Raw genomic sequence first — 144,179 nt, forward strand, 5'->3', positions numbered from 1 at the left:
TTTTTTTTCCTAACACATTACTACTTGTCGATATATTTATGTACTCCAGCAGTGATCATAGGGTATTTGTACAACTTTGCCGTTCCTTTCCTGACACTGTATTAACAGTGAAAATACCAGCATTGAACATTTTCATTTCACCCTGTTTGATGGTTGAACCCTAAACTGTTTGCCACTGGTGTATAAATATAGTCCAGATGTTCAAATACATTTTTGGTTTTGGCAGTTTGTCACATGGATTGAAAACATAATCATCCCCTACTACGATGCCACTACAGTCATCATGTAAGTATAGATCCCTGGAAAGTCCAAATTTTCCAATAACAGAGTAATTTGTGTTAAGGATGACTGAAAAAGACTTTTGTTTTGATTTTGATTGAGAATGATAATGTAAAAATCCTCACAAGCATTATCTAATTTACATTCTGTGGTTTTTTGGTTTCTTAGCTTACTTCTTTCAATGTAGAAAGTCTGCTGGATTTATTGTTCTACAGGATCACCACAGACTAGGCAGACTTTTTGATAACTCATCTGTTTTGATTCTATGAATGAGTTATTTACAAGGCAGGTATAGCTGATCTGCCTGACGGGCGGTCAGAGTGTAACGCTTCATCAAGACGCTTTAAACTTGCCTAATCTCCATCCTCTCAGCCGGTCACTATCCTGTCTGAAAGTCAGACTGAGACAGGAATTCCAGCATGGCGGCTGAGCCTCCTGCAGTAACACTTCGTCCATTAACGTTGACAGTCTGTCAGACCCACAGAAAGCAAACTATCATATTCTCCAACTTATTTGGTAATGTGCACGGTAAAGATTTAAAATCAACAAGTCTCAACCCCCTCTCCAGATTTGATGTTCATTCATCCGATGCTTATGAAGACAAACATCTTGTAACAAGTCAATTATTGATATGAGGGTTTGAATAAATGCCATTGATCTATTACACAAAGAGTTTGGCCTTCCAACAACTGGGCCCCACTTCTGTTTTAGTTTGGAGACTCTTTATTCAGTCCATGTTTGTGCCTTCCAGTGATTTGCCAGTCCTTCCAGCTTTTTGTGAAACATGACCCATGGCATGGGTACCACTGCCTGAAGGCTCGTCTCCTCCTACACAGCCCTTCCTGTACAAACACACACTTCCAGTGTCACACCATTGTTTATTTGGCTTTTATGCAGCATAACTGATTTATCTGGCCCTTTCCTCCCTCTTCTCATTTACTCTCTGAGTTTCTTTTCTCTGCCCCCCACTCTCTGTCTTTTTGCCAGGACGTTGTCTGTAGTTCCTGCATCACTGGCAGGGGAATCAAAAGTGCATGTTTGATCCTGAAAGCTAAAGGCTAGTGTAACCTATGAGTCGGAGAGAAAGAGAGAGTGAGGCAGAAGTATGTCGCACTTCAACAGAACAGCATCCTCAACAGCGTTTCCTCAGCTCGTCAGAGTGAGGAGAGAAAGTGAGGGAGAGACAGGGTGTGTGTGTGTGTGAGAGAGAGCGAGAGAGCGAGAGAGAGAGAGAGAGAGAGAGGGGAGGCTAGTCGCATCACTCGCGAGGAGTAGGCGTGCTCTCGTGCGCGGCATCGTTTGATGTTTTCCCCCCGGTTCCCACTTGAACCTCCACTCTGTGGGCGAGGTCGGTCAAATAGCATACAAAAAAACGTCTACGGACTTTCCCTTACGAGAGACAGGGTCGACTCTCCGAGCAGCAGAGCCGTGAACGCCGCACCGGGCAACGGGACCACACCGCGACACTTTTCGGGAACTCCCACAGCTGTGGAGGAACCTGCCGTTCATCCGGGAACAACTCAAAGAAAAAAAGATTGCTATAAATGACTTAGTCAGCCAGCACAGGTGACTTTTATTTCCTCTTCCCCCTTTTTTTAATTTCTGGATTCTCTGGAGGAGAAACAAATTAAAGGGGGCATTATAAGCCCAAAAACTCGCACTGTGTGTGTGTGTGTGTGAGGAGGGTGAATTTTTGCTCAAGATGCTGGTGGACAGGAGCTGTGCGGTTTCCGGTGCCTGTTTCATTTTACTTTTCTCAACTCTAAGCACCAGGGTCAACGGAGTGGAAGGAACTCATCAGAGCATCCCTCCATCCGTGTGAGTAGAACGTCTTTTACGGAAGAGGTGCCATTTGGGTTTTTCCAAGTTTCTCAGCGGAATTTGAGTTTAAAATGTGCCAGCTGTGTCTTTACTAACTACTCCTATACTGTTCAAGATGGTAACTGAGGGTTTGTTGAACTAGTTTGGTGCCTCGGCTGCACCCAAGTTTCAGGTATATAGGATAAAAAAATATGAAATTGGTAGAATTGCAAGCTCTTGCAAATTGTGCCCCAAACCTCAGTTATGACTCAAAGTGTTATAGCTCAGCTTGTTCGCTGTTCTTACATTGTGTAAAATATTCCCTTTTTTTGTGGTTGCTGTCTGAAGGGTGAAGCTCTGGGCTTCAGCGTTTGGTGGGGAGATGAAGTCCATTTCTGCAAAGTACTCTGGCTCCCAGCTGCTGCAGAAGGTGAGCACCTTTATTGTCAGCTGTTACATTTTTGTAGTTGCTATTTAAATGTCCACACAATTGAACTGGTTGGTTGGTTTGACTTTCACAACATATTGAGAAGAGAGGAGACAAGGAGAGAAAGTGGCTCTCCTCTCCATGAAACATGTTTCCTTTTTTATTTTTTTTAAGATATTTTTTCTATATCAGCCAGCTTTGTAAGAACCCTGGGATACACCCTTAAGCTCCACTCCCTCCCCCCCCTGCTAAGCTGAAAGGATGTGCTACCTCAAGTAAAGCAACAGTTCATTTATAGCTTTGAGAGACTTTCAGAAGTGCTGTGTGGATGTGAGCGATGTCAGCTTATGAGAGGAAATAACTGCTGCTGAGTAATTTTTTCGAGTTGAGAGAAATGTCACTCTTCATCTCTCACACAGCAGGACCTGCGCTTTTTAGCCACTCCAGAATTTGTAATGCATGTCGACTAGGTAGGCACTAATTTATAAAAGAAAAAAGAAAAAAAAAAAGCTTATTTTGAACGTGCCTTTTTTATGTGGTCGTCCAATTTTCAAGCACTCGAACAGATACAGTACATTCAAACACACAAACACGTGCCGTCTGGGAACTGACTGTTCATTTCATTTCAAACAACTCCTTACCTTTTTCCAGAACTCTCTGCAGGCTCTCTCCCTCCCATTTCTCTCTGCTGTGTGCCATTTATGCAAGATTTGAGAGTGATGGAATGCAAATTTTTCTAATGGCGGGTCAGTTGATGAAGCACGAGTTAAAAGTGGCGAGTGGATAAAGGGCCAGGCTGGTGCTAACCTTTCAGCTGGTGCACACACATAATGTGTGCTCGAGGGGGGGGGGGGGGGGTTGCAGAGACAAACTGTGGTGCTCCTGCTGTCAGGCCGTATATACATGCTGAATTAGAGTTTGGATGTGATCAGGCCACCAGAACGCAAACCTGCACTCACAGAAGTGTATGCACGCGACCACAGAGTTTATATTCACATGCACACTCACATAGACACACATGAGCATATATTTCATCAGAAGCTATAGTGCTGCGCTGTTATCTCTCTAACAGGATAAAAAACTGTTCCCCCTTCTCATCTTTTTTTTTTTTTTTTCTGCCTCCAAAAAGCAGATAACCCTCCCACAGAGTGACGACCTCTTTATGAAATGCAAATGAAGGCCGCAGGGTTAATTGAGCAAAGAAAAAGACTGGAGACCTCTTTTGTGGGAAAAGTGCATCTTTCACAGCAAACTGGTGATCGCATGGTATACCTCAGATGTTCATGGTGTTTTAATGCAGACAGTGTCCTGTTTCTCTTATTGTGGAGCCGGAGCAGTCTGGAAACTCTTCCACAAAAGCTGAGGAGGGACCACAGTTTCCCTGAGGGCACATATGCTTTTAAATGGGCAGAAAGAAAGAGGCAAGTACACTGTTGTTCAAAGATTGGAGGATGGTACTGATGAGAGAGGCTTGTGTGTGTGTGTGTGTGTATTTGTTGAAGTGCTTGTTTGTGTGTATTTCCCTGGGGCTAGGGGGGGACAGATGGACTCACTCTTCAGATATCTCTCTGACCCTAGCGTAACAATACTCCCCTGGAAATAACCATACCTCTGCATTAGTCTCACACAAACACACACATTAATACAGTACTACACTAAAATCCATCGTAGCCTGAGTCATGCTGCGAACATAGACAGTAAGGAGAAATTCTCCCGATGCACAGGCTGTTCTGAAAAGTGAAAAAAAGGGTTAAAAAAGCTCATGAAATCGTACATATACAAACATTGTATTTTCTTTATTTATAGGTTATTCTGCTGACCCTTTGTAGAACGTGTCATCCGTCGTTTTAACTCTGTGAAGTAGAAAGCTACCTGATGACGACGTACAAACCCAATCAGCGTACTGCAGTGCTCATCACCTTTTATTTCACTCATTTCTTCTAAACGTGGGTGTTGTCAAACGTGCGTCGTGCTGTTATTCTGTTTTCCGAGTGGAAGTTATGACAATCACAAAATTCTTTCTCTCTCTGTGCCAACTCCGTTTTAATTTGACGCTTGATTTAAGTTTTCAATTTAATCATCTCAAGTGAGAGCTCTTTCAAAAACAGTACAACCGTGTGGTAAACGATAATTAAAAACATCTAATGATACCGTTAATTGACTTTGTTTTCTTTTGAATGCCCCAATCCAAAAACGCTAAGACAAGAATTATAGAATATTTTTGATTAAAAATGTGTCATGAAGAGGATTTCGAGAGTTTCAGTCCTCGTAGGGCCCGTTTTGAACAAATGTTTTAATTTGTGATAAATTATTCTGCATTATAACTTTTATTAGTCCTCTCGCTCTGTAGCCCCCCCCCCTCATGTCCTCTTTCAATTTCTGCCCTGATTCGTCCCACGCCCACGCCATGGCCCGCTTCCTGTTTCCATCGGAAACGTCTCGTGTTTCAAGGTTATACAGTCAGGGCATTTATATATATGTGTGTGTGTGCGTGCGTGTGTGTGTGTGTGTTTGTGTGTGTGTGTGTGTGTGTGTGTCTGAAGAAGAATAAAACCTGATCAATAATGCCTTCAAATAGTTACACAGATCAGATCCTATCAGGTTTCTCATCACCGTATGTACGAACGTGACGATGCACAATCTATGTTTGTACAGTTATGGCGAACACACACACACACACACACACACACACACACACACACACACACACACACACACACACACAGCCACATAAAGAAACAAAGACTTGAGTCACATTAAACATCTCCCACTGATAGCTGGAATTAGCTCTGTGTGTTTTACCCTCTTCGCTGCTATTCAGTTCAAATCTTTAATTTCATGTATCATTGAGCAACCTGTCTGTATGAGCCAGCCTGGCTGTTATGCCTGTGTGTGTGTGTGTGTGTGTGTGTGTGTGTCTGTGTCCGTGAGTTGTCGGCTGGACTTGTTTTCACCTCACTGCTGTTTATGGCTCTCTGGAATCAAAGCAGGGGGACATTATTCCACGCAGACATAACTTGAAGTCTTTTGGTAATGGAAGACATAAGACAGATGATGTTTCTGCAGCTCATAGTCTGAAAGTTGACCCTACATGTCTCCTTTTCTCTTTCAAAGCATAAGCAGGTCCTGAGGGGGAGGAATTCTCAGCAGGTGTATATGCCTGTAGTTTGTGTGTGTGTGTGTGTGTGTGTGTGTGTGTGTGTGTGTGTGTGTGTGTGTGTGTGTGTGTGTGTGTGTGTGTGTGTGTGTGTGTGTGTGTGTGTGTGTGTGTGTGTGTGTGTGTGTGTGTGTGTGTGTGTGTGTGTGTGTAGGTGTGTGTGTGAGAGAGCGTTAGGTTTGCATACCGAGTCGAAGCATGCTCACTGTGTGTGTCACACACACACGCACGTTGCCTCTATCACACTGTATATAGCAGAGGATGATAGGAAGGTGTAATGATGTGTGACAAGTGCATGCTGGAATCGATTTGCTGGTGCGGGGAGGAAGAGTGTGTGTCCGGGTGCGGTGCATGTACCGTTGTGTTTTACCACAGCAGGACTCTGACATGTCTGCATAAAATATTCCAAGAAGACGAGGCACAGCGGTTCCTCAAAAAAAAAAAAAAAACTCCCTGAAGCTGTCCAGTAGAGTGAAGAGGCAAAAAGCTGAGACAGATGCAACATGTGCATGCTGAGTTTTTAGAGTATAGAGAAAGGAGTAAGAGAACAGCTGAATGCTTCTGTCACACAGCATCTCATTTACATCTCATAAAAGTATCAACTTAAATATGGTAAAAAACTAAACATGATCACGAAGAAAACAACGGACCTGTCACCCAGGTTGTTGGTTTTTTTGCGCTAAACATATAATATAACTTTTGGGTCTTGTTAATTTTTCTTTTTGCCCTTGCTCTGCTGAACTTGTTCAAGATCAGTAAAGGGCAACGACAAAACCTTCTGAAAAATCTCTTCTCTGCCGTCTTTAAGTCAGACTTATCACTCACTCGAGAATCTCTGTGATGGAAACACGTCACGCTGTTTCGGCAGCATTGTGTGATTCTGTTTGACACTGATACAGGCATTCAAAAAATACTATAGTCCTATAGAAACAATAAATCCTGCCACTGATGGTCTTTACAGTAGAGGTCATTTCAGACGGTTTCATTTCTGGTGAAAAAGAGTCTTTGATTTGCAGGTTCACGCTAAAGAGGAGGCTTGCTACCTGTCTTTTTTGCTTGAAACCTTGTTTTCTGCGTTATCTTTTTGGTTTCCATTGAACCCAAAAAAACACAAGTGGAGAGTCATGTTGTCTCCGATGATGCGCTGTAGGTGATTGGCACACGGTGCTAATGTTTCCTGACCTATCTATAAGACCTTCCTACGACACGTGTTTCACAAACATCATTTCATTCTTCCTGAAGCTGATTCCCATGTTGGTCTGTTTCATTGGAGATGATCTATTTTGGTTCTGAATATGTATTTTAGTTACGCTAACCAGATTTAAGAGCATGACTAATTATTTAAGTCGTAAGTGAAAGTGATTATGCATTTCCGTTTTCACGTTCATTTAAAAATTAATTACATATTTGGACGACAACAGTGGAAGAATGAGTCACGCTGTGTGCAGAGCTGCAGTATGAGTTTGCATCCACCGAGGACTTGAATTAAACGCCACTTAAAGTTTTAATTTAATTTTGTCTTTTTTTTTTTTTATTCACAAATGATTGTGTTTTATACTGGTGAAGAGGAAATTGATGTGGCTTAAGTGCCCTCCATTTCCTCTACAAATGTCCCATTTAAAATAAGTGACGATGTAATATTGTGATGTTTTATGCTTGACAGATTGTCTCTTCCAGTTTTCGTTTGAGATTCGGCACTTCTATTATGCCTGAAAAGACATTCAGAAACACCCTGGAGATTACACTAAAGAGAGCTTATGTTTGTCACTACGGAGTTACAATGACTTTTTTTGTTTTCCGTTTTTCTTTTGGCTCATCTGAAAAATAGTTTTCCGTGTTCCTCTTTTTGCCCTCTATTTGTCTTTCTAGCCACATTAATAACGTGTGTGTGTTTGAGAGAGAGAGAGAGAGAGAGAGAGAGAGAGAGAGGAAGTGTTGGGGAAAGTAAGTGTGATGGTGCCAATCTGATGCTAGGGGTGTGTGATGGCTGAGGCGTTCCAGTGTAACAGTGTGTCAGTTCGGGGGAGACGGCTGCAGATTACATTTAGCTTTGGGTAAATTGAATAGCTGTCAGGTTTGGTTCAGCACGGCTGCCGATGAGGTGAGGGAGGGGTGAGAGAGGTGTGGATGGGTGTGTACTGACAACTGTCCCTCTTTCCCCTCACCTCCCCTTTCCCTCCCATCTCCTCTCCTGCTTCCTGCTCCCGCCCTCGCTTGTTCTCATTGACCAAAGCACGATGTCGCCAGATTTAATTCGTCTGCTAGACAGCGGGAGGAGATAGGTGTGTGGTGTGTCAAAGAGAGAGAGAGAGACAGAGAGTGAGAGAAAGAGAGAGAGAGAAGGAAAAAGAGGAATATGGTGTCACAGAGTTAATTACAGCGTTTACAGGCGGGAGTTTGCAGTCTGTGCCAGTCTACTTTCATGTCCTCTCAGGCCAGCTTTAGTCAACACAGCCACTCACTCATACTGTAATTAGTGCTTTGTTGGTGAGAAAAAGCATGAGAAAAGCCACTTTGAATCAAACAGCAAGCCTTTACTGTGAAGGGCTGTGGAGCAAGAAGTGAGGCCCCTTTGCTACCGGATTAAAGAACTTAAATTCTTAAAAGAGCACAAATGCTGACGCCGTGTTTGCGGGCTTAGAAAATCAAGTGTCTTTTGATGATTTGTAGTGCGCTTCACCTCTTTGATTTATCCCCACTAAGTCCAGGCACCAGCTCGAAAAGCATTCAATCTAGTAGCTGATTCTTGTTTTGGAAGGAAGCTGATTTTTCTTCCTGCTTTCTGAACTTTCTGCAGACACCCACACACACACAAAGTGTGTATAACACCTTGTGCTCTGTGCTGTTAGGATGATGAATGTGAACGCTGAAGATTAATCTCCACTGTCATCTGTCATCGGCTGCTCAGGTCTGCCTCTGCCTCTGTTTGCTTGCAGATAAAGAGCATCTCACCGTGGCTGCACCGGACATTAATAGACACACACACACACACACGCGCATACGCGCGCACACACACACACTCACACGCACACACACTGACACGCACACACACACAAACACTCACAGAATTCCGTAATTATGACAGATTGTTCATCTGATGTGCTCCAGACTCGACTGCATGCAGAGTAAACATTCAGTAACTTGCAAAAGGGGGTGGGTCTAGTGCTATTAAGCACATTAACGTGCGCATTGTAGTGTGAAGGACTGTCTGTGACTTGCTGCTGTCCACATCAATCATCCTGCGGCTTGTTATGAACCAGTCTGATAGCTGTCGGTAAAGATGGTGGCAATAAAGCAAAACACTAAAAAGAATAAAGGGCATCAGAGCCAGTACAGCTACTACATCAATCTCAAATACCTCCTAATATTTCATTAAACAAGTTTATACTTTAAACTCATTTCTTTTTTTGTTTTCAGTTTCTGTCACTTCTGCCAACAAATTCCCCCAAGTGTTTTTTCACCCTCGTGCCTCCCCCGATTATTATTGTTGTTTTTTTTTTTTGTATGGCCCTTCCCTCTCACATTTTCTTTCTAACTTTCTCCTCCTCTCCCTCCACCCCTCTGCTTTAATAATGGATAGGATGCAGCTTCGGCACTAAAGAATACATGGGAGGGGATCCTGGGACACGCCGCGAAGTTCCGCTGGTCTCGCACAAAGTCGTGCACTCGCTGCACTCTTGGGTGCCCTCAATACGTGTCCCGAGACACCCCGTCTGCTTCTGCACCAACTCTGCCAACTCACACACACGCACATTCACACGCATTCACACGCATGCAAGCACACACTTGGTTTGGCTTTGACTTTATGTAGCCCTGCACTGCGCCCCATTTACACAACACTTCTCAAAGACTGAGAGAGTGCTGCCAAATTCCAGCTGAGAGCCACAACATTGCAACGTCCTCCTGACGACCTTCACCTGCACTTTCTATCATCTGTCACGCGCGCACACACACACACACACACACACACACACACACACACACACACACACACACACACACACACAAGGTGGAGGTTTACAGTTTTGCACAAACAACAATGTAAGAACATAGTCCTCTCTCCAGCCTTTTCTCCTGTTAATCTTCATTTATTTTAGCGTCTAATGCATTTATTTGCTACGATTCTGTGCTGGCGAATGTGCAGGTTACGCTAGGGTAATGCTGAGCACTGATTGGATGACAGAAGATTACTTAGACACAGAGGATCAGTGTGGATCAACTTAAAGCTGTATTCATTAAATGGTGTTGTTGATTGGATGAGCAGTAACAAAGACAGATACTGAGGCGAAGAAATATAGATGCAAAGTAAGAAGTCTACACTGTGTTAATGACATTTTTATATATATATATATATATATATATATATATATATATATAAATCATTTAGGTATTCTCCCAAAATTCCAGCATCCATACATGAAATCAAATGTACACTTTAAGAGTGTACAGACTTATTGTTTCACTATTCAAACACGTCAACCGCAACTTCCCAGAGTGCACTCATCAATGTTCTGGGATTGAAAAAAAAAAAGAGTTCTAGCATTCTGTTCTACCTTTTGTTTGGCTTTCAAATCAAACTCCAATCAAAGTGCTGTCCAAAAAGTGGAACTTCTCGATAATAAATCTCCACTTGCAAGGATGAATTTGAGCTTTTCGACTACAGCCATGCCGATGTTTTGCTCTCTCCTTCCACTTTCACGCCGACTGCTGCTAGAATCAATTGGAGACTGTGTGAATGAGTGGAGGGGAATGGGGAAGCAGTGGGCCACATTGTGCATGCTGCTAAGCATGAAAAATGTTTTCCTCAACTCTGCTGAAACCAACTGAATGCAGGCAGCTACAGATAGAGTGTGGACTATTAATCAGTTCCATTGGAACAGATTAGACCTGCTCTTGGTGCTTTTAGTTTTTTTTTGTTGGTGGTGGAAGTGAATTATGGGTGCATGAAAGAAAAAGTAGAGGGAAATTATACAGAGACTACTTCTTTTTCCAGCTTCTTAACTTTTGAAAGGGTCTGCCTTTCAGAGAAGATATGTTCTCATGGTGGCTTACATGATGTCATTCCCATCTTTTTTGGGGCTTTGCTCCTGTGTGTGTGTGTGTGTGTGTGTGTGTGTGTGTGTAGGTAGGCGGCAAACCATGATGGTGAGGCATGTGAGGACATTGAAAGATGGCAGTCATTAGACAGAGCAGGGATTTGGCACCCACTTTTAGGGGCAATGGTGCATACCCAACAGAAGCAGTGCACCCAGGGAACAAAACTCCTGAGTGTCACTATTCGCTGTGTGTGTGTGTGTGTGTGTGTGTGTGTGTGTGTGTGTGTGTGTGTGTGTGTGTGTGTGTGTGTGTGTGCGCGTGTGTGTTAGTGTTGTTGTACAGCTGTTATTTCAATGTTCCTCTCAATATCCCTCAGGCAGCCGTTAAACACTGGATCACTTTAGAAGCCCTTTCACTCTCACTCACACACACACACACACACACACATAACATTGCGCACACACTCATACACACACACACACACGCTCACACACACACACACACACACACACACACACACACACACACACATAACATTGCGCACACACTCATACACACACACACACTCTCTCACACACACACACACACACACTCACACACTCACACACACACACACACACCCACTCACACACACACACACACACACACACACACACACACACTGAGGAGCGATGGTTGGATGAGTTGTGTTGAGTGGTTGAAGTGATTTAGATTTTCCTGACAAAAACCAACCATGGGTTGAATATTTGTCAAAGCTGTTGTCTGTTAATAATGGATTGAATCTGACAAAGGCAATGATTTATTTTTTTATTCATACCATGTTCATTTCAATTGTCAAAATTACGTTAAATAAAGCTGTGTGGTCGTTTTCCAGAGTTCCTGGCATGATATATGAATGACAGTTTATCACCACAACATATCTCTAAAGCAACACATGAACAATCCCATGATATCGCATCATCACGCTTCATGAAACTGTGTTTACGTGTGACTGGCGGAGTTGATTTGAGCCATGATTTCATCTTCAGTAAAGAAAAAATTCAGTAAAGCAACAGCACTCTCTGATTTTACTCACCACGGACTCTGTATGCCATGTCTCCATAGTAACCATCTCATGTGGGACCTTTGTTCTTGAAATGCCCTCAACAACTGTTAGCTGGACTAGTGTCTGTTTGGTACATGTTCATATACACCTCTCAAACTAAAAACATCGTGTTCCAAATAATAATGAAAAAAAAAAAAACCAAGTCAAGATTCCTGAGTTCTGAACGCTGTCAATTGAAATTGAAGAAGTTTCATTTCACAGCTGTGAACTGTGTTCTTGACGTGAGCTGCATGTGTGAATGCAGCCACATTTCACCCTGACTTTAACCCCGCTTTTTTCCCCCACAAGCCCCCACAGAAAGAGTGTTATTTATTGACTGATCCAGAATTTTACATTTTGGACGTCTGACTGGAGTCCAAGTTTCTAAAGTTCATGTCACTGAACACTTCCTCTCCCTGAAGATAATAAATATCCTTTTTTTACTGCACTTGAAGACTCCCTGTGCAGTTGTTAATGAAACTATTTACTGTTCGTAGCTCTTGTGATGATAACACATGTACTGCAGCTGTCACTGATTTCCCATTCTTCAGTGTGTTGACAGCAGACTGTAACAGTGAGGATAAAGAGAGACTTGGAGGGTCATTATTTAACTGCTGTTACCCGCCTGAGCTTTATAGAGCAATGATCAATCAAAAGCAAAGAGATTTGGAACATAATTATGCCTGACACGAGGCAGAATGAAGTTCTCTTTTACTGTAACCAAACCCCCCCCCCCCCCCCCCCCCCCCCCAAAAAAAAACAACAAAAAAAACAAAGAAGAACAACAAAACAAGACGACCACCCAAATCAGGATTTGAAGGCGCTTTAATGCTCGTATGATCTGACATTGAGCTGCATTTCATTTTAGGATTGACCTCTTTTAAGTGTGAACCCCTTATATCTCAAGTTTGATGGTACAAATGTACAAGGTCTCCTGTTGCAGCATTTTTATTTTTTTTTATTATTTTTTTTGCCCGTTACTTCGAGGCTGACGGACCTCTATGAAAATCCTTCAGTCTATTTCCTGAAGCTTCCTTCTTCTAAGCATTTGATTGAGCGGTCCATCAAAGCTTTTTGTGTGCGCATGTGTTCTCATGATCCTCCCCATCCATTCCCTGTGCATTGATCCATCTTTGAGACACCCTGCGTTATGATCAATACCGTAATCAGCCCCACTGATAGATTACATGGTTGTGATTGGAGCAGCACTGTCGGTGTCGCACGCCGGACAGGAGAAGTTTATGATCCTTGAGTTTAAAGATGTCTTGTTTTAAGGCCTGTGTGATTAGCATTTACGCTAAGTGTTTAAGTTATATTTCGTGTGTGTGTGTGTGTGTGTGTGTGTGTGTGTGTGTGTGTGTGTGTGTGTGTGCTTCTGAGTGTATGTTTGTGTGTGTTTTACAATCTGCGGGAGTGTCTCTGTGTCACCAGATACGGGACTCAGACCAACATGCTTTTGAGGCAGGGAGGACAAGCGTGAAATTAATTGTTCCACTTCATCTCCGGCCAGCACTCGTCTTTTGAGGGAACAATTTGTCGGCTGGCGGACAACAGGAGGGTTTGAAAGGAGGAGGGCATAGCGATGATTTTGGCGTTCCTGGGAGGATTCTGTGATCCAGCAGTGATTTCCTGTCGCGGATTTCGGCTAAGGCTGAGGCTGATCCCCTCCACCCAAGTATTGTACTTGTAGGCAGAATGCAGGATCAGTGAGAGTGCGATTGTTTCAGACAGTCTCTCACCATGTCGCTCTATTTTTCCCCCCCACCTCTGTTTCTCGAAGCACATCGCAGTGGTGGCCTAGTGACACTGTGGCAGAAAGCAGAATTTAATTCATCCACGTCATGCCCCTGGGTGCTACCTCTTCTTCTCTTTCTACCTCTTCACTTCTTCTCTTGTACCTTGTCTATCCGCCCCCGCTCCCCTTGTCCTCCCTCAGCCGTGTGGGTTGTAATTACAATCATGGCTTTAAGGAGGGAGAGACTTTTTATGTAAAATGATGATGACACTGCGAGCCATTCGTTCACCTGAAAAGGATTCTCTGAGAAAACATGCTCACACACTGCGGGCTCAACAATCTATCTTGCATTGATGAACACAGCCGAGCACCTAAAAGCATACACGCACACACACACACACACACGCACACACACACACACACACACACACCCACACACACACAGAAAACACATGTTGTCCACTGGGAAATGACTTTCCAGTTGTTGACTTCTGTGCCGAGATTTCAGTTAAATATTCAGTGAAGTCTTTCTGAAGTATTTATACTTTGTCGGCTGTTTTTTTGTCGACAGATTTTAAATAATGCTGCCTTTGTGTTGACATCTTTGACTTTGAATTAGCTGTGCTCTCTGGTGTTAATAGATTCTAACCCTTACGTAAGAGTACCACTAACACAATCCAAGCCATCTATTTACAGTATATATACAATTTCACCTAAACGTGCTGCACATACTCTCCCATCATGAGTATATACAATTATTTGTTTTCATCTAGGTGGCTTACAGTAGGTACTAATATGTTAAATTATGTTTGGTCTTGTCTAACTTGTCGCACTTAAATTTCATCACACTTAAGTCAGCAGTATGAACTAAGATCCAAGTAGGTTAAAAAAAGACACCAGTATAAATGTGAAGAACAGTATCCTCAGAGGGTGTTCGGTATTTAACTTTAAAAAACCCGTGGGGGCCCGACCGATATGGGATTTTCGGGGCCGACATCGATATTGCAAAGAGAAAAAAAATCTGATAGCAATCAGCCGATATCTTTCTTGGATCAATGTTCGATCTGTAAAGATCGATAGATACACTGTAGATGTACACATTTTATTGTGATGATCCTTCAAATGCAGCTATCAAACACTTGTGGAACGATGTCATAAAGACAATGTGGTGACTCAACTATGACGGAACGACGCATATAGAGTGAACGCGTCGCAGCTTGACACACTGGAGAGTGATGATGCGTAATCCATGTAGCGCCCTCTGCTGGTGAAAGAGAACTGCCAGTGTAATACAATGATCCTCTAATTATACAGATAGTCGATACAGATAGTCACTGGATGCTATGCTAATGCTAATATCGAACTATGTTATAGGCCTATTAATGAGTCAGGCTGTAATTACAACATATCCTACCTGTATTTTGTTCAAAAACATGATTATTTTTGCTATTGCATTTCATCACTTGATACTATAAAGATTTATTGGTTGAATGAATGAATGGTTTCTGTTCCCCTGTGTGTGTTGTGCACACAAACTTCTGAGCGCTGTTTCTTTTGTTCCTTCCCAGACTTCTCCAGTCATCGGAAAACAAACAAGGCTGCTTTTAGTGAATGAAAACCGAACAGGGAGGTGGTGTGCAATAACACACAAGCTTCTAATGAAGGAGATGAAGTATGCTCGGGTTATGAGCTCATGCCTCTGCTTCTCTCCTGTTTATGTTCAGCTTCATCAAGAGACACGACTGCAGAACAAGTGATCACATCCAATCAACTTTTAGTCTTGATCTCTTATTCCTTGATTTTATTAAAAATCATTAATTAGATCACAGATACATATTTTGTTTTCTGTGTGGGTACAACCAGTTGGTATATGTGTGAGTGTGAGAGAGAGAGAGAGCGAGAGCATGAGAGGACGAGAGAGAGGGATTCAAACAGCTGTGAGATTGTGTGAGAGCGGGCCAACTAAAAAGTGGGCTCTGGTGGTGCGTAAAATGAGCTGGGATTTGGGGGATTGGGGTTCAGTCTTAGTGTGAAATGAAGTTTCTCCCCTTCATTAATCACTTTATTGTCAACCCCAAAGGAAATGATCATACACAGATACAAATACATTATGTCATTCCTTTTACACTTCTCCAAACACTTAATGAATGATAATAAACCAGTACCTTTACACATGCGCCTGTTTTGCTTTCTGCAGAAAGAAAATTATTTCAAGTTAGAACTTTCCTCCTATTGTTCATATGTTTTCGTGTGCTTATATAAAACATGATTGTGTGTGTGCATACAGGTTTGCACCTGTTTCTGTTTGCTAAAGTGCAGCCAGAATCTGTAGCTTCTAGCCTCTGACTGTCATCCCACAGTTAGAGCTCTCTGTGTAGGAGAGAGATTAGCAGCATCAGCTCATTCATGTGATGCAGCACAGTGAAGAGCTGAGGGAGGAGAGGAGAGGAGGATCCAGTTACCACAGACTGTACAAAATGTGTCACCACCGCTCGTCTCTGTCTCCAACACAGTTGTGACCGCATTTCTTCAGCTTTTGGAACCCTGATATATCCCGTAAAGAGAGAAGTGCATTTGTGAGTGGGCTTGTATACACATAATGTATCTTTGAGAAGCACGGTTTGGTGCTTAACTCTCCATTGGCGGCTTCTCTGGGGTAAAGAAACGATAAACACAAGGTAAGACTTTATGTAACATTCGGAGTCCCCAGTAGCAGAGACAAGGTAGAAAGTCAGGCTGACATTAAAGTTCACAAACAAACAAACCAATCCTTGGAGGGAAAGAGAGGAAACATTTCTGTATGTTCAGCAGCATTTGAGCATTTGAGCAACTGATTCTTAGGAGCTGAGCTGTGAATGTGCCTAAAAAGGTGCTAATATGTAGAGATATTATTGGTGGGTCACTGATTGTAAAGGTGTAAAAAGCCAATAAATAGACCAGTTTCTAAATACATACATAGTTATTAATGGCTGAAAAGTAGCTCCACATTTGTGGGTTATATGCCTATATTAGCAACCAGTAACAAAGTGAAAAAGTCTCACAACGTTTGTTGTATTTTTAGGGATGTAAAACACCTGTTTTTCTTTTTTTTTATGCTTTTTTTTTTTTTTTTATTGCTTTCCACTCTGGCTTCAGACACTTCAGCAGAAAACCTAGAAATGCAAAAGTCATCTGGTTATCTTCTTATTCACGTCCTCATTATCCTGTTGGTAAAGTTGCCATTTCCAGTCACTGAAGGAGCGTCCGTCTCGTGGGTAAAGGAGGTTCTGAGTGTCTTGTCAGTTGGCCCTCCTGTGAAGATGATGGGATGTGAAGAGGGTAGCTTCAGGCTAATTAGGCCAGCTCTGCTCTGGTCAGCCTGACTGAACAGACAGACCCTCTTAGCCTTTCACCCAACCACACAAACGTGATCGCAAACACATAAACACTTCGATTCAGGCTGCGGGCACAAACTGCTTTCCTTCTGCCACGTTGAATTATCTGTTAGTTCTGCGTCTCTTTTCATGGATGAGGATTTAGCGGTGCTGTAGACAAAAATATAACTGGATTCAATAGAAAAGACTTACGAACTGTCATTAGAGAGAATAATTCTTCGCTATGACTGTGTCCATGAAGTCAGCCCATTCATTTTTATAATTAGAAAAGAAGTGGGTGCAGGAGAAAAGAAGAGAGGGGAGCAAGGGAAACGGTAGAAGAAGAAGCTCCAATAAATGGAGCACAGAAGAGAGAATTTGGGGAAGAAACCGTTCACTCCAGTTCAGAGCTCAACCAATGACCTGCCTTTTTAACAGGCCCCCACCACCTTCAGAAAGGATCCAGGATTCAGGTTTCAAATCTGGCTTTTCTGGCTGCTTCTGACGTGCTGCAGTTGTCAGTCAGCCAGTGGGATTACTGCTGTGATTTTCGTACCGTTCCGGTCTGTGATTTGGCTTCTGAGTCATCAGCCAGTCACTTTGATTGGCCACAGAGGGGGTTATTTGAGGCTGCAATTAATTAGGAGTGCGAACGAAGGTTTGTTAGAGATCTGTTCAACTTCTTTTTGGCAGTCTTGCAGAAGAGGAGTGATGAAATCCGATGTATGTTAAATGACATTAAAGGCAGTTCAGGTGCTCCCTCCACCTTCTGTCATCCTCTCTTCCTTCCTCTCTGTCTTTGTCTCCTCGTATCTTGTCCAATGATTTGGATTTTGGAGGGGAATTTTGAAACGGTTATGACGTGCAAATTAACCTGTGTAAGTGTAGACACCCCGTTGGCGTCATTTTAAACACACACATACAGCAGATTATGAAATGAGTGAATAAAATTTTAAAAAGTAAAAAGTTAGATTTTTTTAAAATTCAGCATTCATTGGCTTCTTGCTGTTTTTCTGCTTGTTCACTTTATGTCTCTCTCTCTCATTCTTTTGGCTACCCACTGGTTGAAGAACTTTTCCACAAAATCACACCCTCGTCTCTTCAAAAAAAAAAAAAAAAAAAAGAGCTACCTTGATGAATCAGGCCCTCTTTTCCTCTAATCACTTTAATTGCTATAAAAAGAAGCTTTCCACCTCGACTCTTATTCTATTTCTGTTCCAAGCGCGCACACTCTCGTTCTGGCTCCACAGGAAGTTTGTACCTGCAGGCTCTGGCCCTCTGCACTCCTTATAATTGCTTGCGTGTGATGATGAATGCAGCAATCAACAGATTTGAAGTTAATCTATCGCCCGCAAATGTTAGTCACCCTGCTTTTGTATTAATGGCGTGAAATATTGTGCAGAATGTTCGTGATTTAGACCAGCTTCTCTCCGCTTGTGCCCACCTGCGGCTCTGCAAACACAGATAACATTTCACGCCCCACTCTGACCTCCCACTTTAATATCATCTTTACGTGCTCCTTCAGTGCATCCATCATCCTATTCCTACACTTTCCAACTTCACTTTTGAAAGCGTAAACATGCCCTTGCCTTCTCTTTTTCTTCCTCTTCCTACATCGTCACATCTTTGAATCTCTTTTTTTGCACTCACGCTGCTCTCCCTCTCACACTCTTTTTCTCTTCAATCCTTCTCCGTCGATCTCTATTTTCCCGCTCCTCCTTCCTATTCAATTCTGGCTTTGTCTCACCCCTGGGATGAAGGAAATACAAGGAAGGTCATGCTGACTGTTATTACGGACGTTTTGCTTTCAACAAAGGCGTTTCACAATAATCTCTTTCTCTCTCTGCGTTACAACTGGAAAACTCTCCCTTATCAAAAGTTTGAATTTCAAGCAGAAATGTTTTTTTTCACTCTCTCTCTCTCTCTCTCTCTCTCTCTCTCTCTCTCTCTCTCTCTCTCTCTTCGGCGATGTCCTGCAGTTTTCTCATGATTGCCTAAATCTGAAAGCTGTTGCCTGAATGTCTGATGCTGTCCCTGTTCCTCCTCCCACAGTCATCTCCTCTCTCTCCCTTGTCTCAACCTGCTCCTCGTGTGTGTGTGTGTGTGTGTGTGTGACGCTGTACAGGGGCAGCTAAGAGCGTGCGTCTCAGCAGGTTGGCAAAACATTAGAGGGGGCATGCTATTTGATATGGCGGTAATCTTCTGTTAAATCCCCCCTGAGTGAAACACAGCCGCCTGCAGCTTTGCACCAATTCCAAAAAAAAAACGTTTTTCTTTTTCCTCTTTTTATTTTTTTTCTCTGTACAAGAGATCAGCTCTACATATATATATATGTGTGTGTGTGTGTGTGTGTGTGTGTGTGTGTGTGTGTGTGGCATGTATGGGTGTGGAATTAGCTAGACTTAATGTCACTGTCCCCGGTTAAAGCGCTGGTTAAGCTAAGCAGCCTGGTTTTAGTTTGTCGCAGAATAATGTGATTTGGTGTTGTGCTCACTCTGAGGGCAGCTGTGTCATAACGTGTGGTTGGTAGAAAAAAACAAAACTCAAAGGTGGCTGATAATTCTCTTGGCTGAGCTGATTGCTTTCCTCCATGTGCAGATTACTCTGAAGAACTTTGAAGCCTTTTCCCACTTTTCAACCACAGATAATGTCTTCTTACTGTAGTAGCGTTGCTGTTGGTCCTAGCTTGTGTACTGTGATTATATTTCACTGGATTGCAGCTTTACTGGCAACTCTGGAGACAACACACCCTTCTAACACTTCTTAACATTTTTTTCTTTAGATTTGAAGACTTTGAACTCATAACTCTGATAGGCTCAATTGTATGATTCTCATATAATCATCGTGTTTGTCAGATGTGATGCAGTACAGACCTGAACATTATCACCAGATTAGACGTGCTCTATAATGTGTTGCATGTGGTGTATACAGCCAGTTACACAGGAGTGTAACTGATTGGGGTTTTTTTGTTCTTTCTGCTTCATGTGCTGTAGTATATTGCTCTGACGACATGAATGTGTGGCTTTCTTTTTCAGAAATACAAGGAGTTTGAGCGGGCGGTGCGGGTGGAGGAAATCGATGGGCTGCGGCTAGTGAAGAGGCTGGCAGAGGACATGGAGGAGATGTTTCACAAGAAAGCCGAGGCAATGAAGGTATTTCAACTTCAATCTTCATCCAACACAAAAAAAAACAAAAAAAAAACACAAGGTCCTTAATTTGATTTCAAACTAAATTGAATTTCAAAAGAAGCTGATGGGCAAGAGAGAAGGACAAGATGTATTTAATCAAAAGTAACAACATGATCTTTATTATCGTGTATTTTTTTCGGAGACATCTGGTTCATGTATTCCTGGAATGAAAACAATAAAATGAGCTCAGTGAAGGCACTCTGTAACGTCTTATTTCCTGACCACTCTGCAGACCAGATTGGATGTCTGAGGATGCGCTGCGGTGTCACATTGCAACATGGAAACCAGACACATCTTAGGCCTGCTGTGTGTGTGTGTGTGTGTGTGTGTGTGTGTGTGTGTGTGTGTGTGTGTGAGACAGAGAGGCTGTGATCTAACCATCAGTGTCTGTGTCACCTCATTGATCTGCTCGGAACAGTCTGAGTCTAGTGTATTGGACCATTTCGGGACAACGATTGAAACTGAATAAAATAATATGAGTTGGATTTCTAAATGCTTTTATTTATTGTTTTTCTAGGCGTAGGGTTTCTTTTTTTTAGCACACATTAATAGCCTGTAGTCTTTATTGCATCCTGTTCATGAATAACTGTTTAAAATAAAAGTTTATGGTTCATAATACTTCAACATTTTTACCCATTTCAGAAGAAGATGGGGATATACACTTTTTTTTTTTTTTTACCATGCTCCATTTATTTAAGAGCACTTTTCAACAGTTAAAAAAGCAGGTAATGGTTGTATGAAATATATATATTTTATGCCTGAGCTCAAGACAGATGTGATCAGAGGCGTTTTATTTTTGAAGAGATGCACTGATTCAGAAGATCAGATCAGATTCCAGTTAGCCGATACCGATGTCAGATTCCAACAATGCCTCCATTCTCTCTGATGTTTGACAGTGAAAACAGGTCAGACTTTGTTCAACTTCAACTGCACACCGAAAGAAAAGCTCTCCTCTGAATCATTAGTTAGGTGTACTGGAAGCCACCATTAAATTGATGTGGCGCAACAAATATACTTGGCTCATACCACAATATTTGCAGATGTGGCGACGTATGGCAGCAGCGCCAATACATCGGCCGATACCATTGCATTGGTGTCATCCTCAATATGTCTGAGCCCTCCATTCAACAACCTCATCTGCTTAACAATATCTCAAGAACAGATATGGAGAATTGCAACAACCAGCTGGAGTCCATGATGAATGGATTTGTATTCTGTGGTCAAAACAAGTCACGGTCATTGTCATCATATAGAATAGACATTTTTGGTCAGAACTCAAGAACTCAGTAGCTAATCATGGAAAATGCCACACACATGCCTGAAGAGATGATCATGCCATGATGGCATTTCACATTTTTCTAAACGATCTGAGTGTGCTCCTCCGAAAGCTGAAGATTTTAGCTCGTGCTTTCAGGATGGCTGAGATTTATGGAAGGTTGGAAACGGCGCCCTTCTCTTCCTCTGAATGCTCTGACTGTCGTGAACTCAAAAGGGGCAGCGTCGCAGGTTCATGCGTTTGGGGTGAGTGGCAGTGGGATCCTTTTAAATCCAGCTTTGTTTGCCGGTTTCTCCAAAGTTGTTTGAAATATGCTGGACACCCCTGCTGTCCATGTTCCTGTACGTGTCCATGTCGTCAGAATGTGGGAGCATCTGTGGATGTATGTGGGTGCTGTCAGTTTTGTAATCGACGCAGTTCAGGATGTGTCCACGTGTGCGCTGCCTCTCTGGCTGCAGCTCGAGCTCCAGGTGATAGATCCTATCGGGGCAACATGGTGCTGTTAACAGAAATTGGATTTCTCTCTGAGAGTCAGGTCCAAGGATACAAGCTGAAAGGAAAGCAAGCGAGGGAAAGGGAGCGCAGGAGAGGGCGGGGAGGGTGAGCAGATAGTGACAAGCCATTTCCATGCTTTAGCTTTGCCTGTGCATGTGTTATTATGCTTTTGAATGATACCTCTGCCCGCTTGGATTGCACGACCATGGCTGCTTTCAAGTGTTTGTATTCACAGCTTTTACATTTCCACATACAGAAAACATAAAGTACTCACTTCTGATGTGAGTCATCTGACATTTACAAAATCGGACTTGATGATTGGTTTGCATCAAAGCAAGGTTCAAATTGAATTATCCTCCTGGTTTAGTTTCCTTTAAAAGGAAAAACATCTCAGTTATTTGACATCACATAACAGTCTGATGTTATGAACCACTTGTGTCATGAGTTTGTCATTGCAGACACATGTCTTCTCAGCCGGTTACAAGTTGCTGATGTATGCACGTTAGATGACTTGTATTTGTGTGTGTGTGTTCGAGGTTTAAGGGTTATCATGTATCTTTAGTGGAGGAGCTCGATGACTGATGTTTGTGCATCTCATTTATGGTTCGAGTAAAGGTGATGGAGGTTTGTTCATACACGAGTCCTTTGTTTTAAGGACAGTGAAGAACAGAAGAAATAAAAGCTCCGTGCACACGTCCTCTGAGACTCTGAGCAGGCGCTATTATGACGCCACTTCATCGCCACCTCTCTTATTCTCAACACCGACACTCGGCCTTGTGAGGATTTTTTTTGTTGTTGTTGAGATCCTACGTACATAAAGAGACCTTTTCCCTCCTTCTCCATCTTCCCCCCCCCCCCCCTTTTGCCTCGCTGCTGTCCTTAAACATCCCTCGCTCATTTTCCTGTCCCTCCCCTCTCTCCTCCGTCTCTTCCCATTTCGTTTATTTCTTTGCTTAAGTAAACGTGGCGCTTCGGTGATTCAATTTCCGTCCGGACGCCCTCCCCTGTTTTATCTCCTCCTCTCCACGTTGATTCTCGCTCTTCATCGCTCACCACACCTGCCAAAAAGACACCATTCACTGCGGCTGCTGTGAAAGGGTGCACCTGTAAATATGTGTACGCCGGCTGATGTCATTCTTTGGAGGAATATTTCGCTGATAGAGGCTTTGTGATTTCATGTCTGTGTGTTGATTTAGATGGAATTAAAGCTTCTGCATGTTTGCCGTGTTTTTCCCTGCATGTGGTTCAAAGAGAATGACACAGTTAATAGGTGTGTTATTGCTTTTAGACTTGGTGTTTTATTGTGTGTACGCCTCTATCCAGCCTCTCTTATCATCTCTGCATTATATTTTTTAGCTCAGCCACCTTTCTGTCTGAAGGGAAATGAAACTTGTGCAAAGCCCAGTTTTCCTTTTAGCTGCTTTAGCTAATTAAATTACAACACCACCAATATAGATAAGCTTAAAAAAATAAAACAATGTTTCAAACTGTAATTTGATGGAAAGGGACAGTGAGTGGTTTTGTGCGTGTGTGTATTTTTGTGCTTATTCCTGGACTGAGCGAGCCTATTAGCTTGTCTTTGTGATTTTTTTTTTTTTTTAATTGCATTGCCTTCATCAGTTTCTGAATTGGTGGGATATAATCATCATCTCGCAGCTCCTCCTCTCCTCTCCTCCACCCGTCTCTTTTAGAAAAGTTTTGTCTGCTGGCTGGAAAGAAAGAAAAAAAAAAGGGTGGCAACAGCCAGCGGTTAAAGAAACAGAGCGCATGTTGTTATCAAAGTTAAAAAGGCGTGGAGCTATTGTAATGTCCTCTTTGAAGTCAAGCGCTGCTGTGTTTCATGTGACAAATGCACTTCAAAGCAGAATGGATGCCTCGCTGCTAGGTCTGTTTCTCCTGTAATGGCATTCTCTGCACCTGCTGATATCATTTACCTGTGGCAGGTAAGCCTCTGCAGCCCCGACATGATTACTTGTGTCGAAGCAGGTGAAGTCTGCGGCGAGTGTATGTTCAAAATATTTTTAATAAAGCTCACACGGGAACTTTAAATGGAATTCCTCCGCCAGCAAAAACTCCCATGATCTTTCATTTTTAGTTGAAGTGCACAGTGAATATTAAACACAAAGTTAGCATTTTAATAATGTGCCACATCACCTGCAGGAGAAGATTTGAATTAAGATGAATAAGGTCCTATTTTTGTCTTTTAACTGTCGTTTCTGTCTGGAAAAAAATGATAGCTTTGCTATTAAACAGCGGAGCACATCCATTGTGGGTCTTACACGCAGTTTTTCGGATTATTTCTGGAATCTTATGCTCTCTTGGATTCAAGGCCATTAAAGAGCATGCTATGAAAAAAGGAGGCATCTCAATAGTTTGAAAAGAGAAAGCCTTAGAATTATCTTTCTTCTCGACAGCTGTTCTTCTCATATGCACTCCGGATTATATCTGGAGAATCACCGGGGGTGGGGGGGGGTTGTGGGACTGCTCCAGAGATTCTCCCAAACTGCTTTCTCAAATCAGCTCGCACACTTTGGTCTTGCTGTGGAAGAAGAAATACGAGTGGGTCTGGCAGGAGGAACTCTGGTTGAATTCCGAGGGGGAAAATGTGGCTGTTCGCATTCACACATCCTGTACAGCTCCTACTGGAAATATCAGGAGTTTTTTTCAGGAGTTTTCTGCAAGTGTGAAAGCCCTACCTCCCACATGAACTCCTGTCATTTTCTATAAATGATCAGGACATTAAAGCCCTGACATTTTCAGGAACTTTACTTACACAAAAGTGCTTTAACAACTCAATAAATTCGGTTTTGTTTATACAAGGCAAGAGGGCTGGGTAGAGGAAGTGGGAGGAGTCGTTGGTAATGCTAACTGTTTCTGTATAAATGTCTCTACAACAGGCAAAATGGCGTTTCTGCAGCAGAAACACGACTGTGGAAAACGATATAAACAACTCAGGCGTAGCAGTAAAGGCTGTAAAACAAAAACTCCACTCAGTGAGCGATGTCATCACCCCGCCTGTTTTTCTCACGGGGAGTGTTCCAATACTGGCTGAGTTCACACAATCGGCTCATCAGGCTGTCAGGACGTGCCTGCATAAAGAAGAGATGAGACGATTAGTTCATTTGCGTTCTCACAACTTCCCCAGACAGTGTCGGGAAGGGTTCAGGAGTGCCATGCATGTGAGAAGAGAGAGGTGTTTAGTTCTGAGCTGTGTCGGGGATCATATGATATCTGACATACAGCCACCGTCACACTGAGCTCACAGCACTGCTCGTCTCATTCCCCTCATTTTCACTGGCTGTCCTCCGTCTCAGCTCATTGCCACATCAGTGTGTGCCTGTGTGTGAGAGGCTGTTGAAAGTGATGGCTCCTAATGATGGAGCAGAGTCAGCCAGTGGAGATCAGGACACCACCGTCTTTCCTGTTTTCTCTCTCTCTCTCTCTCTCTCTCTCTCTCTCTCTCTCTCTCTCTCCTGGGTTGTTATTCTGTCACCAAGAACTCAAAAGGGAGAGCGAAATGATTGTTTTTCTAGAATTGTTAGATGGGGATGTTGGTGGGAAGGATCAGGAAGGTAAATGTCATGGGGAAAAAAAAGACAAGTCCAACATCCCGTCGAAGCATGATGTGAAATTGAAGAAAATGCAGAAAAAAGGGACAGATGAGACGGTGAAGAGAGGGCAGGCAGCCCTTTTTTTTTTCGTCAGCAGAACTGCTCAGAACTTGTCCAGCATTGATTATTGTCACTTGATGTATCTAAGCACACTCCTCCCTTCCCTTTTCTCTTTCCCTTTGTATCCCTCTCTCACCGATGTCTACTTGGCCCGGGCCCAATCTAAATGTGCATAACAGAGGAAGCAAAGTGTCACAGAGCACTTTTCCATTTTGTTGATGCTGCAAGTCTTCCCCGGCTGCTTGGACATTATTAATTGCTGTCCCCTAGTGCTATTGATGGGCTGACCCGAGTCAATCCAGCTCAGCCCAGATCCGGCCTCCATGGATCAGGGCCTCTGGCAGAACCAACACCCTCAGGACCTGACCCGATCCAGGAGGCCAAAGCTTTGTTAGCATTTCCTCCTTAAGACTGAGGAACAGCAATACATCAGGCTGAGCAGAAACAAGCTTACTACATAAGTCTTTGATTTTATAAGGCTGTCCTCAACGAATCCTGAAGAAGATAATGTGGATAAAATTATGTTCAACCTCAAAGTAATAATGGACAATGAAGAAGAAGAAGACGGCACCTTTGGGAAATTTCTTTTAGAGAGTCTATTTAGATCTGTGGATTTATTCTTTGGTACCTTTGGGAGAACATTTAGATTCAGGCCACTGCCTTCACCTCCCCTCAGTTGAGGGAATGTGCCGAGGCAAGCCTTAATGTACTGCTAAAAAAGAATCCAAGACTTCCGCTGGCAGTCAATAATGCATGTGACCCTGCATCCGCCCCTCCCCTGCTGCTCTGACAGCAGTCGTTAGCATTGCTCACTTATATGTATGACAGCCTTGGCTAACTAGCGCAGCTTTAGTGTAGCAATGATAACGAATAGGCTTTTGTTAAGGTCAGAGGCTCCAACCAGTCCTGAACCCTCCACACAGCGTGTATAGCACACATGAACAATAGGCCCATCAAGCTGACAGCTAAATGAGCGGGGATCGTTTATGAACTTTTGAGAGTGTAAACAAGCTGACGCCTTTGTCAGGAAAATCATAGTAACAGAATGTGGGCTAATGAGAGGGGGTAGATGCAAAGGGGTAGAGGGTGATAAATGATGACTTTGGAATAGAAATTAAGTTGATTGAGGGACAAGCAAGACATTGATGATGTGTAACACGCGCACATTTAAGCATTGCTGAGATCAATTTCTTCTGAACTTATGATCCTTCCGTTAATAATAAAAAAAACACTCCTGTGATCGATTTGAGACTTGAAAGACCTTCTAAAGGCACTGATATATTCCAGTAAAATCCAAACCAAGTTTGTCTTTAAAAACCAGCTTTCAAATTGGAACAGATGACAGTCATTTCCATCTCTGGACTCCGAGAATTTCTTCTTCACAAGTGTCATGTTTGTGTGTGAATATGAATCATCACAGCCAAACTGACAGCTTCAAAATACAAGTATACAGTACATGAATCTCATGGGCATAATATGTAAATACCATAGACAGTGACTAGATGTAAACCTAGTCGCCCAGCACCAACATCCCTTCAATTCAGGTTTAGCACAAATTAACAAGTCAAATGAGCTTGGGGGAATTAAAGGAGAATTAAAGGCTGACTTGGAGCAGACCAGTATCTAACTGTATCAGGTTTTTGCTGAAAATCAAAGCCTTTGTAGTGATGACAGAGACCAGCAGAAACACATCAGGGATCTGTAATCAGACTCCTCTTCGAGGGCTAACACATCTAATCCAGTCACCACAGCCAGTCTTGTTAACGCTGTGTGCTCAGCTTTTAAACTGTCAGACACAGAGAAGGCTTGTGAATGTCCACGTTTGTGTGCGTGCGTGCGTGCGTGCGTGTGTGTGTGTGTGAGCGTGTGTTTTCGGGGAGACAACAGGGCCTGCCTCTCTGACTGTGTCAGTTTAATTATTGCTGTCATCTCATAGCGAGCCTTGACAGTGTCTTTGAGAAGAAGAAAAAAAAGAAAAGTCATTTCCGCTCCCTTTTAAAACGGCATCATCGGCTGCAGGACCACCTATTGACAAAAAGAGATGCAGCTCATTTAAATTAAATGCTAGACACAAACACTTAGTGATTGGTGTTGCACACATTCTCAATACCTTTTCCAGGACCTAAACACAAAAACTTCTGAGTGTTCATTCTAATAATATGCTGTTATTGAAATTCACAGGAGGGAGATGTACCTACTTATCACTAATCTGTTTTCCTGACTGAAAAACAGCCCTCTACTATATGCATGTTATTTTTTACCTTGAGCTTCGACTCCTTTCCTCCTGCCAAATGAGTGAGGTAGATAAAGCATTATTGTCTGCAACGTTTGATGCGACGCTTGCTCTCAGATTAAAGGCCAGATTTCAGATTTCACCGAGCCCACATTGACATACCTGTGCACTCTCTCATTCAGTGATTGACATTTGAAGAAGTCCTGCCAACACAGTATAGGTCAAAGGGCTAATTTCTTAACACGTGTTGGGAGAGCAAACCATTAACATCTCTGCATGCACACGCAGATTCACACACCGACAACAGCGGGAAGTGTGTTTCTATGGACACACACTTCACAGGAAGCATCTGACATTTTCGTGGGGATGTGAAGCTAAGCGTTCAGACCTTAAGAGTGTTTGTCTTTCTTTCCTCTCTCATCCGTCTTTTATTCCTCCTTATCTTTGTTTGTTCCTAAAGCATGCTTTGTGGTTTATTCACAGCGGATTCTCACACCAGAATCTGTTGGCGCCTCTCTCAACACCCTTGGGTGCCCACGTGGATCAGCACATATGCTCCTACTGTCCATTTCAGATTAAAGACCTGAACGAGTCCAGGCCAGAGAGGACACAAGGAAAATGTACGCGTTGATCGATGGTCGAACGGCATCAAGCGATCAAATTTATGTGTAACGATATGCAGTGGCCAGCTGTGTTGCTATGGTGAAGAAAATGATTGGCTGGGCTCTAGATTACAGTGTTCACTTCCCAAAACAACCCTGCTGCACACACACACACACACACACACACACACACGGCTCAGCTGAAATAAGCTGGCTGATTGCAGTAGTTTTACGGGTGAAGCCATTTGAATGGAAATGTGAAATGGAAGTGCATTACCAAAACATATAGCCCCCAGGAGCAGCTGCGAATGAGAGGGAGGACTTGCTATGACAATGTATCGTATGCATCGCAGCTACAAGTGGACGGAAGTGTGTGTGTGTGTGTGTGTGTGTGTGTGTGTGTGTGTGTGTGTGTGTGTGTGTGTGTGTGTGTGTGTGTGTGTGTGTGTGTGTGTGTGTGTGTGAGTAATTAATGAGATTCAAGTTGTTATTCAAGTGCCCGAAAAAAAACTTTTTCTACCTTTCTTCAACATGAACCCATTTAAAAGGCTTCTCCTCCGAGTCGTTGTTTCTTCGGACTTTAGAGTTTTAGTGAGCATCATTCCTGGTTTCCTCTGGGACAGATCGAAGGCAATAGGAGTTCAACTGTTATCACCAATAATGGAGACCATCAGGGCTGTGTCCTCGGCCCCTTTCCTTTAAAAAGCTCTGTCACTGCATTCTGATTATTTGAGTACCTCACCCATCACCACTTACTTTCCATACAGTACTTCATATACTCAGACATGGTGTCACCAAAACCTGCCAACAGTCAACTGCATACTTCTCCCTAGTCTTTTAGTTATCAACAGAGCAATGACCAGCCTTTCACTTGTGTTTGCAATCATTGGCACCTGCAGCTACGCGCAAAAAAGAGGGGCCGGCTCAACCAAAAAAAACAAAAACAAACAGCAAACCCCATAGAGGCGGATGAGTCTAAAAATTATGACAATAACATAAACACACACATTACAATAAACACACATGACTCGCAGTTATAAAAACGTTTAAACTCCTGACAGATTCATTAATAAACAAATAATCGCAATTATTTGCATGGGAAAAGGTGCTCACTCATTATTGAGAGAGAGAGAGAGAGAGAGAATCAGAGAGAGAGAGATAGTGTAACGGTGACCCAAAAGCAGACAGATTCCTACATCAGCCTACAGGCACTCAGTATCAGCAAGAGGATGATGACAGCGGTGTGTATTTGTGTGTGTGTGTGACAGTATGCATGTGTAAAACAGCATGGAGTGATAATGGAGTTTGTTGTGGTAGTGTCCAAAGAACCTCAGGCTATCATTACCTCTGTTGCTGAACCATTTAGGAAACAGCCTCTTTTCAGACATGGCCACATGTCTTTCCGCTTTTAGGAAACAGCCTCTTTTCAGACATGGCCACATGTCTTTCCGCTTTCTCTCTCTGTGTGTGTGTGTGTGTGTGTGTGTGTGTGTGTGTGTGTGTGTGTGTGTGTGTGTGTGTGTGTGTGTGTGTGTGTGTGTGTGTGTGTGTTTGTGTTTGTGTGTGTGTGCCTCCTGAAAGGTTCTAGTGATGCTCTATTGTTCTAAGGGGGATTATAAAGCCAGTTATAAAGCTTCTCACTGTATATACGTTTTTCTGCCTATTATTTTCATCCACTCGTTGATTCAGTTTTGTGCTTAAACTGTCGTATTTTCCCCTCCTCTCTGTCCTTCTCCCCTCTCTCCCCTTCCTACCCTCCTCCAGAGGCTGGTGGAGGCGGCAGAGGAAGCCCACCTACAGCACGAGGAGGATCCAGACCTGCAGGTACGTTACACATCTACGCTGTATTCTGAGCACACAAACATGATCACCATCGAACACGCTCATTCCCTGTTCATGTGACGCCATTAATTCAACCCTACCTCACAATCACAACAGAAGAGAGACCGAGCAATGAAGGCAGGAGTCTTGTTCTGTTGTCTGTTTTAATACACTGGGTTTCACTATGTTTGTGAGGTGTGTTAGTCCAACATGTGTCTCTTTAACTTTCATCTCAATCTGCTTCTGCCATTCTCATGTATATTCATGTATATTTACAGTCCCACTGGGCAAACCTGCCAACAAACATGAACACTAAAAAAGTTATTGGAACCCTTTTTAAAAAAAAAATATATATATATATATATTATTGGCTATAGAGCAAGACTCTCCTTTAACAAAAAATTAGCTACTAGCATGTAGCAATAGATTTTAAGGGTTCAAGCACTTGGATAAGGTGGATAGTTTTGCATAGATCTTGAGGAGAGCTGCTTACACTCATTTAATGTTGTATGGAACGGTTTCAGTCGGGTTAGAGTTACTATATTATAAGTGTTGAAAATGTTTTGAAATAAGCTCGATCATGACATAATGCCTATTCTTTATCACCATCCTGAATTTATGTGAAATGATAAGATTTAAAATACATACATATCATCTTCATTAAGTTGGTACCCTGAGTGACTTACAGATGGATGTAACTGTCTGTATATTGGAGCAACATACTTTTATCAACACATGACTCAGTTACGCAACAAGAAAAAAACTGTCTCTAATACATGTGTTCATTGGATGATAGGAGTGTTCCAAATACAACTTTGTTCAAAGTCGTGCATTTCACTGGATCTATAACTGTTAGACGACGTGACCGTTTGTCTTATATTGAATCGAACTCGACCCTTTCATTCACTCAGTTTAACTTTGAACACAACGTTTCAGAAATCTAAAGCTTAAATTACTGAAGGTGTGATATATCGCTGTTCGAATTCCAATCCAAAAAGTAAACATCTTAAACTGTTTTTCTGTGAGCCCCAACCGTCACTTCTGCAGACTTTGGGAAATGCATTCAGCTAATCATATCTGCATACACACCCCCAAACCCAGCCTCTGCTCACCGGTTCTGCCGCAAATCCATTTGAGCAGCTTTAATTTTTAGAGTGCAGCTTTATACGGTGTGTGTGTGTGTGTGTGTGTGTGTGTGTGTGTGTGTGTGTGTGAGCTCTAGAGAGAGAGAAAGAAAGAGATTGTGCCCTTGTGATGCTTCGCTTGAGTGTGCCGCACATCATGCTCATCTCAGAACGGAGTTTATGAAAGTAGGAGGAGCAGCAAGAGTAAGTTGAGTTTTAAAGCAGAAATATGATGCTAAGCCGACTTGGAAGTATTTTCTTCCCAACTACTTATTGGTGTGTGTGTGGTGTGTATGTTGTGTGTGTGTGTGTGTGTGTGTGTGTGTGTGTGTGTGTGTGTGCGTGTGTGCCTGTGCCTGTGCCTGTGTCTCTGCCTGTGGCCACGAGTGTGTGTTTACTCTGTCAGCTTTTTAAGGCATTACAGTGAATGTCCTGAGGATTTCTGCTGTCATGGGCCATTAAGGAGGATCAATTACTAAATTCAACAACTGACTGCCGTCCAGCCTGGAATCTTCCTTTTCAGAGAACCTTTTTTTTTTTTCCAATTATCCGTCTAGTTTTTCAAACACTCTAAAATACTGTATGTAGGTCATTTGGATCATTTTAGTTCATTTTTTTATATATTTGTGTAGATAACTATCAATAATTAGAACACAAATTCTTTCATTTTTTTCTAAAACTCACCTAAGTGAAGTAAAAAAAACAATATTCTGCCTCTATATTTGCTCATGTGGGGAAAACTTCAGCACATGAAGTAATAGAGTAATCATTAGGTTCAACTGAAGTTCACTTTGATGATTGAAAGGTAAGCGTTTATACTTTACATCCAGTTTTAAGCCGGTATGAATCATGTAGGTAGCCTGTCAGGACTCACTACTCTGCATTAAAGTACACGTTCTAAAAGGAAAAAACCAGATGCATCCAGGACACCGCTGGAGAAACAGACACCAATATAGAAGCTCTAAAAAAAAAAAAAGGTGTTGTATTTCATTGGAAAATTCCCCTCGCTCACATAGAAATAAATCTGCCTTCGTACTCGTCAAGTACACGACAACAATTTTGCAGGATTTTTGTGGACAGGCGTTAGTGTTTCTGCCTCGATGTGTCACTTGTGGACACTCTTCTGTGTGTGTTTGTGCTTTTTCATATGCTGCTAGAGGGGCAGCAACACTGTGTGGGCTCGCAGCGGTGCTTTATGCCAGTAATTACTTGGCCGCGATGAGATGAACCCAGTGAAGTCAGAGTCCTTTTGTTTCAGCTTTAATGACACAGCTACAGTACGGAGCGAGCTGAATATGACTGACAGAGAGCATACACAGTATATAGTGTGAGAGAGCCATTATAGATTCAGAACACTTTTTTACTACAGGATATGTTATACTTATATTATCATGCTACGTCACAATGCTAGCTGCTAGTATGCCAATAGTGTAGGCACAAGGGAGGAAGGAGGAGATGGAAGGTGAGAGGGATAAAAGAGGAGAAAATGAAATATCATAGACCAACCAGATGTGTTAGCATGACTAGCATCTCTTTTAATCACAGAGTAAAGACAGTTTTTTGTTCTCTCTTACAGTGCTTTATCACTAAACAAGAAACATCTGCAACATGCACTGTTCTGATACAATTTACACATCAGTGTCAGAGCGCTCAGCCAGCTCTGAATAATAATACCTTTTTTTGAAGCTTCACCCTCTTTCAGGTCAGAGTTCTGTATCCAGGCCGGATGGCAGCACGCTTTGGTACACGTTCAGTTCAAGAGGGGAAAAAAAGCAACAAAAGTCCAAGATGTGTATTTCTAAGTTTCCCTCATTGATGTTTAAGTGACTGTAGTGCAACTTACAGGTGAGAAGTACCATGTTGCTACAGCTGTTATTAAGCACTGAACAAATAAGAGGAAAATCAAACAAAATGATGAGAAAAAAAACAACAAGAAAATAAACAATGTGTCCTTATTTGAAAACATAAAATAAGTACGATGTAAAATATGAAAATAGAAAACGTGTGTTTAGGAGTATTAAATGATGTTCGTAATTTATGAAGTGTGTGATCCTAGCTGTGTCACAGGAGGTCCCTCCATCTGTTGTCAGTGACTGGTTGCAGCTCGGGCACTTTCATACACACTCGAAGCTGGGATCGTCGTTTTAGATTGAGTCATGTCCATGACCCTCTTTGCTCTCACATCCAGAGGCTTTTTAAAAACTGCAGGGTCAACCTGTGAGATCTCTTTTTTTTTTCTTCTTCTTTTGCCTCGCTCTGTGGTTTTGGCACATCTGGGTGACGACATCTGATGAGCATGTTCGATGTCTTTTGAAGAGACGTACCAAACTGTGAACCCAAAATGTCCCCACACAAGTGATTAAAAAAAGCAGGGGGGTCTTGGAGCTACGCCTTGTCATCTTGCTACTCCTCCTCCTCTTCTTCTTCTTCTTCTTTGTGTGTGTTTTGTTGTGTCTGTTTCTTTTTTGTTTGTAGTTTAAAAGTGCTTAGCAGACAGTTACGAGCATCACCACCTGGTTTGGGATGTGGATACAGCCACGTGTGATTACCTTTTTTTTCACTCAGAAGCATTTGCCGTACGACTCGGTATTCATCCATAGTTGAGCAGCCATTGTTTCTGTATTCTCATTGTGTTTTGGATTGAAGCATGAACTGAAATATTCCATCTTTTTTTGTTGACATCTAAACTGAAGTCACTTTTTTGGTTTTGGTTTCTAGGCATGAATATTAATACACAGGTACATGTGTGCATGTGTTTATACAGCTCTGATGGTGGCATTTCTAATGGCGCCTTTTAACTGCACAACATGGCGAATACATGGTAATTATCACAAGCTGGGCTAAAAATACCATCTTAACGCTGTAGGGTGAAACCTCCTCCATCACTATTCGGGGTTATTATAAAATGTTTGTGTGTTTTTTGGGGGGGGTTTTTGCCACTGGATACATATTTGGCTGGCAGCGGTTTGATAGGAATTTCCTTATCTATCCTTTCCAGAGCTCTTTTGCTTCCATGTGAAATTGGCACAGTAATCTGCTGCGATTTTCCTCCCTTGCTCTTTTACCCGCAACGCTCGCGTACTGTAAATAGGAAAACGGAGAGCAGTCTCCCATGCCCTCTGTAGCCAATGAAATCCTTCCTTGGAGGTTGGAGACAAACTGCCAATTGCCAGGCTTGATGTTCACGGAAAATGTAGCCCCAGTCTGCAGGGAGCAACCGGAGAGAAATGCTTAATCTTTTCTTTCTTTCTTTTTTTCCCTCATCCTCTTTTGTTCTCGTACCCTGCTCTCTGAGGTACTATCAAAGAGTGCAGAGAGGTGGCCGCATGCTTGTTGATTTGCCCATTTGCTCTTCTTATTATGGACTAAAATGATTTGACCCCGGTGTTAGTTCCCAGTTTATACCATATAACATATCTTCTTCTTCACTGTCCTGATGCATGCACTGACAGAGTGGAATTATTTGGTCGTTTATGACACCATGACTACTTCCTTATATAAAGCATATTTTGTTTCACGTCTCCTTCAAATCAAAGACTCCAAGCATTTCATGACAAAGGTTTCAAAAGGTTCACTACAATCCTCCGTAACGGAGTTGACAAGCCTTGATAAAGGCCGAGTTTTAGAAAGCAGAAAAGGAAAATATTTCAAAGGGAAAGTCTGAAAAAATCATGTTTTTAACTAAAAGCACATTCAAGAGCTTCTTTATAATAACTTGCAGTAAACCTAAAACTAGCACCACTGCACTTTTCAGAAATTTAAAGACAAGCAGTTTGTTTGGACATCAAAGAGTAACTACACAACTTCAAGCATCCCGCAGTGAGCTAACTCTTATTTAATATTTTGTATATTATGAACTAATAAGGCAGAAGCTTTGATGAGACAACTGAAAGTCAAAAAAAACTCTGATCATTTTTGTCTCACTTCTCAAAGTCCTTCTTGGGTCTGTGGGAGAGTCCGGATGGAAAGCAGCCGAAGTTATCGAATGAATTATTCATTCTCTCTGGGCAAAATACTGCTGTTGATACAGAAAACTTTGAGAAAAGCTTAAATGGCATTCAACTTCTTAGCAGTGTGCAACTGAATGTAACTAATTCACACTTATTAGATGTGCTCAATCTATTAGAAGCATTGGTTTTAATATCGAGAATATAACTCTGGACGGAAATAATGTTAATAAAGATTAGAACAGTGATAAACATGTACACACACACACACACACACACACACACACACACACACACACACTGTTGCCTCAGTATTGTTATTAGGTGTGAAATAATCTGTGCAGCTCTGGGTAACTGCTATAGATTTTAGTGTTTTCTTCAGAGTGGGTGTGAAGATGCATGACGAAGGCTTTTAAGCGTGCTTTATGAACCCCAACTCGGCCTCTCCTCCACCTCACTTCCTCAACGTGCCGTCTAGTTTGCTCACTGGTTACTTGTATCTGTGCCCCTTGTTGTTTTCCAGTCACATCTCCACGCTGTGGGAGTGCTGTCTCCCCTCTTTCCAAAGCATGGAGAAAGCGCGTGGGGAGGAGGGCGAATTAAAAAAAAAAAGAAAAAAAAGAGGGGAGCCAAAGAGTTGAGAGTTAAAAGTGAACACCAGAGGGCGGGGCGTCACGGTCAACCCACTGCATCACATTTGGCCTCCTCTCTGACTCCTCGCTCTTTCTCTCTCTGTTTTCCCCTTGAGGATGTTGACTCACTCAACTCAAAGTGTTTATGAAAATCGACAGGATTGTGGATATTTGTGCAACGTGCATGTGGGTCACACTTTTACACTCTGCTTGTGCACAGGTGCACATAATCATAGTCTTGATAATAACATTATGGCCCCTTTAAAAACCAAGGTTTACAAAGTGCTTCAACTGAAGACGCATCCATAAAAATAAAGCATAAAACAACAATAAAATAAATGGAACAACATTAGATGTGATCTCAGACGTGCCTTGAAGACAAACTTTTACTCCGTGCTTTCATTGCTTTTCAAGTCAGTATGCCCTTTTCCTCAAGAAGACACACATACGAAAAAAACCAATCATACTATACAGTAGTATTCCAGCAGCTTACATTGTGAAAGTCAGTGTATGAAATGTGTGAATCAATGGCAGTGATTTAGGCAGAAATGGGAAAACAGGGGGTGCAAAAAAAAATACAGGGGGTGCAAATTTTTTTCAGTGTCACTAACGGCGGCGCGGCGGTTATGTGCTCCCTAACACACTAGTTTTGAAGAAAACTGAATAAGTCTCTAAATGGTGCATTCTGTTCAATAAGATGCATTGTTACACGTTTTAGTTTTCACATTTTAGTTTTCCCAAGCTTCATAATGTTGATTTACTGTACAGCCCCTACCCTGACACACCCCATCATCATTTGACTGCAACTCACTTGGTTCATGTTGTCTAAGCCCTTTGTTGGCCCACTGCTTCTATCTGCACTTTCTTTAAAAAACAAACAACAAACACATAAATTCATAATATAATATTGTGTCATCCAGTAATAATAGATCCCTAGACCTTGATAAGTCAATCATCTGGAGCTAAACCCTGCAGTCCGTTGATTGGTTGAAAGAGTCGTCACTTCCTGTGTTACGTTGGTAAACAAAACTCCACCGTGTTTAAACCATTGACTGTAACACAGCTGATTGTTTACGTGTGTATTTCTCCTCGCCGCACACAGCCTTCTCTGAAACAAAGCTGGATTGAGTTCTTGTAATAAACAGTCACATGCCAATGACAAAGTGGATGAACTGCTGGATGTTTCCAGCGTTGGTTTTGTTTATGTAGCGTTTTTCTCTTTTGTTGGATTTATTAGTTAGCGGATAGCTGTTAGCGGTTAGCTGCTACCATCTGACGCTATTTACATAGCGGCTATCGTTATCCTGACATTCCGCCTACCAAATAGGGCACGGGTGGCACCGTACAGAAACCCGTGTAGTAAGCACGTCTATTAAATGTAGATTTTTGCACGGCCTAGGTCAAGCCGTGCAAAAATTTCAAGGCCGTGTTTCTTTAAAATAGGCCGTGCAAAAAGCGGCTTCGCGGCAGGCTACCTAAATCAGTGATCAATGGAGATCAGTGTTAACGCTGCACTGTGGAGATCTGGTGGCGAAATTTGAAAGTTGGGCAAGTGAAACCATTCTTTGCTGTATTTTCTGAACTAAAGACAAAGACTTTATTCAAAGAAAATAATGTTTCCCTGGAACACTGTTTGGAGCTAAAAGCTACCAGGAGAGTTTCGGTTTCACTGCTGCTGGTCGACCACCATCGTTTCTCACGCGGCATTTTATCTTCATACAGTTTTACAGGGAGCTGATTTTCCTCTGAGGACAGTTTGTGTATAGATGTTATCAACATATACCACAGAATCTTTCCCCTTTCCAACTTTCACATTTCTCTAACAAAACTCCAGAGTGCACCTTCAAAAAGACAGACACTCAACTCACTACTAGCCGGGAAATAGCAGGTGTTTCAACTGTGGCTTCATATAAAACATTACTGCATCTGTCTCACTCAACACTCACAGAAAGACTCTGAGTGTGTAGGCAACACGGACATGAAGCCAAGAGCCACTTAGCATCACAGCACACGCTCCTACTACGGCTGTTGCAGTTTTTTTTTAACATGATACTAAAACAATGTCAAATTTTGCACACAATATATTGTTTCGATAAATAATTTGAATGAAGAGATATTTAAGAAAATACATGTTGTGTAAAGCTTGATAAGAAAGAAAAATAAAAACTTGGGCAGAAGCCTTTGAAGTTTTAGCTGCTTCTTTTCATCTCATGAGCATCCATCGATGAGGCTTCGCTAAAGAAATCTGTGTCACTCGTTTGTCCTGATTACTCTCAAACCTCTGTTCAAGGTTAATGCATTCAGTAAACATACAGTTAATATGCTGGATGTCACAGTAGATTGTCCATCACTTCACCTGGATTAATGAAACCTATATTTACACTCTAAACATCAGAATTGATATTATTTAACAAAAAATAACTTCTAAAGCTCTGAGTGAGGTCTTGACGCTTCTTTAGTCTGAAACCTGAACACCTTTGGTTTTCTGTTACCTATTAAAAAGATAGGCAGCACATCAGGAAGGAACATTATTGTTGAAAATATGTATTTCTGATCTAATATGTGTTATTGTGATTAAGTTGAACTTTGGCAGAAGTTTGGAATAGTGAACATTGGTTATTGTGATGAGGACATTAAGACTTGATGTTTAAAGTAAATATTGAGACCTGAAAACATCATTGTAAATAATGAACTTTTAATATCTATTTTGATTAGTATTCATCCTTCCATTTCAACTGCACTTTGTCAGGATGCAACAACAGATAGAAGAAATTATTAAAACAAACCAGAGCAAGAAGGATCCTATGATAAAAGTTCAATTAAGTTGATAAAAATGTAAAATACGCTTGTGTGTGGTTCAAATACCACCTTAAATCTCGCCATTTTTGAGGTCTATGTTTTTTAGCAGGCAGCTTTTTACCGCCTGTAACCCCTCCTCATCCTCTCCCTCTCTGTCTGAAGCAAACTGAGTGAGTGGGTGCTGATAACACATGTGCGATCTCTTAGCGTAATGCACTGCAGCGTTAAAGATCAGGTTGTTAACACCATGATCAGGGACTGCATTAGTGGCACTGAGCACTCCTTCACTGTAATGCTGGAGCCACGTAATTGACTTACACACACACATACACACACACACACACACACACACACACACACACACTCCTCTACAGTCACACAGCCTTAAAATGATTCTCAGGAGGATACACAGCTGCACACACATCCACACACTCAACAGTCGCCCCCTCCTGCATCCACTCACACTCCCACTCTCCCTCCCACACTGTTGAAACTCAAAAAGCTTATGGGTGCGATTTTAATCAAAATTAAAGCCCACATGTTGTGAATTTAAATAAGTCTATTAGCAGAGTCATTAACTGTTGTTTGTTTAACTTTTTTTTTTTCTGCTTGACTTTTTATTCAGAGTACTTCTCACAGCTTCTGCCTCCGGTGGCGTTTCGCCCTTTTCTCCGTCTTTGTAGAAACTTACTTATAGAGCCAAGACATCTGTGCAACTCTAATTGTCTCTGTGAATCGAGTCATTAGTCTCTGTGGGATCCTGCTTTGGATCTGCTGCTGTTGAACTTGGCTCTGTGTTTGTATTTGTGTCTTTTGTCCATGTGAGTTTGTCCAATATACGTAGATGTTGGTATGTGTTTAACATTTCACAAACCGTGTTCTTCTGTTTTGGGAAATGGCTAAAACATTTGGAATAAGGTTTGTTATAATAGTGTTTGTCTAACTTCTGAAGAGATAGAGAGAACATTTGGAGCACAGCCAGCGTGATTGAAACTTGGACAAGATGGAGATAGCCTGGCTGTGGCAACAAAGGTCTCACAGATAGTCGCCAAACCCTGCCAATGGGGGGGGGGGGGGGGGGGGGGGGGGGGGGGGCTTGATGAGGATTGCCAACAGGCAGTGAACAATAGATTGAAAAGAACTGAGCAGAAAAAGAAAGAGACAGAAGAAGGTAGAGTGAAGTTGAATTGAACTACTATTTTTTGAATTGAATACTAACAGGAAAACTGGAGGCACAATGCAGGTCCAGTTAGCTCTGACTGTGCTGGAATTTCACGGTTGTTTGTCCATGTCTGAGTCTGTGTATTTGTGTCAAATCATAATCGTTGTTTTCCTCTTCAGCCACTTGAAGGTTGTTGTTTTATTAAAGGCAAAGTTGGTCTATTTTGAATAGCAGTTTTGAAAGTAGCATTCTCTCCGTGCTCCATCTTCACTCACCCCACTCCCTTCTGTGCTCCCTCAAAAGCCCCGCCCCTCACTTACATGCACTAGCGCTGTTGGTCCAGAAGCTCATTCTTTGAGCGTGGTCTCATGTATGGAGTAGAGAACGAGCAGGAAGACAGGGAGGCCTGATTGGTTCATCATCATTAACTGCTACGGATGTTTCTTTTTCAGAGCACATGAATTATTAATTTCTGTCATAAAGATAATTTCAACCAAAAACTTCAAAAAAGGATCTGGAGGAAATTACCAACCCTATCTTTAAGTTTAATTTTACGTTTTCTGCAAAGTAGTTTGATACATGAGAACTGGAATCAAAATAACTCTAACACGTCTGATCTATAACTTAAGTGCAGCAGATTATTATTTTGCACATTAAACCCTTTCCAGAGAGCCAATGTTAGCTTTTGGAAAACTTTTGAATGATTTTGAAATAAATACTTGACTTTAAAATTTCAACAACAAAAAAAAAAGAAGGAAATTCAAGAGAAGAAGACACACACTTTAGGGTAAGTTTAGGTTTTGTTTTTAAATGTAAGCCTGGAGAACAACATGCTGAGAGAGACCTGGCGAGGTTGTGAAGTGGCAATCAGTTGGCCTCGTCTCCTGACACTTTGATCTTCTTTGGCAGGAAGTCAAGGTGCCGCTGCCAGGAGCAGGGAGGTCAGCTAGGTGACGTGCGTAAGCAGTTCTCTGCACTGACACACACTGCCAGATTTCTCCCCACTGCTTCAAGGTCATTCATTCTGCAACATCATCAGATTTAATGTGACACTTGTTTAAGCTAGTGGCGACCTTTGCTTGATCCCAGTTCACATATCACCGCAGACAAGATCAAGGAAAACTCACCAGAACAAAGATCCACACAATATCAAGCCCAATCAATAAAAGCTGCAACACAATGCTGACACATTTTCTGCTTTTAGGATGATACGGAAACTTGCTCTGCACCAAAAGTTTCCTGCTGACACACTGAGCTGATAACAATCAGTCTCATGCTACTTCTCTGGACTGTGTGGAGTCGGTTAAGCTCCACTACGTTCAACAGTGAAATGCTCATTTTGTCATCTTTTGTTTGATGCTTAACACTGATCCCAGTGTCTTTTACTCAGAACAACAAAAATTCTTTAAGATTGTTTAAAAAAAAAAAAAAAAAAACGTGAACTGTGAAGCTAGGAGCTAAATGAGCCAAATAATGAGCTTGAACTTTCTGCAAACATTCCTCAAAATGTCGTTGACAACCGGGGTAAAAATTGCTTGAGGATCATTTCATCAATATAAGCCCATTCATCGGAAAGTATTTTGTGATCAGTTCTGTATTGGATATTATGGGGAAGCAGCAAAACAATTACATGAGCTCCATTAAACAGAGCACAGCGTACATGGTGATACCGCAGTACCTGCCTCCCACCTGTCCACCACAGCGCCTCGTCAGTGTTCACCAGACAAGGAATTAAAAAAGGCACCAACCTAAGTCAAGAAATCCAAATAATAAAAGTTGAACAATAAAATTGATTATAGCTAAAAATCGTTTGATGTTACAGTAAAGTAATATTTCTGATCTTTTCAGATATTCCTTTCTCTCTCTCTCTCTCTCTCTCTCTCTCTCTTGCGATTTGTACTTTGCTCTGTCCTCCTGTGCCATTCTGTCTGACCCGCTGATATGGTTGTGTCCTGTCAAGTGCCGTCTTTTCTCTCCTTAAAGCCCTCCCCTCTCCCCCTCACTATTCCGGCTGTCATGTCTGAACCACTTTGATCCCTGCATTAACTTCCTCTCCTTATCTTTAATTGACTGTCCTTTCATTTAAAATCAGCTGTCTGTAGTAACAGTCTCTGTTTTTTGACTGATATCTTATCTTGCCTTTATGTTGATGTTTTGTTTCCTCTTGTTTTTGTTGCTACTACCCTGCCTGTTTTGAACGTCCTGCCTTAATGCCTTTATTTGAAGCCCTTCCCTTATTTGAGTCTTGCTCTTAGCGCTGATCTTACACATTTAAACTAGATATCCTGAAATGTTTTATTTTTCTTGCACCCACTCAGTTCTCCTTTTTTTCCTTCAAAACACAAGGTTGTTGTTTTATTAAAGCATCACTTTGAAGCTGAAATAAATAAAAGTCGATTCATTTGGATTCTGTTGTACCGGAAGAATCCGTACTACACTGCTTGTAGAAAATATCCATTATCCCAAACACTGTAAAGGTCATTGTAGATCTGATCTTCACGACTGGTTGGTCAAGAACTTGTAGTGAGAGGCATACTGATGTCAGCTCCAGACTCAGCCAAAATGTTTCCAGAAGAAGCCTATATTCTACTTACTGCCATACCATGAACATTTACCACTTGTCTATTCATTCTCACCATGGCTCTTCACTCTTTGAATCTTCAAGCCTTATCAAGTGTATGTATATATGCGCATATATATATATATATATATATATATATATAATTTTTTTTTCTTCATTATTTGTCACACCTAAAGGCATAGACGTTTCTACTTTTGGAAACATCTGGAATATCTTCAGTTCTGTGTCCACACAGATATAGACGGAGACAGAAGGTGGGAAGAAGGAAACTCAAATCAGAAATATGCACCACTGTGCTCTCTCTCTCTCTCTCGCTCTCTCTCTCTCTCTCTCTCTCTCTCTCTCTCTCTCTCTCTCTCTCTCTCTCTCTCACTTTCTCTCTCTCACCTTGACATTGCAGTGTTCTCCTTGATAAAGGGCTAATAAGCCTAATCAGGGCTGATTAATTACACCGATAGGCACTGCGTTTGCCAGCCTAATTGATGGCTTTATCTGTGTTTTGCACTGGGCTGAGCGAGTGATGATGTTCCTCGGGAGGACCTGCAAAGATTTTGCCCACATGAAGGTTACTGCTGCTGCAACCGTGACATGTGCTGGAGATCTGAGGGCTTGTGTTTTGTAATCAATCTATACAGTAAGGCATGAGGACTTTTACATGTCACCATGTTTGTTCTCTGCACATATCCCCTCTTTTCCTGCTCCTGCAGACCTTTCAGTCTCCTTAAAAAAACAGAAAAGAAAAACTAAAGTCCAGACAGTGTCTGTCCCCCTCTGAGATAACACATGTACTGAAGCTTTGTATTGGACTCTTGAGAATGGCAATTCATTCTCCTCAGAGGGCTTTTTCAAATCCTATTCTCTTGGCCATTATAAGAGAAATCAATGTGGCCTTAAGCCATGTAATCACCAGCGCTCACCCGTGCAGTGATTGAACTACTTCTGCTGCCGCCAATGCTTGTGACAGTACGAACAGTCGAATACACTTCTGTTTCCAACATGTGTGACTGTTGGCATTAGGCTTGTTTTTCTTCAGCTAGCGCTCGTCATTTCAACCACTTGCGTTCGTAAAATTGCGTTGAGGGCTAAAACTCTGTAAACGACTGAAGATCCAAAGAAAAGAAAAAGGAAAAAACACTTTAAAACAAGAAACAAGTTTGTTTGAATTATATGGAAGCACACAGACTAGGCATGTGATGCAGGCACAATTGTTTTGAAGGACGTGTTTGGATGAATAAATGCCATGCCATGTGTAGCTCATCATTGATTCACTTTTACCCACAGGAAGAACCAGTCCTCTCAAGTCTAATGAAGGCTGAAGAGTTCTCTGGTTTCACCTTCGATTTACATCTTTCAATGACTTGTTGTGTTGCCTCTGTGTATGTCTCAGATATTTACAACACAAAATTAATTTCCTCTTAAATCTCAAGTTTTTTTGTCCACCTTCTTGTGTGTTTTTGTTTTGTTGCCCTTCCACATACCGAGGCCTTTTGCAGGTTCTGCTGCCACTGTGTGGAAACTCAGTCTACAGAGCCTTTGTGTTGCAGTGAGCCATGTGCTCTATATTTATCTAGCTCTATGATTTATTAATAGTCTCCTCGCTATGCGCAGCACTAAAAATACTGTGGCGGCAGAGCACCTCATGCAGCATCGAGCTAGGATTGGGAGTGTTGGAGCCGAGGGAGGATTTGTCAACTCAGCAGCTTTCCACTGTAACATGTAAAACTGGGATGATCCAGGGACTCAGGTTACCTCAGTATGCCAACTCAACTCTGACTCAGCACGAAAGCGGCCCAGTCGTCCTACTCAGCGCTAATTCAGCGAGTCAATCATGTAGAAGTGGAGATGTTAGGAGAGTGAATGAAACAAAGGTGTGTTAATTGAACGTGAAAACTAATCCCCGTCTCTTTTTCTTTCCCTTCATCTCTGTCTTGTTTTTTTTTGTTATCTCCAGTATGAATACTTCAATGCGGTGCTGATCAATGAGGTGGATGATGAAGGGAACAGCGTGGAGCTGGGAGGAGAATTCCTCCTGCAACCTAACGACCACTTCAACAACCTGTCCGTCAACCTCAGCCTCAGCGTGGTGCAGGTCCCCACCAACATGTACAACAAAGGTTTGTTTACTGAGCAATTTCCGGTCCAAAAAGTTCATCCTAACATCATGAGCATGGTGATGATTCGTTCCCTGATTAACTAATGACTATTGATGAAGTCAAGACAGACCTGGCCACTGAGGCAACTACAGAGTGAATCTTACCCAGGGTCAAGTTTGGTGTAAAAAAAGAAAAAGACAAGACGTTGTTACCTTGCATGTGACTTACTGATAAAGGCATGTACAGATGCCGTGGTCCTCCTTGAAATGGAACCTGTGTCTTCTTTCTCCACTCTCTTCCTGGTTTCCGGCTCCTTCCGGTCCCATCCCTTCAAAAAAGGCACAAAAAAACCCAGAAATAAATCTTAGGGGAAGAAAAAAAAAACAACAAAAAAACATGCACCTTCCCAAACCATTGGCGGAATTTAAATATGGACAGACGTCTCCTCCAGTTGTACGAGGACGAAAGAGACTTTTGGAGCAGAATATGTCTTTCCGGGTCAGAATGACATGAAGCAAACGGTAGCAAGGTCGGAAGTGGAACCAGTCGACTCGGTGCAGTCCAGAACAAGTGTGTGTGTCTGGTGTCTGCATCTGTCACTCTCCTCTCACCATCACTCCTCCTGTCTTCGTACCCATCGCACAGCGTGCTGCAACTGACGCTCCTTTTATTCATTTAATAATACATTAAAAGGAAAGTTCTCAGGAAAGAGAACAGTGATAAGAACTAATTCTAAAATGAAAGAAACTGTTTCATTAAAACTGTATGTGACTTATAGTTGGTGGTCAAAGCTCATCACCCTTATCTTAAATCATGACACAAAATAAACACATAATTAAGTGTTAACAAACTTAAAATCCACATCTCTTAATTATGTGTGCTCATTTGTGAATTGAAACGCTGCTGTAAAGATCTACTTAATGTGCGGATGTGCGCTTGTATCTGCATGTGGGTTTGACTTCATGAACGGTAACTCTGTGGACAGTCCCTTCAACACACTGACTTAATGAGTAGTTAAATAATCAGACATTCTGCTAATTAATCATCTACTCAAGTCCGTCCCCGAGAAGTCAAGGCCTTGTACAAAGCTCGGCGGACACAGGGAATGTCATGTCGGCTTAGTCCGGCTACCACAGGCAAAGAACGTATATGCAAAGAGAGAGAGAGAGAGAGGAGAGGAGAGATGGTAGAGGGAGTAAATGAGAAAGAAAGTAGGTTAAGTCAGACTGATGGAAGGTCTGAGCAACAGATTAATTACAGCAAGGTGGGAAAAGAAGAAGAGGGGAGTGAAAGTGACAGGAGGAGCGAGATTGAAATGGGAAGAAATTAAATGAAGGAGCCAGGAGAGTGAGGCTGGCAGACCGGCGCGCCGATACACGGAGAGGAAGAGTCATTTTGATTTGATTCACAGGCAAATGAGCAGAATCTCTCTCACACACACACACACACACACACACACACACACACACACACAGACACAGAAAGAGGGAACGAGAAGGAGGGAGAGACCTCTGTTAGGGTTTTAGATCTGCAGGCTTTGTTCGCTGGTACTGATAACATTGATTTGTGGCAGGGACTGCAGGCAGCTCGTTGGTGGGCAAAAAAATCACGATTAAGCAAGAGGAGAGAGAGAGAGAGAGAGAAGCTCGGTTTGGGAAACTGTGAATGATTGTTTTTTAAAGACTTTTGAGAGCATTTTAGAATGTGCTTTATGTTTGTATGCCTGTTAATACTTACTAATCAGCCAAGACGCCTCACCTGTGTGTGCCTGTGTGTGTGTGTGTGTGTGCGTGTGTGTGTGTGTGTGTGTGCGTGTGTGCGTGCCGTGCAGTGCAGCGCAGTCAATAAAATGAAAGTAACATATTCTTGCTCTTATCTCATTAAGCTGTTTGCTCTTATTTTGTGTCTCTCTGGCACCTGCAGGACTGTGCAATAAAGTTAGCCAGTAAAATGAAATGTTGGCTCACCTTTGAAAATAAAGTTTTGAATTATACAATTAGAGATAAGCCAGGTCTGATAATATGTTTAAAATAAGCGTGCAGTCCGACTTTTTTATAAAGCAACAAATTCTTAATGAAATGGATCCTTGGACACAAGAAGAGCACGTCTTTGTAGAACATTCTTTGTCATGTTATTTATTGAGACCAAACATGAATCCAGAATGAGAAAGAACTCGACAACATTTAACACTAGAGGTGAAGACATGTTCCTTTAAACAGGCACAAAGCTTTGTCGGAGGAGCTGAGGGAAAGAGATAGATGTATGCAGAAAGACTTCAGAAAGATTTGAATACTTATGGATAAAAGTGAAGATCATAAGAACATGGTTGACATCATAGACTGGCAAACTGTTTTTTGTTTGTTTTTTTCAAGATGAAAAAAATAAACCCAGTATTTTAAGGGAGGAAGAACTCGCAGGAAAAATGTATGCTGTGGGTTTAAATAAATGCTAATGCTCGGGGAATATTGCATAAAAATAGATTTCTTCACAAACGTGTTCATAAAGGTTTCGTGTCATTATACGTGTCATCTTATGACACATATAAAAACATTTCAATCCATCTCCTGTAGGAAAATCCATGAGAGCGACTCAAAGTACCCATTGGTGAAAAATGTTTCATGTTAACCTTTCCTTTCGGTAGCTTGTGAGGAGTCAAACAAGAATCTAGGATTCTAAAGCCATTGCAAACATTTGTTTTGCAAAAAATCCTCTTCAAATTGCATCAAACTATTAGCTAAGGGAAAGCATCTATGTATTGGTGGTCACTTCATAAGGCCAGTGAGCAAGATGCTGTTTGGTAAAACTTAGGAGTAAGTGAGGGTTTAATGATGGGGGATCCAGCAGATCATCTTTGGGGTTTACACTTAACAGATGGACAATAATTCACAGCAGTAAATATAAGACACACTATACATTGTATTTGACCTCCAATCAGTGCAAGAATTTATCACTTTTTTTTAAAAAAAGAATAAAAAATGTGTCTTATTTGTCGGACCTCAGCTTGCACTACTCACCAGTCGCTGTCATCTGAACCTTTTTGTCACGCTGCTGAAGGTTGTGCCGTTGCCTGTGCACTTCATAAATGGTTTGGGAGCAGCAGTGATGAATTAAAGGTGAAGTCCATGACAGCAGAGCGCTGCATGCCCGTGGAGATTAATCGCAGGAGGAACACGCCACGCCAAACATTCATCTTCCAAACTCACAGCACGAGCCACGCCATCATGCTTCATGAGGCTACATGACAGGAACATGTTCGGGGGGGGGGGGGGGGGGGGGGGGGGACGCACTGAAGCCATCCACAGCAGGTCGATACACTGTAATGGCCATAACCTATTACCTTTATTCTCTTAATGACTGACCAGTGTTCACATTCACGTGACGGAATGCACCCGTACGCACACCTGTCTCTTCTGAAAGCTTTTCTGTTTCTAGTGACACTTGCTCCCTCTTCCTGTTAAACCCTCCTCATTGATCATTTACAAGTTGCCAAATAGAATTAATTTCTCTACTGCTTCGATCTCTGCAGTGGGAGACCAACTCTTTTCCACTGTTTTATCTCAGGCCACATGTGACATGTGAATATATAGATGGGATAGTGGTCAGAGTGAATCAGGGAGTGTATTATTAAGATGAATTGAAATGACAGCTTAGAGGAAAAGTAGAGCGTGTACTCTCTGCCTCATCATGACGAGTGGAGACTCTAATAGACTCTCTTAACTGCTCCAGAAGTGACCGTATTGTAGTTTAAATGGAGCCTGAATCAAATCCAGCTTCCACATTGAGGTGTACTACGGGTGTTTACTATCATGAGAGCGGGCTTTAGTGTGCTAGCTTCCAGAAGGCTAATTCAATCATGGCTCTTTGGCATGACTGTTGACAGCAGAACAATGTTGCCAGCACAGGGGATGATGGGAAATCTGCTATCTGCTTTCTTCCTCTCTGTCCATTAAGTACGTGTCTGTCTGCCTGCCTGCCTTTTCTGGCTCTCGTTTTTATCTCTCTCTAAAGGCTTTTGCGTACGTGCCTTACCGTATAAAGTGTCTCTCTGCCAGTTCATCCTTTTCCACTTCCATTTACCCCCACGTTCCTTCTGAACCAAGTGCACTGAGGTAGCAGGGGGCTGAAATAAGCTTAGCTGCCTGGTCGCTAACCAGGTACTTTCATGACGCGTGCAGTCTGTAAATAGAAAAGAAGCCGCGGTGATTGGATATCATAGGACCCAATATTCAGAAAATCACAATCTGATTGAAGGGACTTGTGAGCAAAAGCCAGAACACATGAAGTGGAGAAGTCCATGGGCATACATTAACGCTGCAAAGGCTAATTGTAAAAGTTAATTGAAAAAACACTGCTTGGAAGGCCGACTAGTAATCATATAAAGGTTGTTGTGATGACTTATTGTGCAATATTTTATCTCCATTATAAGAAGAATCCACTATCTCTACTATTTATGCTCTCCTTTATCTCCCCTATTTCCTCCACTCTGTTTTTTGGAGAACATTTTCCCTATATCTGTCTGTATGCAGAAAAAAAAGCCCTCAAGGGGATCAGTGGAGGTTCTGTATGTATTATGATTTATGTGGTAGAATTGTTGCCTAAGAATTCATTTTCCAACCTTCAAGACTTTAAAACAATGTCACCATTTGACTCAGACAGTGTTTTTGTTTCCTCTCCATGCTTATCACTGTCTTCCCTTCTTTTTCTCTCCAACCCTCAGACTCTGCGATTGTCAACGGCGTGTACTGGTCAGAGGCCTTGAATAAGGTGTTTGTGGATAACTTTGAGAGAGACCCATCACTCATATGGCAGTACTTTGGCAGTGCCAAAGGCTTTTTCAGGCAGTACCCAGGTGAGTGTTTGTCTGTCTCTGAGTGTGGATGTGGGTTAGTTTGTAGCTTTCTGTGTGTGTGTGTGTGTGTGTGTGTGCGTGTGTGTGTGTGTGTGTGTGTGTGTGTGTGCGTGTGTGTGTGTGTGCGTGATGCATCAGTGTTTGTGATTAAAAGTCGGTTTCTCCTTAAAGTAGAGGCAGGGGTGTGTGGGAATTTTTGGTGACAGGCAGGTAGATAACTGAGGGAGCAGCAGGTTGAGAAAAGAGAGAGAGAGAGAGAGAGAGAGGGTTGTGGGGTGATAAAGACAAATAGGTGAGACAGTTAGAGAGTGGGTGAAGTAAATGAATAAAAATCACATTTTCGGGTGAAGTGAAATGAATAAGAACAGGAGCTATTAGATAATTCAAGAGATTTGCCTATTGTAGGGATTTGGTTGTATGCTAGACAACGTATAAGAAACTCAATGAGAATGAAAAATCTTTTTTTTATCTTTCAATCTCATGAACCTGCATAAAAGTGTTTTAATTTAGCTGTTTAATATCACAAGCCTCAGTCCTCCTCTGCCATATACATTGTGTGCAGCTCTGACTGTCAAAAGGCCTCCTCTGCTGTCTGTCAGTGGTTTTCTGACCTGAACGACTCCAAAGATGAAAATGATTCTTTTATGTCCCTTAAATTCACAGAAACTTCAGAAATCAGTGTTTCCTGTAAATTATTCAGTGCATTTTTCACTGTAATCTTCCATTGCAATGAGCGGTCCATTCACCTCAAGAGTACTGGGTTGGCAGCACAAATCTTAAAATCTTTATCTGCAATGCCAAAGATCATGAAAAGGAGGAAATGTCTTTTTTTGTACTTTAGGAGAACCAAACTGTGAAAAGAAAATTCATTCTCTTAAGTTAGAGGTTTTTTTTGTTTTTTTTAGGAAAATGTTTGTTTAGAGAACACCTGACCAGCTTCTTCTATTTTAATTAAATAAAATTCCTGCAGTATTTTTAACTAGTGACACTGACTCTGTTCCTTCAAGGGATCAAGTGGAAGCCAGATGAACACGGAGTCATAGCTTTTGACTGCCGTAACAGGAAATGGTACATTCAAGCTGCCACCTCTCCAAAGGACGTGGTCATCCTGGTTGATGTGAGCGGCAGCATGAAGGGCCTCAGGCTGACCATCGCCAGGCAGACTGTCTCCTCCATACTGGACACTCTTGGAGATGACGACTTTTTTAATATCATTGCTGTGAGTCCGTGCAGATGTGAACACAGCTGGGGGGTACACAAACTACTTAACAAACTCACATTCCCACATCCTCGGATCAGAGGAAACGCTAAAACGAATCAGCTTTCTCTCCCGTCACGCTCACAACCAATTAACAGTTAGCTGAATGAAGATTTGAATTGCAAAAGCGACAGTTGTGATTGGATCCCGCCTCAGGCACCGAAGCCATTGTTATCGCTCCTCCGTCTGATGAAACTCCATAAGCTTGTATATTTGTGTGTGTGTGCATGCATGAGCATGCACTTGCAGTTGTGTGTGTCTGATGATATTTCGCATCAAACCGAAGCTAGTCACTTTGCCAGCCTCCGTCCTTTTTCTCAACCGAACAAAGTCCTCATTATCATTTGATATCCTAATCATGTTATTTTGAAAATTATTCTTTTGAAAAGTAAAGAAAAGGGGGATTTGTGCAATCACGCTGAAACATATTGTTTTCACCTCACAGTCTATCAATGGATGCGTCTCTTTCTTCTTTTAATTTGTGCCACTTTTACTGTGACACTGTCTATAAACATGAAGGAACTTCTCCGATACAAAAACAAAAGTTTTGTGAAGTTATTAATTTTGTCCAAAGGATCTGCAATGAAAACAGTTTTTTTAAAGTCAGGCTTTTGCAGTGATTGTTGCACGTGCATGTGTCTCTCCTTGTGCGCGCGCGCACACACACACACACACACACACACATTTACATATTTGCTGCCTCTGAAGTAACACACTTCCATTTTGTTACTGAACTTTGAAGTCATTTTCATAATCATGCATTAAATAGTGAGTATTATCAAGACATACCAGGCACTGGGTACATTGTGTTGCTGTGCGGTGTGTAAGCTTTTTATCAAGATGAGTGTATTTTTGACTTTTTCATTGTTTGCATTCTTAAACAGAAGTTTGGACATTGAATCACAATTAAGGAGACAAAAAGAATGAAGTGAATTTTTCTTTCTGTTTGGTTACAGTACAATGAGGAATTGCATTATGTGGAGCCGTGCCTCAATGGGACTCTGGTCCAAGCAGATGTCACCAACAAAGATGTAAGATATTTTCTTTCTTATATGCTGCTGTTTTTCTCCTGTTATCTAGACTTTGATATGATTGCAGAACTCAGTAAACGTTACTGTCACCTTCTAGCAAAATACCAAAAATGTAAACCCTCCACATTTATATAAAAAGGTTATGAAGGACAGAATACAGAATCTACATTGACTACAAGTGTGTATAAGGTGTTAACCATCCTTTATACACTTTATTTTATCTAAAGGTTCCATATTATGGCCTTTTTGGGGTTCAGATATATAATTTATGTGCCTACTAAAGTATGTTCACAATCGCTGATGTTAGAAATAAATGTCTCTTTTCATGTACTGCTGCTCCATTCAGACTCTCTCATCAGCCTGTGTTTCTAACACTTACTCCCTGACAGAGAGACAGAGAGAGAGAGAGAAAAAAAGGGTCCCCACGTGTACCACTCTCGTAATTGGTCGGATGGATGGATGGATGGATGGATGGATGGATGGATGGATGGATGGATGGATGGATGGATGGATGGATGGATGGATGGATGGATGGATGGATGGATGGATGGATGGATGGATGGATGGATGGATGGATGGATGGATGGATGGATGGATGGATGGATGGATGGATGGATGGATGGATGGATGGATGGATGGATGGATGGATTTCCATTGAGATTTTAAAAAAAGAATTTCAAGGGACACCTGGCCAAGACGGGCAGCAGCAAAAACACAAAGTTACAGACAGAAAATGAACAGAGACAAAACAGGATTTACAAAACACAATACTTTGGATTAGAATAGAACCATCTGGGAGTCATCCTATAGAATCTGCTTCCCTGCCTTTCATTTCATAAAGGAAGTGTTTCTGGGCCTATTAGTGTGATTATCTTCGTCTAACGATTTCAAGACTGCAGAAGGCGAGCTCGGTCTGTTTTGAGTGAATGTTCTTTTAAAGAGACACTGCTCTCCTTTACACACAGAAGACTGTTAATAGGTGTACTATAGACATACTATATACTATAGGAGTTCTATTTGTACCAGGTATTATAGAGGCCTTTAAGCTATATGTATAAAATAGGATGAATTACCTTTACATGACGCTTGAGGTAATGTTTGAGAGTCCTGTGTGCATTATTCCCTTCCTGGTTTCTGAGTATCCGCTCCTCTCTGTTTCATACAGTAAATGCTTCATCTCCAGGTATTCAATTAGATTTCCATCTCATTCATATTATTTCAGAGGTCCATTAGGAGATTCAATTTTTGAAATGCAATTCAATAACCTCTACTACGTCGAGTCTGGTCCTGGTACTGTAGAATGAAATATATTTATACACACATCTGTGTGTGTGCCTGTTGGTTCAAAACTTAATTTACGTTTATCTCGAAGTGAGTGAACACTAATGCATATGTATTAGCATTATGTCTTTAAATCCAGATGGTAGTTCCATGTTTGCGTGAGTCAGTCTGAACTAGCAGGTAAGGCTAATGTCTTCAGCTGAGGGTAGAAAGTGACTGACCCGTCGGGGACTTCAAGTTCTAATACGCCAGACTTTAAACATTCTCATAGCAGGTGTCATGTGCTGTATATCCTACCTAAATATATCGTTGACTTTCTAAAAGGAGAGTGAAGTCAAACTGAAGATGGGTTTTTATTGTTCTGATTTCACACTAATGGGACGGAGAACGCACCATGTTTCATCATGTTATTTTTCATTGTGAACCCCTCCTTGATGAAGGAAATGAGAGGCAGCAACACCATGTCAATTAATTCAAACGTTCCAAGTTGTATTTCTGTATAAAGATACTTTTTACTGGAATTTTTTAAATCCTTTCAAACGAGGCAGGATTTTAGACATAGTTTGTGGTTTTTAATGACTATAACACAAGGGGCTTAAATATGACTTATCATTATTGATCATTAAATAATAATAATAATAATATTATTATTATTATTATTATTATTTATAGGCACCTATCATGACACTCAAGGTCACCTTACAGAAGAATAAAAACAACACAATAAAACAAGAACACATTCAACTACATAAAAACAAAGTAACAAGAGTGAGGAGTGTGGGCTCATACAGAATGGGCTAATCTAAAAGGATACCAGACTTGAAGGTGGGGAGAGAGAGGCACTGCCTGTTCATTTATTGCTGAGACAAGCCTTTCCTATTGAAATAGAAAACAAACTAAGTTTTTTTTTTTTTGTCCCTCCCTCTTCTGTTCATTTATCAGAATAGCACCTGCCTCTGTTTTGCGATAAACAACTCGCTGTGAAATCAAAACCTCAGGCTTCAACAAGCTGCCATTTTAAGATGTTTGTGTTCTTTTATTAATATGTCCCTGTGGCCAGACTTTATTACGCTGGCTGCTGTGATCACTTGTGAATATATCTGAAGCATGTACAGGTTTGATGTCAAGTGTACAGTTCAGTGCCTTGTGGTACAACATAAGGTTAGCGAAATTTGGCATTGCGCTAACACACACACACACACACACACACACGCACACGCACTTGCGCACACACACGCACTTTCTGAAGCCTGCCACTTAAGTACACTGCTGCACTAGAGATTGCGCATAGCCCTCTTTGCTGAGACAAATCACTTTGATCACAACACACACACACACACAGTCTCATGCAATGTCTAAAGGGTACAGCATTTTGTTGGAACCGACCAACCAAGGTTGTGTCCTTTGCCGTACGGGGGGGGGTCCTGTATTGTATGTGTGTGTGTTTGCCCCCAAGTGAGAATGCTCAGAAATGGCCTTAACACTCTGCTTTGCTCCCCTACTGTGTTGAGAGACTTTTGTTCTCCTCCCATCAATAAAGAGCAGAAGAATGGTGAAGATCAATGTCAAGTGAGGGGGGCGGAGAGAGAGAGAGAGAGAGAGACAGACAGACAGACAGAGAGAGAGAGAGAGACACAGACAGATAAAACATATAAAACATATTACATATAACATATAAAAACATATAAAAGCTCAGAAAATGGCGATAAGGGTTGTGTGTAAATTTGGGTGGCTTATCTTTAAAGGTGGAAAATGTTTTTACAGGTAGCTTGAAAGGACCTGTGTCATGTCAGGTGACACTCAAATTGCCAACAACTGTATCTAAAAGGCTGCTTAAGACTTGTATTAACACCCTTGCTGGGTGAGCTGGTAACAAGTGGATAGCTTTGATGCTAGGTGTCAACACATTGGTTTGGCTGTGTGAATGCTCATACGCCCTGGACATCATTAAGGACCGCCTCCTCGACCGGGAGAAAAAATGCTGCCTCCTGCTGAGCAGCGATACAGCCTCCTCAAAAGGGGGGATGCTCATTTGCGTAATTTAGACCGGGGAGTTAATTCTGATCCTAACTGCTCAACGTAGACGCACTATTAATGCAAAGTGTAAATGAGGTATTAAAGTGCTGTCCACTTGTTATCAGATCACCCAGGATGGATGTTTACGGAAAGTGTCATTTGTGTAATTGTGTGTGTAAGTTGTACATGAGACCCTTAAGATTGCTGACATCATTTAACTCGTCATTAGTTGCCACAGAGCAGAAATGATGGCCTAATTAGAACTATGAAGAGACACAACCATTTGTGTTTGTTCACCAGATAAACTAGTTTTGAGGAAAAAAATGGAGAAGGAAAACAGATAATTTTATTTCTATTCAAGGCAGTTAATCTTAGTCATTGAAATGTGATTTTTGAGCAATGCAAAATCTGTATCTTAGCTTTTTTTTTCCATTAAAAATATGAGCTTAATTCTCTCCACTTGTATTCTTCTATTCTTCTCACCATGATTGTAACAACTCCTCTGAACTTTTATTTGTCAAGCATTTCCGGGAGCACCTTGACAAGCTGTTTGCTCAAGGCATTGGGATGTTGGACCTCGCTCTGACTGAGGCCTTCAATCTTCTCAGTGATGTAAGTAAAGCCCTCACGCACACGCGCGCACACACACACACACACACACACACACACACACACAGAAAAGAAGCTGGGGTTTTTTTTGCACAAAGCCTGTTGTAATTATTTGCTGCATGAAAAGAATCATTCAAAAACAAGAAGTAAACAAGGCACTTAATGACTCAGGTCACAGGTTCAACATCTCGTTATGGACAAGCAATTAAACACACGTGTAGTCACAAAGACACACACACACACACACACATTAACCCTCCTTCTTTTGAAGCATTCCTGATGTATTTTAACAACATGTGTCTATCAAAGTGCTCACTACAATGACCCATGTACCATCTTGCTTAATGACTCCTCTCTGTAATCTGAGGGGGCGTAATGCACTCTGAAGGTAGTTTGCTTGCATGTGTATTATTATTCTATTAGCTTGTACAGCACTGTTTGCTTATGTGATTTGAAATTGAGGCATGTCATGATATTACATTTTCTAATGGAAGGTAAATAGCTGTACTTTTTGGTACATGTTTGGAAAAACAGATTTCAAGGAAGCTTTTGTCCCTCCTGCTTCATTAACTTCTCTTTTTTTTTTTTTTCATCTCCAGTTTAACGAGACTGGGAGGGGCAGTGAATGCAGCCAGGCCATCATGTTGGTGACGGACGGTGCAGTGGATACATATGATACTATCTTTGCCAAATATAATTGGCCTGATAGGAAGGTAAAAACCTACTGTTGTGGTTCAGAGTTCTAATATGTAGGGTTTGCTTTTTTTAACACTGCATAGAATGCAATTCCCCAATATGTCAGGACGTGAGGAAAATGTCTATTTTCCAGGGATTCTTGTATCAATCAATCCAAAAAGTCAACAGTTTTGGGTGGAAATACTAATCCTCTCGCTGAATCTGACAGAAAAACGTCAACAGACCCAAGCATTTACGATCATGGATAACTCTTAAGTTAAACACATAATCCAAAATATAAACACTGACGTTTACCTTAATAACTGTAAAAGATGGCACTTTGTTGTCCTGCAGCAGTTTTAAGAGCATTAGTTGTGCTTATCATAAAATAATGTCTCTTCATGCCGTGCTGCGTAGGAAGTCTTTGTGGTTATTCTTTTGCACATGCCGCTCAGTTTAAGCTGATACAGGAACATGAACATCCAAACCCAACAACAACAAAAAATGTTGACTCTGAATGGAGCATTTAGGCTTTTAAGAGTGAACGCCGCCTATGGGGTCTTTTGAGAGGGCTTTAAGACAGAGTTTAGCAGGGCCCTGTCTCTGAGGACCATGCTGCCTTTCTTCCTGTCCTACCAGGTAATTGTTGGGCTCAGCTGACAGGCCATGAAATGAAAGGGGAGGGAGAGAGGAGATGGAGGGGAAGAAAGAGGATTCCTGGGTAATTTTCCTCTGTAAAGGAAAGCTCACAAGGTCTTTACCCTTAAAAGGTTGCAAAAAGAAGTGCTATGGAGATGGAAGTGCAAGATGCATACAACAAAAAAATATAGAAATGATACATTATGTGTGATAATATGAATGTAAAGGTATCAAGAATTACAAACGTTGCCTCTCCATAGGAATTACTATCACTGGAGTTTTATGTTTATTTGCATTCATATAGGCATCAGTTTGTCACCATCAGTGCTGGGCCACATCTTATGGCTGATGAAACGGCTCACATACACCTCCACACCCCTGTTCTTACTCGTGCCTCAAGGCTGAACAGCAGTGAGCGGAGACAGGACAAGGCTACTAGAAAGTTCCATTTAGAAGAAGCCCCGCTGATAATGGAAGTCTTCGGTCTCTGTCACTCTCCAGTCTGCCTCTCTCTCTCTCTCCCTTTCTCTCTCTCTCCCTCTCTTTCCTTTTCTCTCCTCTTTTTTTGTCGGTCTTTTAATGGCTTCTTTCTAACCCGCCGTACAGCATCCTACTGAGAATGCATGCATGCTGTAGAATAACTGAATACAAATTAGTAACAGGATATCTGATGGAATTTATGCCAAAAGCTATAGTATGGGGATAATATCATGAAACAGTAGAGAAAGAATCGCCATGAAAAAAGGGATGACGAAAAGTCTAAAATAATCAAAACCAATCCGTAATGAATTTTCTTTCATCTTACATCAGGCATTATTTTCAAAAAGGTTTCGCTTTTTTGATGATTACAGTTTGTGGCAAAAGAATGCTGCAGAATTGTTTTGCATTTATTTTTACATAAGAAGCATGACCTGAAACAGAACAACAAACTTATAATAAAATGTGACCTTATGACTGATGTCTCCAAACTTTTGCATACCTGAGCGCTGTGAATGATTTAGCTGCTTTGAAATGAATCAGTCACATCTCAAATGTCTCTTGTGCTTAACTGCCCTCACAAATGAGCCCACTTCTACAAACATAACTCAAATACAGACTCTTTGCACACTCAAACACCGATGCACACATCAATGACATGTATCGATGCATTGGGGATGATCTTAGCTCGTCCCAGTGTGTTGTCAACGTGTCCATATTTGGTCTCATTCATTATTAATCGCTGTCCTTTCTCATGGCAGATTTAATTTAATAATTCAAATGTTGAATTTGGTAGAGCTGCATCCACATGTGCATCATACAGTATCTGATGGCAATAACTGACTGTGGTAATTGAAATCTAACTACTTTTTAAAGTGCCTTGTCCAACTGTTAAAGCTAGACACTCGTGTTTGATATCATTTCTGTAATTTAACACCATCTATTGTTTTTTTCCTCTTTGTGGAATGAAAAATAGATTTTGTGAGGAAGTATTCCTGGTTAAACAAATAAATAAGAGAAACGTTAAAAAAAATGTTACCGTCTATATCGATGCCAAATTCTTTCTTTCCAAAATCACCTGCACTGTCCCGACTCCCCCGACATCTGATCTCCTGACAGATTGTTCGTGTTTTTGGCGCATGGATCTGCCACAGGGACAAGAACATGTGATGTGCCTCGATATTATTATTTTTAAAGCCTTTATGCGGTTTTGCATGGTGGCACAGAGTCAAACCAATGAAAGTAGATCACTCTACATACAAGCTGAGCCTCCTCCTCATTAGTATCTTCATCTGGCTTTGTCAGCAGAAAAATCTAGTACCTGACCTGAAATAGTTTTATTTTGGGTCAGCACCAGCAGAAGGTTGATTGCAGCTCATAGTTCAAAGTTGAATCATTTGCAGATTCAGTATTCATTTTGTGTAGCGCTTAGGATTTGTTATCCCAATGTTTTTTTGCTATTTTCTTTGTTAAATGGCAAAAAAAAATCAGACTGAGTAGAGTAGTAGAAAAGGCAGCCAAGTCCCTGTGCAGACCAGCACTGATAATCGGACTTGTAGTTTGCTAACAGTCTGGATTGTAGTCCATCCGGCAAAGACAAGAGGAAGTTAGCGAACCCAGGGAGCTGACGAAAGATGTAGTTTTCTGTCTGTCCTTGTCAACCTGGCTAACTTTCAAGCAAAAGGTTTATAAATATGTATGGGAGCTACATGTTGTGCTCTAAGCTGTAGGAGATTGATCTACTGTATGCAGGCCTACATACAACCTTACCCATGCCTGCTGTTACACTGTACTTTCTTCACTGCACACCTTAACCTGTTAACATTTTGCAGAACATCATGAGGCCCAATTGTGCTTATTTGCAAACCACGTCTGTTTCCTCCAAAGAAAAAGCCTAACCTTCACCGCCTGTAGAAATGGGAAACTACAATGCAGCACGAACGCCTGAACAGATGACTAAAACCTTTTCCAAAAATGAGAGCCATAAATTAAGCAGTGAGATTAGAGCTGAGACGCTTTACTAGGAATCAGATTGGATTCACATTTCCCACCTTCAAATGTGGATTGGATTTTCAAAACTCACATTTCATCTTTGCGTTTGCTGCCCAGAATTTCTCAAATCGGGCCGGAACCCATCTAAGTTTGGCCAAAAAAAAATAGATTTTGGCTTAGCATGGCCGATCCTGCCCAAGACAGTCCCAACATGAATTGTTAGATCTGCCTCCTCAAAAACAGACTCAGTTCAACCAGGAACTTTAACAATAATCCTAGACACTTTTTTTCAATTGGTACTCGGCCAACATCCCTAAACAAGGTTCATTTTCAGATAAGAAAGTGATTAGAAATGGTAAATTCCTCAATTCCGGCGTCCCATGTACCTATAGGATTATAGCCCTTCAAGCAGGAGGGCTGGGTTCAAGTTCGACTTGTGGCTCCTGTATATCATCTCCCTGTCTCCCAATTTTGTACTATCCAAGCCAATAAATTCCCCTGCCACACTCTCTCTCTCTCTCGCCCTAATTTCTGACTCTACCCACAGCCCGAGCTCTAAATACGGGCATAAAAAGCCCCGAAATAAACATTTAAAAAAGAATGTAATATATAAATGTCATGTTCCAAAAAAAGGATACTCAAAAAGAAACAATCCTCTGTGAACAAACAGTGTGTTAAATTGTTTGGTTTTGGATTTGGGTTGAAACCTCTTTTTATAACCAGCAGTCGGCCTGTATAATCCGACATGTAGCTGCATATTGAATGAGAACATGAGAACAATCAGTGTGCTTTAACCACAGTGGAAGTTGTAGACGTTAAAACACATGTAGCGTTACAGATAGCTTTAAATGTTTGTGTTAATGTTTACATTGGAGAGAGCAACCACTTAGTGCTCAATTCATTATGTAGGAGTGAAACCAGTCTGAACATGTGATCCTCCTGTATGGAAGTGTCTGAGTGTGTCTGAAAACATACAGATGTGTTCACTTGCACGTCTGTGACTTTTATCCTTCTATGGATGTGTTCTTTTATTCTTGCTTATGTAAAATGTGTGCAGTCAAGTAGGTTAGAGATTGCATGCTGGGCCTTTTTATCTTCACTGCACTTAACTCAGCTGTAAACCTCTTCTATATTTAATAGGCAGCCTGCTGGAGTTTGTCTCTGCCACCAGTGAGGGAAAACATAATCACAAATAGAAAAGCCCACTGTGGTGCCTCTTACTCACACGTGTTGTTTTTCTTTACCCAATGTCGTTCAAATGACTAAGGTTTTAATGAATAGCTGATTAAATGAATGATTATTGTCTCTAGATAATAAGAGCTGTTAAAAAATGACAGTCTAACAACTCTACTTATTCTCAGTGAAACTAATTACAGCTGACAGAAGATCAAAAAATACTTGTGCGAGAAAAGAAAAGCTCGAATGTCTTTCTGTTTTTGTGTCTTTGATGGCTGAAGCTGTTATAATCAATAAAAAAAGAAGTTCCTCTATGACACACTGTAATAGTGACAAGTAAATATTTATTTAAATACAGACAAAAGAAACAGATTACAAATAGGTTCACTAAAAATTATATTTTGCAATTTCAAGCACCTGATATAAGTTATCAAAAATCCATACAAAATCACAAAGGCCCACAACTAGGTAAAATTCACACATACAGTACACACACACACTCACACACATACACACATACACACACACACACACACACACACACACACACACACACACACACACACACACACACACACACACACACACACACATGCTGTCAGGGTGATGTTGGGAGACAGAGAAAAATGTGGGCATGGGAGCCATGGCAGCTGTGCCCCCAAAGGCTAGCATCTGGTCCAATCTGGCAACCCACTTCTCACACATACATGTACATACACACACACACACACACACACACACACACACACACACACACACAGACACACACACACATGCACACACACACACACCTGCCAACTACACCTGCTGCTGGAGCCAACTTAGCACTGCTGGGTAAAAATGAGTTTGGCAGCAGAGTTTAGAAGATTCTCTGGAATGAGCCCATTCAGCTATGATTTAGCATTTTTCAACTCAAAATATTGATGTCATGGTTTATCATTTGCTTTCATTCTAATTGCAGATTCTTGATAAACGTATGTTTTTTTTAGAAAACTCATTTCTGCTAATGCTAAAATCTATCGTTTCTTGAATTGCTAAAGATTTTATTTGAGTCTTAAAAACAAGTTTAAGACTTTTAAAAGTCCATAATGGACTATTAAAAAGAGGAGAAAGAGCTGGCTAATCAGCGTCAGATAAAGAATGAGCCTTCTGCCTGCCTTTCTCGGTGTTATCTTCTTCATGGTGGTGTGGTGGACCCTATCCAAATGTGATTAAAATGACTGACGGAAGCTATCTGCTCTCTCTCTCTCTCTCTCTCTCTCTCTCTCTCTCTCTCTCTCTCTCTCTCTCTCTCTCTCTCTCTCTCTCTCTCTCTCTCTCTCTCTCTCTCTGCAGGTTCGCATCTTCCCTTATCTCATTGGCCGAGAGTCCGCCTTCGCAGATAATCTGAAATGGATGGCGTGTGCTAACAAAGGTGGGATCCTACAATGCGTTCATACACCACTTTTTTCTCTGAATTGTCTCTTTTTACAAAAGACATTTTCTGCATCCTGCTCATAGACAATGAATACATTATGGAACTCCGGATCGTTTAGTTGTCTTGGTATGTGTGCATGAAGTTGCACAAACTTGTGTTTGTCAGTGCTCATCATAATTAGCATGTGTTTTCACTGACAAGATATGTCCCATTATATCTTCATCGTAGCCTGAAGTCCAAACTATCTCGGTGAAACGCCAACTTTGCAGCTGCGTTATGTGTGGTCACAGTCGTCTCTGTGAGCAGAGCTTTTTGCTTCAGGTTCTATATTTAGCTGGGAGGTGGGTGACAGAGACGAGTCTGGCTCCATTTCCTCAGGCTGCCATAGATAAGACAGGCAAGTCGTAGGTCACACTTGGTGTGTGCGTGTGTGTTTTTAAGTTGTGTGAGAGTGTGTGCAGATAAGAGGGGAAGGGCATCCACAGTATTGCTTGCAAGTGATATCAGAGAACCATCCAGTCAGTTTGATGGTTAGTGGCAATGATGAGAGCTTTTAGTGTGTTTCTGTGTCATGGCGACATAAGTTGGTATGCCACATGATGACTCAGGTTTATGACAGTGACATCCTCTGTGTGTCAGTCTGCAGGAGTCGAACAGAAGAGTCTTCTTACTACTCCCAAATAACAAATCCTCCACTCCAGACCGGCAGAAGATTTGGCATGATGTGTTCTTTCGTTTGAGAAGTCGTCTCTGGTTAAATCATTCTGCCCTGCTGAAGGCTGTTTTGTTCAAATTCTTTAAAAAGGACAGCGAACAAGTAGTTCTTGAATTATGGAAGTAGAGATGGTAATAGTAGATGGTCTCGCAGATTTTAATACCTCTTGAGCCTTATAGCTGTGAGAGCCACTAAAAGGTCACGTGTAGAAGAATGCAGACCCTGACTGAGTCCTGATGAGCTTAACTTACTGTCAGTTGTCTGTCAGTGTTGCTCAGTTTTGACTCAGTGTCTGTGCCAACTCGGTCAGCTCCACTCTAATCCTCTCTTCTTCTTTTTATGAACAACTGGGCAATGAGCTCAGTAGATTTCACTTCATTTTGGATAACACAGACAAGCAGACAAAAGATGAAACATCATACAACACCACAGGAATGAGTGTTATCAATCATTGCACATTACATCCATGACAAAGAGTTGAACCATCAACTGCACTTGACCCTTCTTTCTTTTTCCCATTGTCTTGCTCCGCAGGACCTTGACAGTTGTAACTTGCTCCACAGGACTATACCAAATCACAGTATGTGAAAGTAAAAGAGGAATGTTTTTGAACGTTGAGTAGATTATTATTTTTTTTTACTGTCTAGTGTATGCAACGCGTAACTACATCAAGCTGGACAGGCCACCATGCTGCAAGACAAACAGCATCTCAGACTCAATGAGTTGTCAGTCACCAGATCTCCATCTGTTAAAGCTGCTCTTGGATTTTGGTGGAACAGGTACAGATAGAATAGTTCATGGATGTGACGCCATGAAACCAACGAAGATTTCTGAGTAATGTCGAACAACTTGTTGAACCAATGTAGGGCTCCTCCTCTATGCCCATCAAAGGATGTCCACGTGCGTGTCATTCAACTTGACCTAACTTTTTATCATCCATGATTTTATTCTTTTAGGACACCATAAAACCGTTTTTTTTTTTCCTTGCCTCCATCACCTAAACCAAACCTTTAGAAATAACATACCGTGCCATGGCGACGCTGTCCTGTACGTACGACAGAAGAACAGTGTCACTAAAAACAAGAGGCTTTTTTTTTTTCCCCCTCCTCAGCTCATCTTACTGGCTCCCCGGTGGCTCAGCCCGAAGGACGCCCTCAGCCCTCCAGAGGGAGAATCATTCTTCACTCCCAGTGTGATGAACGATGCCGTTAGACAGAGGCAACTCGCTTTCTGTGTGTGAAACCAGTTTGTATGTGTGTGTTGTCATTGTACCTGTCTGCTGGAATAATAGCCGGACCTGAATGTCTCTGAGGATGAAAAGAAGGAATCTGTCAAGGTTCACTTCCAGGTAGAGTTCAGGAGCAAGGGCATACGTGTTTTTGATACTTCCTGTCTGTAAAATTTGATTTAGATCCTTTTTTTTTTTTTTTTAAATCTTTTATTTTGACTTTGTTGTTCTCTTCACTGGATTATCTGCAAAGAGCCTATCCTTTGTCATTTGGGGCATACGTGGCATCCCTCATTGATCTGTGGATTGTGTCTAGTCTCTTGCCTCCCTGTGGAGTAAAGGTCGTTGCTGGGAACAATGACCCCAAAATCTGTTTCCTCGAGCTATGATTTTCTCCTTGACTGCCTCACAGTGATAGAGGCAGTTTGGTGTTTTACGGTTGGCTGGAAATGCTGGTCTCCTTCTTTCTCCCCCTTATCCTATGTGTCACTTCTTTCTCTCTCTCTCTCTCTCTCTCTCTCTCTCTCTCTCTCTCTCTCTCTCTCTCTCTCTCTCTCTCTCTCTCTCTCTCTCTCTCTCTCTCTCTCTTTCTGTCCTCTTGTGTCTCGTTTGTCCCGATTCCCTCTCCTCCTCTCCTCCTTTCTCTGTCCCCCTGCTGAGATAACAGTATATCCCCCCTGCACATGCACATTAACATCATAATGGTGGCATTACCATCCTAGGAAATGGCAACACATTTGATTTAACTGAGATCTCTTTTTTTCCCCCGGTAACATTTACATACCACTTACCCATTCATAAACCCATGCTGCTTTGCTCTCACTTGTATATCACTGCAGGGAATTCTTGAGCTATTACTCAGACATGAGTCTAGATTTCCATCCGCTTCATCAAGCTAATATCCGCTGCCTACTGTACTATATTCCGAATGTATTTCCTCTGCTTTAGTACCAAGGTACTGTATATGAAATGGAATTGATGGCTTGGAAAAGATTATACAGCCAAGCTGATATTGAACATGGAATTTGCTGCATTTGCTATTTTTGAGACTCCCTTAGTCTACTTCTTGTCTAGGTTTCTGGGAAGCAGCACAGGAGACTCAATCTGTCCCTTTTCCATTCTTTAATTGCTTCTAAGTCTTATGATTAATCTTCTTTCTCTTCTACTCAATCTGCCCAACAGGCTACTTCACTCAGATCTCCACACTGGCGGATGTGCAGGAGAACGTGATGGAGTATCTCCACGTGCTGAGTCGTCCGAAGGTGATCGACCAGGAGCATGACACGGTGTGGACTGAGGCTTACATCGACAACACTGTGAGTCCACCGTTGCACTTTGTACATCAACGACGTTATCCGAAATGCACAATATTTCATCTTTTATTCAAAGGAGAACATTTACATATCCACGATCCAACCTTAAGATCAAGAATAGCAATAAAGTGAAAGTCTCTACGTCTGAATGTGTGACAGTGTGTGTCTGCAGCAGACGAAACCATTAAATGAATGAGCCTTCCTCTGTGTGTTCACAAGCTGTGTAGCTGTAGTGGAACATTGATTCCAGCCTCACACCCTGGCCAAACACAGAGATACACCTTCCTTATAATGGCAATGAATAAGCCCACGTGTGTGATCCATTTGGCTATAATATATATCATTATCTAAAAGCCTTCTGTGGACAGATGTTGCTAATTAGCAGTTTGCTCAAATTACCAAAAGAGCAGTGCATCTGGGCCTTGTGCAGTTACCAATGTTACATCAAATAATTAAAAATATTATTGATATTCAAAACGTAAGCCCTTGTTTTTACAGTACACGCCTAGGCTTTTGTTTCCTTGACATTTTCTTAGCTAGGACACCATAATGCCTCACCTACAAAGCCGATTCTTCTTCTATCTATAAAATAAACAACAAACTGAACTATTCACACAGGCACAGTGAGGTTTCATAAAAACGTAAGCAGACGAATTAGCATAAGAACGTAGGCTATAAACAACTCCACCAGAGAGGACTCCAATTCGTTTCTCCCATGGTTTACCTTCTGCTGTCTTCCTCTGCTTATTTTCTTTTTCTTCGCCCTCATTATCTTTCTCCATTTATCGCAGCCAGAGTACATTCAGCGAACACTGACTCAGTAATAACAGCACAAGTGTTGTTTCCTCTGCTGTGACCCTGCCAGCCATAAAGTCCTCCTCTCTTGACACTGGCACTCTTTTTTTTTTTTTTTACGTCAAAGTCAATGTCAGTGGATTTTTACGCGCCCACTGGTGCTCGCAAAGTGGAAACTGCATTGAAAGACTTTTGCAGACTTATGTCCACAGACATATTGACCCTTTTTCTTCCCCCCCCCCCACCCTTCCTCTTTAATCTGCTCTCTTTAGCTCCCACAAGCACAAAAGGTAAAAAAAAAAAAAAAAAAAAAAAAAAACATATCCAAGGTCACTGCTGTATTGTGCTGTGTCGAGGCCTGGTGTGTGTTCTTGTGCATTTCATGTGCATGTGGTCTCTGATGTCTGCAGGATGACAAGACATTTTTTGGAGCGAACTAACCACCATACTGACCCATGGCATTTTCTTTTTGTGTGTCAGTGTCGTATGTTGCTGAACAACCTCCTGGTTCAAATCATGCATCGTGGTGGTCATCGGATCGGCTGATTTCTCTCTCTTCTGCACGTCTTCTCCAACAACGCGCGCACACACTGTGTACTCATTGATCATTAGTGATGCTGTGTCAGCCGTGCTTTGCCAGTATCTCCTCCATTTGTCTAAGTGTGAGGCTACATTTCTGCTCCTTTCGCCTGTGTGATTTTTGGTGTGAAAAAAAAAACAAGATTGCTTGTGTTATTTGTTGTGGTAGAAAATCTGGAGAGTAAACTGTTGTTATCTTCTGGGTGAAAATCCAATAGCCAGTAATGGCTGGCAGGATGATCTGTTCTGATGCCTTTTGATCGTTTTCAGGATTCATTTTCCACTGTTTTGTGCATCATGTGTGGTTTGAGATAAGCAGCTCTTTGATAATAATGATGATGGTCGAACAGAAGAATCCCCCCCCCCATTAGAATGGGCAGTCCCATAAGACAGCTGGCAGGCCATATGTCTGACATCATACTGGTAGTGTGATACACCAAAGCTTATTGACATCAGAGCAGCTAAGCGGAAAACAGAAATAGATATGATATTGTCAGACTTAATAATTGGGATTGGCAAGGAATCTGCACTTCTTCTCTGCATGTAATCAGTCAGTGCAGCTACGGTCTGGGTGCTCGGATAGTGAGACTGACAGTGACAGAAACACACACACACACACACTCACACACACATTCTGCATGGTGATGGTGTCTGATAAGAAGTCAGCACAACTCCCGGGATTGGCTCAGTGTTCAGAAAGTGATGAGCATCTGTTATTTATGTTCCAGGGCTGATGTGTATCATCTTTCCAGATGTGACCTTTATCCTATCTGTTCCCCCTGCTTTCCATCCTTTTCCAATATATTTTTCTATCCCTGCACATCTCCTCTCTCTTCCTCTTTTTCACTGTCTCCTTCCCCTTCTCAAACCCCAACCTGTCTCCTTCCCTCCTCTCCCTCTGCCCTTCCCCTCTTCTTCTCACCAGCTTCATCCATCATTCTCTGGCTCATTTGGCTTTGTTTCCCACTCTGTTGGATGAACTGACACAAGGGATCAGGGGGTGTGTGTGTTGGGGGGGGGGGCATTTGAGGGCAAGCGTAGGGAAAGGAGAGACAGGGTATCAAGTGAAAGTTTGGAAGCGAGTGTTAAGAAGTATTCAATTTTGAGAAAAGGTTTTTGTAAGAAAGTTCAAAGAAAAAGGCAGATATTTGGTTCAGCCTGATGACAGAGAAGAGGAAAGCTCAGAGCAATTTAAGCTGACAAATTGAAATACGAAGCTCCTCAAAAAGTTCTATCAGCCAAAAATAAACACACACATTTTAAAGAGGTTTTGCTAATATTGATTATTGGGAGCTTTTAAATGTGTCCCAAAAACCCTGTGCATTTGAAAAATTGTACCAGGCTCAGTTCCATCTTTTCTCCATGTTGGGGTCATGTTCATTTTCCCACAGGAGCCCAGTGAGTGCGTTGGCTGCCAGCATACACACACCATCACCGCTAAAACCCCGTCTCCAAAGAACCGAGGGTCACCCTGTCCACAGGAAGCCAATTTGTCACTGCAATCCAGATTAGAAGGTGTCCTATAAGACACCAAACACAAGGCGGGGTGTGTGTGTGTGTGTGTGTGTGTGTGTGTGTGTGTGTGTGTGTGTGTGTGCGTGTGCGTGTGCGGGTCTGTGTGAGAGATGGGAGCTAGTGTATTCAGGTCCAGAAGGGTTCTTTCTGCATTCTCTGACCCACAGCAGGAGGAAAGGACTTCTACAGCCCATTAGCACTGACTGATGCAGCTCAAACCACAGAGGCAATGAGGTTGCAGATTTGGCCCAAATGTGTAAAAAGTTCTGACCTTGGATTAGAGGGTGCAGGTTATGTATATGTCAAAGTCTAGTTACAGAGCACTCCTTTAGGGATTCGTGGCATGGTCATGCTGGAGGAAACTCACTTTGGGTTCAAGTTTTTTTTCTTCCCTCTTTGCTTTGATTACACATCCAGCTGCATTTCTCTATACAGCTCCTGTTATTGACTTCATTACTGTTTGTGATATCCCAGAGCAGCTGGTCAAGCCTAAACTCTACCAAACCAGGGGCGTTTTCAGACTAGAATCAGGTTTACACATGTAAGGAATGTGTCTTGGTGTTTTGGTGCAAAAACCATGAACATAGGAGAGGAATCAAATAATAGTTAGCTCGTACTCCACTTATCAATGGACTAAGAGAGAATAGGATAAAACACACTGTTAGATGACAATCTAAAAATATGTATATAATTGATAATGCAAAATATATACCGTAAATTCCGGACTATAAGCCGCTACTTTTTTCTCACACTTCGAGCACTGCGGCTTCTACTCCGGTTCGGCTAATGCATGGATTTTTTATGGGGGACAATGAGCTTCTGCCGCAAAAACATTTGACTTCGTCACGTCGGATCTTAATATCAGTCATTTTGCGCTTCATGCACGCACCCTCATCATGGGAAACACACGGAGAAATGCATATGATGCAGCTTTCAAGTTAAAGGCGATCGAACTGGCTGTCAAAGAAGCTAACAGAGCTGCTGCACGTTAAGATGACACTGACAGCGACAACAGAGACTGAGGAAGTGAGTAATGAAGTCATTCTGAGGCAGTGAATGGATGGACTTTTTCTTGTGAAATATATTACGGTCATCTTTTTCATCAGCCGTGTTACAGACACCGTCGGCTAGGCTTCGTATTGTAACGGTTCATGTTGTAAAGTCAGTAGTTGATAATGTGTTCATAATTCCGATTATGTGGAGAGTCAGTGAATGCACCAGCGAGAACGTGTTGAGTAGCTGTATGAGAGAACGCTGGGGGAGAGAGTTGGATTGTTACGGCAAGTTATGGTTTTGCTCTCTGCTGTAAACGGCGTGGTCACGGCCGACAGTGATCGGGTTATTAAAAGTTATTATTTGAACGCTCTCGTCGTCCTTTAACGTCCGTACGGACGCTACAGTATTTGCGGATGTTACCGGTAGCCTACGTCTGTGTAAATGGCTCTTGTTATAGCGTGGACACCTGCGGCTTATAATCAAGTGCGGCTTATATATGTACAAATACATTTATTTACTTATTTTTAGCCGGTGCGGCTTATATCCAGGTGCGCTCAATAGTACGGAATTTACGGTACTAAAAGGGCATTGTTTTATATTATCTTTAAATACTCACATAATGTACCACATAGATGTGGCAGTAGTATGTTTGGGTTTTCCAGGTAAAGTCGGGGTATCTGCCTGTTTAAAAAAAAAATAATAATAATAATAAAAAAATAAACATAAAGCAACAAAATATGTACCATCCATACCTCATTATTTAAAGCCTATAAAAGAATGCCTCTCTAAAAGTTGCAGTTCAAAGTGCCAACAACAGAAAATGAGCAGAACCAAAATGCAAGTGACCGTTTCAACAAAGGCCACAAAACTGGTTTGAACAAAAGTTCCACTTCCAACACAGCAAATCACCCAGTAGAGCCGTATTATAGTATGGAAAGGCTTCTGGAATTGTGAATTTAACTTCTGGGGGGTTCATGCCAACCTGTGCCCTCAAAGAATGCACATTTCTATTGACTCGAGCAGCAATAGTTCATGACAGTAAATATCAGTCCCCATATTTACAGACTGTTGATATATGATCCAATACACAAGCCTGGAAATAGATGTATTATTTTAAGAGGAGCCTCTGCTCTTTTTTTCCCCTGTCCTTTGATCGATCCTGTTCTCCTGTAGCGCATTGTAACACCAGCGGTACTTATGTGTGCTTTGTTCTCTCTTTGATGTCTAATACTACATCCTGGATTGTTATTACCAGCTGTCTGCTCAGGTCGCCGATTCCTCTTTTTTTCAGTGTGTGAGGGAGACAGAGGGGATGCTAGTGGCTTCCTGTCATTACCTATTATTACTAGAGGGAAAGGGAGGGCAGAGGAGGGGAGGAAGTAGAACGCTATTTGAAGTCGATAGAGCAAATTGTATTGATTGCTGCAACAGAAAAACAGATCATATTTGACATAGTTTCGGTTTTCTGCATCTGATTGAAGAAAATTGCAGATTTGTTCTTGTGATTGTTCACGTTGCACTTAATGCAACAACTGCTTTAAACGTCTTGAACATAAACGGCATAATTGACTGACATTTAGTGACAATTTGTGCATTGTGAATGGACAAGGTCAGCCCCCTTTGATATTCTGAGTGCTATGTTCTCACTTCAACTTCTTCATAACTATGCCTAGCTTTCATCTCTAATGGATCATCGTCAGATACAGACAGGCGCTGCAAAGATAAATATCATAATTATTCCAGCAGTCTTTGGGGAGGGTAGATACTCCGACTCAGACTACCAGCGCTGCCTTTGGATAAGCTTATTCTGCAAGACATCAAAGGATGGCTGTGATTGAAGACATTTTAAGGCAAATAATAAACATGAATAAAACATGTCATGGAAGTTTCGAAGGTCCCTCAAGAAGTTAATATGACGAGATCTGCTGCAGGATTCCTTTTAGAATCTTTACTTAAGGAGTGTAGAGATGCTCACTGACTGTCACCAAGCAAGATGATTCATTTAATGTGCATGACGCCATGCAACGTGGTGTGCAGTTACATTTCTTTTATATAATGTTTCATCATTGGCTCTCCCCCCCCCCCCCCCTCTCTCTTTCTCTTTCTTACCCTCTAAACTGCTTTCTTTCACTAATTTTCTCTCGTGACTCACTCAGATGGATGACGGTCAAGGTCCAGTTTTGATGACCACAGTGGCCATGCCGGTGTTCAGTACCAAGAACGAGACTGTAAGTGCACTTACGATGCTTTCAAACTGATGACTTTTACAAATGTAACAAATAATAAAATGTTTTTTTCCTTGACTCACAAGGACTTCGGATATGAGAAAAGAGACACAAATTGTTAAATAATGTTAAATCATTCATATTTGTACTTGAGGACACTAATTTCAGTTTAATTTGCGTCTGTAAAATAGGAAACAGCCAAGCGTCACTAATTGGAAGTGTATTTATGGGATGACATTTCTGAGTTACGTACGTAACATTGCTAATGCAAATTGCAAATTACAGAGAAATCGAGGCATCCTATTGGGAGTTGTTGGGACGGATGTGCCAGTCTCCGAGCTGCTCAAGACCATACCCAAATATAAGGTACACCTCCTGACAATATTAAGATACTTCTACTAAAGATGAATGCATTTCAATGGCTATACAAGGTACCCCACCATACCATAACACCTAACCAATAAGCTTCAAAGCATTTGATTCGAATTGGAATGCTGAGTCACTGAACATCTCAGGCAGATAGAAAAAAGAAAAACATGTATTTGTGGTTAAGCTATTCCAGCGCCTTGGTATAGTGATTGAAAACCACACCTGGTAGGGAATAAAACAGGTATGTTGACGTTTCGTTGATTGGTTATTCATGTCTGCTTCCTCATTTCCTGTGATGACAGGAAAATTATTCACCACGCGTGCTATTGTATCCTAATAGCATCCTCAGCCACATCCCCTGTGCGGATTTCTTTCACATGTAAACCTGAAGCTTGGTTCACTGTAATGTTTTGACATTTAAAGTGTTGAGATGAATGCTGTCATCCTCTTGTGTCACAATGTCTGTCGGTTTGAACACAAAGACAAAGATTTGTCCAGTAAAAATGAAAAGAGCTTGATTATACCAGACTAGCAATTAGGCAAAGACTTCATTTGTGTGCGTGTGCTTGTGTGTGTGTGTGTGTGTGTGTGTGTGTGTGTGTGTGTGTGTGTGTGTGTGTGTGTAAAATTCCAGCTGGGTATTCACGGCTACGCCTTTGCAATCACTAACAACGGATACATCCTCACCCATCCAGATCTGCGGCCACTTGTGAGTAATACCTGCAGCGCCTTTCGCTCTCTATAAGAAGTTAACTGAACCTAATTATCAGAACAATTCAGAGACACAAGTTCACATGTATTCATTTACTTTGTACAAGCGACTGAGGAATACTAACATTTGAGTTCATGTCAAGACAATTACTGATTTCCCATCACATGGAGACGCTGATTGACATGGAGAATCGGTGTGTTGGTGCTCTGTGTGCCACGCGGCGTGCGCGTGTTGGCTGCAAGGTGGTATGCAGATGAGAGGCGCGTGTTCCAGGCTTCTGCTGTTGCTGTGAATAGACAGAGATATACGACTGAATGGCTGTGATTAACTCCATTGTACTCACTCACTCCTCTCACAAGAGGATGAGGGGAGAGAGTGCAAAGAGGGAGGGGAGGGGGTAGGGAGGAGAGCGGGGTGACAAAGCAGGTTGCAAGACTGGAAGGAAACAGAAAGAGATGGAGGGATGAGAAGAGCGCAGACAGGGAAAAGAGGAGCGAACAGACAGACAGATGGTTTAATAGTGGGCTAATTAAAGATGTTAATGAAAAGTGCTTAACAACTAATGACGGGTGAGGGGGCTGTCGTTGGTGAGAGATGAATGAAGAGGGAATACTCATAAGTACACACATACATTTTAAATACACACAGAAACACACACGTCTTTTTTCGCAATAGTTCCGTAACTAAGCTCACGTCTGTGTACCTTCATATGGATACGACGGCGTAAGATTTATTTGTACTTTTTTTAATTTCATAAACCTTATTAATCCCCGAGGAGGAAGTTGTGGTTCGCACTCTGTTATTGTTTTAGAGGCATGCTTTTCACACACACGTGCACAAGCAGGAGCTGTGGACATGCATTAATGAAGAGATGTCAGAGTGCTCCGGCTGCCCCCACTGGAAGCGCCCCCTGAGCTGGTGCAGGTTTGGTGCCTTGCTCAAGGGCAATTCAACAGTGCTCAAGAAGTGGTCCAGCACCTCTACCAGACCAACTTCCATGTTTTGGTCTGTATCAGGACTTGAACTGGCGACCCTCAGCTTCCCAACCCAAGTCCCTAAGAACTAAGCTTCAAATCAGATATAATTTGCATAATATAGTGTATGCAATTTAGCATAGAATAATAATGTGGCAGTGCAAACAGTAGGCAGCAGTGCAGTGCTGTGTTTTCTTTATTTTGTATCTCTGTCTGAGCATGTATGTGTAATTACGTGTGATTGTGTGTGCAGTATGGAGATGGCAAAAAGCGAAGGAAGCCAAGCTACAGCAGTGTGGATCTTTCCGAGGTGGAATGGGAGGACAAGGAAGATGCAGTAGGACCCTTTTATCAATCATCATTAAGCATCAACAGTTGCACCAGTCTCGATAAAAAAAATCTGATGCTTGAGATTTTGCCGTGTGATTTGTGCTTCTAGCTGAGAAATGCCATGGTCAACAGGAAGACGGGGACCTTCTCCATGGAGGTGAAAAAAAGTGTTGATAAAGGGGTGAGGAGTCCAAAATATCAGAAACACACAAACACATACAAAACACTAACTTTTCTGAAGGTCCCAAAGGAAGTGCCAGAGAAAACAGTCAGCGGGGTGAATCCACTCTGCCAGGGGTTGTTACACTTGGCACAGTGATGTTACAGGATTGACTTGGGGATTTTGTTTTCAGATTTTGTTTGCTCTGCATGCGTGTGTGTGTGTGTATGTGTGTATGTGTGTGTGTGTGTGTGTGTGTGTATGTCTGTGTGTGTGTGTGTGTGTGTGTGTGAGCCCCTTATCTCTACTGAGCACATGTTGCAGAGTACGGGTGAGAAACAGCAGCCCAACGATTCTCTTTTACTACTTGCCTATCTAACAGAAAGAGAGCGAGAGAGAAGCAGGCAGGCAGAGGGGGGGAGGGCGGCATTCAGGTGTGTGTGCACTTTGCATTTACAAATCCTAGGAAAAGAGCGTTTTATATAACCCTGATTATTAAGGATTCAATATGTAAATGCACATCTGCAGACACACAGTGAAATGCACTCAAATGTAGACACACATGCATATTCACAATCCTTATCCAAACACTGTCTTTCATGCTGTGAAAACACATCCATCTGCAGAATAACAGTGACACACAGCAGAAACTATTTTCACCACTAGATGGAGCCAGACTGCAGGAAATCCCATCAGATAACTGCTGTCAGACTGCCTGCTGTTTACTGTCGCATATAATGGAAGGCATTAATCTCCTTTATTTCAGAAACGTGTTCTGGTGTTGCATAATGATTACTACTACACAGACATCAAGGGGACTCCTTTCAGGTAAATGAGCTTTCTCTACATAGTGAACAAAGTTTAAAACAGCTGATGGATTAAAAGTTCCAGTTTTTATTTGCACAACAAGGCACTGGTTGACATGGAGCTGTCTTATTTTAGTCTAGGAGTAGCCCTTTCCAGAGGCCACGGGAAGTTTTTCTTCAGAGGGAATGTCACAGTGGAGGAAGGTAAGAGATCCTCCCTTCTCTGTCTCTGCTTCACTCACATGAATTTGTTCATTGTCTGTGTTTGTCTCACTCAGTCAGTAAGTAACTAGAGATATAGGCATCTGCTATCACAACACAAACATCATTTAATAAATGCATTAAAGGTCATGGTTTTAAGATGTAACAGTGGTAACAACACACATTATTGGCATAATGTACGTGTTAGACCAATCTTTAGATAGGGCCATTTGATTTTAATTATTTCCAGGGATATGTAGTCCTGTAGTTAAAGTGCTGAATTGTTTCAGTAAAAGAAGTAAGCCACTTGTTTACCTATGTTCTGTATAACAACTTTTCAGTGCCTGTTAGTTTCTTTCAAGGCTGAACAACACATCCGTTTTTAAAGTGCTATTAGTGCCTAACTTGTGTGGTTGTTTCATTTGTGTACCTTTAGTGAGGGACTCTAAAACAAGTGTGACACAAAGAATAAAGAAAGAAAAAAAAAAGGCTCGTCGCAATATGCGTCATGCATATAGAAATAGATGGAGCCACACTACCATTACTGAAGTGGCAGAGTGGCTGTTTTCAGACCTAATTAGATATATTATTTTAAATGTTGTTTCCATGGAGTAGTTCGGCAAAAGCTGGGGTGGACAGAAGTGCAAACACTGGAATGACTGTTTAAGTTCGATGTGTTGAAGCTTGCTAATTTTGTCTCAAAATCTTGTGGAAGAAGACGAGATATTCTCTTTAATAATAGTTTGTCTTGCTTTTTCTCAGTCTGATGACAATGAATAGACCTATTATGCGCATGTGGGCTGTACATATAAGTATATGTATGACACAATAATAATTTTTTTAGGACTTCAGTGGCTCTTTAGGATTGTTTGTTGATGCACAAAGAATTAAGTGGCGTTTTAGTTTTGGAGCAGGTTTAACAGTAGCTGCTCCATTGATACATATTTTTCAGGGACGATCTTCTGTTTTTTTGAAGATGATCTTCTAACTATTTAATCTGTCGTAACACGTAGCTATAACCTTGAAATACTCTTAAACTAGAAGTAAATCGTGAATATATATTTGCATGGTTGCTTTCCATGTCTTTGTATTCAATCCTCAGAACAGTTACAATTGGACTTGAAGTGAAGAAAAACAAAAAATCTTGTGGCTCCTTTAACTTTAACTTAGCCTCTTTTAGCCTCTATGTGAACATGTGCCTATTTTTCATGTCCAGCCTCATGCATGTTAATATTCATGTGGTGGTTGGTCTGTGTGTGTCTGAGTCTGTGTTTCTCTAAACATGTCCATCATGTAGAGACCTCTGAGCATGACTTGGCTCTTCCTGATCTCATCAGACCTGTCACATCCATTCAAAAAACACATTTTTCAACCTTTGCTGTGTGTATTTTTCAACAGTGTGTGCAAGTGAGGTGTAGATGCCTTGCCCTATTATTATGAGTTCATATTGAGTGTTGCTCGTTTAGCTCGAGGTTCGCTGTTGTTATTTTATCACAGGGCTCCATGACTTGGAGCATCCTGATGTAGCGCTGGCAGACGAATGGTAAGAGAAAGTCCACACTGCTTTTGCAGACTATGTAATTTGACTTTTTTTTATTTTGTTTTGCATTAAATATAAGAACTCATATTACTTATACTTACTAATATATTTTGTGATGCTTTTGATGTCTTCTGTAAAGCACTATGAATTGCCTTGTTGTTGAAATGTGCTATAAATAAACTTGCCCTGCATTATATATTTTACAGCTTTGAGATCTGTAGTACCTTGTCTTGATGTCACTTAATAACCAACATCTAACCACATAAAGCTGACTGTTTTTCAAACATGATGAGTAAAAAAAAAACCTCTCTGTTTTACTGTTATCCTACAAATAATAGTGATGCACAAGCACCTGTCAGCATTCTGATACTTGATTTAAAGATCGTGTTTGACTTCCAAGGCTGAGCACTTTTCAAATATCCCAGTTATTTTAATCCTAACTTTGCTCCATGCAGTGTTCCCAATGTCCTCAGTATGTTTTACATTTCAGGACATACTGCAACACAGACGAGCACCCCGAGCACCGCTACCTATCCCAGATTGAGGCAATCAAAATGTACCTCAGTGGACACGAACCTCACCTGCACTGTAAGAGTTAAACCCACCTACAAAGACTAAGATCCCCCCTCGCTTCTCATTGCATGAAGTATTTTTGTGTTGCATCGTAAAACGTGTTTTTCTTTGCCCTGTTAGGTGACAAGGAACTGGTTCAGGAAGTTCTCTTTGATGCAGTGGTGACTGCTCCATTGGAGGCCTACTGGACGAGCCTCGTGCTCAATAAATCTGAGTATGTCTTCTTCTTTTCTTCCGTCGTCTTAATTAAATTGTTTGTTCATAGCAACTACATTACCTGCTTCCTAGTAACAGAGTCACTACTTTTTTATTTTGAAAATGTTTGCAGACTAGTATTTGAGATCAATTTCAAGAAAGACTAAAAAAAAGAGAAGGCACTTGTAAATGTTCAATGGCGCTTTCACTAAAGTCACATTCGGACACACATGCAGCTGGATCTGTAATTTGTCATACTTTACAGGAACTCTGATAAAGGAGTGGAAATAGCCTACCTGGGTACAAGAACCGGCCTGTCCAGAATTAACCTGTTTGTGGTGCCGGATGAGCTCACGAACCAGTAAGAATGCTCAGTGCACGTGTTCATTTCCCCCTTTGTTTATTATTCCATAAGTCTTATATACCATGATTAGTCTGTATCATCATCTCTGTGTTCCCGCTCTGCTTCAAGAGACTTCCTGACAGCTGAAGACAAGGAGGGAGTGTTCAACGCCGATCACTTTCCCCTGTGGTACAAGAGAGCAGCAGAACAAGTTCCAGGAACCTTTGTTTACTCTCTGCCATTCAATACAGGTTAGTTATTCATTTGCTCTGTGTACAATGTTCATACTTCCAAATTTAGTTTACATCAGCGCATTAGCCATTTCTAGTAAGATATAATAAATCAGGCAACCAAATGTCCGTAAGTACATTTACATTAAATCATTTTTCAAATGCGTTAAAAAAACCTTCTCTTTTCTTCTTTCTTTTACCCATGTTTGGATTTTTTTTCTTCTCATGTTACATCTCCACTTCTGCTTCCTCTCTTATTAATTCTGGGCTGTGTTCTTGTGGACAGGACTGATTGCTGCGGGTTGAAATCAGATACCTTAGGAAGAGGGTCAGCCCTTTCCATAGTGATTTGGCGAGAACACACTGACAAAAAAAGACACGCACACAAGCACCTCTAGCATGTGCAGTTTATGTCTCTAAAAGATGGTTCCACCCCCCCCAAAGGAAGACTGTGTTCTCATCTGTCCCCTGCCTTAGGCTTTCCATTAGTGCCAGCTAATACAAGTGATCTGAAAGCCTCTTATTTCCTCCGAGGACTTGCTTTGGATGCATTTTTCCTCGTAGGACAGCGGCAGCTCGCTGCAGCTATGAAAAAGTACTCTGTGGTATTCATACACAGTCTGTCTCTCTCCACTCATCCTGTAGTCAGTTCAGAGCTAATATAGAGAATAATGCAATGACTGATGTGAACTCTTTGTACGTGTCTGTGTGTGTTTCGTGCCTTTTCATGGCTTAGGATCAGAAAACAAGAGTGTCGTATTGGCCAGCACGGCCATTCAGCTTCTGGATGAGAGGAAATCGCCCATTGCTGCGGGTAAGTGGGGACTCAAGTGGCTCCTTCTTTCTCACACACTTCTGCACTGAAAGGGTTTGAAATATTCTCCTCATGATGCTGCAATGTGGGTTTTGTTTTCCTGGTCTTCAGTTGTCAGCCCCCTACTTAATTTCCTCTTATAGAGCTGAAACATTCACTGCCCACATTCAGCGACTCTTCTGCTTTTATTAATACGCTCGTTTGCCCTCTCCATGAATCTACGCAGAGGAGAAGGCTCGAGTGCAACACAGACAGCATCTATGCATGCACATATTAATAGATGCTTGTTTCATAAACTCTTTTTTTTTAAACTTTGTGCGTATTTAAGGCATATTGTGGCCTGGAGGATTTTATTGTGGCGTGCCTCATCTCATGTCCCGGTGACTCAGAAGCCCAAATATGTCACGCCCATATAATGCAACTTTGTGCAATGAGCAAAATGAAGGGTATGGAGAACGCAGCCCTTGTTCTGTTTGCCTTCAGCAAGTTACAACGAAAAGGAATTAGAGATTCAATGGAAAACAAAGTGACATTAGGGATATACAGTAGCTGTTTGGAGTTGTCATGGAATGTGAAATATTTTAAAAGACACCAAGAGAAGCATAAGAAGACTTCCAGTGATCGTTTTTTACAATATCACAAATCAGTTTGAGAAGTTCATAAGAAGTGTCGTTTTTCTACAGTAGACCACAGTCAAAGAAAAATTGCGGGTCACCTTGATTTGCGGAAAATTAGAATATTTGTTTCATCTTGTATATTTGAAACACATTGACTTAGATATCATTTATAATGCAGAAAGTGTGCAATGTGTTTTATTTAAATAGTATCATCTGGTCGGATTGCTCTCCGTTTTTCCAATTCTAGTAAAGTGTACAGTTTTTTCATCCTCCACCTAGCACAAATTTCAAGCACAGCTTTTGCGTCATATAAAAAAAAAACTGCTTCTGTTGAGGATCTTTGTAGCAGCTTCTGTCAACAAATGACAGCCTGTGTTGCCAGTGGAAGAATAACTAAAAATGTACCTGGACAGAGAAGAGAAAGAAAAAAAAAAACGGGTGAAAGGCAAAGGAGGGGAAATCTTGGAGAAATGCAGCAATAACATGAGAGAAGAAATAAAAGGGCACAGAAAGAGAAAATTATTTCACGGTGCCTGGATGCACTGACAGGAAAGCACTGCATTGTGGGTACTCTTGGCCTGGGGGAAACCACTGGAGCAGAAGGACAGAGATGGGAGAATCTGTGCAGTGCCACTGCACACATACCCACAGATTATGCATCAGATTTGTATCAGTGGTACACAAGCAGCACAGTACACCAGCCCCCAGATTTATTTGACCCTGCTGACGTGCTCCCTTGTGTTGTAAGATAATATCATTCTCTTAAATCCTGTTAAGCAGCAAACTGAATAAAGAATATCTTATCACTTCATTGGTTGCTGATGAGCAGTAATGACGATTTTGCTCATCAGATCGGGGGATGTCTGCAAGCATGATTTTATGTAATAGAGTCAGATGGGAGGAGAGATGTAGGCTGGAATGCAAATTTAGCGTGGGCCGGTTAGGGCCAGTTTTCACTGCCCTGCGCTCCAGTGAGCTGTAGACTTGTGAATACGCTAATACACTAACTTAACAGGACAGGCTGATGACATCACACGTCACGGGCCCTGCAGACATCTCTGGAGTCACAATGTTAACGTGTGTGTGCAGACTGGCGCGCGTGTGCACAGAGTTTGTGGTCACATCCTGAGCCACGTGCAGTGAGTCGGCTGCAGTAACACACAGACATAAGACTCAGGTCAGACCATAGGCATCTGTTTCCTTCATGTGTATCCGGACTACGCAGATTAAGCTATATATATCACTGCAGGTGGACATTATTGATGAATTATGAATACAATTCAGTGCTTCTAATGAACATAGTCATTTTTATTATTTTTTTAGAATCTAATCCATTACGCCTAAATATCTTCTCTGGGATATTTTATCAACAGGAGACAAAAATCACATGAACCAATCACTGTGTTGATTACTATATAATACCCCAGACCTCCCTTGGTATGCCAGTCAATGGGGGGAAAAGACATCTGCATGTTTGAGGGATATATCATCTAGACAAATTCCCATTAGCTTTGTGAAATATTGTTCATTACAGCCTGCTAGAAATGTGTATTTTGTAACCATATGATATTGGTGCCATGTTTATAAAAGTTAAATAGGATCACCACTGGGGTGAAATATGTATCTACATCTCTGACCTTTTTTTTTTTTTTTAAGTCTGCAAGATTACAGAAAATCAGTTTTCAACATGATGTTTAGCTTGTATTTTTTTCGGAATGTAATGTCCCCCTCGCTGAGCACTATGCATTATTTCGTGTAAATTAGAACCCGATTGATATGAGATCATTGGGGCCAATATCGATATTGGACAGATCAGATTCTGATAAGTTTGCCGATATCTGTAAAATCTATGTCTGATCTGTAGATATTGATATAGATTTAAATATACACGATTATAAACAAATCAAGATCAAATAAAGTTATCAAACACTTAAAAACATATATATATATATATATATACACATAATGAAGACAAGATGTTCACTTGCAGTCTATACAGCAGACTCGCACAGAGAACTGCTGTAATACAATAAAAATCAAATGAAATGCTTTTTGACTGGTGAATAAATCTTGTATTATTGGCACATATCTGTGATAAAAGTAGCCGATACCAATAGTCATATGATCATATCGTTCAATATTATCGGCTGGCTGATTGATTGGTCTGGTTCTACTGTAAATATTATGATATACTTACATAAACATACAAAAACTTTTTTTCCCCTAAACCTCCTCTTTTAAAAATATGTTCTCCATTTGAGGTCCATTGTTCCCTTTTATTTTATATAATACATATTGATGCACTGGACTACCACGAGAAATCAGCATGAAATCACAAATAAGACTCCAAAACTGCGAATCTAACAGTTTTTGTCGGTGTTTGCAGATCATTCCCGACGTATAAACCTGGAGAGTCATAGAAAAACAACAAGGCAGAGTCCAGGTTTTGTTGTTGTTGTTTTTTTCTTTCTTTTAGTTTGTTTCATTATTGCTTCAGCGAATTTCCCATCTTCTCTTCGTATGTCAGAAAAATATCCTTTAAGAAAAAAACACATTTTTCCTCTTCAAAACTAGAACACATGATTAGGCACAAACTCTTAAAATCTCTATAAATATGTGCATACGGTAAACATCTCCCAAAAAACACGCACTCGAGAAATGTTAAAACACTGACACAAACACTCATTATTTTTCTCTTTCGCTCACATTAAGGATGCAGAAAACTTGACAAAATGTAACAGACAGCAGCTGCCTACTATGAGTTTTCAGAATTACCTCCAAAGATAACCAAACTCTGAATGATATATATTTTTTTCCTAAATAGAGATTTACTATTAGACCTACAAACACACTATTATAAATATATATCATTTTGTTCATATCTGTTATGCATTTCTCAGAAAAAATGTAATTGATTCCTTTTAGATTCTTTGGCCTGTCCTTTGAACCCGCATAAAGTAAAAGGATTCTCCTCTTGTCAGTGCATAGTCAAATACCTATGGAAGTTAGCTACCCAAGTCTCAGAGAGGAGATGAACAAACACACATGTAAATAGTCCCACACTCTCCTTTTTCTCCCAAACACACACACGGCATTCAGAGAGGATCAGGTTAAAGGGTTGAGGCCCAGCTTTTAAGTCAAGGGTTCATGTCATCAACACTTAAGCAATAGCATTCTCCAGAGGTTCCTTCTCATCAGCTGTGTTGTGATCCTTCCCCCGCGCTGCTGCCAACTCCTCGTTCTTCTTTAGCTCCCGCTGGTATTTGGCCATGATCGCGGCGTAGGCACAGCCGTACACTGCTGCAGCCAGCATCATCAGCAAAACGATCCCACACACAACACCCGTGATGATCACTGTGGCGATCGCGTGGCGCAGGTTGACAGGCCGTGGCCTCTGCTTAGGTTCACACTCTGGCAAACTCCCTCCTCCTCCTCCTCCGCCTCCTCCTCCAACACCATAACCCTCCCCGATCACCATGGGGACGTGGAGAGCGTGGCTGGAGGGATGAGCATGGTTACCATGGGTGTGGCCTCGCAGCATCCTCTCTGACTCCAGGTGGTGTATGTTTGCAAACAGGTAATGGTAGCTTGTGGTCATGCAGGCGTGAAAGAGCTGGTAGGGGACTTTCTGCAAGTCTCTGTCCTTCATGTCTTCTGGCTGTGAGCAAAGCACCTCATCCACTACTCCACCTTTGAATTAGAGATAAATATTGTCGTTAGATCAGAGAGGAGTGGAAAAAACAAAAGAAGGTGTGGCAGGTTGAATGGATGGGGGATGGGAGGAATACAACCCTCAATTTTGAGTGCATTACCTGCTGTCAAATACATGCTTTCTTTCATGGCAGATTTCTACAGAGAAAGCCAAATTATAATCATTATAGCTGAGTTTGAACAAGAATGGACGGCACACACTCTTTAAATTGCACTGTATTAGCGAACAGTTCAATAACCTAAAATAAAGCATTGACTTGATCTCTTTAGCTGCACTCCGTTTGACCTGTGAATGCCTTTATTATTCTCGTTGTTGTTTTTCATGTTAAACTGTGTTCTTCTCTGCCTGCCTGCCTGCCTGCCTGTGTAACCACTGGCTTCCATTAGGCACACATCCTTGTATCATGGTCCATTGTTCTGTTTTGCAGTAATTAGAATTCACAGCCTCGAAGACGAAAGCAGTGTCAGAGTAACATGGGCATGTAGGCGGACCAAGCGAACCTAGCTTTCACTGTACAGTGCTTATTTGTTATCTAATGCTGGGGTCGGTCTAGCGAAGAAAATTATGTAGTTGGCAATTTAACTCTCAATCGGATGAATAAAATCTCTTCCTGCTGCAGTAGAGTTCATTACTGTGGTCATAAAGGCAGCGGCAAATAATGCCTAAGATCAACATCATTCAGGAGATTGTTATGGCAGCATTTTTTACCAAGCTTTAAGGTCAGACAATGTGAGAGGCCAGCAATCACAATAAGGACTCTACTTAAAAAACAAAACAACGTCTTGACTGTGACATTATCTACTTTGGGTTTGACATGTATGTGGTCACCAGTGATTTAGGCAGAAATGGGAAAACAGGGGGTGCAAAAAAAAATACAGGGGGTGCAAATTTTTTTCAGTGTCACTAACGGCGGCGCGGCGGTTATGTGCTCCCTAACACACTAGTTTTGAAGAAAACTGAATAAGTCTCTAAATGGTGCATTCTGTTCAATAAGATGCATTGTTACACGTTTTAGTTTTCACATTTTAGTTTTCCCAAGCTTCATAATGTTGATTTACTGTACAGCCCCTACCCTGACACACCCCATCATCATTTGACTGCAACTCACTTGGTTCATGTTGTCTAAGCCCTTTGTTGGCCCACTGCTTCTATCTGCACTTTCTTTAAAAAACAAACAACAAACACATAAATTCATAATATAATATTGTGTCATCCAGTAATAATAGATCCCTAGACCTTGATAAGTCAATCATCTGGAGCTAAACCCTGCAGTCCGTTGATTGGTTGAAAGAGTCGTCACTTCCTGTGTTACGTTGGTAAACAAAACTCCACCGTGTTTAAACCATTGACTGTAACACAGCTGATTGTTTACGTGTGTATTTCTCCTCGCCGCACACAGCCTTCTCTGAAACAAAGCTGGATTGAGTTCTTGTAATAAACAGTCACATGCCAATGACAAAGTGGATGAACTGCTGGATGTTTCCAGCGTTGGTTTTGTTTATGTAGCGTTTTTCTCTTTTGTTGGATTTATTAGTTAGCGGATAGCTGTTAGCGGTTAGCTGCTACCATCTGACGCTATTTACATAGCGGCTATCGTTATCCTGACATTCCGCCTACCAAATAGGGCACGGGTGGCACCGTACAGAAACCCGTGTAGTAAGCACGTCTATTAAATGTAGATTTTTGCACGGCCTAGGTCAAGCCGTGCAAAAATTTCAAGGCCGTGTTTTTTTAAAATAGGCCGTGCAAAAAGCGGCTTCGCGGCAGGCTACCTAAATCAGTGGTGGTCACCCTTAACATGGTTGTATAAAGCCAAAATAACCTGCAGCCTTTCTCCGGCCATACAGAGAATAACACACACAACACACACACACACACACACACACACACACACACACACACACACACACACACACAAATTCATTCCACCATCTTTAATAACTGGACAGAGCTTTAAGCCTGCCCTTATCTCCACTCTGTCAATCTCTCCATGCTCTAAATATATAAACATTACATCAATTTGGGGTTAGTGTATTTTAATCTCTAAAAGAGGCTCCTCTCGTATTGTGTAAACTGGCCGTGGAGTCCAGCTATTTCTATTCATATACACTACTGGGTCTGGGTTATTTACTTGTTTAGAAGGTCAATATTTCCATAAGTTTCTGAGATATTCCCCTAAGCAAGTACTTAATGCTGCTGGTGGTCTAACCTTTGAAGAGGTACGTCTCCAGCCAGAGTTTGAGGCCTATAAGCTGGCAGTCACACCTCCAGGGGTTGCCTCGTAGTGTGATGCTGTCCAGGCGGGTCAGGGCCTCCAACAAAGAGCGGTCCATTCTTGTTATTCTGTTGTGTGCTAGTCCCAAGTGGCTGAGGTTTGTCAAACTGTCTCCAATGGCTCCAGGCAAACCCCACAGGCTGGAGAAAAGGGACATAGCAGGGTTACAATAGGTGTTATGTGATCGAGTTAACAGAGTGTGAAGAAGAAACATAAAATATTGACAATGTTCCATTTTTCTGTCCTAACCTGTTGTGTGAGAGGTCAAGGTGTGAAAGGGAACGAATAGGTCCGAGCAACCGTTTGTCCAGCTCTTTTAGGCTGTTGTGGGCCAGGCTGAGGCGGTGTAGACTTCGTAGACCCAGCAGAGCAGTTGGTGAAACTGACGTTATAGAGTTATTAGACAGATCGAGAATGCGAACAAGCGCTATTTCTCGGAAAGCCATCGATCCCAGCCCCCTGATACGGTTATCTTGGAGGTAGAGTTCTTGGGTGTCTGGATGCAGTCGTCGAGGGATGTCATAGAGGCCTCGACCCCGGCAGTCCACAACTTTGGTGTTGCCATTGCAGCTACACTCCTTTGGACAGGCTTGTGATGACGTCAAGAGGGAGAGGAGGGCACAAAGCAGTACCACTGTGGAAACATGGGGACACAATATTAGATATGACATCTAAGTATTTGTCCACTAAAGAATAACATGTTCTACACTCATGTACATTCATACCACAGTCTGCAACTGCCATCAAAACCCTTCACTGAAGTTCATAAACTCCTTTGTCATAGAAGAGATACTAATAACAGCATCATGCAGTTATTAGTATGAGTAGTAGTATCAGTGTCTAATACATCAGTATCAGCAATTTGCAAGGTTGCCAAATTACGTACCAATATGATACTCCACCATATCAATTAGCCAACCAAAATGATCATGTAATTAAAAAAAATAGTAGCATCCCAAAGTAGCAATGAAAACCTGTCAGGAATGAGTTTAAAAAAAACAACAAAAAAAACCAATATCAAACATTTTCTCTTAATGGATTTGTACTTAGTTTTGTCAAATCCTCAAATCAATCATACGTGTTATCAGTCGGAAGAAACTGTTGCAGAACATCTATACTTAAAATTGGTCATTTGGTTTCTTGTAGAAACATTTCCTTTGACTGATAATTAACAAAGTAAACTTGTTTCTTATGCAGTATGCCAGCTCACACCTCCCACCCTCCCTTAGACAGTGGCCCTCCACTGTCGCCTCGTAACCCCTCACCCACACTCCACCCACACGTAAATCTATACACAGCAGAAATTGGGTGTCTGATTCCCTTTGAGATGACTACTCATGTCCATTTCTTGGGGAACGTTACAGCAGTATTTATAGCGCTGGCTGGACTAGCCTGCGGCTCTGTGAAATGAATCTCAGACTCAAGCCTGCTCATGTAACTAGCTCGCAAGTTACACATAGATCCTGGAAATATAGATAAACTGTAGATACTTTGTTTATTTTAACTGAAACATTGAGCATTTTCAGCCAATTTATCTTTTAAGTCTCTCAAAGGTTCTTCTTTATTGCACAGCATTTCCCTCAAACAATTTCAAGAATGATTTCTGGCAGAAGGAAAAACATGGAATGTTGATTTCATTGTCAGAGTATGATCTAATTGTTGTTATGATCCAACTTTATGCAACACAGTACTTCACTCACACAACTGCTGAGATTTCGTCTGCTGCTCCCAGACTAAATCTCAGCTGTTGGTTTGGTACATTGACAGTGTTGTTTCTATAAAATAATGTTGATCGCTTTAACAAAAAAAAAAAAAACATTAGAACATTACATTTTTTTAGATTAAGAGCTCTGCGAAGCCCTTTGCTAATTGCATCTTTGTGAGTTACGTGAGAGCGTGTGTATGGGAGGATGCATTCAATCACGTGTTCGACCATGTGTGCACACATTCATAAACATACTCATATATGTACAATGCATATAAGGAGACACATGATCAGTGAAGCGTTGTAACAGCAGCTCTGGAATCAGGTCAACACAGCAGAATGGCTCTTTGCTCTGATGTGTCCCTCCAGTCCAAAGTACACACAGGGAAGCTTTTAATGACATGCACACACAACCCACTGCAAGTGCAACCTTAATGTCAGCTTGGTACCGATGTCAATCACGCTCAGAGGGAAAATGTGCAGATATAAACAGCCTACTGTGTTCGTTAAACTTGAGTGTTGTAAATCAGAAAAAGTGCAGCCCAAGCTTTAGTATCATTCAGTTACACAACAGTGTACAGAACATAATAGCCTCGTTAACTGATAGCATCCCACTTAGCTATCAACAATTTACTAATATACACACACGCGCACACACACACACACACACACACACACACACGCACTCATGTTGATATTCTCCCATGTAATGCATCTCATACCTCTCATTTCTACCAGTTGTCCTTTGGCTGCTTTCATTCGATCTTCTTTTAACTCCCTTCTTGGATTCTAATGACCGTCATTGGTTGATGATCCATCTGTTAGTTTTAGACTAGTTGTCCTGGCTCTCATTGTTCATAGGTCACAGAAATACCAGAGGCCAAATCGGTAGCCGAAACCTGTGATGTCTTCAGGATCCTCAGTCCTGCCTTTACAGGCAAGAAACCCCATCAGAGCGTGCAGATCAGAGCGCAGAGCTTACTGCCAGCCAGGCAGCTAGTGTGGGAATCACTGGCAAATGGGAGCTCTGCCTCTCTCTCTCTTTCTCTCTCTCTCTCTCTCTCTCTCGCTCTATCTCTATATCTAGTCCTCTCACTATCTCTCAATCCTCTCTTTTTGTCCCTTTATTCTTCTTCATGCAGTTTCCATTCCCTTTTGTGCTCACTTGATTTTGTTTTACGTCTAATCCTCTCCTGAATCCAAATCAACAACCTGACCCCTCTCTCTCTCTCTCTCTCTCTCCTCCTGTTTTGCTCGCCCCGCTCTCTCAGCTCTCCCAGTTGTGTTTAGTGAGTTTGATGGTGTGTCATCTCCCAGCGGACAGCTGTATCTCTTAAATCACACGCACACATACACGTATGCCGACATTCACATTCCCTCCTTTCTCTCTGGCAAACGGCTTGAACAACAAGACAAAATTAGATCTGGATTGCAACGTGTCCACACAAAATACGCAAAACACTTCGACACACAGTGAGGATGCCCGTCACTGTGACATGCACTGAGGATATTATGCATGAGCCGTGGGTAGAAGGGCTGGCAGAACACGCCCCCAGCACAGCAACACAGAGAACGCAAGAATGCACACATACGCATGCACACATGCACACGGCAGGATATTAAGCTGTTGCAGGAAATTTGCATAGATTTTTTTTTCTTCTTTTTTATCTTTGCATGAAAATGGATTGACTGTTAAGCTTTTATCAGCTCGTGGGTCACATGGAGAAGAAGCAAAAAAAAAAACAAAGGAAGAGAGGGAAAGAGATTAATGGTCAAATCATTTATAACGATGAACGCTTACAAGCTGACCTTGGCCTGTCATACCCTCCTTTGGATTTGCCCTCCTGTCCATCCACATTTATATCCTTTCATCTGCTGAAGGGCATGACAATTATTTTCATTCTGTCATGTGCAGCGAGAACTGCAATCAATGAGTGTCACCGGCTCATATTTAAAAAAACGTATCGCAGTAATTGTGCCAAGATATCAGCCTCCAGCTATAAATTCATGCATCAATGTGCTGAAGATGTACACACCGAGGCCTGCACACCCTCACACTAACAGGCAAACTTGAGTGGTCATGTACACCTACATAAGAAAATAAGTCTATAAATGTGTGACGACGCCTCTGTGTTTGCTAAAAACCCATATGGTTGATGCGAACTGACAGCCTGTTGTGTTTGTGATGCAATGTCTAAAATTGTTAAGCATCAAGTTACAAAAGAGGAGAGAGGAAAAAAGCCCAACTATTCCTGCTCTTACCAGACATCATTTTTTATCATCATGTGCATCTCTGACGCATTTAAAACTTGAGGCATTACAGCCTTAAGGGCAAATTGCAAATGTGTTTTGCGTGCCTTGTGTGTTATCTCTTAAATATTTCTAAAGACTCGTTCAGAGGGCTTTTTGAAAAAATACTTTTCACAACAAACCCATTCTCTTAAATGGATTTTGCAACAGCAAATATCCATCCTTGAGTTTATCTTTACAACAGTGCACAGGAAGGAGAGGTCAGTGGAGTTCTTGTGGACGGATGGCGTCCTGAACAACAGCCCATGCTTTGAATGTTGCTCAGCATCCTAAAGCAGCCTGCCCCTGCAAAATCCATGACCACATTTGCATAAGTGTCCTCGAGGTGATTATCCGCCGTTGAGATTTGAATTTAAGCTTTAAAAACTTAAATCCACACCTACCCACTGTATGCTTGCCCTTGCTACTGTCTGTACACAAGCACATACACACACACACACGTGTAACCCCTAGTGCTGACAGTTGTACACCATCCTTGTTAGAATCTCAAGTACCTGTAGGATTTAAAGCGGTTGTCACCACTTCCTGCCTGGGATAGCGCTGATAGCAGATTGGCGATGTGCTGGATTTGGAGAGGATTTTATGTCTCCTCATCATTGGACTCATAAACCCAGCTCAGAGCATAAATATCCCCAAGTTCTTAAATCATACCTAGGGAAATTAAATGTTCCCCCCGTAGTGCAGAAAATTCCCGAGCATTAGTGAGACGGATTTGGGCTTTTTGTCTTTTCATACTGAGCCGACTCTCATTTAACAGCCAACATCAGTGCACCTGACATCTAATATCTCCTCTACTGCTCATATTGGATTTTTATTTCCATGAATTATTTCCCCTGCTGAACAGATATTCTATCTTGTATAATATTATTTGTTTCATTTTTTTTGCTTAAATTACAAACACACCATTCATATTTTAGACAAGGTGTGTTTTCACTGTCTTTTAATGTTTTGTTTTATTTGACTGTGTCACTTGTCAGAATACAGAATAGTAACATTCGACAGCTTAATTTCACCATCTCTGTCTTTCTTCCTTGCTCAGGCACTATTCATCCATTGTTAAAGCTTTTTTTTTTCAGACATGATGCTCCTGTATCTTTTATTATCTTAATGATGTATGTCCTCCCTGGTTTTGCACCATGTGTGTTTCCATTGCTGTTGCCCAGCATCTTAAATTAGCCCGTCCCCCTGAGTTTTCCATGTGGGTGTGGAAATGGTGGGCTGCTGAAAGGATCTGGCAAAGCTTATGACGGGATAATCTGCACCTGTTCCTCTGGGCAAGGGCTAAAACAGGCCACAGCAGTACCCCTCTGCACTTCCCAAATCATGCAAATGCAAAATTACACTGCAAGAAGTGCAAAGCCAGTGAAATGTTTCTCACTGATAAGTTAAATATTCTTGCTCAATAAGGCTATCCATCTATTTGGCACTTTGTGTAGCCAGGACTAAGATGCTCTTTAAATTGAGCAGGCATCGCATTTTCAGCAACAAAACAGGTTTGATGTTGGAACACAATACATTTTATTTTGTTGTCAAGAAAAGTGTTTTATTGCAGCCTGGATTCAACTTTGCCCAACACATCAACACATACTGCATTTGTTTTGTTTCTGGAGCATTTCACATGTATGCATGTATGAAGCTTCATCACTTTGTGTCTGCAAGATTCTTTCCTTGAGTTCCAGATTTTTTGCTGATTTTTAAACGTCTTTTCTTTATTTTTATACATTTCCCTACTTAATAAATGACATGCAGAGCATTTAATAATAATGATTATATAATTTTTTATTAGCTCAATATCAGCTAGATAAATTAAGTAAAAAGTTTGTCTGATAAGTGTATCTGTCTTATTTCAGCACAATTTACCACATTCAAAATCCAACCAATTTGATACCCTCATCTCTTCTTCATTTGGATGAAAATTGTATGTTTGCTCAGGGGAAGATTTGCAGAGCTCAAACGCATGGCCATCCCCCACTGAGACAAAGCTAGGGCCCTCTGAGTGTTAGTAGCAGGGGGTAGTGGGAGAAGAGGAAGATGCAGAGAGGGGCCTGTGGTGTTCAAGCTTGTGGTAAATGTGTCAATTTGTCCTTAATTAACTCTAAAATAAAAAAAATCTTTAATGTTTAATTTCGGGGCTGGTCAGATCTGTGCATCTAGGGACCTGCTGTGATAAAGTTTATGCAAGAAAGAGGTGTTCTGTATACCAGCTCTGGTAAAGAGCTGGTATACAACAGGGAGGACGACTGAGGAATTGAGGGGATTACGTTTGGTCACAGGGAAAGACGTCTGGCAGTGAAACTGCATTTGAAGTGTGGTCAGCTAAGCTGAGTGCAATATGTGTGCAGAAAGTACAGCATGCCATAAACACAGCCTTCCAGAAGATAAGGAAAATGGAAATGAAGTTATCGGGGTTTCATAAAAATATGCACTGTGCATTTATAATGGTCACCCTCTTGTCATTTGGACTACTGTAATAAAGAGCGTACTTGCACTTAAAATGTCCTCTTGTGAATGCATTATCTTTCTTTCAGCCGTTGGCATCCAGATGAAACTGGAGTTTTTCCAAAAGAAGTTCTGGACAGCCAGCAGACAGGTGTGTAAGCACAAATATGTGTCACATGTTGTATCTCCTTCATATTCAGCCACAACGTTGTTGCACATTTATTTCATAAATTATTAAAGTGACTTATTTTGGTACACCTTTTAATTTGAGAATCATTCTGGAAGATTATTGCAGCCGACAAAGCTGTGTTCTGTGTTCTCAACAAAACCATTATAATATTTGCTTAGATGACCAGTTTCAGTGTGCTGATGTCTTTATTTATTTATTTTTAATCTCACAGTGTGCAGCATTAGATGGAAAATGTTCCATAAGCTGTGATGATGAGGTTGGTCAGATTTTATATCCGTCAGAAAAATAAAAACAATGTGGTCTCTTTTACTCCTGACATTTGCTTTAACGCTTTGCTTTTCATTTATCAGGACATTAACTGCTACCTGATCGATAACAATGGCTTCGTTCTGGTTGCAGAGGACTATACTCTGGTAAGACATTAGATGCACATGAAGTAGCACACGGTAATGCACATGTAGAGCCGGAGTAAGGTAACAAAAAGGATGCATCAAAGTCAGGTTCAAAGACGTTTAAGTTGGTTATTTGGGGGGGGGTTTGCCTTTATCAGATTGGACAGCTTAAGATAGACAGTGAGACAGAAATATTGGGAGGAGAGAATGGAGGACGACATGCAGTAAAGGGCTGAGGTCAAATTAACAATTGCTGTGACAAGGACTTCAGCCTCTGTAGGCGCACATCATCCACTAATCCATTCCGGCCCCCACTTCTTTAAATTTTAGTTGAAGAAGGGCTATTTGCCAGAACCTACTAGCATGACATGAATAACACAATTGTGTTTGTGTCAAGTGTGAGTTCACAATTTATGTGGAAATCCAAATGTAACGTTTCATTCCATATATTTTGCTGTTATATAATTGTTTCCTGTGTCTCATGAATATTGTTTGGACTGCTCTCAAAGAGACGTGCTGCTGCCCTAGCAGATACCCTCTGCTTAGCCGTCACCAGACATGCTGTCACTCCAGCTTTGGCTCATCTATAAGCCAGTCCGCTGGCTGTCACTGCCCTTTCCTCGCTCTGCATGTTCTTTTCTCGTGCCTCTCATTCGTTGGCTCCTTTTCTTCATTTTTTTTTCCAATCGTCACTTGAAGGTGATCGAACATTTAAGGCCCACACTAGTAATGTTTTTTACTTGTTAGAACTTCTACTATCATAAGAAACAGAGAAAGATGAAGATACTAGCTCAAACATAGACATTTTGTATAACTTGTATCAATCTTATTTCTCAGACAGGGAAGTTTTTCGGCGAAGCAGAGGGAGCTGTAATGAGTAAGCTACTGCAGATGGGCTCTTTCAAGAGGTAAGTAACCTGTTTAAGTGTGGACTTCACTTGTTTGTATCTCTATAAATGAAGCAGCAACCTCCGCTGTTAAAAAATGTGCAAAATCCTGCAGTTGGTCGATGTGTCCACTTGAAGCTGGCTGCAGAAACCCCAGAATTCACACCCCCCCCATTTAAACAGAAAAGATTTTTTACAGTAGAAATAAACATTAAAAAAATCTGTCTGATTAGCTTATGTCACTAACGGCACACTCTGTACATGGGGAAGTTTCACTAACGGCACACTCTGTACATGGGGAAGTTTTTGATAACTCATCTATTGTGATTTTATGAAGGATATGTGTTATTCACAAGCAGGCTCGTAACTGACCGGAGTGACAGGCGGGCAATGAATGGCAGTTTGTCAGGAGGCTCCAGCTCCAAAATATGGTTAAGAGAGCCTTTCCAGCATGGCGACCACCATCGACAGGCTTCCAAAGCCCCCTGCTGTAACAAATGAGCGATGTCACTCAGGCTTCGTCCATTAATATTATGGTGTAATATTTATAGCGTAAATGTATGTGCATAACACCAGGAAGGCTACAGAATGAGAGCATGTCTGGCCTTGTGATGACAGCTCTTTACTTGGCCAATCGTGTTGAGCTTTTCAGCGCTGAACTCCGACCCCGAGCTCAGCAGAGTTCTCCATTTGGGGATTACAGCAAATCTTTTCCTGAAACGAAAGCATGAGGAGAAACTTGAAGTCCCATACGCACACACACACACACACACACACATCTAGACACATTCACACATACACTGCTTGTCATGGAGCTGTGTCTCCTGGAAAATGCCAGGAGCAGGGATTGGCGCCCTTCTCTGATTAAATTCAGATATGTAACCCAGGGGAATAACTTTCCTTGAATCAGCACTGATGCAGACCCAGACAGACACAAATTGTAGTTTGACTGTGGATTCAAACTGGTATGATATATAATTCATGGAGTCTTTAGATAACCTGAGTGCAAAGTCAACTTTACATTTAGAGTGCTCATCGTCTCACAGACCTGTATTCGACACCATATTTGGACCTTTTCCAAAAGTCCCTGCTGCTGTTTGGAAGTGGGTGAGAACATTTTAAAACAAAAATCAAAGTGACAAATCATCACACCAGCAGGCAGCTATTTATCAGAGGGACGAACTTCTAAAATCTGACAGCAGATGCTTTAAAGTCCTACAAACAGAGAAGCTTACAAGTGCTTTCGCTGCAACTGTAAAATCGTGTTATGATGGATTGTTTAAAAATAAGCGCAAAACATGATGAATGAAAAACATTTCTCAGGTCGATTAAGTAATAGAGCTTCTAGATCGTAGCATGAATGAATACTATCTGTCGTAACGCAGTGCCATCTCGGGGGAACGAATGCCTAAAACTACGGCGCAGTGTTTTGTCATGATTAAAAAGCAATAGAGGCGGCTTTTTAAGTGTAGCACTTAAAGTCGAAATAAGCCGCCGGCTTGGATTTATGAGTCAGCATCAAGGCTGCAGATGAAGACAAATGTTGACAAATTATTTTCTGTTTCTTTTGGATTATCCATCCTCATAAACAAGCAATAGAGAGAGAGATCAATAAAGAAAAGAGATGTTATGCTCCCATGCAAAAAAAAGAAAAGAAAAGAATGAATGGTTCGCTCACACGCCTATGCAGTAATTACACATCTGTGCAAACACACACACACACACACACACACACACACACACACACACTCACACACATATATGACATTGGTCTAAGTTTGCTGCTAACACCATTACTTGGCCCGGCTTAGTACTAATTGGTTCCTGGCGGTGTGTTATAGCTATGTGTCACTGTTGCTGTGACTTGAGGTTTGAACATCGCCCAGGGCTGTGGATAGACTGAACCCACTCACACATCAAACACACACACACACACACACACACACACACACACACACTAACACACAAAGTATCCTCAAGTATATAGGAACTTGTCCACAGGCTATGAGAGAGAGTCCAGTGTGTAGACGTCTGTGTACATAAGTGTGTGTTAGGAATCCCTTCAATAACCTCGCCCAGACAGAGCCAGACCTCACACCCTGAGGGTCCGCTAAGCCCTTAAATCCTCTGATATCCCCTCCAATATCCCCAAATCATCTACACTCACACACACACACCCACCTTCCTACATCGCTTTGAGGAACCTCTTGGGAAGCTCTCAGCTTTCACTTTTCTTTCCCTTTCCCGTTCTCGCCCCACATCCATTCAGTATATCATCCGCAGGTAAAGCGGCGGCTAAAGCAGAGGTGGGATCTGTCCTTCCTGCTCCCACACAGCTGTCGAGCAGACCCAGCAGGCTTGTAATAGAAGAGATCAAGTGTAAAACATGACTTATCTCACCTTATCTAGGGCTTTATCTTCTATTACTTTTAAGACTTTAAATAGATATGACACTTTCTATCAAACTTTGCCTCACTCTATCTCTATTTGATATCAGTGTCTCACAGGCTGCACTCATGTTTCTGTCTTTATCTGCTCAGGGTCACTCTGTATGACTACCAGGCTCTGTGCTGGGTTTTTTCTGAAAGTAGTGATAGTGGACACACACTGTTGGATGTGAGTACTGCATTTTTACTCACAAGAAAAATTGGCATTATTTCATGGCTTCTAGCATCTAAAATTGTTTCCCCCCCTTTTCTTCCCCTTTTAGCCGTATTTTGCTGTGTTCACAGCTGTAAAGTGGATCCTGACTGAGCTTGTCATGTAAGACTTCTGTGTCTGTGTATGTGTCTTCTGTCTGTTTGTAATAACATATCTATGTACTTTTAAGCACTCACATGTTGCCCATTTCTTCAGATGAGGTCGTGTTTGTTACTATATGTAAACTGTATGTTTGTTTACGAGTTCCTCCACATGTATGTCCACAAGATCGTCAGCGATCATGAGCAATAATGGCTACCTGATGTTTCCTGTGATGCCATGTTGTGGTTGCAGAGTCTGTCTGGGTGGTCTGTTACAACCACAGTGCATCATGGGAACACTGAGTTGTCAGTTCTAATTTTAAGGACTGTCGGGTTTTTTGTTTGTCCCTGAGACATTAGTGATCTTTCTATTTATGTGTTTTGTTTTTTGTGTTTGCTTTTTGAGATGTTTATTAATCCTTTATCGTATTGGGGTTAAAATATTTAAGATGTGTAAAACTGATTAAGGTTTTTAAAAAAAAATAGCCGTCACTATAGAAAAAATGTCATGTGTAAAGAAAAACTACTTCAGAACAATTGCAAATACTAAGTAATAGGTAAACAGTGCAGAGTCCTTGAAAGCATCATCTACATTAGTAAAGTTCCTTTATTCAGTCAACAGTTTAGTTCTGTTTTTGTGTTTTGTTTTCTTCTTCCCTTTGTTTTTGTTTCCTGTCCTTTACACTGTTAATTATATTGTAGTTTCCATTTCTGCATTCAAGGATCCCCTAGAAAACAAGATGTCACATCCTAAAGGATTTCAAAATAAATCTGTCATCATAAAATGTACTTTATTTTTGGTACATTTAGTTTTTAAAATTAAAAGTATATAACTACTCTTTCATAATCTGTTATCATAGTTAACTTTACTTTTAATACATTTAATGATTTCAGCTTTAACTTTGGAAATTCTGCTTTATAAAAATCATTTATTGAAAACTTTCTTACCTGAGAACTGAAACGAAACAAGGGCATCAGACCTAATCTGAACACTCACAACATTTTGATGACAAGATAAAAAAAATCAAAGGCCTATTGAGCAAGGAGGCTCTTTTACTGACATAAATAAATTCCAGACTAAAATGAAAGGAAGACTTGAAAGTATTTATCAAATTACTTGCATAAAAAAGTCAGATGGAGCTCCAGCTTGCGTGGTCTGTCAATATTTAACCGTCAGTTCTTGAGAAAGCTTTTCACGATTTATTTCTTTGAAATACTTTGAGGCATAAGAAGCGAATAAATAAGACTTTTTGACTAGGATGGGAGCCAATAAGCAAAGATTCATATCTGAAAATAAAGGATTATATCTGCACCACGGTTTCTTTTGAAGCAGGATCCAGCATCTGTTGAGTAAATAAACAGTTTTCCCCTCTCTGGCCCTTGAGAAATGAGTGTCCTGTATGGAACAATGTCTGGAATGTGTAGAGTCTAACACATTGCATGATATAAAGTAATTGTATATATAAGTGTGCTGTAATGACCAATGTCTTCTCCACGTTTAGATTCCTGGTGGAGTTTAACTTTTACAGCTGGTGGCACTCTGACCTCACAGCTAAAGGTAAGACACAATCTACATGTTCTCTCTCTGGGTTATGTGAGAACGTCGTTATAAAGAACGTTGTCTACAGTAAATAATTATAAAACATCTAGAAAACCTTTGGGATTATCATTCGAATTGTGCTGTTCATTTGCTAAATTTGTAAACACCTTTGGAAAATTTGTTTGTACTTTTTTAGGATTGGAAACATTCTGGATTGTAATTCTTTTTGCAAATGTATTTTTTAACATCTTTAACAGTCATTTATCTACAGCAGCATCCATTACATGAGTTTATTACATGGATTAGACTTGTGTAAATCAGTGTAATCGCAGTACAGTGATGAAAGATACAACCGAAAACTCAAAGTACTTGGAAGTTCTTCTCGATTCTCTGGTTTTAGAATTTATCAAAATCCATGAAATGGGTCAATGTTTTATATATATATATATATATATATATATATATATATATATATATATATATATATATATATATATATATATATATATATATATATATATTGTCTTTTGTAAAACAAAACAGAACAACAGAAATACCATTTTTAACACTCTTCTTTTACTTCTTTATGAACATGAATCTTTTGATAAGTTTGACGATTTGTTATTTCCCAACATTTACTTTCTATTTATTTGACTTAATATGTTGTTTTTTTAAGAATCAAACTTTATATCCAGGACAAAAGCTCATTATTGTTGTGTGTCTTTGTGATAGTTGTTGATCTAAATATCTCCTTCATACTTCAGGGACCACCCTGTTCATTGTATGGCTGTGCTATTTCATTTTTTTATTTCTATCTAAAAGAATGATCCAAAAATGAAATCAGACGCTGACCAACACTCTGTTTTTTGCCCTTCTGCTTGAGTTCATTGCATACAGAATAAACAACCAGTGTCCTCAGCCCTGACCTCCTCTCTCTCCTCACCCTCTCCCCTCCACTTCCTCTGAGTCAGTTTGACCACTGCTGGAAAAACAGAATAAAGAAACACAATCCAAAACCTAAAAGTATAAATGGCAGAACATGAGATTACCTCAAGTGACATCAGTGTGTGTGTGTGTGTGTGTGTGTGTGTGTGTGTGTGTGTGTGTGTGTCCAGGGGGTTATATACTTGATGGTTTTATGATCTGTAAGGATGTGTGTCATATTGGTTGGAAAGCAATATCCGCTTTGTAACAGGAGAAAATGTCCTCTGTCTCTCTATTTTCTTTCTCTTCTCTTCTTCTCTGTTTTTTTTGTCTTTCCTTTCTTGTTCTGTATCACTTTCTTCTACAAATACACGCACATTCTCACATTTTTGAAGCCAAGCTATGCAGGCTGTGTTTCCTTGCTCTTTTTGGAGTTCTGGATACTGTTTGCCCATTTGAAATTAAAGCCTCACCAAGTAGCATCACATTTTACTATTAATTTTAGCCAAAACTAATATTCTGTATGTGAGCAAAGAGAGAGAGAGAAAAAAAGAACTGCAAAATGAAAGTCTATAAAATGTTTTCCTTGTGCACTCTTATCCAGAATGAAGCGAAGCTGGGCATTGCTGCTCGCCAAGCATTCGAGACAATTTCATAGCTGGCTGGCCTCAGGTCTTAGCAGCACTTTCTCCATCTTTTTTACAATAGAGACACAGGCCTGTGACACTCTGCTGAAACACCCCAATTTAGCAGTCTGTAACCTAATCTACAAAGCCTCTCGACTTGAACTAATCCCAGGCGTTTATACATGTAGGCTCTGTGACTTACTTCCATTCATATTTACTTCAGCACATTAATTTTTTTTTCACACAATAATGCAACACTGCTGAACACCAGTAATTAAAATACTCCATTCAAATCCCTCCCATAATCCTCTCTGTAGAAAACTTGTTTTGATGTAAAGTATTTGCTTATAAGACAAAAAAAAAGTGCTCCAGCTTTACATGCCTATTTATATTATGCTAATTTAATTACATAAGCCACCGCTTTTTAAGAATGCATTAAATCATGTTGACCAATATCAATGATTTATTTTATACTGTAGTGTTGCTAAAAACCTCTGGGTGGCAGAAGAGTTCAAGCTATGCTGCATAAAAGCCAGCCTAGATTTAGACGAGATAGACGGGAAGTAGCTCTGGTTCTGAAACGCTGCTTTATTTCAAACTTGTATATTTGCAAGGATGTGGTGTGTTTGCTTACATCTCTATTTGCAAAGCTATTTTAAATATGCGTTTGACTTTGACGTTGATGTTCCATCACTTTCTCACTCATTCTCTCTTGCTCTGCTCCACTCTCTCTCTCTCTCTCTCTCTCTCTCTCTCTCTCTCTCTCTCTCCCTCTCCCTCTCTCTCTCTCTCTCTCTCTCCATCTCTCTCTCTCCAGCTCAGCGGATGGGTCGATCCATGCAGGTACCGTGTGACACAGAGTACCCAGCCTTCATCTCAGAGAGAACCATCAAGGAGAACACCGGAAACCTCGACTGTGATGGATGTATCAAGTATGACAAACAAACTTTCTACATATAACACATGAACACAAGTTAAAAACATGCAAACTGTCCAAATACCTTCTTTTGACTGAAACACATTTCCGATCAGTTAGACACTACGCTCTATAAAATGAAGCAAAACAATTAAAAATAAATAAGCCTGTTAGCTCTCATCTCGGCAGGATATTCTTATCTGCATAATCCCAGATAATGGGAAACACATTGAAATCATTTGTTGTCCGTTGAAGACACTTCTATCCTGGCAATGCATTAAACACACATGCACACACACATATACAGACACACACTTTGCTTTGCTGTGGCAGTTTGAAATATGAGACATTTAGATGAGGGAGAGAGGTGGAAAAAAGGCTTCCTTTAAAAATGGGAAAATGAGTGTGGTCCACATTAACAATTTGGGCTTTTCTGTCAGGCAATTGTGGGGTGTTCTCTGGATCCCTCCGTAGGGCCCTTCATTGCTCCCAGCTGTGGAGCTGCCAGGGAAGCTCAGAATCCTGTGTGTGTGTGTGTGTGTGTGTGTGTGTGTGTGTGTGTGTGTGTGTGTGTGTGTGTGTGTGTGTGTGTGTGTGTGTGTGTGTGTGTGTGTGTGTGTGTGTGTGTGTGTGTGTGTGTGTGTGTGTGTGTGTGTGTGTGTGTGTTTGTTTTCCTGGTGTGTCTGATGTCAATACAGCGCCACAAGGTCAGCAGGGTAACCACTGCCCTGGGTGCTAGGAGTAGAATGTGGTTGGGGATTCATTCAGACCCCCATCATACTCTCTCACACACACACACACACACACAAGCTGTTTCTCTCACTCTCACAGTACACACTCATGACAAAAGAGCTCGCTTTAGAGAAAAATGGTCTCATCCTCGATGATGACACCAGCGCTGGGATTAGCGGGCAGGGCTGCGTGCTCTGAGCAACATGCTTTCAAATAAATCTTTTTTAGAGCACAATGAATTCAACAAAGTGAAATGGAGCTTTTATTCGGGGTATATGGAATTTTATTGCTCATATTAGTAATAGAGGATATTGGTGATAAACATGTGTTTCACATTACAGGCTGACTGAGGCCTTCTCTCATATTTTCATCAGGAAACGTGTGTGTGTGCTTTATGCTTTAGGAAATAAAACCCTTAGTTCTTGCCTTTTAAATCTCTCTTTACTGTACTATGACTGTGTGTTTGTGTGCATGGTGTCCTCATGTGTGTTTGTCCATTACTTCCTGGTGGGTGTGTCTGAGTGACAGAGCACAATAAACAATGAACTTATATACATTATACTCTATCATATATAATGGCTTAAGTGGTCCTATAGGATGACTCAACCTCCATTTATGCCCTGCCAGCTTCTCTCCACTGTAACATGAGATTTAGGACAAAGACTGTGTCATGTCTCGAACCAGAAAGGTCTTCAAGGGGACTATTAGCGGCAATACTCACAGCCATATATCTTCCCAAATACTCCTTCATTATTCTCTGGGCCATCCTGAAAGAAAGAGGTTCAAAGATACAGCTACAGCTTCAGAGCTGCAGTCAGACGGGTAGACATGGTTTCATCTCTTATGTGTCTTTATGTGCATAAAAATAATGCAATTACAATGACAGTATGAATTAGAATAACGCAAAAGGCTTATGACTTGTGTTCCGATACTTATGACCAGTATCCAAATCGATTTGAATGCATATTTACTGAAGTAAGAAAATAAAGTTCTCGACAACAAGCAAAATAAAATACATCATATTGTGTTTTTCATGAAACAGGCTCTTATGTGTACTTCATGTTTCTGATTAATGTTTTATTATTTTTAATGTGCTAAATTAAGTTAACATTTTGACATCTAAAAGCATATTGAATGACAATCAGTTTAAGTTTTGAATTGACTTCTCCTCGTGAACAGTTGATTTTTTAAATTATAAATACCGCGTGTCACGGCATGTTCCATATTTGTGTCTTCTTTTTTTTACAGTTTCTGACCCTTCTCTTTGATCATGTCAAAGCTTCATTTGTTAAATACTCTCAGCTGCATTTTGTAACAGACTACAAAACCTTAAATTCATCATATAATCTCTTCTAACACCCTAATGTACATACTTTATATTGGGTTCATATAAAAGTGTCATAAGGTCTAAGAAAAAAAGAGATTTCTGGGATCATGCTGCTCATTTCCCCCAAGAGTAATGAGAGAAATGGAAAAAGAATGACAGCATTGCCCTCAAAAAGCCACAAGTCTGTTTGTTGAGGTTTGACTGGAGCAATCTCAGCTCAATGAATTAGTAATTGTTAAATAACACTCAGTAATTATTGGTCAAATTTCCCAATTCTGATGACAGATTGTTTAAAAACCATGCAGTGCGTGCAGCTCGGGTTATGGTTAGTTATGCAACGAGGGAAAATGTGAAGATTCTGTACAGGACCAACAGAAATATTACACTTTCCCAAAATAAAGCACAGAGTGTTTTGATAGATACACTTTGCTGCGAATATTTGTCAAAAAGCAACAAACATGTAATATGGGATCTGAAGTATACTCATTAAAATCAGCTTCAGAAGAGCTGACACATTTTTTTACTTCATGATAAGACATTGCTGATAAGCTGCACTAGTTTTCATCATCTCCAGCTAAAGATTGTGTGATGTGTTTGGACAGGGTGTTTTACAGGAGGACACATTCTTTTGTCTATTCTGAACATAAATCTAATTTTTGATTTATTTCTTCATTTAATGCCAAATCTCTCTCTCTCTCTCTCTCTCTCTCTCTCTCTCTCTCTCTCTCTCTCTCTCTCTCTCTCTTTGTCTCTCTCTTTCTCAGTCTCTTTCTCTCTCTCTTTGTCTATCTCTCTCTCTTTGTGTCTCTCTCTCTCTCTCTCTCTCTCTGTCTCTCTGTGTGGATTGCTCTTTTTTACTTTCCTCTGTCATATTTTGAACGTTCATAAAAATAAATGTGGATTTTCTAGTTGTCAGTTGCTTGGTGGGTTAGCTGGCCACCTGAAGCCTCAGCATTTGGACACCATGTCAAGAAGAAAGCACGGTCTTGGCCATCTGTGTGTTTTTGAGAAAGAGAGAGAGAGTATGCTTAAATGTGTCTGTCTTTGTGTCCAAGTGTGCATGTACTGTATGTGCAGTGTAGCGCTCCCTTTCCCAGCACCGAGTATGTTCAAGGCCAGCAGCTGTGCTGTCAGGATGTGTTTAAGTCTTTGCTCCTAGAACACTTGCTCTGCTTTCTATCAGCAGGCTGAGCTGGGCCGGTGCTGTGCAGGGGAGAGCACGGATTATTAAACATCAGCAGATACTAATTCACTCTGATTGGGACTGGCTTGGCCTTTTTGCTGGTCTGGTTTGGTAAGGTTTAGTTGGTCACAGTGGGATGTGTGTGTATGAGAGTGCGGTGTGCTGGTGCTACATGGGGATTGGAGGCTGTTTGTGGTTAGATTAAATTGGTCATAATATTGAATTAGTAAGTATTGAGATGTTCCTGTAGGTCTGTTTTGCTCTATCAGATCTCCTGTTCTGCCTCACAAAACTTGAGTGTGGGTGTGTGCAGTATTTCTGCATTTGTGTGTGCTCATTTAATCACACATGCGCGTTCTTATACATGTCTGATAAATCTCTAACATTGAACTCGATAAATCACCCAGCTGCTGCAGAGGAGAGGGAGGCAGAGCAGCAAGAGATAAAGAAAGAAAGGGTGACAGAAAGAAGAGATCATCTTTACGACCTCTCTTATTCATAAAGCTTATCCTCGCTCGTAAATCACTGGCCAGGAGGCCGAGGCGAGCCCTGATCTCTCAGGCCAGTAAAACACAGTCATGGGAAGCTGTGAGCACAAAAGTGTGGTTCCCATTTGTCTTGCTTTGGATTGTTTTATATCCGGCAACACTTCATTGGCGCTCGCTTTGGATGGGATTAAACAAAGACAAAAGAGATGGAAGAAGAAGGAATGAGAAAGAGGACTGAGTCAGAGAAGATAGTGTGTATATTTAACGTGTGTGTGTGTGTGTGGCTGTGAGTCTGTCTCTTTATGTTTATTGACAGCTGGCAGTGCGTCAAGTCATCTTCTTGACATGCATCCAATGCATCTCCTTTCCGCCGGGGGAGAATGTAAACACCCATAACACAAATCCTCTGACACACGAGTAAATTCATATCTTACCCATGTCCCTTTTCTGCTCGCCGCTCCAACTCTCAAAGCTCCCTCGCTTCTTTCTCTCCCTCATCTTCTTCTTTTTTATCTGTTTCTGGCTGTCTGTGCTGTGATTGGCAGGTCCTTTGTGATCCAGCAGATCCCCAGCAGTAATCTCTTCATGGTGGTGGTGGACAACAAGTGCGACTGCAGCATGTTCGAGCCAATCACCATGGACCCCATCGAAATCATGTATATCCTTCACAGGCCAAAGACTTGAGAAGTGGGGATGACTTTGATAAAGAGTGTGTGAATGTGTATTTCTTTGTACTTTGATTGATAGGAAATGACACCAGAATGAATTGAGTCGAATGGAGGGGCTAAAGATTCATAATTACCACAGCTCCATTTTTCTATGGATTCAGAATTTTAAGGGAAATAAATGAAAGCAGAAGTGAAGAAATGTTTTCTTCGGGCAACTAAAATGTGTTTTAAATCTGGTGAGTTGCAAGCTTTTCACCCCACTGAGAAAAATAACACTAATACCTGATTATGCAATTTCTGGGGGGGATAAGCCTACTCTCTTAAATAAAGCAAGTGTGTGTGTGCAGCAATGACAACAAGATGTAAATAGCATGGGGCATCTTTGATATGTGGGGAAGCTTTGTGGAGTTTGTTTGCCCTCTGCCCCCTCAGATGAGACTGTTGTGAGAGACACAATCTGAAGCCAAAGCTTTAAGGCAGAGCTCTACTAGAGGTCTGTCTCACAGTGATGCATGTGTGTGTGTGTGTGTGTGTGTGTGTGTGTGTGTGACTCTACTTGGACTGTGTTACACAACATCCTTCTCTGTGATGCGATTCTGATCAATAGCAGACACAGCTCTGACTACAGTCAAACTCAAAAAGAGCTTAGCGTGTCACCACACCACATACATGAGCGAGTTCCTCCTTCAATGTGTGTTTCCCTGAAACTTTATACAGAACAGCCACGCTGTATATACATGTCTGCCACTGTTTATTTTGTTGCAGAGTGCTTACTGTAGAATAAAGCCTGCCATTATGTTGCTACGCAACAAAAGAAAAATCCATCAAACAAAAGATCTGAGTCTGATTTCTTTGTCCTGCATTCTGAGCCCAAAAGTATTACTGTATCCATTAGAAGCTCTTTTCGTCAGCGCACATGTAAAACATGCTTGAGTTTCCTTTATTAACCCTGAAATACAGTTCAGTGGGAAAACACCCTTCAGAGGATACTCATAGTCTGTTGTTGCCTTAACTTCAGCTGCACATAATGAATCTCTCAAGTGCGAGAGGTTGAAGATGCAAAAGGACAGGAGGCGTCCGGATACCTGTCACCCTTTTCACCCAGAGGTGACTGCTCCATGATAAGAACACACACACACACAGATCAGTCACTTCTAATTTACTTTTTATATACCTAGAAAATATTTCTTCTTTCTTGTTTTATTTATTGCTTCAAATGTCTTCATGCAGGAGAACTCCATGGAGTGTGGAGGAGCTGCAGGTCTCTCCTCATCTCTTGCTGCAACACTGTTGTGCATCCTCCTTGGTCTTTTCTCCAGGTGACCAGAGCTAGCCACGCCTCTCCGTCCAAGACTTGACTTGGATCGGCTTGGCTCGGAACACAAAAGAATTGCAGCGATGCCACAGAAAAAATCACTCATGCCCCTTTTTACATTGCACCCAATTCCAGCTCACCACCTACAAAGGCCCTCGCCCTGAGGAACCCCTCTAGCAGGCACTTATTTGAAAGGATTGAAAATGGATAGCTGTTTTAATAGTGATCATTAAGGTGCTTTAGCAATATCACACAAGCTGCACAGGGAGGTAAACAAAGCTTTTAGGAAGTACTAATGCTTACAATGCACATCGTAGCTTATAAACTACACAGGTGACCCTCACAACAGTATGTTCAGTCCTTTCAAGTAGCAGCGAAGGGCCGGGGTCCGTTGCTGAGCTTGGAACTGGGTATTAGAGCCACGTAACACCAACTTGTGGAGAGAGACAGGTGCACCTCCCCCCTTGGCCAACTCTGATGACTTTTTATGGACAATAGTGTTTCTGAGGGGAAAAAAATTCTGAAGACTATTAAATGTGGGCCAGGGTTGTAAAGAAATGTTTGTCTAATGATCTTTTTTTCATGATGAGAAAAAAGACGAATCTATATATATAGATATATATATATAGATATAGATTTAAAAAAAAAAAGAAGTTTATTTATGATTTGCAAGTGATCTCCATAAACTGTGACTATGAGATTTTGAGTCCTCTGACGTGAGTGGTTGTTATTTTTTGAGCTTTGCCTTATTGAAGAATATTGGTCCTGTTTGTGTACTTTTGAAATAAAATGATGTTGAAAATGAATGCTGCTGTTTCAAGGCTCTTAGTGGAGAACAATGAACTTAATTTGGAGAAGAATTTCCCATCCCAATAGACTGTTCTGTTGTTGTTGGCAGTTCTGACTGATAATTACACTTTCTGTTCTTATTGGTAAATGTTTGGCTTTTTTGAACTCCACATAAGCAAAGATGTGGAACACGACGTGTGTGAATCTTGTGTTTCGTTCTTCTGTCATTCATGAAAGCCTTTCCCCCCACGGGCCTATCCCCCACACAAAGAGAGACAACAAAGACCATGACACTGGAATCGAAGGCTGACCACAACTCACATCTGCATTTGCTTAGGGAATTGACACAAACTATGCTTTGACATTTTCTGCCAAACAAACACATATGTACATGCAAGAATAGGATTTGTGTGTGTTTATGCATGCATGTAGATGAAAACAATAAGCAAAAAAATGACAGAAGTTTTCAGAGGCTCTGTCATTGAAAGCAGGGGGTCGCTCTGCTGTGGTCCCTCTTGCTTGACATCAAACATGCTTCGTCTCCTTCTCCTTCCTCACCTTTAAGCCAACGGTCCTGCTCACCCCCACTTCCTCCTCCTCCTCCTCCTCCTCCTCCTCCTCCTCTTATGACAAGGTAATGCTCATCGCCCTAGTGGGTCTAATCTGTTCTCTACTGTTTCACTGATCTAGTCCCTTGAGCAACACTGTTTGATTCTAATCATTCCCAGTTATCCTGCTCTTCCTCTCTCTATGCTTCACAGACTCCTGGACTTGCTGGTGGGTCATTTATCACCGCATAATGGGAGTGAAGCTGTTTTGGGTCATGCAACCAATCCGGTCTGTGATTCCTTCCTGTTTGCCAGATGACTTATGGGAGAGTGCATGCAATGTGTGTAGAAAAGAGAGACTCGGGGAAGGCAATCTTCTTCCTGGGAAAATTCTGCACTAGCAGCCTGGATGCCACCTCGGGGTGCTGTGAGTGATAAATGCTCATCCCTGTTTTGTGTAAATGCTCTTTCTCCACACAAGCATTGAGAAAAAATCAAACTCAATTTCTCATACTCGATGGCACTTGTGTCAGCTTCCTGTAAAACAGTAATAGACACTTTTATATACCTGAATAACGGTTGTAAAAGGAAAAAGAATCAAAGAATGTACATGTTGAAAATCAATTGATAGCATTTTTGTTTGAGAAAAATGAATGTGTAGCACACAAATGTTCAGAAGTGGGAAGAAAACATGAAATCAACCTTTATTTGTATTGCGCCAATGCTGAACAAATCGTATCTCAAGACAGTTTACAAGAAGTAACAATAACTTTATTTAAAGTTCCTCTGAGGAGTTTTTGCTCTTTACAAAACAAACTGAAATTACTACTGACACATCTGACCTAATAAAAAACTAAACAACACTATAATTTACCACATTGATGATTCTTTATATGCCTGAAAAAGCAGGACATGATCATCAAGATGACGATAACGAACACCTTGTCCAGATGGGTCCCAAAGATTGACACATGAAATGTCCTCATTGTACCATAAGGTAATTTTTTTAAATATGATTTATTGACAAATTTAAACTTCACCTTTAATTTTCCAGACTTTATTTTTACTTAAGCTTTAATGCCTTTGCGGAGAAAAAAAAAGAAATTTTCCTTGTTTTATTTTGCCTTACTTGCTCCATTTTTCCAAGGTCAATATAGACTGAAAGCTACAGAAAATCTTTGGAGCCACAATGTATTGAAAAGGGCTGTCACTTTGCTTTCAGTGCATTGACATGTAACAGACATGAAGCTGAGCTAAAAGAACAGATAAAGACAAATGAGACGCTTTGTGAAGTCAATGTCTTTGATTGAGGGAGAAATTGTTTCCCCATGGATTAAAGAGAACTAGCCAACTTTGCAGACAAAGTCACAAATGACTAAGAGCAACAAGACATTACTGAGCAATTTATAGGCTCAAACAAAGCTGTTGTTCTGTATTTCAATTTATTGATTTATTTTTTTTATGTATTTCGAAACAATTTGTGTTTTTTCATTGTGTGAGCTTCAGTCAGCTTTTTACTTTTATTCTTTGAATATTTCTCGCCATTCGTTTTTTTAAATTTTGTTAATGTGAGGAAAGTTTTTTCCTCTCTTTTCACATAGTTCTTGACTTCTACCTGAGTAAACAATGTTTACTTTGGCTACCTCTGCAAATGATCACATAAGATAGACATCTATAACCCCGTCCATCAAAAGAGGCACACTCAAAGACAGAAGGAGAGAAACACCAGGTTTTTCATGAGGAGGCATCCACATTCCTTCCCAATGATCTGATCTGAGCTGCTGTTTGTGGTGGGAAGGAACCCCTGGGAGAGGAGTCACTGATCACTGGGACACAATGCCCTGAGGGGGCCCTGAAGCTCAAAACACACCCATCCATCAGCACACACACCACTCTAAACCCTGTTTGCTCGCCATTATCTTGCCTCCATGAGAAATCTCCTCTGCTAATATGCAGGAAGACGGATGACAGTGAATCCTAAATATTCACACATTTAGACATTCACACAAACACACACAGTCTTTGCTATGCATTAACTCACACACACATGGGCGGTCACACAGAGGGCAAAGCTTTTGGTGTAACCTCCTTCGATGGAGTGGATAACATTGGTGGCTTGCATTGAGGACCACAGATATGTTTAAATGGAAACGATTCTGAGCAGCTGAACCACACCAGGACCACACACAGGCCCGGTGACCACAACACGCCACAGCTAAGACAAGCTGGGAAAACACACACGCCATTCTGTCGACATTCCAGGTTGAAAATCTCACTGTTTGCATGTCTTCGTGTGTTTTAGGATAGACTTACAGTAGTGCATATGTAAAGTTAGAGAAACAATGAGGAGAGGAATTTTTAACATTTGGTATTTATTTAATTTTGCGCTCTCTGGTTTTTGTTATATGGATTAAACATCTGTATCAAAAACCCGCGTTCATATTTTTTTTTTTTTTTTTTTCACATTTGGTCGTTATTTTCATTTGTTGCCCTCAGATCTACTTCCCTATCCAAATTCCTTCACCTTTTTTCCTTTTGCTCTGGCCACATGATCATTGGCTGTAGTGGTGATAATGACCAGACCTCTCGAATTCCTCACCCACACACCGACGTAGCCGCACACGCACACACTCAAACACATGCACACACATCCCGCCATCACACCAGAGAATAAAACTGAACCAAACCCCAAAGACAAATTTGTTCCTGTGCGTGCCAGGAGACAAGCTGCTGCCAAGGTTGAGGGGTGCCAGCTGAAAACATACACTCTTCACACACACACAATCTCATGCACAGACTTTGCTTAGTGCCCCATGCTGGGACAGGAAAAAAAGCCTTCAGTGCTTATGGACGTCTTGGTGTGCCCGAGGACTTGACACCCAGCTGTACTAATAATCTACTTGTGTGAGACTTACTTTAAGAAACTATTTCTTATTGTTTTTCTCCTCTGATAACAACGAGCAGAGACCTCATAATTCATAAGCTTCATCAGTCTTCTCTCAGACATTCAGCTCTTATTTTGGCCAAATATTGAATAACAAAACCAGAACAAATCATAGGCATATATTTAGCATTCCATCTTGTGTTTGTGCAAACAAGCTGAGCGAGATTTTTCAGCGCTAGCATATCCAGCAGAGTCTTTGTAGCTGTGATCTGAGCTCTGCCAGCCCCACCGAGTCCACAAAAAGCCTCATTGGGTTACACATGGCAAGCTGAGCAATGGCCTGGAGGGGCATACATATTGGCTCCCTCAAACAGGAAGCGACTAAATGGAGACCCAGGAGTGCCCCCCCCCCCCCCCCCCCCCCCCCCCCCCCCCATGTCTAGCCTCTGCCACTCAAACGCACCCAGGCTGTTTTTAGAGTGTAAGCCACTTTAACAGAATAGACAGGCAAGAGCGAATTAAAAGAAGAGAGTGAAGGATAAGCAAAAGGAAAGCTAGAATGGAGGTCAGGAAGGCAAAGGAGAGAAAAGTCTGACTGATTGCAGCCAAGTAGGTGGTCTCACGATAGAAGCAACGCCATTGGCTCTCAGCAGTTTTTAAATCACAAGGTCTCTGGGCTGAATTGGAATTCAGAACTGCTATACGTATTGTGATCATTTAAGAGTTCCTTCACATCACAGTTCATCAGCATCAGAGTGTTTGTCTTGGATGCAGCAGTGATCAATCAGGAAGTATTCACCATTGACTCCCCCACGACGGCTATAAATTCAGCTGTTCTGATGAAGGCTGGATGTTGATGTGATTATTGATTTAGTGTTTTTTTTTTTTGACATGGCGTCTCTGGGTATCATGTGGTTACATCAAACTTTAATAGAAGTCTGTGTGTGTGTTTGTGTGTGTGTGTGTGTGTGCGTGTGCGTGTGTGTGTGTGTGTGTGTGTGTGTCCGTCTGCCATGTTTGATTTGTATCTTTATACCTCAGCTGGAGAGCTGCTCCTGCTTACTCTCTATGAACTCACTGTGGACAGAACTAAATGGTTGCTCTTATTGGCACTTTAGTTTTCTGTGTGTGTGTGTGTGTGTGTGTGTGTGTGTGTGTGTGTGTTGGGGGGGGCATCTGGTCTACTAATTTTGCTTTTCTCAGTGCATGCTGAACCAATAAACAGCACTTTATAATGAATCTGTATTGTATATTCAGTAATGTACAGTATCATATACATGTGCATGTTTCTGTGTGTGCGTGTGTGTATGTGTGTTTTCTGTACACATTTGGCCCATGACACATGTTCTGTATATGCCTGGTTCTTGGACTTTGACGCCTTATTTTGCATAACAGAGCAGTGAAAGGAAGGCTTAGGTTACAACCACAGGCCCTGACAGAAAAATCATTGCAGCAATGTGACATTTAAATGCCCTTGTGTCCCCCACTCACCCCCTGTCTCGACCATCATTTCTCTTTTGACACCAAGCATAGCCCTGTACATCCTCCCAATCTTCATCACTCTAACCACCATCATGGCCCTTTTTCTGTAGGCTATCTGATCTATTCACACTTTCTACACGTGTACAGTGCATTTGTGTGTTTGTTTCTTGGATATACTGTAGTCCTCTTGCACTCTCTATCCCCAACCATCTGCAACGTTTAAAGAACATGACATCAGAGTGGGATAATGTTGGGAACCGACGTCTGTCTTGTGGTAGATGCAAACTGGGCTGTGACGCCCTCTGTTTTTTATTTTTATTTTTTTTAGATCCACAGTCTCAGGGGAACCCGGGAGCCAGCTAATTAGGATTCCTGGTGATGTAACTGATACACTTTTACAGTTACAGGCAATGTTGTAATTGAAAATAATCATGGGCCATAATATACAGTAGCCAGTTGGGGTCAAACGCTCTGCAAATGAGGGAATGGCAAACATTTGGTAAAACATACAGCATATTCAGAAACGCAGCATATTAAAAAGCAAATGCAAACTCCCGAAACAACTGCAAAACAAACAAACGCACTGCCAAAAAGCAAAACAACTGCATAAGCATCAAACGCACTGCAAGTACAGAAAACAAAACTTAAGTCAAAAACACATTCAGAAAACAACAGGAATACAGAAACGTGCTGCATATGGCGGTGACTAGGCTCTTAATCTTTGTAAGTCTATGTTGTTGTGTTTGTAGCCTGTTCTGTGCACGGATAAGTGAATGCTTATGAGTAAATGTAGGCCGTTGCTATTATTATCTGGTAAAACAAGTAAAAACGTCAAACAAATTTGGTGGCAGACCTCATGCTTGCCTGTCTGCGCATTTCCAAGCAGCAGGAAAATCGTGGGCATCAAGGATTAGACCATGATGTGTCTGCTACTAATCCATGTCTGTGTAAAGACTGTGGCTTCTAGTCTTCCTTGGAAGTTTCATTTTGGACTAACATAATTCTCTGCTGCATTTCCAATTTGTTGTGGGGAAAATGTAGCTTGTGTGGATGTAGTATTGCATTCATGAACAATAAAACAATTAAGCTACTAAAAAACTATTTGATTCAGATGACATTGTCGCTACCACCAAGCTAACATAGCTAACACTGTTATTTGCTGTATCTCAGTCGGGAGTCAACTGTTTACATCTACTCCTTTAACCACGAGTCACCATCACAGCGCCCTTCTTTTAGTCATCTTTGACTTTAGATTCCGAGACATCGGTTTATACACTCCTTCAACAGGTTGCTGTAATGTTGACGCTAATCTGTGCCTGCGGTCAGCTAAAGAGACACCAAGTCAAGCCCTTCCAGCACAGCCTATGATTGTAAACACTTACTGCCCAACAATGCAGTTACATAATCATACTGATGTCTTCCAGGTTTCAAGAAATATAAAACGATGGAGTCAAACATACTTCTTAATTCCAATACTTAGATCACAATCTAAAAGCACAATGGGCATTGAAAATTGAAGAACATATCTGAAAAACCATGAGCTAGGACAACTAACATCTGCATGTAAAATGGCTCTCAGCTAGGAAGTAGCATAAACTAATAATGGCATTATATTGATACTCTGTAAGAGAAAGCTTTGTTTCTAAGTTAACTAGCAAGCTCTAAAGTGTTATAGTCATCTAACTTTAGCCCAAAGCCCAAAAATGTCCTTTTCAGTTTGTTAATTATTGTGATACAGTGACTTGTCACTGAATTGTTGTCTGCTTATTTAAATTAGACAATCTAAAGGAAAGCAGATTGATTTAAGCTTGAGATCCTGAGCATGATAACAGTGAAAAACTATTTGAGTATGGTAAAGTCAAGGGCATCCTCTTGGCATCACATCCTTACTTCTAATGTCACAGCCTTAGTAACAGGACACAGGATGGTGCCCCTGATCCATGCAATGTCTCCCAATCAGCTCTGAGACCTGGAGCTGTTTATCTTTGTAAACCATTCAAAGCAGCCCAGCCCAGTCTCACCATCCAAAATGCAATTTATTGTGTTGATGGAGAAGCAATGGGCCTGATCCTAATAAGATCTGTATTTATGCACTGAGGTTAACAAGTTGAGTCACAATGGTGACTTTGACCAGGAACTGTTTATATGCTTTGTAACAATCTCCCTGCTGTAAACAATGTGTGTGGTTTGCAAGCACCAAATGCCTGCTTCATTTAACAATCTCTAACTTTAAGAAACTGCAAAGACCAAATGACAACCTGCTGAAAACACACATGTTCAATACATATTCATTTAGGTAAAGTAAAAGAAAGTATAGTGTTATAAGAATATGTAAAGCTATTTTAAAAGGCGTGGAGTAAATGCATACATTCAAAACCCAAACTTTTATACCAAATTCAATAATATTGCCTTAAAAACCTGCGTAAATAATTGAATTCATGACTTAAACACATTTTCTCTTTTTTTGGAAAACCTTTTATCCCTTCTTACAATTTCCCCCCATATTTACATCCTGCTCTTTTATTTTGTCCTTGTCTCTACACTCTTTCTGGGTTTGGATGTCAGGCTAAGTGCAAACCTGTCCCTCACAATTGTTGTTTATATACTACTAATTAGTGTTGAGCTCTAAAAAGGTTACGTAGCATGCAGTGTGTTGTGTTCCCAGATGCCTTCCTAAAAGTTGAAATGGAAATTATGCCCTTGGGTGAAGGTGAATTGAAGGTGAAAGGCGACAGAAATTGCTTCGGCACACCTCCCAATTTTTCTTATGCTTCTTTTACCAAGGGATTTACGTTTTTGGGGGGCTGATTTTTGTGCTTAGTTGGACCTCCTGGCTATAGTCCCTTCTCCCCTGAACAGGGAAGTGGTGTTTGTAACAGGTGAGTTCTATCACATGTATGTATGTTCACTGCTAGGTTTGCACCTTGTAATGGTCACAGTTGACAAATACAAAACGCACAGCTAATTATTTAATACACCTGCGATGGTAGCAGGGGGCTCAGAGAAAACAACATTATCATCTTTTGAGTCACGTTAGAAAATATGTGTGTTGTGCAGCTGGAGCAAAGTGTGAATGTGAGGCAGTTGGTGACACATTATTGGAAAAGATCTCCCTGCTGTGAAACAACTTAAAGTGTCCAAGGCTACAAGCCCACTTATTTTCCAAACTGAGTTTGACTTGGACATTTTTTTTCATTATTTCAGGGGTCAACACGGCATCACTTCAGTTCAACGGAAAAAGTAAATCTTTCTTAAGTCAATAGAAAGGTAAGCAACAACAGTATGAAGAATTTCTGCAATTTAAAATACAGTCTTAATTGACACAAAAAAAAGAATTATCAGGAAACTATGACAATAGCTTAGACAATAAGATAATGAATATAAATGCACGACAAGTTCACAGATTCTTTAAAAAAAGGTTTAAATACCTTTAGGTGAAGTTTATATACACACTTGGCGTCGTCTGCTCTTGATAACAGCATCAACTGAACACCTTAAACATGATGTTTTTATAACATGATCTATGTTCTTTGATAATATTCACTACAGTTTATTTTTGTTCATGTAAAATGAATACCCACTTCCCTCATTAATCTCCACTCCAAGCACTAGTAAGATAAACAGTGAAGCTGTTAGAAAGCTGAGCTGTCGTGCTTTGTTTTCCACCCACACATTTATACGCTATTATAAAAACCTGCAGATCGTTCCGCACTCCAGTCTTGGCAGATACATCTAACTTTGGTTTGAGGACTTCCCCGGTCTTTTTCTTTCTGTGCTCCATATTTCTACATTTTCTCTTTCTCTCTGTCTCGTTCGCTCCTCTTTTTTTACATTTTGGAATTCACCTCTATAATTTATTTCATGCAGGAAAAAGACGTTGTGGCCTCATAAATCAAAAGCACTTTATACAAAAAGGAATGAAAGCCGCCTGCATATGGGATGTTTTAGCTCACATTCTTAGCAATTGGACATGTAATAAAAGAAATATGGAATTTTCACCTTAGGTCTCTATCAATAAAACAAATGCGAGGCATGAATATGCTATGTGTTCCTGCACTCACTCCGTATCATTGCATTTACATAAGTTGATTTGTTGGGCACAGGAATGGAGGATGTCTGACCCAGTAAGGCAAACAGAGTGCATGTACTTTAACTCTAAATGTGATCTACGCCCGTGCAAAGATAACTCTTATCACAGCAGATATATGGCTTCAGACCCTTTGATGACAGAGTTTCCCAGAACAGTCCTACAGGTTTGTCCAAAGACAGGTTGATACTAAAGTGTAAATCTTGAACTTAAATCTTTTGCCCTTGACTTTACTTGTAGATTAGATTTTGGTTTCCCAAAACAAAACATATGCGGTGTGCTTGATCTTTTTGAAGGCACCACATGGTCTTTCATTTAATTTTTCTATGTTAGAGGAAAATCTAAACAGAAAAGGCCTTACATAATTATTGTTGTGTACCTCATAACAAATGTACAGCAAGTTTGTGGTCTAAAACTTCTCTGGGTACTCTTTATGACAGCTTCATTTTTCTCCCACTGTCAGATTGAATCTTTCATTCTGCAAACCATCTGATTCATAACAGAACTGCCAGTCTGCTAAAGCCAGGCCTGATCACTTTAATCTGCACTGCTGTTTGTGGGTTTTAAACGATCAGGTTGTGTGAGGCAGCAGAGATCTCCCCTGTGGAGAGATCATGTTTCTATAGGACACCACTGACAGCTCTTGCTACTTATTCTCTACTCATTTATCATTTGATCGTGTTGGATACCCACTTATTCTTGACATTACTTAGGCTGAACCATAAAAGGGGGATTTTTTACAGTGAAAAGGCAAAGGGAGGTCTTTTATTTTGGAAGAATGCAAGTTTTTGCTTTTAAAGATGCCTCTACCTGATATCGGTAAAGTATGATTTAACTGGAACACATGCCTGTAGCTACTTCTGCATGTGTATATGAGTTTGCATATTTGCATGGATGCAGGGGGTGATTTATGTTCCTTTTAAGCCCTCTGTGCCCAGAGAAAGAGCCATATATTAACATAGTAGAAGAGACAACCATGTCCTCCTTCTGTGTCAGTTCCTGCCATGCAGTAAAAGTTTAAACAGCAGGCTATGAAGTTGAAATAGTGTGCTACAGTATACAATCCTTTCTTTAATAGCAATGCAGAATGCATTCAATGGCACTATTGCAGTTGCGTATATGTGGAAATAAAGTAGATTTCTGCAATGCTGTGAATACAATTCTGTAGGAACTGTAAATGAAGAGTAAATATATTCTGCAAGTTGGTGGCTGCAGTAGGTGAAGTTCATGAACAGTCTCCCCAGAGCTGCAGAGCAGAGGGACAGGTCTAAAAGGAATGTCAGTCTCTTTAAAACCCTTCGGGTATGGACCGAGGAACCACGGTCTGACTGAAAACACCTGCACCTTATAAGAGCCACTGTACAGAGAGCTTCAAGATCCTGATCCAACATACACATTCATGAATGTACGCTTTCACACAAACACATGCAAAGGCTAAGCACATATGCACACACACACACACACACACACACACACACACACACACACACACACACACACACACACACACACACACACACACACACACACACACACACACACAAATGCATAAAAGCCATTTGTGCTCACGGATGCTGCAATGCGCACATTTACCCAAATCCTGCGTATAGAAGCTTGTGTCATCTTTTCCAGGGCTTTCAAACATTTTTTAAATCTTTTCACTGAAGGTAAAGTGCAATGAAATGTTATCCCCACCTTAAACAGATGGACAAGACCCAAAAATGCTCTACACTCCCAGAGCAACTTCCCCTCCACTCCTATTCAGACTTCCAGGAGGGGAAAAAAGTCTCTTCAGCAGACAGTTAGTTTTTTGTGCAGGTCTGCAGCATGTCTGCAGTTTTGCACTGGACTGTTTCTTGTATGGGTGACTGGTTTTACTGGTCTGACCCTGCTCCCCACGAAGAAGGGTAAAGTGAGCGGAACAGCCAGATCTGGGCGTAGTGGTGGAAACAGTTTTCCTGGGCAGACCTGTACATGGGGCCTTGAAAGCAATTTCCTCATTAGTCTAAGTTGCTAAAAATCTTATTGATTGCTCTGGATATACCCTCAGACTGGATTAAGATTCCTTAAGAGATTTCACCACATTTTTTTTTCAGTTCTAGCACTCTAACACCTGGTGTATTTCAGGTTTCTCTCCTAAAAATAAGTTTGCAGAGTTTTATACAACTTCCCATATGTGTGTTTTGGTTCCTTGCCATCCAACATGGTCTTGTCCAAAGAGGTGGCAAGGCAAGATATCTTTCTAATCTAATCGTTTCTCATTAGCGATGCCTGAGGGCGGATGGCAGACGGCACCATGCATCAGGTTAACACACTGCCTTATTTAGTCTTTGCTTGTTTTTATAGGCAGACGACAAACCGTAGCACTCCAGCAGTCATTAAGAACCACAGCACGAGTGATGAGCTAAACCACAGTCTGGACGGGAATCAGAGTGCCAAAAACATACACACAAACTTTTAAAAACAGTGACAGTTGGCCCTAATCCAACTCCAACCTTTAACTGTGTTATGAGACTCTACAAAGGACAGGATGAGACCCCTGCCATGTGTTGTTTGTTGTGAGCTCTCACTGTAATTTCTGGCTGTCTTCTGTATACAAAGGACATCTAAATTCTCTTTGTTGACAAAAAAAAAAAAAAGATAGTTTGGGGGAGCTGAAGGGTGAAAGATGCAAAGGATTGTGTGAGAGTGAAACCCAAAAGTGAAAAGCGAGGAACTGTGAGTAAGGGAAATATTGAGACCAGATTTCCCCTGTTCTGCTGGAGGGCAGCATATATTCTATGTATGTTTGGTATTTGAGCTTTTGGTGTCAGAGAGACTTTTTTTTATTGAATTGTCCACTCATTATTTTTGTTCTTCAGATATTGGTCATCTTCTTCCTCATCTCTTTGCCCTAATGTGTCAAACATTATGTAGGTGCAGGGAAGTACATAAACAGCTGACTGAAGATGAAGATTTATCCACACACTTACTTAAATGCCACAAAAGTTTCAAATCTGTTCTATTTCTAACACTACCATGTAATCATTTTTATGGTGTTTGTGCCAGCATGAAAAGGACAAAATATCCAAATTATATATATTAAATTATATATTTTAATAATCAAATAAGTACAAAGTTCTGAACTCAAGCCAGACCTTATGAACCTCAGTGAAATATATGATGTTTCCTCCATCCAAATGTGTTCTGTGTCAATTATGACATAAGTTTTTCCATTTCTCAAGATTGAAAACTAAAGAGATTTTTTCATTTAACCATTCAACTATAGTGTGTGGCATGTACTTTTTGTGTAAGGAGTGAGTTTCTCTGTGTGCAAAACATTTTTTAATGTGTCGTGAGGTCTTTAAAACCTTGGGGGAAGCCAATGTTTTGATGTAAAAATGCTTTAAGTTTAATAATAATAATAATACACTTATTTAATACAGCGCTTTTCTAAATACCCAAAGACACTTTGACAAAAAACAAACGGAGCTCAGACAGGTATAGGGGGAGCCAGGTTATGGAGGGCTTTGGAGGTAAGCATGAGCAGTTTGAAGTTGATACGTTGGGGGATGGGGAGCCAGTGGAGGTTGTGAAGGAAGGGGATGATGTGGTCTCTGGTGCGGGAGTGTGTTTGTCCTCTCATTCTTCCTGACACTGTGGCCAATCATAACCTTTCCCTGGGTTCCCTCTGTAACTCAGATCATGCTAAAAGGGGGCCCAAAGAGCCCCCTCAAACACACACGCACACACACACCATACATAAACTCACCCACATCACCAGCTTGGTGCCAGAACCCATTCATCAGGCCCTCATAGCTGGGCCCTGTCAACCTCTAGCCTCAGGCCTGTAGGCCTCAAGCCAGGGGCTTGAGTTCCGGGCTTCCCGCCAGTCTGTCATGGTGCTGGGACGTGAGCCAGCCCTCCATCAGCTTTGATGTGAGCTGCAGAACCAAATGGCTGTGGAAGGGGGGCCTCTCAGCACAGGAGTTACACAGCAAACTGAGCGGGTCACCGAGCTACCATAAGCATTCAGTATGTACTAACACACAGCAACAGTAGACGTCTCCAAAACATGGTTTGGAGAAAGATTTTAGATTTTTTATTTCCATTATTATTACACTCCATTATTATTTTTTTTATTTCCAAGTTTCCATTGCAAAAAGGTCTTGTTGTAAAATCAAATTACACAAGACACATTTTGTATTCTAATTAGGTTGGTATAATTGTAGGCTTTAGAAGCGTAACATATTAACATTGCAGTAAAGACATTCTTTTTTATCGGTTCACATGCTGAGCTCCAATTTGTCTGATTTTCATCATGCTGAAGCCTGAAAGAACGGGTTTATGGCGCAGGATCCCTGAGAGATTGATTACATCACGGGAAAGCAGGAAGAAGCAATGAACTGTTGAATAAGGTTGTTTTTTACAATAGGGGGCCAACTCTCATCTGCATGCACAGGTTAGCCGTTCTCCCCTTTCAATCTAACTTGCTCATAACACATAAATAACCGCAGATGTTCATGTATAAAACTCTCACATTTACACCCCCACACATCATCAACGAATTGTGCAATACTCACTGTACAAAACAGTTTTTGGTCAATTTAAAACAACAATCCTGTTTCAAAAATAACAAAAGTTTATGAGTATGCATTTGCTGATTGACAGTTCTTGGAATCATCCAATATAATACGAATTTTGAAGGATAGAATTGTGGTGTTTTAATCTTATCTGACCCATTGTTTGCATAACCATTGTCTGACTTAAATATTCTTCGACCAAATGATTTCACCAAGAAATCGGATCCCTGACTCTCCTCATATCTCCCGTTGCATTTTATGTTTTTTGTTTGTCACTTTCCATCTCACTCTTTCTTTATCTTCTTTTAGGTTTTTTTGCTTCTCGGTCAGTTTGTAAAACAGAATCAATCAGTGATGACAAGGGGAAAGAAAGTTCATGTTTCTCTGACGTCAGTCTGGCTAGACAGCTACTGGAAGCAACAACTCTCTAATTCATTGTAAATTAACACAGTTCGTCATAAGGAAACCAGAGAAACAACCTCTCTTCTTGTGTGACACGTTCAAAATATCCCCCTTCAGTGTTTACTGTAGGTGTGGTCCTCTAATGTGAAAGCACAATATTTCTGAAAAGCTTTGCCAAATCAGACAAATTAACACGACATACAATATGTGGGAATAAGACGGCCTTTCTGAGCTCTCTCAACAGAAAAGTCAAAGCCAATAGGAAGTGTGAATATTCCACCAGCAGACACAGGCCCCTACAGAAGGATATTCACCTCTAAAAAAGGTGTTAGGTTTATTGGATCTAGCGGGACATTACCTGTATATCCAGCTATGCCATTTTTCCATCTGCACCATGTTGATTCATTAACCACAAAGACCTCAGTGTGAAGCCCCTGTTTAAACACCTTATTTCAATAAGTGCTTTTTAATGAGGGTGCTAACTAGCTGCGGTGTCAGTCAACGAGAGAAAGATGCAGCCAAAGCTCTTGGAAAATGTATTTTTCAGTGGTCTATTACATTTTTCATCTGATGGTAAAAGTTATGATGAAGGTTTGTGTCGGTATTTCTCTAGTTCTGAGTCCAACTGCATCCTGTGCAACCTGCGAGGGGCACATTTTCTCTTTGCATAAATGTTCCTTACTAAAGGAACTGGCAGCAACACAGTTCTGTCTGTTACACAATCACATGACAGGGCCGTCAAGCTCAATTGCTTCTACATTACAGCCCATTTACCATGTTTGTTTGTTTTCAACACAGCCTATTACGAAGAATATCTGTTCTCAGATTAATTGTACAAATCCCGAGGAAGTGGCACCTTAATTCTGTTTTAATTCCCCTAAAGTCTATATCTCTTTAGAATTTCAGTTCTTTAAACCGTATGAAATCCATATTTTCCTTTTTTTTTCTCATTCTCAATAACTATTTGAATATCTATATCAGGTGAAGGACTGTACTTTTTCCATCGTATTGTTTTTCTGTTCTATGAAAAAAGAAAATTCCAACTGTGTCACAGTTTGGTGGGCGAGATAGGAATCTAAGGGAGAACTGGCTCTGACTCATAGGGATCTCTCTTAAACCTGGGCTTCAACACCTCACTGATACGCTTCATTAATATGAGCATTAAAGCAAATGACTTCATCTCAGAGATGTAGAGGTAATCTGTCACTCTCTGACTTCTTCATCTGCCATTTCCCTTCCCATGTTTATCCATATTTTTACTCTTCAATGTGGTTAGAGTGAGTTCAATCCACCTATTGGGAGATGTGACATGTCTGGAAACAGCTTTGTCTTTTGTCCCTGTCTCCAGAACAAACAGTATTCTCTTAGACTGTAGGTCATATAAGGAAAGCAGATATTTATTAAGAGTCTTTATTATGCAATTGTTATCAATGAAGTCCCATTTTGAGTAGGTTTGAAATAATTTATTTTAAGCAGTTGTAACTAATATTTTACAATTACACTGTATCATTTGATCAACATATGTAAACAGGTGTTGAAGCTGGTCGAGAGCCAGACAATTTTCTGATGAAAAGATTGAGCTCAAAATGAAAAAAATGAATGTGCTGGTCTTTGCTTGATGTTGAAAACCCCCAAAGAGGATTGTAGAGAAGCAATGGTCTTCATGCATATGAGTAACAGTTTGTGCACTAGTTTAGGGTGGAAGACAAGAGGGATGACGTTGGAAAAGGAATCTCAGTATCTGACGTATGAAACTTTTACTATAACTGGGCTGAGCTGCATTGATGTCAGAAAAAACCCCCGGGGCCCACTTTAGTGTAATCCACCAGGGCTTAGTAGACTGACAGAATCACTCAGCTACTGGCTCTGACCTGGCATTCAGCTCCCTGTGGGGCAGAACTACACACACAGACACACACACACACACACACAGTACTTCAACCAACCAAAAGAGAAGAGAAAAGAAAGAGAGGATCCCTCAGCAAACCACAAACAAGTAAGTCGGTTCTGGGCTTGTAAATGTGTCTCATTGTGTAATATAGTGCATCCATTTTGAGAGGAAGCCATAACACAAGGATGTGATGACAGTGAGTGTGTACGCAATGTACAATAACTTCAAAATGGAGATGTGTGCGAGCAAGGCAGTAAGACGACAGAAACACAGAGTGTATTTGGAGCAGCAAATCCAATGTCAGGGTGGAACAATGTTTATATTATTCGTGAATGTTCTGTAAAATCGATTAAAGCAAAAATCCCAAACTTCATTTTGCAGAATGGTCATTCTGTGTGACATTAAGACAGAATAACAGATTGTAATCCTTTACTGTCCAATGAAGGTGAATATGTTTCCACATCTGTGAGCAATCAAGTGAGACAAGCCGCAGTGCTGCACAGACACACACTGTACATACACACAGACACACTCACACAGCTATTCTACTGTGTTTACATTTCCAATTGCAATGATCTCTGTTCTTCTGCGAGGCAACTGCATTAGGTCGGCTTCAAAAAAAAAAAAAAAAAACTCTACATAATTGTATAGGTGGTGTTGCTAGTTCATAATTGGCAACAATAGGAACCAGTTCAACCCTGTGGAATGTTATTGAACAAGAATAGTACATTGAAGAAACTGAAGTCACACACACACACACACACACACACACACACACACACACACACAATAGCCTCAGTCATGCAGATTGAAAAATGATGACCTTTACCCTCTCTATTTTCAGCCAAAGTTGTGCCCCATTGAGACAACTTGTGGTACCAGTGGTTTCTGGGGGGACACTGGAAGAGAACTGGCCGTGAGAGAAAGGGGGAGCAGCTAACTTTGTGGCATCGGCCCGTCTCTCTGATCCAGTCCAGACTTTTTGCGACGTCACGGTGCGGTGTCCTGCCCTCTCTCTTTAAAACACACAACCACAATTCCCAAATAGCTCTAAATGCAGCTCTGCGGAGCACTCTTATTTTGGCCTGTTGACACTTTATGAGAGTTTTACAGTAAGAGCCGGGGAATGGAACAAGCTCCACTTTGGCTTGGAGAGAGGAGCTTTACCGTTACACGGACAGATCATGTGTTCTGTTTGCTGAGGCCTAGAGCACAAAGCAGACTGGCGATGATCAATAGAGTTTGTGTTTCTATAGGATTAAAGATAATGTCTTAGTTTTTTATCCTCAAAGGTAGAGCCATGGTTTACATTTTGTGATACTAAGACCACTGATGGAATCCACCCAGCATTGTTGTAGTGTAGTTAAAAAAAGAAAGGTGGTACAGGTTCAGAGTTCAAGCTGAGGTTTTGTTTCACAGATGGTAAAATGTGCTGTAAATGTATTACATCAATATGTGAAGCCTTTTATATGGCAGCTACAGTAGAACATAAGTTAAGCCTTTTCCACTGCAGGAACAGAACCAACCAAATATTTATGAATCTGCAAAGCTGTGGTCAGCAGATCTGGCTTTAGTGGAGGGAGGTTGCCTTATATCAAGCAGCTGCTTTGTTTTAGGAAAACACAACTTGTCACGTAATCGTCCTGAAGAGACCACGGAGGTATTTTAATGCCGTGGAAGATGAATCAAGCAAAACCACTTGATAAGCCGAGTGAACCTCAGTTTGTATCCAGCATTGTTCATTCATCATCATAATTATCACCTTTGCAAGGATACGAAAACATACACATGCACGCACACAGCTGCAACCAAAGTATTCAAGATCACTTTTAAGGAATTTGCGTATTTCGACATCTTGACAATATGAAACCTTCATTGTTTCTTTCTAGGAACACATTCCTGTTAATATTTATGAAAACAGGACAGCAAAGGGAAAAACCTTGAGAGCAATACAAGTTGGATGTTGGCAAACTTTTGAACTGAAACAAGTTGTTTTTATCTTAAACTCTTAAGAGTGAATGACGAAGGTTACCACCTTAAAATATCTGCTAACCATGTGCAATTGTGAAGGCCTTAAGCTTAATTATGTGTGCCGCACCATAAAAACAACCTTTTCACCCTGTGACCACAACCACGAAAAGACACTTTTGTTCTCTACAGATCAGGCGTTTAAATATTTACACAATTGCCCTTATTATCAGTCAGAAAAAAAGGGTAAAAGTGACAAGTGCAAGAGGGCCTGCCAAGATCAGGCAGCCCGTACAGCTACTCTGGTAAGTCTTACCTGTGTGTGCACCTGTGGGTGTCAGGTTTCCTCTGCCCACTGTGCACCTGGATTTCTATTTATGACGGCTAAAGGAGTCCAGCTGGTGTGAAGTCAGTCAGTCAGTCACTCCAAAAACATCTAATGTCTAACAATTGCAAGTTTCTAACCTTCATTTAAGTAAGAAATGTGAGGTGCAATTTTGCATCCCAGCAAACTCTGCTGTCGAAATAATGTTCTAAGTAAAATCTCTCCCTTGTGTTGGTCTCTTGTCATGTTTTCCAACTTGTCTTATATTGTCAACATTTCTTTCCATGTTGTATTCACAATTTTTGTTTATTGTTATTACTTCATGATTGATCTACAATTGAAAAAGATGATGGTGAAGGCTTCGTAAGCACTCGTATGTTAAAGGCAAACATTTCAAATGTGAAGTTAGCCAGTCATTTAATTACAAGCTGATATTGTGTTAGCTTGAAGGTGGTTAAATAAGCTAAGCTATTAAATGTTTAGCTTTAAAATATGGCCTGGTATCCTTCAACATTTTCACTATCAATCATGTTTTCATTTGTTCATCAACCTTGGATATGTTATTTTCTGATACCCAATATTAATGACAATTTTTAATTCAGTAGTAAATCTTTACCCCTGCATTTGAACCTTTCTCCAGTTGTAATGTTCAAGGAAAGTGGTTAAAATGGTAAATTGGCCTTCATGACACCAATCAGAAATGTAAATATTATCTTGTAACACATTTTGTGGGCAAAGGCTTGTAAATTCTCACTCACACATCAATTGATAGGGTCATGTATGGGATTTTCTCCTAAAGTTGGTGTTGTTTTACAAAAGAAAATATTAGCCATTGTCAGGACCCTTAGTAGTGTATCAACAGTCTTTTAGCTCTACTTTCCTTTAAGCATGTTCTCTTTGCCTCAACCCCTCTCCCTTTATTCCCCTCATCCAGCCCTCATGTAATCCCTGATCTCCCATTACCCAATCTTCTCTGCTGTTCTCTGCATCTCCTCTCTAGCTCCAGCAGTTTTCTGACAAGGCCCAGTCGACTTCCAGACAAAACCCATTCCCCCCACACTGAAAATCTCCCCTGTTCCTTTCCTCCTGACACAGTATGATTAATCATTCCATTAACTGATCCACTGTCTCTGGATTGTTGCGCTTATGATACGACCTCAACTGCTCCCCTGAGAGACATCCAATCTTCAGGCCATCGTCCAAAGCTCTCAAGCAAGCTCCACTCGTCTTTGTTCACTGCACGCCTAAAACAGCTGTCATCCAATGTGGATTTGACTGTCTGTCACTGAATCTGCCCAAGGGTGAGGAAACAGAGTGAAAGAATGTGACTGGTTTGGAAAAAAAAGCAAAAGTTTTAAAAGAAAATATAAAGGTCAAATCTCTACAACAGATTCAAAGCATATATTTAGTTAAGTAGAAAGGAAAAGATTTAAGTCAAGAGTTTGAGAACAAACATGGCTTAAAAGGAAAATTACAATAATGAATAGAGTAAGTAAATACTTCTATGCTGGTTTTACAATTGATATTTATTGAAACAAAGTAGAGCACTGAGCCAGTTTGTAAAAAGTAACAAAATATCCACTATAACACAGTAACAAAGCTCAAAGTTCATTGAGAAGCTTATAAATATACATATATGGATTGGTAGGAATAGTCTGTCTATTAATCACAGGGATAGTGAGCAGTAAACTGAGTGGTACTGGAAATCTGTGATGACGATCAAATCTGAATATCTGTGATACTTTCATATATAGGAATACATGTGTGTAACAGTAAAGCTGAACAAGAGTGAGAAGAAGGAACCTGTGTTTCCAAACAATAAGGTGCATTTCCCTTTAAAAAAAACCATGAAGAGCCGCATATGTGAGAACACCACTTTTAAAATGTGATTTGAAAACTTTGAGATATCTGACTAAATATGGATCTATGATGGAGATGATGCCATTCTGTTAAAGACCTGTATAAGAATCTAAATACAGTCTACTGATTGGTTGGATAGACATACTATATACATGGAACATGAAATATTTAACCACTGTATCCACAACATTGCCCATATATTCAAACCATCGTATGTATTGTAAAATAAAGTTAAAATGGATAATCTGAATTAAAAATGGAGAGATTTTAGGCTATAGTTAGACATATTATCTGATGAACTGTAGTAAAAAAAAACAGCTGAACAGACACATACAGACAGACAGGTTTAAGCCTCTGTATCAAAGTGCATAATGGTTGAGGGCTTGTTGCAGCACCTAGGGGACTAAGGCTTCTGGGACAGCTTAATAAATGCTCCAAACCCCAAAACAGCCCTTATATTGTACCCATTGTACTCCAAGGACTCGTACCAAAGAACAGTTGTCCTTTTTCTACGTGCGGTGTCGGGACAATCAGAGTTCAGTGAGAATGTTAGGGTTGGTTTGGGAGCGGGCCCTTGTAAAAAAGAAAACCCAACAACATTCATACACCACAGTACACAGGCCTCTCAAAACAGTCATTCTCAGACAACAAACCAGGACCTCTTGGTCAACTTTGCCACATAATCAAACAAAAATGGGGAACACAGTCCAATTTTGCAATCATTATGACCCATTTGACAAGAAAATTGGTAATTTTTTGGAGTTAAAAAAGGGTGGAGGATGAGGGACGATTTCCAGCCAGTTTAAGGCACTTGAAGGGGGTTAAAATTGGCTGGTGATGTTTGGGCCAGAATAGAACATAACAATTTAAAAATAAATATTTCACGATACTCTCAGTTTCTGAACACATAACATTTTTTAAAGAAAAAGAGTCTTTTTGCAATGGCATAATTGTTTAACTCTATAAATATAATTTATATAGTTTCTTTCTTCCATTCTCTCTGTTTTCAGCTCCTTTTTCTCCGCTGCTCGTGGATACACACAGATGTATGCCCTTCATCTGCAAACAAACACACACAGGCGACACTCCTCTTCTCACTTGCAGACGAATTGGTCTACGATTTTGGTGCAGCGTTTGCACTTGACGTAGCAGCACCAGTGGAACTTGCAATGGCAGCGCTCCACTATCTGGGCCTTGTACTGGTCGTAGCCACGGCCGCAGCACATGAGCTCACACCCATCCATACCCTCCGAGGTCTTGTTGCAAAGTCGTCCCACCGTGCCCAGGGAGCCTGTGCTCTGGTTCTTCAGGCAGTAGTCTGGACTGGACTCGATGTACACCAGGTCGTGACTGGTGGGGGCGTTGAACTTGCTGTGCATCTGCACCATCTTCCCACGTGTGTTGAGCTTCATGGCAGCAGCGCTGTCGTACTTTTCCTTCAATGTTTCACCCACTTTGCGGAAATCTGCCAGCTGCAGCCAACATGTCTTCAAGCTACAGGAGCCTGATACCCCGTGGCACTTGCAGGATACGTGGGCAAGGTCGGACACAGTCTGAACAGAAGTGAAAAAAAAAAAAAAGAAAGAAAAAACTTTGTGAAGAAAGCACATAAAAAAACGTATGTATAATGTATATTTCAGGAAAACTGCAGAAAAATGTGCAGGTGATGCATGCTTATTGTATCCAACGCAACATGTCTAAGTAAACATTTGCAAAATGTGCTGTTTATGATCTCAAGGTATAGCGTTGCCATGAAGAGCTGAATGATCCTGTCCATATCTCCAGTGGTGCACTGAATAAAACCTTGTCCACTCATTTGTCCTAGTTGAAAGGGAACATCATGGCAACAGATATCTGGCATTACATATTTTCTTTTGAGGTTGTTTCAAGATGTTTGGAGAGAAAAAGAAAGACTCCATCTCCCCCCCCCCTAGATCAAAGCCTTGTGAGGGCGTAGCACCCAGAGCTGCTCGACACATGATCAGCAGAGACCTGTACGATTGATCTGGATTATCTCACATCCAATGCTTCTTGCAATTTGTTAATGATTGGTTAGTCTCATTCTCGGGCCTGCAGTTTGTAATTCTGTGCTTGCTTCTTTTGTGACAACATCCTAAACTATATCTGTGTTTTTGAGCCGCGTCTTACCCTTCTTCCCGCCTCGTTATTGTGAAGATTCATCAGCAGCCTTGCGCTCTCGTATGACCCCTTTGGATAGCTCTTCTCCCTCTCGCGTGCGTCGACAAACTCCTTGGAGAACCTGTAGCCGTAGTTGAGGTTGTCTCCGCAGCCGCCCCACAGCCAATCTCTCGGCAGATCTTTAGGGCGAGCAGCACGGCTGCACCCACAGCTGGAGAGCTCCCCCTCTCTGCAAGCACGGCTCACCGCATTGACAACCCCTGCTGCGCTGATGGCATAAGTGAACGCTGTTTCTCGACTGCCTGCGGACACAAACAGGAAAAGATACGTTATATCTGACACATCAAGAATCAGGAAATGAAAAACGTCAAAACGCACTACTTCCACTCTTGTACATTATACTGTATGTGTTTTCATTTTATACTGACTTTATGTCACTGTCATTTAGCTTTAAGTATCTGTATACTGTTATGAGATATGATGTCATATGACAGCACAAACCATACATGCAAGATTACAGAGCAGTCCAGCCAAGTGCTGCAGACTCCTCATCAACGAACACCTTGAGTGGTGGAATCTGGTTTGCTGTTATTGGGCTTTAGCCAGAGAGAAGACAGCGCCCTCCAGTGACAGAGAGCCTTCTTAACAAGTAAGCTTTAATTTCACCCAAATTGAAAGTGACAACAGCTCTTTTGCATCATCCGTCATGACTGAGTGATTCTGGAGCCATTGCTCATTAACTCCCACTGTTTCAACCCTCAATGTTTCCTCTATGGAGACAAGAGGTTTGGGGCCATATTTAAAAAAAAAAAAAAAAAAAAAAACACGTTTGCAGTTTTCTGCCATCATTAAATGCTGGATCCATTCCGACCACCATACTTAACCGCAGACTAGAAGAGGAGAAGATAACTAAAGAAGAAACAGCTGGCCTAACTAAAGAATGCACAGCTCATATACCTGCTGGGTCAAACGTTTAGAAAGCTGTAATGACAATAACAGACAGACACAGAATGGGAGATGAGGGAGGACAAATAAAAGACAACTGAAGAGTTAAGTCAAGAAAACGCATTAAAGAAAAGACTGAGGAAAATGGGAAAAATGAGACATAAGCATGCCCTTGGTAGCAAAAAAAGTGAAAGGCGATGATGTAGGGGAAAAAAAGGAAGTTAGAGAAACCTTCCGGAGGGTCAGAAAGGTATTCAGGTGGGAAACTCGAGCAGGAACAGAGGTGATCAGAGAGAGAGAGAGTGCGATTTATGAGACTAGTACCATTTTTAATCCAGCCTGAGGATATTGGTCTAATAGTGGACCTGTAGACAGACAACCTGTCACACTGCTGCCTCCATTCCCCTGTTCCCCATCCCTCGAGCTCGCCAAGTTAGGCAAGAAAGACAGTCTGACCTAAACCACAGCAGAACCTCCCAGAGCTCAGTTTTAAATCACAAGCAGTCGAGCCTAGCAGGAAGACGGACAGTCGGACAGACAGCTATAGAGGGGAGGACATGTTTACTTGGCCCAGTGTTGGCTGAGAGAGGAGAGATGGTGGGGAGGGGAGAAGAGGAATGGGAGAACAGAGGCTGATGAGGATTCTATGAAGACTGATCTGTGTAAGGGGAATCTGCAGCGCCAGAGACACAGGCAACAGGCAAAGTGTGAAAACACAGTAACACATGCATTATCACAAAAAGGTAATACACAGTAGGCCTACCAAGTAACACATACTTAGGGTCCCATTCAGCGAGATTTAAAAATGACTACAGTTGCTTGGGGCATTACATAACCCCTCTTTCTGATGACAGTATCCTATAGTTCCTTATCTTTACACCTCTGTTGGATCAGTTTTCAGCTGAACTACCTTCAACCAAAATCAACACTAACGTCATGAAAAAAATATACAATACCACCCAGAGATATCGGAAAAGAATTTCTACAACAAAGTATTGCCGAGTGCACTAAACGTTTTTCTGTAACCGAGTATGATCAATCATAAGAGAAACACTCAACTCACAAAACCATGTGTATCACCACACTAGGTTCACAATATGATTATCATGGTTTAACAAAATATATATTTAAAATTTTGTAAAAACACAAGATTGGGAGTTAATTAATTAATTTACATGATTCTATTATTTCAGTTCTCTAAAAATAAAATAACATTGACAGCTTTTGTTTTTTTTAAAGTCACACTCATTTTGAGGTTGTATACTTATTGATTAAAAATGCATACTATGTACCTGTGTGACACTCGCTCTACAAAAACATATTTTCAAAACTTTCAAATAAAAGGATTTTAAAACATTAAATGACTACATGTTTAACACAAAGATTCATTTCTCTAAAGAAAACAGAGCCTGTGTTTCTAGAATTAAAGCATAGAAAGCAGTTGGCAGCTAATAAGCTTTCATTTACGTTTTGGAATTGTTTGGTCATTACAAGTGACTCTGGAGTTGCTCATCAGCCGTAAATCCTTAAAACACCATTAAAAGCCATAGAGATGTCATTTATAAACTTTAAACAATAACCACAGTTCAGCAAATTTAGTTTTTACTCCGTAAAAACAACATATAGGTCTATAGGTTCTTTGAAATTCACCTGGAGAGTTACGATCAATGCAGAGTAAACCACCTTTACACTGGCCCCTGACATAAGGACTCACATCCAAAGAAACTAAATATCATGTCAGATGAAAGGGTCTAAAAGGGGGTTTTGCTTTTAAGAGGGGATTGTAAAGCTCTTGAACTTTCTATATGAGATGTAAGCTCTTTGTGAACTCACAATTGCATACACAGACAGTGTAATCACTGACAAGGTGATATATTGGTGCATATGCTCCCTGCACTCCCATTACTTTTAAATACAGAGCAGCTACAGTACAGTCAAACTCCACAGTTTGTTCATCTGTGTGTGTGTGTGTGTGTGTGTGAAGGGAGATTAGGTTGTCTCCCATTCATCGGGGGTAAGGCAGACTATCTGCCTCCCTCCTGCTGCATGATGGGAGCTGGTTTAGCTGGCCAAAGCCACATGTGATTTATCCAGCAACCTCACCCACTAACTATTCCCTCCAAACAGCTGCTGAGAATCAGAAGCTCGATACGTTACACAGACACACACGCGCGCGCACGCTCAAAACCCCACAATAAGGGTCAGTGTATCAGAGAGGGAGAATCAAGAAAGCAGACAAAATGTGGATCATTTTATGCACAATTTCTTACCTATTTGCATGACCCGTCCAAACACAGAGGAATTGTCCACCGTGCTGCAGTTCCAGCGCCGATGTCTGAACTGGTACTGGCACTCTCTGATGCCGGTCTTGGCACCCTCTCCAATGTACTGCATGTGGTCTTGGTAGAGCTGGCACAGCTTCTTCTGGCCCTGAGACAGGCCCACCAGCTGGCTGCACAGAGGCTGGGCACCTATGATGTAGGCCTCTGGGATCAGTAATGGGTTCATGGCCAGAGACCTGGATGAGGGAGGAAGACACAGTAATTCAGTTGTTTTACTCATTTGCTGTTATGATAAAAATGTATGCAAGTTTTCAGGCCAGATTTACAATGAACAGCAGATTTCAGTTCAATTCTCTCTCTCCCTTATGGGGGAGTTTAAGTTTATCAGGGAAATGAGGGGAAATTTTTTTATAGAGAGAATTATCGCATAGTGTTGCAGTCATATTCTATCTCTGGGAAAGAACTTAAACAAAATAGAAACGCAATAAAAAAGCTGTGTCATGTGACTGTGACTGTTCAATCAAGGTTGCCTAATTTCATAAACCAAAGAATGATTTTTTTGTGATTCATCTCATATTTCATTTTTAAGTATGAAAGAAACACCTGTGCTATGTAACCAGCAAAACAAAGACATATATAAATAAACTCTATAAAATGTATTCTTCATTTTAGTTTGCTATAATCAAAAAGAACCTTTTTGAATTATTTTTAGGATCCATTTAGAACAACATTTGGCCGACGGATGATATACTATCCATCTGAAGAGTTTTTATTTTATTTTGAAGCTGCTGAAGTAACTTTCATAATCTCTTGAAAGCTCCACCTTGAGTGGATAACTGCAGTTTTAAAAGTCATGTTTTTTTTTTAAATGACTACATGGGGAACACTGTGATAATTTCATCTTCAATTGCTGCTCTTTTAATTTTGTTCTTGGTAAAAAATAAATAGCAACAGACAGGAAAACATAGAAGAAACAGAGAGATTGAAGGGCCGTATGAGTATCTGGTTCCCAGCCACAGGACAATTAGAGCGGCCCATCGCTGAGCCCAGAGAGAAAGACAATTAGCCCCCAGTGTAACCCGATCGACTGGGGAAACTCAGCAGCCAGGGAACATACACAGAACACATACAACATATACATAGAAGTCCACAGAAGAAGAAAAAAGTGGACATACATATATTCTGTCCGCTCCAACACACTTTCAAACGCACACTTACAGTCAGCTGGCCTACTGCTCCGACTCTCTAAATCATTCACACCTGTGTGTCCTCTCAGAGAGGAAACTGAAAGACACACACAGTTAGGGCTCCAAACTTTCCAAAGAGTCTGTGGTAATGTACGAGTCCTGAGCTGGGTTGGTAATCCAACACTTTATTTGAACTTTAATGTAGTCACTCACTAAGCTAAGCCCATTTAAACATGTTTATCTGTTTAAATCCTCTTCTATTTAATTGTAGAAATTATTATTTTCATATAAACAAGACCATGATCGCATGATGTCAGTACTGCTTTCATCTGCTAATTTCAAGTAAATACACGTCTTACAGAGAGAGCATAAGCTTCCTGTACATGCTCCATGTTCTTATACACACACTACACAATTATACACAAGCACAAAATCTAACACAAACCCAATCCTGAGGGAGGGAGCTTTAATTAATGCTCCTATAATGACTGGTAAACAGTATTTTTTCCCCCATCAGAAGTACTCTGTGAGTTTAAAGGCAGCAAATATAGACCTTTAAAATAGCATGCAGGATGTGTGTCCACACATAAACACTCACATTAAGTCACACACAGGGTTTGGGTCTGCAGATATCTAAAAACATAAACGTAAACCTTTGCATTTTATGTTTTTTATAATAATCATGATTTTGTAGCATTATGTGAATTAAGAAAAGAAGGTGTTCATGGGAAGCCTGTGTGCTACACCCAGCCTGTTGTCTTACTGTGTATGTGTTAATGTGGCTGTTGCAAGCACACTTAAAAAGTCTGAAATAGACCCTGAAGCTAAAACTTCAATATAACACCTACAATTTTTACAAAGAAAAATCTACTTTATCCTACATTTCTGCTTTTAATGAGATTTTCTACGTACTGTATTCTAAACGAGACTCAGTTATGAAAGTTGCAGGAAAGAAATTCCCTTTGAAAGCTGACAATTTCCACTGGCACAAGTCTCCACAAATATTACAACACAAAAAAAGTTTTTAAAGGGAAGAGAAAATTTATGCATACCACCATGAGTTGGCCTCCACCACCACCTGCATCAGGAGCGTGAGGAGTGTGAGCGCAAATACACAATTTCTGGAGTCCAACACGCTGCCAAAGGGCCAGCTAACTGGTCGACGAACACAGCCCAGCCCAAGGTTCATACTGCCGTTGATCTGAGGGAGGACAGAGGGAGAGATTCATGTCAGTCTGCATGACTGGATGTTTGCACTGCACAAAGTTAATTGTGCTCAATACAGAACATGACAGACAGATGTCATTGATTATTTTAATGAAAGGAAATAATGAAAAAAATATGCCTGCATTTTGCACTCTGATTTTACATACACGCAGCGCTGTGCTCGTGTGTGATGCGAGCCCTGAGGCCATCAGGGCTTGCAGTATAGAGCAAAGCGGTAACTTGGCAGCAGGTCTGAGTGTGAATCACAGCAGACTGATGGACATACAGCCAGAGAAGACACAATGACCAAGAAACCCCATCTAGACACATTCCTGACAGTCCACTTTATTCAGAGAAAAAGACACACAAAGGCAAAGACACACTGACAGAGGCATGCCCAGTGCAGTGAGCGCGTCTTTCTTTTAACCTACACATTTACCAATTCAAAACCATATTGTCTCAGATTAATCCAATAAATATGTAAAGATTGTGTGTCTGTTGGGGGGAATACAAACAGCAAAAAAACTGAAATTCTTTTTAAAGTTTCTAATTTATAGGCTATTGTCAATCCAAGGCAGGCCTAATTTGATTACTACTTTTCCCCCTCCTAATTTTAACAAAAAGTAACTCGCTTGTAGAAATTCAATGCCATAAAAATGATGAAGTCAATTCAAATGACATAAAAGGAAAAAACTACAACAATGTTTGAAATAGATTAAAACAAATTTAAAATATTTTAGTTAATGAAATGCATGCAGATAAAGTCAACACAATATGCAGGCTTTTCATATTGTATGATTTATAATATACATTTTGAAATACTGTGACTGACATAAAGCAGCCACGTCAGCGGAAGACAGTCTATGGTCTAGTTACACAAAAACGTCATTTGCCTAAAAGCACAAGAAACCGAAAATAAAAAATAAAAAAAACAACAACTGACAATTAATTATAATGGGCAGACAAATGCGTGGCTTCAGTAATAAAGTTTGGCTGCTATGTTGAGCAAAAATGAGTAAAATAAATACTCTTTAAATCTTAGCTGTGGTGTGCCAGCTGTGTGTGGATGTTGGGACTGAGGGCAGCTCTAATTTGTCACGCTGTGTTATTTTCCAGGTTTGAGTCGTGCAGACCTGGGATTGCCTAATACTCATTAGAGACAGGGCCAAGTTCACCATCACTCAGCCAGCACGCACGCACGCACACACACACACACACACACACACGCGCGCGCGCGCGCGCACGAGCATGTACTTCATTACGTTTCTTTTTTTTAACAAGAGTTGTGTTGAAGGCTTTTCCTCTCCTCTCTCAGTTCTTTCACATAAATTAAATTATAAATCCACAGAGGAAGGCGGCCTGACGCTTAAACGAACTAATTGGTGCTGTCACATTTGCCGGCAAAATGATTTAATATTACACTTTAATTTATGTGTAATTGTGCTTTACAAATAAACATTTTTTTGCACCAGATAGAAAACTTCATTGAGAGTAATTCAACAGCGGGAGGGACAGTTTGTTTCCTGGATAGTTAAATTCTCTTTAATTATACCACAGGTGCGCGCAATTATCTGACATTCCACCAGCCAGTCTCAGCCAATCAGAACACAGAACGGCAATTATTCGTTTCAAGACTTAGAGGCTATCAAATGTCTTTAATTGTAATTATTTTTAGTATGGTCATTTTCATCAACTGTATCAATTGAAACAATACTTATAGCTGTATTTGTCTCTCTATCAATGTGTTTTTATTTTACACATTTCTGCACTTGGAGTCATCACTGCATAAATCTTGCGCTCTGTGACCCCTGGTATCACCAGGGAGACGTTGATAGGTCTGAATTCAAAGATTGACGATTCTACAAAAAACTGCGGGAATTTCAGGTCAATACAAAATCCGACGCAAAGATGATAAAACACAGATATAATACAGGGTACAGTAGGAAGCCGTTTAAGGGTAATATGAGCAAAAATCTGCTCCATGAGAAAAATAATTGCTAGTTTTTTAAAGACAATGTTATCCTATTTAGACTGTTGAAATGTAGGTTCAAATTTGTCCTCGTCATATTTTATTTAATTCTTGTAATCTCACCGACCATCAGAAATATTATTGAAATTAAATATATCACCATTTAAACAAAACGAAATTGTAAACGCCACAAGAGCAAGGCATTAGATTAAAATAATCGTCAAATTGTGACTTAAAAAAAAGGCCTCCATGACTTGGCAACATTTGGCGAACCTACAGTCAAGTTCCAGTCTTCCTCATTTTGTATCCTATTCGATTTTTTAAGGGGGATAATAGAGGTTTATGGGTTGGCAGGTTGTATAGGCCTATTTTTAAATTACTCAATGGATTGAGATATGAAGCTCATTGATATTTATTGTGCTAAATGGCATCTTTATGAACGGATTTATTGTTGAAACAGTGTCAGCATTAAATAGCACGGTAACGGTTTCTTGATAATCTGCCTCCCCTGTTGTTTCAAAAACCAGGAGAGGGAGCCAGGTACAAAGATTTAATGAGGAGAACCAACACAAAGGACACTGCCTAACATAAATTGGGACCATAAACAATGGATTGGAAAAGTAGACCATGTCTTTCTCCTATCAAAGCGTATACATGTATATTTTCGTTGTATTCATTATTTCAGCAGATTGAACAATGTGGGTCACATGGATTTCGGGAAAACATAATTCACACATCGCATCTGTCAAAACCTTTTGTTCACATCATGAACCAGTCACAAAATATCACACTGAAACCGGATTTTCCCACCATTTAAGGTAAAGTGCAAAGACGGAAAAGTGAAAGAAACAGCTGACCTGAAAGCTACTCACCAGGGAGCACAGCCCGTCAGAGGTTGTAATCCACTTTCTGCAGACGATATCAGACCAATAATCCCAGTGCAGGCCAGGTGGATTTAATAGTTCCCTTTTCGCTGGAGTGCGGACAAGTTTAGTCGTTTTATCCGGATCTTTCTGGGAAAGTACTTGGTTTAGGTTAAGAACTTTGAAACTTAAAGTTCTTCACTTTAAAACTTAAAAGTTCTTCAGGTTTGATGTGATGGTGCACTATCAGTGACTGCGCTCCGTGCGCGAAACACTTCAGATGGCTTAGTGGGAAGCAGCGGGATGTTAAAAAAAAAATGTCCAAAAGCAGTGTAAGAAAATGATCAGTCCCCGAAAAGCATCAGTGCGTTACTTTACGGTAAACTTTAACCAATACAACTATCTACGGCAAGCCAAAGAGGCAGCGGCGGAAACGTTAGGAGTTGATTCACTTTAAATTCAAAGCGGCCTACTTTATAGTCCCTATTCAAATTAAACTGTTCCAAAATATAGATACACTGTGTCAAACTGAAAACATGAGAAATCGTGCTCTGAACATTAGCCTAAATTCAGCCACTAACACGCTCAGGTCATTGCGCGTTTTACCTGCGGAAAGCTCCACACGGTGATCCTCGCCACAAACGACTTGTCAATTTACCTTCCATTCTGTGCAACAACAAAAAAACACACACACACACACACACACACACACAAAAAAACGACTTTGACAATTCCTCTGCTCGACTTTAAAGTCCTCACATGCAAAAACAATAAGTCATCCGCCTCGCAAAAAGAAGAAAAAACAGATGCCACATTTAATCGGCTCCAGACAGTACGCTCCCCCCTAAAAAAAAAAAAACTTTCCGCGCGGACTATCTCCAAACAGTGCGGCTTGGCGAGAGCGCGCGGTGCCAGGGGGAGGAAAAGAGCACAGCGTGCGAACAACAGCGGCTTTGCCCAGGCTCCGATCCTGTAGTCCTCCTCCCACACCGCGTGTGTGTGTCTGTGAGCTGAAGTGACGAAAAGTATCGCCGATTCTCCCTCCCTCTCTTCTTTTCTCTCTCTCTCGCTCACCTGCTTCACTCGCCTCCTTACACAAACTAATAAACTGCAGCATGGATGCGCAGCGCTAAACCCTTGTTTCGGCGCATGCGCCTTAGATTTCTCCTCAAATCCCCCTTATTTCTCCTCAATTCACCAACTTCGAAGAGGCAAGGAATTTGAGTGGAGGTAAAATTGTGAGAGGGAGGGAAGTGCGGAACAGGCTGTAACAAAACAAGCGTCTCTATTACCTAAAATAAACGTATAAAGCACCCGAGGCTATTACCATATCCATACCAGAGCAGAGTGAGGATTTTCACTCGCAGCAGATCGAGTTACCGCTCAAAAAAAATCAAGACAAGCAGGTCCATATCATGAGCACATACAGACGTCTCTCATCACCTGAAGACCTCTGAGCATTACAGTCATTACGGTAATTATTATTTTATGCTACATTATCTCAAAACATACTGGAGGAATCCGCCCTCTTACAGTTCAATATTTTTCAAAGATGAGTGTCAGAGGGCAAAGTGTGTAATGGTTTCACATGTGTCACTGTACATTTCTCAGTCTGTGCAAACTGAGGGCATTATTCAAAGGTGAAAGCTGTGTTACTTTCTATTGCCCTAGACAGAATTTCATGTGGATTGAGGAAATAGAGAAAGAACAACATTCAGTAAAGAAAGTAAAACAATACTTAAATTAATTGAATGAGGCAGTCACCTGGAGGTCTGGCTGCATGCCTAAATAAAGAGTTGCCTCAGGTGACAGAGGGAAGAGAAATAAAGGAGGAAATAAATTCATCCAGACATTTTTATTATGTTGATCATATTGTAGCCTCAGTCTAAGGCTGTTGGTCTGCATTGATATAATTTGAAATGAGTTTGAGTCTTCTAAATCTTTAAATGAAGGGGAAATCAGTAGGCCTATCCATCAGAAATGATGTACTGGTTAACAGTTTATATGATCTATAGCATGTGTATGGTGACCCTAAAATTTATACTTTTCTCCTCTTATAACAGTTTTTTTTTCATGAAAAACTGGAAGATTCATTTTACGGTATTACGGTATGTCTTCAGGAAGAGCAATAAAAACAGCTGTTTCTAGCCCTACAATTTAAAAAAAATAAAACTAATCATGTGACTGTGAATATCTGTGGCGGAATTGAGTGTGAAGTGCCTGCAAATCGTGCAAGAGGTCCATTCCCAGCTAATGTTACCATGGTGGATGCTGGAGGCAGCGACGACGTCAAAGAGCACTTAAAACATGCTCAGCCACATTTCTCCCTCCGTACTCCTCCCTCGTCCTTACCCCTCCCTCCTTCTTCTCCTCCCCCCCCCCCACCCCACGTTCCCTTAGGAAGAAAACTGGGCAACATCTGGCTGAGTTTATGAGAGAAAGAGAGAGAGAATTGGTAGACCATGAAAACTGGGGAGAATTTTTTTCTTGGGCAGTGCAGTCTATTGTTGTAGTTGCCATTAGTGGCAGTGAAACTTTAATCTTGTGAAAATACCCATTGTTGCATAAAACAATTTGACCAATAACAATGCCGATGTCAATGTTCACATTAATGTCTTTCTGATAAAACACATGTTGCACTTCTTGTGAAAACAACTTTTATTCAAACAGAAACGAGCTGACCGCTGCAGAACACTGTGGAACAAGTCAAGGCTGTTAAACCTCACAGTCATGAGAGTGTCATGAAACCACACACACACGCACACACACACGCACACGCACACACACACACACACACACACACACACACACACACACACACACACACTGTACAAAAACTGTACATATCAGGTAAGGGCCAAATGGAAACATTGTTATCATGTGTCTGTTCAATGAAAACACAACAACACTGTACCTTATTATTTTCACCTCGGGTCAATCTCCAGTACACAGTGCTTTAAAATGCAAGTCACTTCATTATAAACAGATTAGCCACTCAGATTCACAGGAACAATAAATAGACAATAAAATACATCATCGTCAGCATAAGAAGTCACACACAGATTTAAAAAAGAAGAAGAAGAAGAAGAGTGGCACTCGAGACTGTTCCGGAGTAGAAAAGCAAACAGAATATGATATTGGTTCATTAAACAAATGCACAGCAGGCTACAAGAACACAAGGAGAAACGTAAAAACAGACTTTTCTTACAGTAAGCTGGCTGATTTCGAGGTCAGCTGAGTTTCCGTCCATTTTAATAAAGGTCCTGATTTTTTTTTGAGAGGATGTAAGCTGAGCCTCAAACTGTTTTTGTGGGGCGTCTTAAAGCCCAAATTCACTTTTCTTGTTGATCTCTCCGCAGGAACTGGGAGACCATCAGTTGACTGAATGGTCCAAACAATTCAGACACAGTCCCATTGCAGTAATTTGTTTCAGCAGACAGGGTTGTCTCCTTTGGCACGGTACATTGAGAAGGTCTCTGTGGATTGTCGATTTTGAGGTCCATGTTGTGATATTTACAGCAGTTCACTGTTTAGCTGCAGATGTAAACACATTCATGCCATCATAAACCAGTCCAGGGTTGGCATGGGTTTACGGTTAGTTCCACTGGCTCAGCTTAGCCACACTGGTAGTCGACAGCGGTGGAGTGATTGTCGCTTGATATGGAGCCAGAACTCTGTAGCACCGCAGTACTGTAAATGAATCCAGCTCCCAGTCTATTGAAAACATGCAGGGAAATGAAGGCAGTGGACCGCTTGCCAATACCTTGAAGCTCCACACTGATGACTGATGCTCTGCTGAGGGACATTCACCCACAATGGGCTTAAGTACTCAGAGAGCCAATGTGTTTGTCAGTGAAGGAGACATTCATTGGTAAGATGGAGAATTTGTGACTAGCTATACTTGACCACATTACATTGAAATGCTGGGTCCTGGAGGATGTGTATATCGGTTTATATATAGTCTGATGGCCAAGATGGTGGGGAGATTTGGGCTGCTTGACTGTGTACACTTGAGTTCGTAGCTTTTGAACCTCTTGGTACCTGGTTCTACAAGCAGCTGTGGAGAGAAACATTGAGAAAAAAAGTTAGTATTGAACTGCAAAGAATGAAAGATAAACGCTCCACAAAGTGATTTGAAGATGCATCCTTTAACCAAGGGTCTTTAGTTGTTTTTAATTTCCTTTGTCTTCTCAAAAAAGGTTACATCATATAAAAACCTAGTAACGGAGAAATACATCTCAAACACCCCATAGTAGATATTTAGTTTTCTTTGACTTAGGTTGATCATTTTCCTCCTCTGGCTCTCTGGCAAGCCTCCAGAGCTTCTTAAGAATGTCCTAAATGCAGCTGGCAGCAGCCCAAACATCAAGTGCTCATTAATAAATAGAAGAAAAAAAAAAGACTCAATTGGAATGTGTCTTTTATTCAGGCTGCACAACAGTCAGCAACTACTCACTTCTTCCTGCGGGTTAGGTTAGGGAAAAAAAAGGAAACAATGATGTATGTCTCGTTTGCTGGGGGCGCCTCATTGGCTGAGCAAACAGGCCCCACAATAACTACCAATCACTGAAGACGTTATCATCAGTCACCCAGAGAGGTGCATAGTAAAGGAACTTCAATAAAAACGCTGTATGTTGGGGGACTAGAGAAAAGCACAGGTAAGAGTTGAGGAATAAATTACAGAGAGATGATTTGACCTTTCCAAGAACTGCAACAACTTTATCATAAGGGGATGAGACACACTTTACTCATGGTTCAGAATCAGACTCGTTTTTTCATTGCTGCATTTACACATACAAGGAATTTGTCTTGGTGCAAAAGCAGAAGGGGAATAAAGCCAAAATAGTTTGCACCTTAGTTTAGACTGTGTTGTGTATAAAGAGGAATCCAGTTGTGCAGAGCTCCTCACGCTCTTCCTGTCTCACTCTGATTGGCTGCCGTACAGAGAGGGACCATCCATTACAGCTATGAGTAAATAAACACGCGCAGCAATTATAGTGCCAGTGCCATCATCTGTTATGCAACACAGGACGTGAATGTGTACATGTGACCAAATCCAAATCGCATGGACACAATTGCGTGTGTGAATTTGTGCATGTGTGTCAGGACGCCATTCTCAGGTTTCTTCGCCGTCGTCTGCACTTTAATAAATGATTTGGGGGGCCAGAGAATCAACAAATATGGCCCCCGGCAGGGCGTAATGGAGTGCATGACCTGCCTGTGGATGTGTTTGAAGAGTGCTCCTCTTTCTTCTCTGTCAACACCTCACTAGCTCCACACAACAGACGCATTCACGACACAAACTCACGTGTGACGCCTGTGTTCTTGTTGTTAATGAGGAAGTGTGCGTCACTTTATGCAGTCGTGAATGTGTGTACGCTTATCAGCTGATGATTATGTTTTAATGTCAGCATGTTGTGACAGAGTGTTAAAATCATATGGAATCTTGCGTGCCTGAGTGTAAGTCCTGCATTTGTGGTCATGATTATGCCCGCTTTAGAAACATGTGACAAAGACAAGCGTATTATGTTCACCAGTAAAGTTACAAATGCGTTCCGGAAAATTTATTGAGCTGAAATGGCTCCGACAGGCTGCTTTCAACTTTTTCAGTCAAAAGGTCGTTGTCCATAATTTTCTGCATCATCAGCTGCTAAAGACTAAATAATAAAAATAAAAAACAGATATATTCATACTGCAGTGCACGAAAGAGAATATTTTGACAAGTTATTGCACTTGACTGTTCTGTAACTGATTAACAGAAAATGTTGAAATATGTACACCAAGATTGAAAGCAATTGAAATCAAACCCTGTTGTCGTGCTGACAATTCCTTTATATGACTCATTCCAGTTGACATTTTTCCAGTGTTGGAATGATGTTTAATAGAACATTTCTGCCTGTGATTTTTTTTTTTTTTTTTTTTTAGCAAACAGCACACAAAAATATGATTTGACACAAAGTCTTAAACACACATGGAGGTTTCATTCATCACACAGACAGTGACCACATGCAGCCGTTTGGCTGTAGAAAGCCTGCATAGCTAGGAATGTAGAAACATACTATATTTCACTGTAATACTTAAATCACGACCCAAATCTTCACACGAACAACTACTAATAAAACATACAATATCGCTTGAAACTCCAGCTTTCAGACAAGATGCAACCCTCCTGTTATCATGAGGAGCCACTTCACTTGAAGAAGGTTCACTGGCAGGGAAACGAAGCCCCATTGCAAATGGATTTTTTTTCCACACGGATTAGTGTATGTGCATACACATAACTGTTTGTTCTAAATGTTATTCATATTAACATTGTGTGCATTGCCGTATAAAATCCAAACGTGCTGCCATACAAAAGCCTGAAATCAAATTTCAAATAATAATGTCCCTCTCCCGTGCAGCACCCAGCCATCATCTCCTTCCAACTCCAATCAGCCATTCCTATCTGCTACTCCCTGCGTAACCCTCGTTCTCCTCCCCACTCCTCCCCTCTCAGTGTTCTTGATGGTGGGACTGGACAGGGTGAGCACTTTCTCATATTAATACTGGTTGAGCCTGCGTCTAGAGACAGGAAATGATTGACTTATCAAAATTTGCAAAGGACCTCTGCAAAAACAGAGGTCTAGTTGAGGTGAATTAAATCATTTATTCTCCCCGGTAGGCTTGTGTTATGTAAAGTGTACAAGCATCGTGAATCTTTATACACAAAATATCAGGTCAAAGTGGAAAGATAATCTTTAGCCTTTGAGGTGTGTATTTTGTTGGTCCACCTGAATTTCTTCAAAAACTTTGAGTTTGTAATTCGGTCTGTCTAAATCACAGGGATTGGATGTCAAGCCTGAGAGTCTGGATAGTCTGAGCAGCTGAAGCCCTTCTTTTCTTTAAGTGCAACTAATATAAACTGCCTGTTAAACGGATGCAGAGTTTTTGGACCACCAATGGTAAAGTGCTGCTCTTTCACTTGGAATTACCCCTGTGGTTGGTGTCTTTTCACTCCTACTGAAAAAAGAAAAACACATCAAATTGAATTACTAGTACAAAGATTGGTACACCACACCCCCATCGACCCAACCTTACCTGGCCTCACCACACTCCACCAAGAGGAGAGATGTAACACAAGCCATATTGTGGTATGAAGAGAAGTGACATGTAGCAACATGGCTGACTTTCTCACTGTTTAAGTGAAACAGTAATAAGTGTTTGTTTTTATTGTCAAGTCTCGAGAGTGACTACAGAAAATGTTGTGTTTGATTATAAATGTGTATTTAACATCT

The 144,179-nt window shown here is 41.1% G+C and overlaps 4 protein-coding genes across 19 annotated transcripts in view; 1 reads left to right on the forward strand and 3 right to left on the reverse strand.

Moving 5' to 3' along the window:
- The first annotated feature begins 1,451 nt into the window (after positions 1-1,451).
- Positions 1,452-106,320, forward strand: cacna2d3a (calcium channel, voltage-dependent, alpha 2/delta subunit 3a). Of its 2 annotated transcripts, XM_079358685.1 has the most exons (37): positions 1,452-2,097; positions 2,428-2,509; positions 19,908-20,024; positions 30,102-30,161; positions 44,355-44,517; positions 49,214-49,345; positions 50,353-50,564; positions 51,560-51,634; positions 55,454-55,543; positions 56,140-56,253; positions 61,835-61,913; positions 65,042-65,175; positions 66,240-66,257; positions 71,214-71,285; positions 71,568-71,648; positions 72,286-72,360; positions 73,591-73,674; positions 73,777-73,848; positions 74,594-74,655; positions 74,770-74,837; positions 76,332-76,377; positions 76,865-76,962; positions 77,068-77,161; positions 77,408-77,503; positions 77,615-77,736; positions 78,452-78,529; positions 91,677-91,738; positions 91,989-92,033; positions 92,128-92,190; positions 93,007-93,077; positions 95,597-95,672; positions 95,767-95,819; positions 97,300-97,355; positions 99,705-99,819; positions 104,079-104,191; positions 105,226-105,308; positions 105,432-106,320. In XM_079358685.1, exons 1-37 carry the CDS (start codon positions 1,982-1,984, stop codon positions 105,522-105,524), a joined length of 3,270 nt encoding a protein of 1,089 aa, XP_079214811.1. In that variant the 5' UTR covers positions 1,452-1,981; the 3' UTR covers positions 105,525-106,320. The 2 variants fall into 2 exon arrangements, with proteins under 2 accessions (XP_079214811.1, XP_079214812.1); XM_079358686.1 differs by lacking the exon at positions 66,240-66,257.
- On the reverse strand, positions 78,536-90,605 carry lrtm1 (leucine rich repeats and transmembrane domains 1). The gene is made up of 4 exons (XM_079358687.1): positions 87,561-90,605; positions 85,383-85,767; positions 85,068-85,273; positions 78,536-82,836 (listed from the first exon to the last, which is right to left on the reverse strand). Exons 1-4 carry the CDS (start codon positions 87,595-87,597, stop codon positions 82,307-82,309), a joined length of 1,158 nt encoding a protein of 385 aa, XP_079214813.1. The 5' UTR covers positions 87,598-90,605; the 3' UTR covers positions 78,536-82,306.
- A 19,642-nt stretch (positions 106,321-125,962) lies between the features above and the next one.
- wnt5a (wingless-type MMTV integration site family, member 5a) lies at positions 125,963-137,092 on the reverse strand. Its single transcript, XM_079359757.1, has 5 exons — positions 136,915-137,092; positions 133,920-134,068; positions 131,669-131,916; positions 128,463-128,755; positions 125,963-127,867 (listed from the first exon to the last, which is right to left on the reverse strand). The coding sequence occupies exons 2-5, from the start codon at positions 134,054-134,056 to the stop codon at positions 127,409-127,411; spliced, it is 1,137 nt and encodes a 378-aa protein (XP_079215883.1). The 5' UTR covers positions 134,057-134,068; positions 136,915-137,092; the 3' UTR covers positions 125,963-127,408.
- Positions 137,093-139,545: 2,453 nt separating this feature from the next.
- Positions 139,546-144,179, reverse strand: part of LOC306833597 (ERC protein 2-like) — a 141,293-nt gene continuing 136,659 nt past the window's right edge. For all 15 annotated transcript variants that reach the window (XM_079358958.1, XM_079358957.1, XM_079358959.1 and 12 more), the window contains one exon: positions 139,546-140,962. The gene's annotated coding sequence lies outside the window, so the exon portion shown is untranslated. The remainder of the gene's footprint in view (positions 140,963-144,179) is intronic.

This window comes from Symphodus melops, assembly GCF_947650265.1.
Source record: "Symphodus melops genome assembly, chromosome: 13".
Classification (NCBI taxonomy): Eukaryota; Metazoa; Chordata; class Actinopteri; order Labriformes; family Labridae; genus Symphodus; species Symphodus melops.

Coding starts and splice junctions, on each gene's coding strand:
- cacna2d3a (XM_079358685.1), top strand. CDS start 1,982: ATGCTGGTGGACAGGAGCTGTGCGGTTTCCGGTGCCTGTTTCATTTTA. Junction 30,162..44,354: donor AGGAGGATCCAGACCTGCAG/GTACGTTACACA, acceptor TGTTATCTCCAG/TATGAATACTTCAATGCGGT. Junction 71,649..72,285: donor AGACCATACCCAAATATAAG/GTACACCTCCTG, acceptor GTAAAATTCCAG/CTGGGTATTCACGGCTACGC.
- lrtm1 (XM_079358687.1), bottom strand. CDS start 87,597: ATGAAAGCAGCCAAAGGACAACTGGTAGAAATGAGAG. Junction 85,274..85,382: donor CTTGACCTCTCACACAACAG/GTTAGGACAGAA, acceptor CCTTTTCTCCAG/CCTGTGGGGTTTGCCTGGAG. Junction 82,837..85,067: donor GGAGACGTACCTCTTCAAAG/GTTAGACCACCA, acceptor TCTAATTCAAAG/GTGGAGTAGTGGATGAGGTG.
- wnt5a (XM_079359757.1), bottom strand. CDS start 134,056: ATGAACCTTGGGCTGGGCTGTGTTCGTCGACCAGTTAGCTGGCCCTTT. Junction 131,917..133,919: donor GTGGAGGCCAACTCATGGTG/GTATGCATAAAT, acceptor TCCCTCATCCAG/GTCTCTGGCCATGAACCCAT. Junction 128,756..131,668: donor TGGACGGGTCATGCAAATAG/GTAAGAAATTGT, acceptor TTGTGTCCGCAG/GCAGTCGAGAAACAGCGTTC.